The 144,179-nt window shown below is 41.4% G+C and overlaps 4 protein-coding genes across 11 annotated transcripts; all 4 read left to right on the plus strand.

Moving 5' to 3' along the window:
* The first annotated feature begins 1,836 nt into the window (after window positions 1–1,836).
* On the plus strand, window positions 1,837–14,036 carry LOC146648534 (transferrin receptor protein 1-like). The gene is made up of 18 exons (XM_085388470.1): window positions 1,837–1,953; window positions 5,967–6,016; window positions 6,522–6,759; window positions 7,074–7,260; window positions 7,351–7,576; window positions 7,656–7,778; window positions 8,414–8,509; window positions 8,837–8,976; window positions 9,075–9,226; window positions 9,315–9,434; window positions 9,576–9,661; window positions 10,001–10,064; window positions 10,528–10,595; window positions 10,697–10,761; window positions 10,875–10,968; window positions 11,082–11,303; window positions 11,562–11,720; window positions 12,002–14,036. Exons 2-18 carry the CDS (start codon window positions 5,984–5,986, stop codon window positions 12,242–12,244), a joined length of 2,316 nt encoding a protein of 771 aa, XP_085244596.1. The 5' UTR covers window positions 1,837–1,953; window positions 5,967–5,983; the 3' UTR covers window positions 12,245–14,036.
* A 4,528-nt stretch (window positions 14,037–18,564) lies between these two features.
* On the plus strand, window positions 18,565–23,638 carry LOC146648535 (transferrin receptor protein 1-like). Its single transcript, XM_085389756.1, has 15 exons — window positions 18,565–18,688; window positions 18,779–19,004; window positions 19,084–19,206; window positions 19,660–19,755; window positions 20,083–20,222; window positions 20,321–20,472; window positions 20,561–20,680; window positions 20,822–20,907; window positions 21,265–21,328; window positions 21,782–21,849; window positions 21,951–22,015; window positions 22,129–22,222; window positions 22,336–22,557; window positions 22,816–22,974; window positions 23,256–23,638. The coding sequence occupies exons 1-15, from the start codon at window positions 18,618–18,620 to the stop codon at window positions 23,496–23,498; spliced, it is 1,929 nt and encodes a 642-aa protein (XP_085245882.1). The 5' UTR covers window positions 18,565–18,617; the 3' UTR covers window positions 23,499–23,638.
* A 711-nt stretch (window positions 23,639–24,349) lies between these two features.
* Window positions 24,350–38,247, plus strand: LOC146648536 (transferrin receptor protein 1-like). The gene is made up of 18 exons (XM_085389279.1): window positions 24,350–24,698; window positions 26,350–26,399; window positions 27,060–27,297; window positions 27,658–27,829; window positions 27,956–28,181; window positions 28,261–28,383; window positions 28,968–29,063; window positions 29,413–29,552; window positions 29,651–29,802; window positions 29,891–30,010; window positions 31,743–31,828; window positions 32,129–32,192; window positions 32,326–32,393; window positions 32,495–32,559; window positions 32,673–32,766; window positions 32,871–33,092; window positions 35,428–35,586; window positions 36,022–38,247. The coding sequence occupies exons 2-18, from the start codon at window positions 26,367–26,369 to the stop codon at window positions 36,262–36,264; spliced, it is 2,301 nt and encodes a 766-aa protein (XP_085245405.1). The 5' UTR covers window positions 24,350–24,698; window positions 26,350–26,366; the 3' UTR covers window positions 36,265–38,247.
* Window positions 38,248–39,924: 1,677 nt separating this feature from the next.
* On the plus strand, window positions 39,925–101,916 carry tnk2b (tyrosine kinase, non-receptor, 2b). 8 transcript variants are annotated; one of them, XM_085388328.1, is made up of 19 exons: window positions 39,925–40,156; window positions 52,223–52,463; window positions 82,069–82,246; window positions 83,499–83,569; window positions 85,890–86,159; window positions 86,433–86,585; window positions 86,801–86,964; window positions 87,893–88,012; window positions 88,205–88,331; window positions 88,442–88,588; window positions 88,791–88,885; window positions 90,629–90,823; window positions 91,087–91,178; window positions 91,540–91,584; window positions 91,930–92,363; window positions 92,477–93,712; window positions 95,231–95,326; window positions 98,179–98,309; window positions 99,417–101,916. In XM_085388328.1, the coding sequence occupies exons 3-19, from the start codon at window positions 82,084–82,086 to the stop codon at window positions 99,421–99,423; spliced, it is 3,546 nt and encodes a 1,181-aa protein (XP_085244454.1). In that variant the 5' UTR covers window positions 39,925–40,156; window positions 52,223–52,463; window positions 82,069–82,083; the 3' UTR covers window positions 99,424–101,916. The 8 variants fall into 8 exon arrangements, with proteins under 8 accessions (XP_085244454.1, XP_085244455.1, XP_085244451.1 ...); XM_085388329.1 differs by lacking the exon at window positions 82,069–82,246; XM_085388325.1 differs by lacking the exons at window positions 39,925–40,156; window positions 52,223–52,463 and adding an exon at window positions 66,609–67,924 and having other exon boundaries at window positions 85,890–86,156.
* Window positions 101,917–144,179: the final 42,263 nt, after the last annotated feature.

The raw sequence follows: 144,179 nt of genomic DNA on the forward strand, positions 1-144,179 counted from the left end.
CTACTAAAGGCCAGACAGCATCAGTCTTTGCACTGAATTATTTACCAACTTTGGCTCCAGTGGAAATTTCCAGACTTTGCACTCCTAGGCTTAGTGGTAGAATACTGCTCTGTATTAATTCTGAATATAAAGCATTGTCTTTACTTCTGTGCTGTGTGGGAATGAAAAGCAGAAATGGGAAAACTTCAGACACTGACCACAGTCAATGGACCTTCACGTCTTGTCTTCTTCTAGACATTTTCACAGCTGCAGCACAAAGACAACACTGTTTTTGGACTGTGGGTGTATGACACCCCCCCCCCCCCCCCCCAAACACACACACACACAGATAAAAAAAAAACACAAAAAAAACAGTCCTGACCGCTATCATGTCTGCTGTTCCTCATTTCAAGGTTTCAGTTGATGGAAGAAAAGCCACGATTTATCTGGAAAGGTCATCCAAGGTAGACTGTGGTTTTAAACACAACCAAAATACTAAAAATACCAGAGGGAAAAAAGTACAGTTATAATATTTTATTAGGACATTTTAAAAGTATATTTACTTACATAGATATAAATGGTAATTTCTAATTTTCTGGTTATAATATTCATTCTAGACTTTATAAACTATAATTTTGAAGGGTAGATATGGTACAAGGCCACAGCGCAGCACACTATGATTCTTAAAAAAAAAAAAAGCTGAAGCTATTATAAAAAAAGCTTATCCAGCAGAATTCAGGATTGGATTTCAGTAAAAGTTTGCATCTTCCATAATTTGCACTTTAAACGTACAAGTAAAGATGGAGAAGCTTGGAAGAATATTATTAGTCTTCTTTGACAACTTTAATATTGTGAGTTATCAAACACACATACACACATACTTGGTTATGTTCATTAGCTTCTAGAAATATTTTATCAAATAAGTAGTCTCCATCACTGACAGAGGCCTTCTTCCATCTGTATGCATTTCTGTTTTGTGTGATTTGGAACATTTTAGTTTAAGTTAAAGATTGGTTGCTTTATTATACCACATAATCCCTCATCTACAATAGGTTATTCTTTGTTAGTGCCTCCTCATACTTATAAATATATAAACACAACTGCATGATGAATACCTTCAGAACCAGCTGGTATTTGCAGAAAGAATCTGGCATTATTCATGTGCCATGCAGTGCAAATCCTCCTCTCTTTCCTTTTACCTTTCTTTTAGGAAGAAACATGCTGTATATTCCATCCTCACATTTGTGGCATTTTTGACCTTAATAAAAACAATGAACACACATTGAAATTTTAGTTAAGCTGATCCATAGATTTTATCCAAATACTTTTTGTGTAAACAAAAGCAAATTGAAGCAGAACAGCAAATTTCATGTTCTGCGAATAATCTCCTTGTCCCTCTATTTTGGTCTTGTCATTTACATATTGTTGTTTTTCCCCTTCTTTTTTAATAGTTGATACTATTTTATGTCATTTTGTTGCTTTATAGTAAAAATGTTTAATTTGGCTGCATTGATTGTTGTGACAAAGACGCTTCCAAGTACCACATGCACAAATGTACATTTGTCAGAAAAAAACGTCTACTTTTTGTGAAAGAAATAGAGCAATACTTTACGATGAAGATTTCGTCACAAATTAAAGAAAAAGCGAGCTTATTGCCGTCCTGTCGTTCTTTATTGCCCCCTTTCCTTCTCTGTTTCACAACACCTACTGCCTCTTTGATGTCCATACCTTGCTTTATACTGGCTCATAGTTCGATTTGACGGTAATAAAGGCTGCAAAAAAGAAAAATGGGCGCTTTGACGTTTCCGCTGTGTTGACGTCACGCGTGCGTAGATCCTGCACGGCCAATAATAAGCGGGGTAGTTGGTGAGTGCAGCGTAATTCCTGGCTGGAGGGTGGAAGAGCGCCGACCGAAGAAGGAACCGCGTGTTACACAGCAGAAGGTCACTCAGGTTGGGTTGTGCTGGGGAGAAGGTGAGCTTTGAAAGAAAAGAAACGATAACAGTAAAAAAAAAAAAAAAAAAAATGAAGGCCTAGCTACACTATTTCAAGTCGAGCTGGGGAAGTGTTAAAGCTTATTGTAGTTAAAATAAATAAGACTCGATGCAGATGGCACATGGCCATCTTTCGCTTTCCTCAGAGTGCGATGTATTAAAATGTTTATATATCTCATATTCAGTTTACTGATGTGTCAAACTTTGAGCAAATTTGCTAGCTCCGTATCCGAGCACGTGCACGTAGGTAGCCGGTGTCTTCGCGAACGTCACCTGTCACTTTGTCTCGCGAGCTACACGCTGCAGCTTGCAGGGCGCCATAATGAAGCAGGCCGGTTGTCACGTTCAGCCAGCATTGCGGAGTATTGTTCCGGTGTAAGCTAACGCCAGGTCCTCGTAACGACCCGTTCCTGTAACGTGGAGGTAACCGGGCCAGTGTCGAGCCTTCTCATTGACCATGTCACACAAGCTACTGGCGGCTAAATATAGGATAATGAAGATGCACATGGTTGGGAGATTTTCAGGAACTTCTCAGATAATCTAACTCGCTGGTCTAAATAAAGGTGACAAATTGTCTCACATAAAACACGTGAAGCTGGCTCTCGCTGTGGATGAGTTCTCGGAGCAGCAGTGGGTGAACTTGACAGCCCTGTAAACTGCGAGCTGTCATTGTCTTAATGGGTGCAGTTTTAATATAATACTGCAGACAGTACTCTGTAGTACTGTTATATAGGTATAGAGGGCTAAATTGTGCCGAAGAGACACGCTGCGGTATTAGAGTAGAACCCACAATAGTGAAAGTGAACAGGAAACAAAACTCTCCTGAAATCTCTGTTTAGTAAATTCAAGGTCATCCAGTGTCGCTTCTGATGGTTTGAATTCAGAATTTCCTGCTGTTTAAAAATACTTCTTAAAAAAAGGATTTGCCTGCCCTGCTTTTCCCCCAGTGTGACTATCACATGATCTGCTACTCTACAATAACTCCTATACACCGCTTACCTCACATGTTGTTCTTTTCCTCTTAGGAAGCAACATTTAGCTATATTTCAATATATACAGTCTAAACTATAAAGTGCGTCATTTCCTGTACATTGGTGAATGGTCAGGTAAGTTTCTCACATGCTGGTTTTATTTCAGCTATGGTTAACTCTGTGCTTGGGTGAGGTTTCCACCTAATTGTGTGGTATTTGGATGTGTAATTAACATAGGGGGTGTAGTGCAAGTGCATTGTGGTAATTACATTATTTTATGAACTAATTGTGCTTTAAGTAATGATCCAGTACTAGATAACTATTGGGGGTTTTTTTCTTTTCTTTTGGAAGCTGAATACACATAAACAGACAAGTTGCATAAAGAGCCCTTGACACACAGGAGGGCTTTAATTCCCATAATGACTGTTGTTATGCTTATGTCAGATTTAAGGTGGCAGTGGCTAGTAATTTTAAAATGGTCGGTTAATCTGGTGAATGAGAGTGACTGGTTCAGTTATTGTGTAAAACATTGGTGTGTTCCAAGCTTTTTGTCCTTCTCAATCACCCTCATCTTTACAACAGCTCTGTTCTTGTTGCCAGATTGTGCCTCATGATGAAGCAACAGTTAGCCCTTTTTTTTTCTTTTTTTTTTCAGACAAAGGGTTTTGTTCAGTTCTGAACTCTGTACGAGGAAGTTGCATTTGTAGAGCCAGACTGTACTCCACCTCTCTGACCCTGACAGTGACATTTCAATTTTTTGCAGGACTGTGCAGTCCTTGAAGGTTGAACTTGAGGCATACTCGATAAGGAGCTGTGTCTGACAGCTTGAATGTTTTTTGGGAAGATAAACTTGTAAAAAGAGACAAAATGCTGTGTTGTATTTTGTGGAAAAACACAAAATAACTGGTGAGAGTGGCTCGCTGTTCCAGATCTTGTTTTAATAACCTTGATCATGGGCTCACAGGGGGCAAATATCTCCTGTTACAGCTTGGTGTGTGTGTGTGGGGGGGGGTGGAGGACCATGCCTGCCAGTATCCTTCTCAGAAGGGTGGGACACACACACACTATCTCTTGGGCACACACACATGTTCAAAAACCTCTTCAACGGTGATGCAGCTTGTGCCTTTTGGCTATAGTTATGGTTCAGCAACTGATGTACAGAAGTGGGCTTCTCCTGTGATGTGAAAACGCTTGTTTTTAGTAAAGTGCTGTTGAAATTGAACATGAATTCTTGATTTCTATTTAATATTAATATCCATATGTTTCCAAGCCTCAAAGAGTAGCTAATCTGATTAAAGGATCGGCTTAGCTCAGAACCGGTATGCTTGGTATGTACGGCTGTAGACACGGCTCTACCCACCTTAGAGATCAATTAGCTTTACACGGTGACTAATCCTTGCCTAGTTCTACTTTCTAAAGCTCACATCAGTCACACTTAAAGTTGTGAGCAAGAAAAATATAAGGCTGCTCATTTGTTGTCCTTTTTAGAGCTGATTTTACTGCTTTTCAGTGTGGTTCTGGTTTATTACCCTGAAGGTTGTCTAGGTAGTCCTGCCAAGCCATGCTCTAAAGTTACCTCATAGTGCTGAGAATAGACAAAAAAAGTGTTTCCTGAACAACTTGACCGAGGGCAGGTTCCAACTTGTCTGTGCTTTCATTTGCTTTGTGGAAATATTAAGCTTTTTATCTATTCTGTCTTGGAAGCTTGCCATCGAAGTCTATTAAGGTCGTGTTCTTCTGCTGCAAATTAGACCGAGCCTGCCCGCCCGCCTGTTTGTCCCCTTGGCATTTGCCCACACAGACCTTCCACACGCACTGTCCAGTTAGACATCTCGAGCTCCCATCTGTAGCTGCAAATCGGTCCTAAGGATAATTATAGGATTTCTCCTGATTTGTGTGAACAGCACACATTATATTATTAAACACTTCCATACCATTACAGAATGCATCAACCCGCGACTGCACAATTTATTTGTATGCCAACTCTCGGACCATGTGGATTTCAAGTCGGCGTCAACAAAACAATGTTTTCAGTGTTTTTAATCAGGCCAAAGTTCAGTGACCGTGATAGTGATTTAACCCTGTGATTCTAAACTTTTCACACAGTAAAATGATCCACTCTTGATGAGACAAGATTTGAGATGGCTTGGTCTTTTTGTTCTTGAGGGCACAGCTAATGGAAGAGACGTTGAGCCATCAATTTTTATTTATTTATTTATTTGTTTAAATATATTTTTTAAATAAGCAAATCCCACAAAGGCCTGTTCTGATACAGGAAAAAATGTTAATGTTAAGCAATCAAAATGTGTGTATTCAAAATGTTTCTGTAATGTGGCCATAGCTTATCAACAAATATCCTTTGTGTGCTGATGGTTGGGAAACTTCCCCTGAAATTGTGATTCCAGTATGACTGTTGCAGCATTGTTTCACATTGTCTGCATGTGGTTCCTATGAAGAGGAACTCCACTTCTTGGATTTTAAAGCTGTTCAGTTACATTTTGGTCAGTTTTTTTTTTACCTTGTAAAGCATAGCAAGACAAAAAGCTATGCTTTTAGGTCCTTCTTTATCATGCTGAGAATTCCAGTATTTAAGATTGTATGTAGAGAACTTGTATTTTGAACCTTGTTGGCTTTGTTAAATTGACACCTTGCTTTGTTTGGCATACGATTTTGTGGGAAATCAGTGGTCTTGCATTCAGTTGGAGTTTGCAGGGGTCTCAGATGGTGTTTTTTGACGGACACTGGCCTTTTGTGCCTGGAAACGGCACTGTTTTTCTAGTTAGTAAGATAGGAAGCCCTGTGGATGTTTAGACAAGAGGTGGGGATGTATTGTTTGGACATCACAAGTAAAACTGTAACACACTGCTCGCACTGTAAGGGAACTGAAATTGAAGCACAAAGAATTCAAGCCGCACACTACGTGAAGAAGAGGGTTGGTTCATTACCCTTTATAGATTCAGTTGTGGCTGCATTCACCAACTCTGCAATGTTTAACTTATTTTCTTCTTCCTTATCTTTTTAGAATTCTGAGAAGCAACAATGGACCAAGCAAGGTCAACAATATCCAAGATTGTAAGTATAAGTGTAAACCCAACAATAACAGGCTTTGCTTTAAGCTTTCATCCTAAACGGGACATCATCATTTCCACATCTGAAATGACTGTTATTGCAAAAATGAGAACTTGCATGACCAGAATTTAATTTTTATTCTATTTTGGGAACAAACACAGGAAGAACTTGATAAATGCAATTGTTTCATATTCAGAAATGCATTGAAATGTTAAACTGTTAAATTGCATAATTAAGTTTTGTTTTAATTAGTGAGTGGTTCCTCTTGTTTGGCTAGCCACACTGAAACTGGAAAGTCCACCAGTTAGCTGATCTTTGGGTTTGTAAAGCACTTATTATAAATTGAGATCTAGAACTATTCTTCAGTCAAATCTCTGTTCGGTCATAAAAAAGCAAAAACCTTTTACCTCTTGTAAGTCCAAGCAAAGATCCTGAAATCAAACCACTGCTGTTCTTTGGGAGTTACTGAAATAATTTAATCTGCTTACCCTTTTTCTATTTGTGATAGTTTAATGGGGAGCCCCACTCCTACACACGATTCAACTTGACCCAGAATATGGAGGGTGACAACAGTCAGGTGGAGATGAAGCTGTCATCTGAAATAGATGAGGAGACTGGGGGAAATGGCGTTGGCGGCCACCTGAATCACAACTCAAATCGCACACCCTATGTGGCTCAAAAGTTTGGACGTACACCCAAGAACCTCTGCTTTATGGCAGCTACAATCTTCCTCATCTTCATCATCGGTAAGAGAGGGAGGAAGGAAGAAACTCTCTTTAATTTAGTGCACAATAACTTGAGTGGTTCTTTGGGGATCTGTCCCGTTGGATTGTGTGTTACTTGTGAAAAAGTGGAAGTTCACTGTCCGACAGCTATTTTAACATAATTTTCCCGTGTGTGGGTGTGGTGAGGGGACTTACCATGTGTCATTTTATCTGGAAAAACATGGCTTAGCTTTGAGTTGTCATCTGAGTGAGACACTTCAGTCAGGGTTTGGCTTGCACCACTTAATTCAGTTGATCTGTTCCCATCCCTTATCTGGAATCACTGCCACTTTCAGGCTATTTGATTGGCTACCTGGTCCATCGGAATAAGGATTTGGCTCCCACCTGTGCAACCTCTGCTCTCCGCTATGAAGACGTTTCTGTCGCCCATGAGACCGGTGCTGCTCCCCTCATGGACTGGGATGATGTAAAAAAGCTTCTTGCTGAAAAACTGACTACATCCAGTATGGACGCTGTCCTTGGGTGAATAGAAGCTCCATGCACTGCACACATTTTGTTATGTGTGTTGTATTTTTAACAGTAAGTAACCAGTTTTTGTTTTCCCTGTCACAGTCAGCTGACCAGTAGCAACCACCGGGCTGGTTCTCCTGGTGATGAAGATCTGGGGAACAAGGTGATAACAAAGTTTAAGGAGTACGGCATGAAGACCTGGACTGATGAGCACTTTGTCAAGGTTCAGGACCCCCCAGCATCTGGATACAACAGAATAGTTTTCAAGAACGGATCAGAGGAACGTCCAACGGGTTTCCTGTCCTACAGCGCCAGTGGAACAGCAAGGGTAATCAGAAGGCTAAATTATGAGTAGGACAAATGTACAGTGACACTTGCAGTGACATTTCTGTTTCTGATGGCTCCAGGGTGCAGTGCTGTATGCCCATTATGGACAGGAAGATGACTTGAGGCAGTTAAAGGACATGAACATCGACATGAATAACAGGGTGATGCTGGTCAGAGCTGGAAAAATCAGCTTTGCTGAGAAGGTGGGTGGTTTCAAAATAAGATGGAACATCATTTGAACAGGACTTTATTCCCTGTGGTACTTGTCAATATTTGTAGATCCACTTAACGGCTACCCTGAGGTACCCCTGAGCAAGGTACCGTCCCTACACACTGCTCCCCGGGCGCCTGCTTAGTGGGCTGCCCACTGCTTCACTGAGTGAATGGGTCAAATGCAGAGAAAAACAAGTAATTTCCCCATGGGGATCAATAAAGTATCCATTATTATTATTATTATTATTATGTCCTCTGTTCTTAACCTTCAGTAGAATTCCATTAGAATTTTCGTGTGTGTGTTTCTGTACAGGCAAGACCTTCCGAACTATATGACCTTTTAAGATCTGCAGATTTATATTTTCATACTTTTCTCATAATCTTTCTCCTCCTTTCCTTCATCTGCCTCCTCCATCACTGCATTCTCCTTTGTCATCTCCATCTCATCCTCTTTCTCCCCAACTGAATCAGAATCATACTTTATTAATCGCAGAAGAAATTATGTAAACAAAGCCTCACGTTTCCCCTTTTTACCATGAAACTTCATTTTATATTATGTGATTCATTCGAATAATTTTACTGTTGGTGATCTTAGCTTCCCATTCCCTTGTTTCTCTGCTTATAGGTAGCCAATGCAGCCAAAGTGAACGCCTCTGCTGTGCTGATCTACCCAGACCCTGCTGATTACTCGATCGGCGAGAGCACTCCACTCTTTGGACATGTGAGTGAAGACAGTTTTTACTCCTCAGGTGTAAATCACCTGGGAAAATACTCAGATGAGTACACTGAAGGAAAGGTGAAGACTGTTGTTTAAATATGAAATGAGAGGACAGATGTTTGACATGTCGACAATACACATGTTGTGAAGTGCATTTAAACCTAGCACTGTTCATAAGAGGAAGTAGTTGCGCTTCCTCTACCAGTGCAATAATCTAAATGATAACCACAATAATAATGGGGTTCATGTGTTTAGTTTGATTAAAGCTACCTTTGAAAAGATGTCATGATCCACTCAAAGATCATCTTTTCATCTGTCTGATTCCCACAGGTCCACATGGGCTCTGGGGATCCCTACACCCCAGGCTTCCCCTCCTTCAACCACACCCAGTTTCCACCTGTGCAGTCTTCAGGCCTGCCAAATATTTTGGCTCAGACTATCACAACAGGCATGGGAATGAACATTCTGAGGTAAGACTCACAAACATCATACTGGTATCAGAAAGATGGTTGAAGCTTGTAATAAACAGGGCATCAATAAAGGGTTGATGTTTGTCTGCATCCAACAGGCAGCTCGGGGGTAGAACTCAGCCAAATGGTTGGGGGAGCATCAATAGACTCGGAGATGAGAGCGATGTTATTACTGTGGAAGTCAACAATGTCCTTACTGAGAAAAGGATAAATAATGTCTTTGGGGTCATCAAAGGCTTTGTGGATGCAGGTACAGCAAAGATGAGTAATGAGAGAGATCCTGTGATCAGGAAATATGGAAACGATGCGAGTGATGAATGTCCTGTGACCGTCTGCAGATCGATACGTGGTCATTGGGGCCCAGAGGGATGCGTGGGGCCCGGGCTTTGGAGCATCAACCGTGGGCACCAGCGTCCTCGTCGAGCTGGCGCGTTCCATCTCTGACATGGTGGAGAACGGTGAGCACCTGTCGGCAGCTGATGTTTGGTTTTTAATTTCCAAATAAAATGATCCTGGACGTACACTTCACGTCAGATACTGAGCAGCTAAAGAACATGCTGGCTTCATGAGTTTGATTAATTGTGTTTCCACTTTGATAGGTGGATTCAAACCGAGGAGGAGTATTGTGTTTGCGAGCTGGAGTGCGGGAGAGTATGGGAGTGTTGGCGCCACCGAGTGGTTGGAGGTAAGAAGTGCATGGCAAAGGTTTAGATTAGCTGCATTTTTCTTTTACTCAACAAAAATAAATCTTCTCATTGTACTTTTTTTGCGATTTCCTTCATCTTTGGTGCTAAAAGAGACCCCCCCCCCCCCAAAATGCATGAGATATCAATGGAAAGCCCAGGATGTTTTCTACTTCGTACATCAGGATTTCTTTTTAGGATAGCTCAAATAAGTCAAAAGATGTAGACCAAAAACAAATGCCCATTAAAGAAGACGTAAATGAATAGACTTATTCTGAGGAGGATAATTATTAGTGATTGTGCTCAGTCTCATTCATATATTGGATATTTCTTTGTTCCAGGGTTATCTGTCCTCTCTGAACATGAAAGCATTCACCTACATCAACCTGGACGGCATTGTGACAGGTATTTACTTCCATGGATGCAGACTTCTTGTACCCCTGGGGCGATTGTGGCTCAAGAGTTGGGAGTTCGCCTTGTAATTGGAAGGTTGCCGGTTTGAGCCCTGGCTTGGACAGTCTCGGTCGTTGTGTCCTTGGGCAAGACACTTCACCCGTTGCCTACTGGTGGTGGTCAGAGGGCCCGGTGGCGCCAGTGTCTGGCAGCCTCGCCTCTGTCAGTGCGCCCCAGGGTGGCTGTGGCTACAATGTAGCTTGCCATCACCAGTGTGTGAATGTGTGCGTGAATGGGTGGATGACTGGATATGTGAAGCGCTTTGGGGTCCTTGGGGACTAGTAAAGTGCTATACAAATACAGGCCATTTACCATTTACCCATGAAGCTGTTTAATGTCAAACTTTTACATACACATGCAAAAAGCATCACTTATGTTTGAGGATAACTAAATATTAGTGGTCTTGTTATTCTAGGTCAGAATGGGTTTAAAGTAGCAGCCAGCCCGTTGCTGCACAGCCTGGTCCAAAACGCTCTGAAAGAGGTAACTCCACAGCTGATCTCTTCTGCAGAAATAATTCTGTTGGTCAGTTTTATTTGTAAAATAAAACAAGAGTTTAATCAAAGTATTTGTTTTCTTCTTAGGTGAACTATGACAAGGACAAGTCTCTTCTTTCTCAGTTTGGAAAGAACAACTGGGAGTCTGCTATGTGAGTCCGTCTAATTAAAGATAACAAAGTATAGCCAGTGATGATTATCACAGCCTTCTTGTTTGAAAGTAGGCTGTCATTCTCACTCTTCTTTTTTGCGTTTGATTTTGAAGTCTGGAGCCTCTGAGGATGGACAGTGCTGCGTATCCTTTCCTCGCCTTCTCCGGCATTCCCTCAGTCGCTTTCAGATTCCACTCTGGAAGTTCAGTAAGTGAATTCTTCTGTACTACAAGTTCTTAAATAGTTTCTGAACTCTTTTAACTAATGCCAACTTTGTAGATCTGAGAGTAATTCTTAAAACATCCCGTGTGCCTCCTCAGGACTACCCGCACTTTGGCACAATCCTGGACACCCGAGAAAACCTGAACTCTGTCACAGCCAGCCAGGTTCCTCAGCTGGCTGTGAGAGCGGGCCAGTTTGCAGGTCACATAGCGCTGAGGCTGGTCCATGACCACCTGCTGCAGATGGACCTGAAGAAGTACAACCAGCTCATACGCAGCCACGTGGTTCAGATTAATGGGAAGGTCAAGGCTGTTCAGAGGGTGAGTGCTCACCAGTGTCCTTGTAAAAGAAGATAGTATTTACCTTGTTGAGAGCAGGGCTGCAGAAATCAGGAGCAACTTGACTGTTGTCGTGTTTTTCATCACTCAACTTAAAAATGATCAGTTTTGAATCAGTTTGTTTTGCCTGGTTACTCCTCTCATCATAGAAGACAAAGCTGTGGTCAGGTCTTGAATGTCCAGCTTACTAACTCGAGTTTGAGGGAGAAAAGTCATCCCTGCATGTTTGTGTGCTTGCAGATGCAGCCCCAGCTGTTGCCCAAAGCTCTGACAGTGCGGTGGTTGATCATGGCCTCTGGCTCCTACAGCCGTGCCTCTAGCGCGCTGGCAGCCGACATCCAGAACAGCGACCTGGAGGACATCGAGATGTGCCGCGTGATCAATGACCGCATCATGACGGTAAGGGGAAAAAACTCAGCCCATCAAGTTTAGTTGATTTCACAAGCTGCCACCTCTGCTTTTGATTAGCTGAAATTACAACTTTAGTGTTGGTTTAGCTACCTTTGGATCGTATATTAAATGGGATGCATCACATTTTAATCACAGTCAAGTGTAATAGTTGATGTAGGTAGTGTTCAGTGTCTGCTTTCTGCTTTTCAAAGGACGGGACTGTCCAATAAATTTGTTGATAACGTTGGTTTTTATCCAGCTCTTTCATGATGTCCGTCTTCTTGCTATAGGTGGAAAGGAACTTCCTGTCACCCTACGTTTCTCCCAGAGACAGCCCCTTCCGTCACATCCTGCTGGGCTCCGGTCCCCACACCCTCAAAGCTCTGACCAACCACCTCGACTCTTTGACGACTGCTGACCCCGACGCAGACGCCGAGCTGTTCCGCAACCAGTTTGCCCAGGCGACCTGGACCATTCAGACCTGTGCCAACTCCCTAGCAGGGGACATCTGGTCTCTGGATAATGAAATCTAGAAAAGTCCTTTTCCCTCCCTTGTTCATGGTTTGGCCCTCTTATTACAACAGGCAGTGCTGTTGTGATTAATCACCACGTTTTCAGCGGATATCTACTAAGTCATCATATTGTTTTCACAATGTTCATTTTCCTTTTATCTAAAATTCTCTTAAAGCCAAACATGTTGCAAAGTGGTTTTTAAGCCTTCTGCCTTAAAAGGACTTAACCCTCTAAGAATCTTGAATTTGAACATGTGGTATTTAGTTATCACAGTCTTAAATCACATGGTGCTAGTAATGTCAACAAATGTTATGTGGAAGTACTACTTTAAATTGGTGTTACCTCTGAATGAGTTGGATTTTTTTTCTTTAATTCCAGAACAGTATCAGGTCAGAATCACAGTAAAGACTGTGTTTGCCAGCTCAGATCTTTAGACCGCAGTATGATTACAATAAGCTAATGACTTTTTATTTGTTTACCACGAGGCAAACTGCTGGTATTTCTGCTACTGCTGCTGCGGCTTGGTGTTCAAGCCTGAGCTGGTTTCTATTGGTAGCTAAAATATCCCATACTGTGCTGATTCTGCTACACAACTCAAGTCAGAAAATAGATGCAGCTGCTGAAAGAAGTGCAGATTGATTTACAGCATGCAGCAGCAACAGTGCACACAGATTTGGAATAATCGTCTACTTTAAATGGGGGAAAAAAAGTCCTAATTATATGCAAGAATTGAATTAAAACAAAAAAAAAACAAAGTGATCTGAATCAAATACGAAACACATTTTTTGGCTTTGGAGCTAATTTGTGCAGACCTGTCAAAGCAGGGGAAAAGGTCCTCAACCATGTGGCACTGAAACGGAAACCGTATGTTTATTTATTGTGTTATTTATTTATCAGTGGCAGGGTTCACTATAAATAGTTTTTATTCACGTTTTATATAAAAAAAGTATAATTATCGGGGGCAGTGTCTTCCATAATTATGACAGTTATACTGTCGAAATGACAAAAGCAGCATCTGCTAAAAGAAGTGTACATGTGCACCGACAGCTGGTACACAACAGTTTTTCTTTCCCCTCTGTCAACTGACACTGAACTGGTCTCTGAGCAATGCCAGCTCACACATCACACCTGACAATATTTACCCGTACCTGTCCTTTGGTGCATGTACACTTCTCATCTTGATGGCATTATCGGGAGCAGTGATTTCCATAATGTGAAAAACTGAAGGTAGTTTTTGCCTACCAGTGTGTGCCGTATCGGAGGCAATGCCCTCCATATTTCACTGTAGGGGTGGATGTTTTTTATTATCGGGGACAGTGTTTCCCATAATGTGTATATACAGTACAAAGCTACACATCGCACACGTTTGCATCTTTGCAATCCCATCTGGCGTTCCATGCTAACTTCTTCAGCGTTTCTCTCTAGACAGGCAGGTTGGCACCCAGAGCACCTGATCAAAGATCTGTGTCTGTGTCATTAGTGAGGCCAAGCAGCTGATGTGCTTGTTTTTAGCGAGACGGTCTGTTTTGAAGCGAACGCTGGTCTGCTCTGGTCTTTTCTTTGCATATGGAAGGTGTCTTTGCTTTAAGGAAAGCACAAATGTGTAATGTGGTTACAACAGCGTGTCTCCATAATCAGCCCCCACTCTGTGTTATGGAGTTAGTCTAATGAATTAAAGTTCATTGTACCTTCTCTTTTGATGAATTCACTGAGATTTCCTTGTGCCTCTTCTTTTGTTTCTGAGCTGACGAATACTTGGATTGTTTCGTTTTCATGTATCAGGGTTCAGTTTATTTTTTTTTTTTTCCTGTTTCTCTAAGAATCAAACTGGTGTTAAAACAGAGTTGCTAGACAGAAAACAAATGGATGCGAGTCCATTTCAAATGACTGAAAGCAGGATTCTGTCCAAAACCCATCTGACTGATTGTAGTTCATCAAACTTGTTAACATGATGCATTAACCATTCGTCATTTGAGTGATTTTACCTTAATCCTGTTGGTTTATAATGAGGCAGGTTCTAGAAATTGCAACTCCATTTTCAGCACTGGCTTGTAAGAATTAGCAGATGAGTTTTGGATCAAAGGGGGAAAATGTAACCCTTGTTAAAGAATGTTTGAAAATGCTCGATTATTATTGTGCGTGGTTTTCTTTTCTTTGTTCTTTTTTCCTTTCTCTCAAACTGTGCGCACATTTGCTTTGCTTTATTTTAGTTGTTTTGTTTCATTGCAGCAATAAACAATCACAGCTATTGGAGTCTTAGTTTCATTATTCATTCTCAATAACATGGACACTTTGTCTTGTTTGTTAGGCTACTAATAAAATTTGGCACTGTATTGTACATTAGCTTATTGCTTTAGTTCTTAAAACAAAACTACCAGTGACCTTTTTCATTATTCGGTGCCTTGCTTAATGGTGCTGGTGATCATGGTTCTCGTGGTCATCTGGCATCCTCTTCAGTCTCTAATTCCCCCACTGAGGGTTTCTCTTGTCTTATCAGAGGTGGGTAGTAACCAATTACATTTACTTTTTTCCAAAAAGTAACTTTTTGAGTAGTTTTACTTGAGTAATATTATTATGAAGTATCACTACTCTTGAGAAATAATTCTGGCCATTCTACTCAGTGTGAATAACTTCAGTAAAGGAATAATAAACATGTTTTAACCAAAAATGCATGAGACACAGACACAAACCTACAGTTTATGTTGAAATGACACTTCTTGTTTGTACATAAGGTTTGTTGTTTTAATGTTATTCTATCTGCTGAGCCTGTTGTGCCATTTGGAGAGGCAAAGCAACACCATATATGTCAGGGTTTCTGGGTCTTTGACCCAGTATTCTTAGTTCATGTTCACTGTTTATATTCTGTCTGCTTCACCTCCTGTTTTATTGTGTTAGCCTTGGTCCATGTGCATTATGTTCCGTCCTCTTCCCGTTTATCATTAGGTCATTATGTTCAGCTGTGTACTCACCAGGTTCTAATCTCTCATCACTCAGCCTGTGTATTTATGTTCCTCAGTTCAACCAGTCCAATGTCGTGTCATTGATGTTATTGTGATGATGTTCTCGCCGCTGTTAGGTTGTCCTCTGTTCAGTTCCGTCAGGTCAGCTGGTCAGTTGTCAGTCAGTCTTTCATTCATCCATTCAGTCAGTCGTCCAGCCGGCCAGCCGTTTCCTACTTCTGTTCTGTTTGTTCACTCCGTTGACAATAAAACACCAATCTTCACCTACCTGTGAGTCCAGCGTTTGGGTCCTCCTTCTTTCGTCCACGACCTCATCCTGACAATATATTTATATTACCTTCTGTAAATATTCGTTTAATAATGATTTGGAAAAGTGTTTCTTCTTAGATTTATTGTTTTGTAATCATGTTATTTATATACATTTCTTTTTCTGTCTTTAGTGCAAATTTTGGTATTTTAAACGTTGTTCTTGTCTGATTATCTAATTTTTTTTTTTAATATTAAATCAGATGTTATGATCAGTTACTCAATATTCAAGTAGCCTTTTTTTAAATAAATACCGTTTTACTCTTACATGAGTAATTTCTTGGATGGCTGCTTTTTACTTTTACTTGAATAAAACTATGTTAAGGTAGTGCTACTTTTACTGGAGTACAATTTTTGGCTGCTCTACCCACCTCTGATTGTCAGCAGAGGCTCTACTTTTGGCTCTGTATGATGTCACTGAGAGCAGCAGCTTAGCTACACAGCAGCCCCACCACCTGCTGTTAAACCTTTTTGTCTGTAAGCAGCAGCCAATCAGTTGGAAAAAGCCTGCCTGTGCGTTGTGCTGACCCCAGGCCATGTGCGACACTTTGGTTGTTCCTTACCTTTTTATTAAAGAAGTGTACCAACTCACTGTTTGGTTTTTTTTGTAAAATTCTTTTTTTCCATTTTATTTTTGTTTATTTACTTTTTTAAGGGAAATTCCAGAAAAACTTTGTAGCTCTGTTTTTTAAGGCCACTGCTTTTGGTGATTGACCTACCTACTTGTGTGCCAGCCAATGCACAACTTGCATGAAAAACAACAGAGATGCAGAAAGCAGAGTTTGAACAAAAACCAGACTTTATGCATTAATTTACTCAAGTCTATGTCCCAGGATAGAGCTGGATAAAATGACCAAAAACTGCAGCCCATTCTCTGATTAGGAGATTATCAACGAGTGTTTGGTGGCCTCAAATGTCCTGAGAAAAAATAAGCATTTGAGAATGTACCCAGTACCATTGAAGACGGTTAGAGCTGAAGAAAACTTTGTTTTTTCTTTTCACTATTCTGAAAACAAAAAGTCAGAATTCTCACACTAATCTCACAATTCTGACATTTCTTGGCATTTCTGAGGTTTTTCAGAATTCACTAAGAAAAAAAGTGAGTGGCCCTAATCCTTGACCTTTCCAGGGTGTAACCTGCCTCTCACCCCATGACAGCGGCGATAGGCTCCAGCCCCCTGCGACCCTGAATTGGATAAGTAGAAGAAAATGGTCCGTCTTTTAAAATGCATGTACAGCCATTACAAGCATACAGACTAATTTCACTTTAGGTCAAGTTTACACCATTACAGTGTTACCCAGTCAGTATCACATCACTTTGTTGTTGAATTTCAAATTAAAAGTCTGCTGAAATGTCATAAGTGCAGTTTTTTCTTCACATTCAGAATGCCATTATAAGGAAACCTCGTGTTTCCACGGACTCATTTCACTTTAGATCAACAGCACACACTCTCACCGTCTTACTCATTCAATATTAGGTCAATCTGGTTTTTAATTTTACTTTAAGTGAAAAGTATACACCTTCACAGTGTTACTCAATTAATATCAAATTATTTCAAAAATAATAGCAGTTTGAAATCTGACCTTTTTTTTTTACCTGAAATTCTGAATGCCATTATATGGAAATTTAATCCCCCCACAGCAGTTATCTGATTTATAGTTCTTACTTTGTTACGCTCTCGCTAGATCCTTATTCTACATGGAAACGACACCAGCATTCTTCCCTCTATGGTTCACCTTTTGCAGTCATACCGCAAATCATTGTGAGCAGGGAGACAATGTCAGGGTTTCAGTTAAGTTCACTGAGACAAAGTCTACAAATGAACAAAAACACTTTACTGGTAGTTCTGTTGTTTGCTGGGTAATTTCCCCTGAATGTGTATTTTAGCCCGTCTTGTTTAGATTCCTGGCCAATTCTAGTTACACGCAGTGTCTGATAACTATTAATCTACAGTTAAACTTGACTAAGGAGATTAAAAACCTGAAAGACAAGTTTCATTTCGGTAAAAACTGAAATGGAGCTTTTTGCAATTCTGGAGAACAGAAAGAGTAAAAAGGTCCTTCCCTGTCCACCACCTCCTCTTTTAATATACAACAAAATCAGGAAGCAGATCCCCACTTTCGTTTTGCCACCAAAGACGGTGACCATCCACCTTTTTTAGGCTCTCGGGAATCTCAAATAGTAAGTTCAGTTTATTAACTCTTGAGGAGACTGTTTGACAAATTGTTGATATGATGCTGTTTTATATCAAATTGAATTGAATAATCTTTCTGCTTTATTTTCACTATTCAAGCAAATATTTTTTTGGATGGTTTTCTCATACATCATTATCTGTGATGTGTTTTGAGCACACAGGAAATATATGCAGGTTAAGAGACAAGTTACCTCAAGAAAAAGACTGGGAAGGTGAAAGTAGGGCTAGAAAGAGTAGATGATTGTGAAAGTGAAAGGAGACAGCTTTCCTGTGTTCATAGTTTTTGAGAGCCTGTCATCTGATTTTAACACAGCAAAAATGCATTTAAATGATGAGTTATTTGTTAGAGGCATGTTTATGAAGAAGGAAAATTACTTTTTTGACAGCGTGGGAAATCATAAGCTGGCCTTATGACTTATGATGTCGTTTGGAAAATACAGAAGTGATATATTCTGATTACCATGATTTTTTGTTTTTGTCAGTTTAACAGTAAACCACACTTCTACACATGATTCGACCTACCCAGAATATGGAAGATGACACCAGGCATGTGGAGATTATAGAGTCATCTGGCATAAATGAGCCGTTTGAGGTTGGAGATCACCTCAATCACAAGTCAAGCCGCAAACAATACGTCCCTCAAAAATGTAGATGTACACCCAAAGTCCTCTGCTTCATAGCAGCTGCTATCATCCTCGTCTTCATCTTCGGTAAGAAAGCAAGTTAAAAGAGGAAGCTGTGGTTTTGTAGTCAGTTGAGTCACTTAATTCAGTTGATCTGTTCCCATCCCTTATCTGGAATCACTGCCACTTTCAGGCTATTTGATTGGCTACCTGGTCCATCGGAATAAGGATTTGGCTCCCACCTGTGCAACCTCTGCTCTCCGTTATGAAGACGTTTCTGTCGCCCATGAGACCAGTGCTGCTCCCCTCATGGACTGGGATGATGTGAAAAAGCTTCTTGCTGAAAAACTGACTACATCCAGTATGGACGCTGTCCTTGGGTGAATAGAAGCTCCATGCACTGCACACATTTTGTTATGTGTGTTGTATTTTTAACAGTAAGTAACCAGTTTTTGTTTTCCCTGTCACAGTCAGCTGACCAGTAGCAACCACCGGGCTGGTTCTCCTGGTGATGAAGATCTGAGGAACAAGGTGATAACAAAGTTTAAGGAGTACGGCATGAAGACCTGGACTGATGAGCACTTTGTCAAGGTTCAGGACCCCCCAGCATCTGGATACAACAGAATAGTTTTCAAGAACGGATCAGAGGAACGTCCAACGGGTTTCCTGTCCTACAGCGCCAGTGGAACAGCAAGGGTAATCAGAAGGCTAAATTATGAATAGGAGAAATGTACAGTGACACTTGCAGTGACATTTCTGTTTCTGATGGCTCCAGGGTGCAGTGCTGTATGCCCATTATGGACAGGAAGATGACTTGAGGCAGTTAAAGGACATGAACATCGACATGAATAACAGGGTGATGCTGGTCAGAGCTGGAAGGATCAGCTTTGCTGAGAAGGTGGGTGGTTTCAAAATAAGGTGGAACATCATTTGAACAGGACTTTATTCCCTGTGGTACTTGTCAATATTTGTAGATGTCCTCTGTTCTTAACCTTCAGTAGAATTCCATTAGAATTTTCGTGTGTGTGTTTCTGTACAGGCGAGACCTTCCGAACTATATGACCTTTTAAGATCTGCAGATTTATATTTTCATACTTTTCTCATAATCTTTCTCCTCCTTTCCTTCATCTGCCTCCTCCATCACTGCATTCTCCTTTGTCATCTCCATCTCATCCTCTTTCTCCCCAACTGAATCAGAATCATACTTTATTAATCGCAGAAGAAATTATGTAAACAAAGCCTCGCGTTTCCCCTTTTTACCATGAAACTTCGTTTTATATTATGTGATTCATTCGAATAATTTTACTGTTGGTGATCTTAGCTTCCCACTGCCTTGTTTCTCTGCTTATAGGTAGCCAATGCAGCCAAAGTGAACGCCTCTGCTGTGCTGATCTACCCAGACCCTGCTGATTACTCGATCGGCGAGAGCACTCCACTCTTTGGACATGTGAGTGAAGACAATTTTTACTCCTCAGGTGTAAATCACCTGGGAAAATACTCAGATGAGTACACTGAAGGAAAGGTGAAGACTGTTGTTTAAATATGAAATGAGAGGACAGATGTTTGACATGTCGACAATACACATGTTGTGAAGTGCATTTAAACCTAGCACTGTTCATAAGAGGAAGTAGTTGCGCTTCCTCTACCAGTGCAATAATCTAAATGATAACCACAATAATAATGGGGTTCATGTGTTTAGTTTGATTAAAGCTACCTTTGAAAAGATGTCATGATCCACTCAAAGATCATCTTTTCATCTGTCTGATTCCCACAGGTCCACATGGGCTCTGGGGATCCCTACACCCCAGGCTTCCCCTCCTTCAACCACACCCAGTTTCCACCTGTGCAGTCTTCAGGCCTGCCAAATATTTTGGCTCAGACTATCACAACAGGCATGGGAATGAACATTCTGAGGTAAGACTCACAAACATCATACTGGTATCAGAAAGATGGTTGAAGCTTGTAATAAACAGGGCATCAATAAAGGGTTGATGTTTGTCTGCATCCCACAGGCAGCTCGGGGGTAGAACTCAGCCAAATGGTTGGGGGAGCATCAATAGACTCGGAGATGAGAGCGATGTTATTACTGTGGAAGTCAACAATGTCCTTACTGAGAAAAGGATAAATAATGTCTTTGGGGTCATCAAAGGCTTTGTGGATGCAGGTACAGCAAAGATGAGTAATGAGAGAGATCCTGTGATCAGGAAATATGGAAACGATGCGAGTGATGAATGTCCTGTGACCGTCTGCAGATCGATACGTGGTCATTGGGGCCCAGAGGGATGCGTGGGGCCCGGGCTTTGCAGCATCAAGCGTGGGCACCAGCGTCCTCGTCGAGCTGGCGCGTTCCATCTCTGACATGGTGGAGAACGGTGAGCACCTGTCGGCAGCTGATGTTTGGTTTTTAATTTCCAAATAAAATGATCCTGGACGTACACTTCACGTCAGATACTGAGCAGCTAAAGAACATGCTGGCTTCATGAGTTTGATTAATTGTGTTTCCACTTTGATAGATGGATTCAAACCGAGGAGGAGTATTGTGTTTGCAAGCTGGAGTGCGGGAGAGTATGGGAGTGTTGGCGCCACCGAGTGGTTGGAGGTAAGAAGTGCATGGCAAAGGTTCAGATTAGCTGCATTTTTCTTTTACTCAACAAAAATAAATCTTCTCATTGTACTTTTTTTGCGATTTCCTTCATCTTTGGTGCTAAAAGAGACACCCCCCCCCCCCCCCCCCCCCCCCCCCCCCAAATGCATGAGATATCAATGGAAAGCCCAGGATGTTTTCTACTTCGTACATCAGGATTTCTTTTTAGGATAGCTCAAATAAGTCAAAAGATGTAGACCAAAAACAAATGCCCATTAAAGAAGACGTAAATGAATAGACTTATTCTGAGGAGGATAATTATTAGTGATTGTGCTCAGTCTCATTCATATATTGGATATTTCTTTGTTCCAGGGTTATCTGTCCTCTCTGAGCATGAAAGCATTCACCTACATCAACCTGGACGGCATTGTGACAGGTATTGGTTGCCATGGATGCAGACTTCTTGTACTCATGAAGCTGGAATGTGCAGAAAATAGGTTTAAATATTAAAGAAATTTCTTCCAGTCAGAGAATGGTGCATATAATTAAATTTTTGCTTGATGCATAAAGTTAAAAGATTAAAACTAATAAAAACAAGTTTTAAAAGGAGACTTTTCCATTTGATTACATTTTGTATGATGAATTATGCAGAAAAAGTAGAATTGGGCTGAAAGATCTATTGCTTTATCACCTATTCAGGTTGTAAATCGTGTTTTTAAAAAGTAACTAAGTAATTAATTACTTTTGAAAATAAGTAATCAGTAAAGTAACGGGATTATTTTTTGGGGGAAGTAATCAGTAATTAGTTACTGATTACTTTTTTCAAGTAACTTGACCAACACTGCTTATGTTTGAGGATAACTAAATATTAGTGGTCTTGTTATTCTAGGGCAGAATGGGTTTAAAGTAGCAGCCAGCCCGTTGCTGCACAGCCTGGTCCAAAACGCTCTGAAAGAGGTAACTCCACAGCTGATCTCTTCTGCAGAAATAATTCTGTTGGTCAGTTTTATTTGTAAAATAAAACAAGAGTTTAATCAAAGTATTTGTTTTCTTCTTAGGTGAACTATGACAAGGACAAGTCTCTTCTTTCTCAGTTTGGAAAGAACAACTGGGAGTCTGCTATGTGAGTCCGTCTAATTAAAGATAACAAAGTATAGCCAGTGATGATTATCACAGCCTTCTTGTTTGAAAGTAGGCTGTCATTCTCACTCTTCTTTTTTGCGTTTGATTTTGAAGTCTGGAGCCTCTGAGGATGGACAGTGCTGCGTATCCTTTCCTCGCCTTCTCCGGCATTCCCTCAGTCGCTTTCAGATTCCACTCTGGAAGTTCAGTAAGTGAATTCTTCTGTACTACAAGTTCTTAAATAGTTTCTGAACTCTTTTAACTAATGCCAACTTTGTAGATCTGAGAGTAATTCTTAAAACATCCTGTGTGCCTCCTCAGGACTACCCGCACTTTAGCACAAACCTGGACACCCGAGAAAACCTGAACTCTGTCACAGCCAGCCAGGTTCCTCAGCTGGCTGTGAGAGCGGGCCAGTTTGCAGGTCACATAGCGCTGAGGCTGGTCCATGACCACCTTCTGCAGATGGACCTGAAGAAGTACAACCAGCTCATACGCAGCCACGTGGTTCAGATTAATGGGAAGGTCAAGGCTGTTCAGAGGGTGAGTGCTCACCAGTGTCCTTGTAAAAGAAGATAGTATTTACCTTGTTGAGAGCAGGGCTGCAGAAATCAGGAGCAACTTGACTGTTGTCGTGTTTTTCATCACTCAACTTAAAAATGATCAGTTTTGAATCAGTTTGTTTTGCCTGGTTACTCCTCTCATCATAGAAGACAAAGCTGTGGTCAGGTCTTGAATGTCCAGCTTACTAACTTGAGTTTGTGGGAGAAAAGTCATCCCTGCATGTTTGTGTGCTTGCAGATGCAGCCCCAGCTGTTGCCCAAAGCTCTGACAGTGCGGTGGTTGATCATGGCCTCTGGCTCCTACAGCCGTGCCTCTAGCGCGCTGGCAGCTGACATCCAGAACAGTGACCTGGAGGACATCGAGATGTGCCGCGTGATCAATGACCGCATCATGACGGTAAGGGGAAAAAACTCAGCCCATCAAGTTTAGTTGATTTCACAAGCTGCCACCTCTGCTTTTGATTAGCTGAAATTACAACTTTAGTGTTGGTTTAGCTACCTTTGGATCGTATATTAAATGGGATACATCACATTTTAATCACAGTCAAGTGTAATAGTTGATGTAGGTAGTGTTCAGTGTCTGCTTTCTGCTTTTCAAAGGACGGGACTGTCCAATAAATTTGTTGATAACGTTGGTTTTTATCCAGCTCTTTCATGATGTCCGTCTTCTTGCTATAGGTGGAAAGGAACTTCCTGTCACCCTACGTTTCTCCCAGAGACAGCCCCTTCCGTCACATCCTGCTGGGCTCCGGTCCCCACACCCTCAAAGCTCTGACCAACCACCTCGACTCTTTGACGACTGCCAACCCCGACGCAGACGCCGAGCTGTTCCGCAACCAGTTTGCCCAGGCGACCTGGACCATTCAGACCTGTGCCAACTCCCTAGCAGGGGACATCTGGTCTCTGGATAATGAAATCTAGAAAAGTCCTTTTCCCTCCCTTGTTCATGGTTTGGCCCTCTTATTACAACAGGCAGTGCTGTTGTGATTAATCACCACGTTTTCAGTGGATATCTACTAAGTCATCATATTGTTTTCACAATGTTCATTTGTTAAAAGCGCCGTATGATGACAATAAGTCAATGACTTTCTATAGTTTACCATGAGGAAAACTGTTTTTTTTTGTTCTACTATTGCTGCTGCGGTGTTCAAACCTGAGCTTTATTTTTTTTTATCACTAGCTAAAATATCTCATACTGTGATAGATACAGAAATTTCCGATTGATTTTTACAGAAGCACCAGTGTATAAAGATTTGGAATAATCAGCTGCATTAAAAATAAAAACAACAACAACAACAAAACAACGCAAAGCCCTGATTATATGCATGAATTTAATAAAGTGATCTGAATCAAATACGAAACACATTTCCTGGCATTGGAGCTAATCTGTGCAGACCTGTCAAAGCAGGGGAGAAGGTCCTCAACCATGTGGCACTGAAACAGAACCCACGTGTTTATTTATTGAGTTATTTATTTATCAGTGGCAGGGTTCACTATAAATAGTTTTTAATCACCTTTCATATAAAAGTATAATTATCAGGAGCAGTAATTTCCAAAATGTTAATAACAGTAGGTAGTTTTTTTAATATTATGGTGATACTGTTTCCCATAATGTGTACATTCAGTACAAAACTTTGTTTTCGCACACGCGCAATGCGCCTGTTCAACTGAAGAAATTATTTGATTGGTTGAGTAATGTCACGTGGGATGGCTTATAACGTACGCGTTTAACCCGTTTGCTTCCTGTGTACGTCGAGTACCGTAAACACAAAAGAAAAAGCTGCGCACATTAAAAATAACCTTACCGTAAGTTCGTGGAAAGCTGCGCAGAGTAAAATATAAACGATCTGGTTCCACACAGAACGTCATCTGGGTCCAGATCCGGACCGCGATCCGCCCATTGCCTACTCAAGGGTTAGAATAAACAATGTAAATGAAAATATTGTCGTTAGAAAAGATTAGAGGAAGTATGTTACCACTGAGCGGTGACTCCAAACTCGTGATCTCGCCCTTTCACGCCCATTTCTTTCCCAACTGCGCTAAAGATCTTCCTGCTCAGAGAACTGTGTCCCCCGATTTATGATGCTGACATCGGTCACAGAGAGGCAACAGTCTGACACAGTAAGTTCGCCATGTAACACATCAGAGAGAATTTAGATAAGGATAAGCGTAAAAGTGTTGTGCATTTGTTTCATTTGCTCATTAATTTGGGAAAACACACTCTGGTGTAGTGTAGTCTGTGCCGTGGAAAGAGCATTATGTGGCTGTTTGATCACGACTATGTACTAATCAGATTAGTTTTCAGATCTATATTTCTCACTGTGTAAGACACGGTCTGAGTGACTACAACGACTCTACGTGGAAACAACATCAACACCCGTCCGTGTGCTGCACAGTTTCTGCAGTCATAGCGCGAATTGTTTTGACCTGGGAGCCGAGGTCGAGGTTTCAACTACTGTTTGCTGAGCAGAAAAAGTTTTATTTATTATTATTTTTGTTGTTGTTGTGCAATTCCTTTCGTAATTTCCCCTTAAATGGCCCACATGTCACTGCAGTATGAATGTTGCAGGGTTTTTTTCAGCTTCCATCTGTATTTTAACGACAAGAGGTGCATTTTACGCCCTCCAGTTTAGACTCATTGTCCACTTTAGTCACATGCGTTGTCTGATAACTTTGAATCCACAGCAGAATTCTGCATGTGCGTCCTCTATGACAGTCCTCAGCCAGCAGTGGAAAGCCTCTAAGTGGCTCTGCAGTATCACATATGAGTTAATGAAAAACAATCCTGAGTGATCAGAAACTCTCTTCTGTAATCTTGTCGCGGGTGTAGTGTTTATGTGTTTGACATTATGTGCACGTTTAACAGAAATAATATTTCTTCTGATAATGCACGTACCTGTAGATATGATAAGAACTGTACAGGGAAGCATTACTACATAAGACCCCAGACCCATTTTTACTTTCAAGAAAACTATGGGAGAGTCAGTGTTAAAACTTTAACAGAAACTTTCCTCAACGTGTAAAGAGGTTTCTTATGGGCTAAAGAGATTCTTATGATTAGCTTGTATAGATTCTGTCCCATAGCTGAAGCTTCTTATACAACTTGCCTTTGACTTCTTAACAGTGGAGGAAATAATTATTTGATTTGTGATGAATCTGTAAGGTTACCCACTTCCAAAGAGAAGAACAGTCTGTACTTGTTATGGTATTTTCATTTTAATGAAAAGAGACACAACCACAAATCCACAAAAAAACACATTGCATAAAAGTTATAAATTTATTTGCATTTGTCATTGAGTGAAGGAAGTAGTTGATCCCCTACAAACATCCAGAATTCTGGCTCCCACAGATTTCAATCAAACAATCAATCAATTACAAGCACTCCTGATCGCAACTCTTTATGAGTATAAATCGACCCAGCCCACAGAAACAGTTTATCCATTCCTACCTCGCTACCACGATGGGCGAGACCAAAGAGTCGGTGGTGTCATTGTGTGTCGACCTGTGCAGGACACTGGCCTTTTGCTCCCCTGCCAGCTCTGCCTTTAGGATAAGAAGAATCGGACCAATGACAAGACATGGGATATATTCTTTGGATGTTCCTGCAAGTAAAAAGCAGCAACCCACTGCTCGCACTGTGAGGGATTTAAGTTGAATAAAAAGTTACATTCACGCACCACCTGACTTTAAGTCTCTTTGGAGGATAAAATGCCTGTCATTTAAAGACTTAAACTTGGCTGGAGTAGTCTAACTTTTTGGTTTATCTTCTCAGAATCCTCTGAAGCAGCCATGGACCAAGCAAGATCAGCGATATCCCAAATTGTAAGTATTCAGTGAGTGTTAACAAGCTTAGTATTAAGCTTGAATCCCCCCCTTTATTTATTTATTTTTCCATTTCCACCTCTTAACTGAAAGGTTACTTCAAATATACATTTCACTGTGCAGTATTTCCTTTGGCACAGGGACACTCTACCAAAATCCAATTCACAAACCAAGACACTTTTCTCTTGGGGGATAATACAAACTAAATCCAAATGGAAAATCTGAATCTAACTTACCACCTACCGCATGTAGCGAATCACTAGCCTGCTAGTGCGCTGCACTGAAACTGCTCTGGTGTAATGACTGACCTGCTTAGAGGAACTGTCGAGGCCGAACACAAGAACTTCGTTTTTCAGCACTGAGATGGAGGAAATTTGAAGACTTTCAATCAGTAATGACAGTGAAACATTCACTGAGGCAGGAGAGACAGTTGAGGCTTTTGGATTAACAGAAAAGTAAAACGGTGTATCGTCAGCATAGCAGTGGTATGAAATCCTTTGAAACTGTTTAATCGAAGACTCGTGGTAACATATATTAAGAAAACAGAACTGGATCAGTGGGCATGCTGTCTATGATTCCCACCCAGGTTCTATATTCTTTGGTAGTTACTGAAATAATATGTTTTGCTTACCCTGACCTTTTCTGTTTCTGTTTTGTTAGTTTAACAATGAACCACACTCCTACACACGATTCAACTTGCCTGATAATATGGAAGGTGACACCAGCCAGGTGGAGATGATACAGTCGTCTGACATGAATGAGGAGGTTGGAGAGAATGGCGACGAAGGCCACCTTAGTCACAAGTCAAACCGCCAACCACACGTGGCTCAAAACTTTGAATGTACAACCAAGAGCCTCTGCTTCATGGCAGCTACCATCGTCTTCACATTTGTCATTGGTAAGAGAGGGAGAAAGGCATAGTTGGCATATTTCTGTTTGTCTGAGGAGATGCATATGCCTAGAAAGTTACATTTTTTTTAAACATTTTCCATGTGTGTGTGAAAACTTACAAAGTATAATTTTATCATCTGAAAAACATAGCCCAGCTTTGACCTTGCATTCATCTGAGCAACAATTTGACAGTTTATAGCCATGAATTTAGTCTGGAGGTGTAAGCGCTGATAGTGTACAAACTTTAGGTCTCTTGGTCCCTCACTGGTATTTCAAAATGCTGACTCTGTGCTATGGTCTGGTCTTGGGTGTGTTCCCTTTCCTTATTAGTAATTGTTTCCTCATTTTAAATGACTACCACGTTCAGGCTATTTGACTGGCTACCTGGTTCATAAGAATAAGGATCTGAATTGCTCCTGTGCACCTTCTGAAGATGATATTACCCATAAGACTGGTGCTGTCCCTTTCATGGACTGGGATGATGTGAGAAAACTGCTTGGTGATAAACTAAATACATCCAACTTAGAGATTGCACTAAGGTGAATAGAAACCCCACACATTGCATGTACAGTGCTGTACAAATTTTATGTGCATTGCAGTTTTAAATGAGAATAACTGGGCCCTGTTTTCTTGCCTCCATTTGTTTTCCCTGTGTTCGTTCACAGTCAGCTGACCAGTAGCAACCACCGGGCTGGTTCTCCTGGTGATGAAGATCTGGGGAACAAGGTGATAAAAAAGTTTAAGGAGTACGGCATGAAGACCTGGACTGATGAGTACTTTGTCAAGGTTCAGGACCCCCCAGCATCTGGATACAACAGAATAGTTTTCAAGAACGGATCAGAGGAACATCCAACGGGTTTCCTGTCCTACAGCGCCAGTGGAACAGCAAGGGTAATCAGAAGGCTAAATTATGAGTAGGAAAAATGTACAGTGACACTTGCAGTGACATTTCAGTTTCTGATGGCTCCAGGGTGCAGTGCTGTATGCCCATTATGGACAGGAAGATGACTTCAAACAGCTGAAGAACATGAACATCAACATGAATAACAGGGTGATGCTGGTCAGAGCTGGAAGGATCAGCTTAGCTGAGAAGGTGGGATGCTTAAAAAGATGCAAAAGTTGTATTAGTAAACTATTCAAACAGGAATTATCTTTCCTGGGGTGACTTGGGTAATATCTGTGCGTGTTGTAATTCCTTGCAAATCTGTCATGTCCCTAAATTGCAATTTGAAAATGTCAAAATATCAAACAGAAGTTTTAGTCCAGTTTAAATCTGGTTTTGTTTTTGTTTTTTGTGTGTGTGTAAAAAGCTTTGACTTCTCTACACTTTTCTTCATCCTCTTTCCTGCATGAGGCTGTGATGAAATAAAGCTTGGAGAACATTTTGTGCATAAATTCAGGAGAGACTGTTTTGCTAAATGGCACAGATTCACACATAGAAGTGACATGTTTAAATCTATCAGATGAACAGGCTTAATATGTGGCAGCTGATGTGACAGGGTAGGCAATAGGGTACTTTGTAAATCTGAGGTCATACTAGTGATACCAGTTTAGTGATTGTGGGACTTAAGTTTACTTCTTTTTGCATGAAACACTGCAAAAAGATGGATGGATTCATGCAAAAATCTTTACTGTTGGTGAACTTAATTTTCCATTGCCTTGTTTCTCTGCTTATAGGTAGCCAATGCAGCCAAAGTGAACGCTTCTGCTGTGCTGATCTACCCAGACCCTGCTGATTACCCTATTGGAAATGATACTTCACTCTTTGGACATGTGAGTGAGGGCAGTTTTAAAATGTCTTGGAATAAAACCCACTGAAGTGCTCTACGTGCTTAGTTTGTTTGATGTTCTCAAGATTCAAAGAATTGGAATGCAGTGGGAGCTTTTCTGGAGTTTTGAGCAAGTGAGGGTGCTACCAAACAAATCATAACTCCCTGGCAATTGTTTAATTCCTGGTCATACAGTATTGCTGGTAGGTTCTGTAGAAGCATAGACAAAAAGACAGACAGGGAATATGAAGACTGATTTGACATGTATTACAAACTCTAAAGTCTGTAAACCTAATACTGTTGCTAAGAGGAAGCAATTGCACTGCATTGTGTTTTTCTTCTGATTCCCACAGGTCCACATGGGCTCTGGGGATCCCTACACCCCAGGCTTCCCCTCCTTCAACCACACCCAGTTTCCACCTGTGCAGTCTTCAGGCCTGCCACATATTTTGGCTCAGACTATCACAATGGGCATGGGAACCAAAATTCTGAGGTAAGACTCACAAACATCATACTGGTATCAGAAAGATTGTCGAAGCTTGTAATAAACAGGGCATCAATAAAGGGTTGATGTTTGTCTGCATCCCACAGGCAGCTCGGGGGTAGAACTCAGCCAAATGGTTGGGGGAGCATCAATAGACTCGGAGATGAGAGCGATGTTATTACTGTGGAAGTCAACAATGTCCTTACTGAGAAAAGGATAAATAATGTCTTTGGGGTCATCAAAGGCTTTGTGGATGCAGGTACAGCAAAGATGAATAATGAGAGAGATCCTGTGATCAGGAAATATGGAAACGATGCGAGTGATGAATGTCCTGTGACCGTCTGCAGATCGATACGTGGTCATTGGGGCCCAGAGGGATGCGTGGGGCCCGGGCTTTGCAGCATCAACCGTGGGCACCAGCGTCCTCGTCGAGCTGGCGCGTTCCATCTCTGACATGGTGGAGAACGGTGAGCACCTGTTGATACTTTATACATGCTTCTCTTAGGCACTATCATGGGAAAGCAGATCATTCATTTTCATTGCTATGCAAAGGATACCCAGCTTAATGTATCAGTGAAGCCAGATGGCACGCACCAATTAGTTGAACGACAGGAATGTCTTAAAGCCATAAAGACCTGGCTCTAACTTCCTGCTTCTAAATGAAAACCAAGGCTATCATACTTGGCCCTAACAATTGCATCGTCTTGGAATGAAATAAAACTTTTAGATATCTTGGGGTTGTTTTTGACCAGGGTGTGTCTTCAGTTGTTTCAAAGTGCTGGACTGAGAATACTGACAGGGACTAGAAAGAGAAAACATTTCTCCGATACTGGCTTTGCTTGACAGGCTTCATGTTAAATCCCGAATCTTATTCAAAAACCTTAACATTCTCAAAAAAGGTCTTGAATAATCAGGCCCCATCGTATCTTAAAGACCTCACAGTTTGTAATTACCCAGGCTGAGTACTTGACTCTCAGTCTGAAGGCCTACTTGTGGTTCTCACAATATTTAAAAGGAGAATGGGGGGGCAGAGCCTTTAGCTTTCAGGGCGCTCTTCTTTGGAACCAGCTCCCAGGTGGATTTGGGAGACTGACACCGTTTCTACTTTTAAGATTAGGCTTTAAACTTTCCTTTTTGCTACAGCTTATAGTTATGGCTGGATCAGGTGATCCTGAATCCTCCCTTAGTTATGGTGCTGTGGGCCTCCCATGATGCACTGAGTGCTTCTTTACCCACCTCTTTTTCTTCCTGATTGCTGCTCTTGCTGTTAAGAGGGAGTTTTTATTTTCCACTGTCACCAAGTGCTTCAAGTCTGATTGTTGGCGTGTTCTCTGTTTTACTGTAGGCTCTTTAGCTTGCAATTTGGCTGTATATAGATAAAACTGAATTGGACAAGGCAAGAGAAAATAACAACTCCTAGACATAGAATACAGAGTTCTTTCATTAGTGAATTCTGAGACAAACCACCTGGCCTTTAACAAGCTCTTTTTCTAAGAGATAAAGAAGGGAGGATGGGAATAAGGAGGTGGTCTCTGTGGTATGTTCAACCTTGAAGTACCAGCCTGTGATTCTTACACATTAATTTTTGGGTCACAGAGAAAGAAAAAGACAACTAGTAAATGGGCCTTCTATAATCTCAACATATCTTTGACAGGTCCATTAAACACTAGACAGTTAGAATCCTTTAGTGATATAAGTTTGCACATGGTAGAATACTACATGTAGTTATTTGCATTAGGAAATGTTTAACCATATATATCTAGAGGCACATAATCAATGGTGTGTGATCTTTAGCAGGCTTGCAAGCTTGAGGTGCACTGAGGAATGCACTGTCCCACTATACGATCAACGCAGCCATGCCTATTCCAGTTTAAGTGCCTTCTTTACATATAGATGAACTGTTGGATTTTCCAGGCCAGCAGGCCAAAGGAAGTGCCCGTGGAGTCACAAGAAGAGGAGATGAAGTTTTAAAACAAAGGGCATTGCATAAACAGGGTCCTTTGTATAATATCATCAAAAACAATATCCTGTAAATGCTAACCGTAGTGCTAAAATTCACAACAGGGGAAAAAACCAAATGAATAAGTAACAGTAATGAAATTGATGTAAACTTCACATCAGACGCTAAAGTTTGTCACTGATCAGCTAAAAAACGCGCCGGCTTCATTAGTTTTATTAAATGTGTTTCCACTTTGTCAGATGGATTCAAACCCAGGAGGAGCATTGTGTTTGCCAGTTGGAGTGCGGGAGAGTATGGGAGTGTTGGCGCCACCGAGTGGTTGGAGGTGAGAAATGCAAGGCAAAACTGCATTAATAATGAGTGTACTCTGTTCATGTAAATACACGCTATAATAGCTTAATTTTTCATGTCATATATTCAACAAAGTGGTGGAAAAATTTCTCAGAGATTTTGGTTCATATTGACACATTAGCATCAAGCATTTGCAGCACAATTGTTCAGTTTCATCTCACATCGGGTTCATGTTTACATGCATAAATTGGCTTATTAGAGAGCAAACATTTGAAAAGATGTACCTAACAAAGTGGCTGAGTATAAATTTATTTTGGATATTTCTTTGTTCCAGGGTTATCTTTCCTCTCTGAGCATGAAAGCAGTCGCCTACATCAACCTGGACGGCATTGTGACAGGTATTGGTATTGTGACATGGATGCAGACTTCTTGTACCCATGAAGCTGTTTAATGTCAAACTTTTACATACACATGCAAAAAGCGTCACTTATGTTTCAGGATAACTAAATATTAGTGGTCTTGTTATTCTAGGTCAGAATGGGTTTAAAGTAGCAGCCAGCCCGTTGCTGCACAGCCTGGTCCAAAACGCTCTGAAAGAGGTAACTCCACAGCTGATCTCTTCTGCAGAAATAATTCTGTTGGTCAGTTTTATTTGTAAAATAAAACAAGAGTTTAATCAAAGTATTTGTTTTCTTCTTAGGTGAACTATGACAAGGACAAGTCTCTTCTTTCTCAGTTTGGAAAGAACAACTGGGAGTCTGTTATGTGAGTCCGTCTAATTAAAGATAACAAAGTATAGCCAGTGATGATTATCACAGCCTTCTTGTTTGAAAGTAGGCTGTCATTCTCACTCTTCTTTTTTGTGTTTGATTTTGAAGTCTGGAGCCTCTGAGGATGGACAGTGCTGCGTATCCTTTCCTCGCCTTCTCCGGCATTCCCTCAGTCGCTTTCAGATTCCACTCTGGAAGTTCAGTAAGTGAATTCTTCTGTACTACAAGTTCTTAAATAGTTTCTGAACTAATGCCAACTTTGTAGATCTGAGAGTAATTCTTAAAACATCCTGTGTGCCTCCTCAGGACTACCCGCACTTTGGCACAAACCTGGACACCCGAGAAAACCTGAACTCTGTCACAGCCAGCCAGGTTCCTCAGCTGGCTGTGAGAGCGGGCCAGTTTGCAGGTCACATAGCGCTGAGGCTGGTCCATGACCACCTGCTGCAGATGGACCTGAAGAAGTACAACCAGCTCATACGCAGCCACGTGGTTCAGATTAATGGGAAGGTCAAGGCTGTTCAGAGGGTGAGTGCTCACCAGTGTCCTTGTAAAAGAAGATAGTATTTACCTTGTTGAGAGCAGGGCTGCAGAAATCAGGAGCAACTTGACCATTGCTGATATATCAGTATTGACATTGATACAATGATGCCAATACAAGTTTTTAACAAAGGAAACAGAGAAGAGAGAAACACACTTCGACCATGTTATGAGTGTTGATGTTACATAGTTTGTCCACCAGAGGGCATTCTGAGATTTCGCTGTTGACAACATGTAATTGGAATGCCAGAAACACAACAACTATCTGATTACAGGCCTGTACTTCAAAGCGGGAATTCTTCCTATCCAGGTAACTAAAAGGTTTCTGTATTACAAAGAAGTTTCACTTCTTCTTCATTTTTATTTATATGGGGTCAAATCACAACAGTCGCCTCAAGGCAATTTATATTGTAAGGTAAAGACCTTACAATAATGCAGAGAAAACCCCAACAGTTAGACGATCACCTATTAGATAGCACTTTGCGACAGTGGGAAGGAAGAACTCCCTTTTAACAATAGAAACCTCTTGCATAACCATGATCAGAAATATGCTTTCTCTTTCTAATCCCTGTCAGTACTCTGGCTGCAGCATTTTGGATCAACTGAAGGCTTAATTCCAGTAGTCCAACCTAGAAGTACTAAATGTATGAACTAGTATCAACATTACTTTGAGTACGATGTTTCTAATTTTAGAGATATTGCACAAATGCAAGAAAGCAGTCCTACATATTTGTTCAATATACACACTGCAGGACATTTGCTGGTCAAAAATGACTTCAAGATTCCTCACAGTGTTACTGGAGGACAAGTTAAGCCATCTATCCTAATGGCATATCCCAGCTACCATGGGGAAGTATACCTTGACCAGGTCAACAGTCTGTTGCAGGGCTTATGTAAGCATGTGTTATGTAAACAGAATTGGTTCTAACACAGAAACCTGTGGAACTCCATAGTTAACCTTGGTGTGTGAAATAAGACTTCCCATTTACATGAACAAATTGTATTGTATTAGATGGATATGATTCAAATCAATGCAGCACACTTACAGCATGCTCTAATGGCTGAAATAAAATATTATGGTCAGCAGTATTGAACGCTGCACTGAGGTCTAGCAGGACAAGCACAGAGGGCATAAGAAGATCATTCGTACCCTTCACTAAAGCTGTTTCTGTGCTGTGAATTCTGAAACCTGACTGAAACTCTTCAAATAAACAATTCCTCTGAGATGATCACTTAGCTGTTTTACTCTTTCAAGAACCTTTGAGATAAAGGAAGGTTGGATGATAGAGATGTGATAGTGAGTCTGAGAGGTTAAGAGTTGAGATATTAGGTCTAAGTCACACAGTTGGCATTTTGCCGGCATTTCTTTTCTGTCTTCAAATTGACTAAACTTTATTTATATTGTAGCTGTTTTCAGTCTTATAGTCTTCAGTCTTAGCCTGGATATGCTGAGTTTGCTTTGGGCTCTGAGCAGAATCGGGCAAAGCGTAAACCAGGGGTGCTCACACTTTTTCCGCATGTGAGCTACTTATAAAATGACCAAGTCAAAATGATCTACCCACTACAAAAATCCAAAACATATACTTATTTATAAATATATTGAGGATTCTTTATATCTACAATGTATTATACATGCATAACCGCAATATCCAATATTTCACAACACAATTAACTATGTAAATTTTTTGTCATTACCTGAGTTTACTCTGATGACTTGCACTGAATTGAATCAGCCAGGGATGCATAGTCCGGACAGTAGCTGCTGACGGCCAGGTTTAAGAGAAAAAACCGAGAGCTAAAAATTGGAGTTAACTCGCTGACTAGCTTGTCAGTTTTACTACACTTCGCGCCGCTGTTTGCGCATGCGCAGCGACCTAAGCGTCAGAAAAAATCTGATGTCATCTGACTGGCTTCCCTGTATCAATCAAGTGACGGGATGGATGATAGGCTGGCATCTATTTTTTTTAATGCCATGCGATCTACCAATACTACCTTTGCGATCGACTGGTCGATCGCGATCGACGTATTGAGCACCCCTGGCGTAAACGATTAATCCAAGACTTAATTAGAGTAAAAGAAGATTATTTTGAAACTACATTTTTATTTTATTAATTAAGGACTCATTAGCAGCTACATAAAAAAGAAATGTTATATTTAGTTAAATGAAATCTATTTATCTAGTTGAATGCAAGTTGAAGAGATGTAGAGTAACGTCACCTCTCTTACTCTTTTGCCCAGACACTGGTCAGATCTTGCACGTCCAGTTACCAAATTGAGTTTATTGTGAAAACTAAATCACTCCTGCATATTTGTCTGCTTCCAGTTGCAGCCCCAGCTGTTGCCCAAGACCCTGACTGGGCAGTGGTTGGTCATGGCCTCTGGCTCCTACAACCGTGTCTCTAACATATTGACAGCTGACATCCAAAACAGCGACCTGGAAAACGTGGAGATGTGCCGCATGATCAATGACCGCATCATGACGGTAAGGCTTCCAACACTCAGTAATTCTTCCTGAGAAATTCTGTGGAAAATATGGACATATCTTAGCAATTGTTGCTGTTATTGTAAATATTTCCTTCTTTTGAACTGATAATTATTAATTCAACTGGTGAATCAACACAGCTAATGGGCTTATAAAGTGGAGACAACAATAAAGCTAAAGCTAAGCTGCTATCTGAGCTTTTGGCCAAAGGATTTCATATATTTTAGTGTGGTTTAGCTACTTTTGTGTCATATTTAAAATGGAATACGTCATATTTTATTTTACTGCATTACTTTTTATCTACTGTAAAGTGCAATAGTATTCAAGGTAGTTTTCTTTTTAGCTGCTAATTGCCTCCTTTTATATGACAGAAAAGTCTGGTGACCCAGAACACTTTTAACAAACTCCTCCATGTTCCTCCTCCTGTTACTATAGGTGGAAAGGAACTTCCTGTCACCCTACGTTTCTCCGATAGACAGCCCCTTTCGCCACATCCTGCTGGGCTCCGGCCCCCACACCCTCAAAGCTCTGACCAACCATCTCGACGCTCTGAAGTCTGCCAGCCCAGAGGCCAACGCCGAGCTGTTCCGCAACAAGCTTGCCCAGGCGACCTGGACCATTCAGGCCTGTGCCAACTCCCTAGCAGGGGACATCTGGTCTCTGGATAATGAATTCTAGAAAAGTCCTTTGCCCTCCCTTGTTCATGGCTTGGCCCTCTTATTACAACTGGCGGTGTGACAGCCAGTATGATGGTGTGATTAACAGACAGTTTTTTAATGGATTTCCACAAAGTCATCACATCTGTTCCACAGTGTTCATTTTCCTTTTTCTAAAATTTTCCATAAAACCAATATATGATATGTCATGATAGAAAATATGTGAGCCTTCCGCTTAAAAATACTTGCACAAAGAAAAAAACAAATCTTGAATTTGAACCTGTGGTATTTTAAATATCACGATCTTCAATACTTTGGCCCTCATCATGTCACGCCAATATCATAGCTACAAGCCACTGAGCACAGATGGTTGGTGTGCCAGTGGTTGGAAAGCGGTCCTGCCATCTGAATCCAAAGACGCTTCTGAGGCACCGCGTGTTGAACGAGTTGAGTCGTCTCATTTAGGTGATCCAGGTTTCATGTCCATACAGTAAGGGGCTGTTGACACAGGGCTGCTACACTTTGATCTTTGTGTGGTCAGTCAGCACTTTATTTTTACACACCCTGCAGGACAAAAAGGCCACGATAGTGTTTACCTTCCTGAGTCATCAACTGAGTTCCATATTAAGTGAGAGGGTAGTGTTGATGGTAGAACCCAGGAAAGTTATTTTAACTGCACGGGTGCAGATATTCATAGTGATGGAGGGAGGGGTGAGGCCATCTTATGCACAGATGTTCATCTTTTTTCTGGCTGACAGTGAGCCCAAACTACTTACTCAAAGATTAGAGGATGCTCGTCAGTCTCTGGAGGATAGCCTCAGTGTGGGCCACGAGGGTAAAGAGCATCTCCCTGATTAAGTACTATCCTGACTTTGGTCTTCAAGCACAGAAAACAGCAAATGTGACTATGACTTTGACCTTTTTGGGTAAGGACTAATTAGGATCTCATTGTGTGCATATTTAGCTAAAAAAATGACAAATACTGTAGGAGGAGTAGCGATTATTGATTATGAAAGGATGGACGGACAATGTATACCTCTGGCTTAAGCTCATCCTTTGTCCTATACCATGGAGAACATCAGTCCTTTGGCTGGATGAAATAAAAATGAAAAATAACCATCACAGTATCACTTTAGCAAAAGCATCTCAGAGTACCTGATATTAAAATCAGAGGCCAGAGCTTTTTCATGTGATGGATCATCTAAAGAAGCACAGTTTCTGAACCATCGTTTCAGGTCATGATAATTCACTATCATTACCAGCTGTTGCTAATGTCTGGATTAGCTGGGATGTCTTCTTGTCCAATATTGTCTGGAAAACTTTAAGCTAACTGCAGTGGTTTCATCCTGATTTGTTTGAAAAAAAAATAAAGGTGGAACCTCACTCTTCTCTTTTTATTGCATTTGTTAAACCTGCTTCTGCTTGTTTCACCTTAAAGTATAGCAATTTTAGCTAAAATTGGAAGAGACCACTAGCCTCAACAGTGTAGGGGAGTAGGGCACGTGAAGTAATGGCTACTGTATTCTACCAAAGATACGATTTTACGACAAAAAATGCACTTATTTGGGTACATGGTTTCAAGGTGTAAGGTTTAAGAGCCCATTTCATCCGGCCCAGCTGATCTGTTCCATCTTCAAGGTCTACTATTGAAGGAATTTGGGCTTTAAAGAAAGGAGTGTTACAAACACTTACCATGGCCACAGCATTGTGGTCCAGTATTATTTCCATAACTAATCACCACTCTACACTGTGGATTTAGTTTGAATGAATAAAACTACATTTTACCTTTTGATGAATTTGTTGAGATTTCCTTTGTTCCTTTTTTTTCGTTTCATGTCTCCAATGGAGAGCCGAGCTTCTGTATGCTGAAAGAGGTTCAGATAATTTTCTTGATTTCTGTTAAGATCAAAAGTTGGTGAACTTGGAAAAAAAATGTAAAATTCCTTTGTGTTTGCAAATTGTTAAAATATTCAGCTAAAAAAACAAATAAACTGTGAACACATTTTCTTGGCCTTACAGTTTTCTTCTTCAATAAACACAACTATTTGAGTTTTGCTTAATTATTCACATTGAGGTGTAGTAGAGGTGAGTGGACTCATCCAAATATCACTAGTATCGATACCAACACTGTTATTGGTATTGGACTGATAGTAACACTAAGTATGTAGCCCACTGAAGTGTGTTAAATGATTTAAAATAAAAATTAACCTCAAATGTGCAATGTAAAAAATGCCTATTTTATTTATAGCCTATGGAATATTTAAATGACCGAAGTCGAAAAACAAAGTTTTAAAATAGAAAAATTATATATTTTAAACTGAAGCATGTAAAAGATCCTCGATGGCGTAGAAAGATAAAGTAAAGCTGGAAATTGGCTGAATATGTTCCATTTAAATGTAAATTTGCAAAGTCTGACTTTATGCAACTTAATAGTTAATAAGTATTCATGTCAATGATTAATTAGTTTTTCGTTTCTTTTTTGTCTGTATTAAAGCCCATTCATTTAGTGTCCTTTTTCAAAATGATCCCGTAAACACAAAAAGCTGCTGTGACACAATTTGACCGGAAGATGGACACAAAGTAAAGAAATCGTTAGTGCATCATTTGGCATTTGTGCTTTTTCCAGCGTGTTCAGGCAGGTGAATCTAATTCAAATCGGACCGTCAGCGGCTCGTAAACGTTTTATTCTCAATGACTTTCGGAATAACGTACGTCCGAAAAAGATTTTTTTGTTATAAATGAGCTGATTTGTCATAAAAACCTATCATCTATGTTAGTTCACAGAGTGCGTTCACCACCACCAAATCATAGCGCATTCTTCTAATGACTTGGGCAGCTTTTAATTGTATCAGGGTATAAAATCAAGGGGAACAGGAGCTAGAGGTCCTACCTCATTCCCTATCCCTGTTGTTCTCTTTAAATACACCCAGTTGTTCTTTGTAGGAATCTCTGTAAGTGAAATATCTGAACACGTCCACAGAGGCTTCATTTCAGTTTGCAGAGACAACTGTCAGCAAGGTGGTAGCATGAAAAATCTAAATGGGAGAATATTTCTTTAAGAGTGGGCTGACAAAGTGAATGCGCAACAGAGATATGAGAAAATAAAAGACGTCTCACTTCGCTACTTATTCCTGCGGTGAAACAAACCAACCTACAAAAATGAAACACTATGTAGTGCTTTAGTAAAAAAGGGAAATGACTGGCAGATCGCTTGAAACATAACTTGATAGATAGATAGATAGATAGATAGATAGATAGATAGATAGATAGATAGATAGATAGATAGATCAGGCACTCCTCACTGTGCCTTTAGTGGCTCTGCCATTTTTAATTGTATGTCATAATAATGTAAAGCATGACTGTGTTATGAAGCGATACTTATCAGCTAATTAATGAGTGAGCAAGCAAGGTGACTATTTCCTCAGTTCTATAATTAAAATATCATGAATGAGACAATCAGTTGACTAATTGGACCTTATTTATTTTTAATAAAGCCTTCCGTATTTTTGCATGTTTTTTTCATTTTAATATATATTTTAAATGCCTCCTTATGCAAATACAAATAAATTAAATAAATAAATACACATAAATTCAGATAAATGAAACAATGACTGTTCTTTAATGGAGTTATCCATCGGTAAACGTATAGAAGATCTTTGTGTTGTACAAGGACAGCGCAGAACCGACGCCAGCAGCCTCTGCATTCATACCCGGGCAGTATTTCGGATACTGCTGCTGTGTAAGCATTCAGCAAACTTTCATCAGCTTCATCCACTCCACAGGACAAGGAGCTCTCGGGGATGCCAGCACCTCTTCATTTGTAGAAAGTTTTTTGGAGGCCAAATCAATGAAATAATAGTAACATTAAAGAGAGGGCTACAGGAGCGTAAGGTGACAGGAACCGAGACTGACAGGTAGGTGCACTCATTAAACAGAAGTGACTAACAGAGTAGTAAACTTTACTTGCAGTCTTCATTTAGTTGTGGAAATGTTAGCGTCGCAGTTAAAGTTCAAGTACTTAGTTGTCAGACGGCCACTTGTCCAGGTCCTCAAATGCAACGCGAGCCGGTTAAATAGGCTTGGTGGCGGGAAGGAGGCAGCAGGTGAGAGCTGCTGTCACCGAGTCTCTGTTGTGAAAGCCCGGAGCACTTTAGTTGCAACAACGCAGGTCACAGAGGGGGCCAACCTGACCAGCTTGTACATGTACGTGAGTTTTATATGCGGATAGCTGTCTCAGGGTCCGGGCAGAGGCTCAGGCGAGGAGGGCACCCAGGTGTGCTTAGTTAGCCTAACAGGTCCTCTTTACTGAAGCAAGTCACATGGAAGTATGAAAAAGGCAAAAGGTGATGTCAAGTGTCTATAAAATGTCTATTTTTCTTAAAGGTAGTGTGTTTCTATACGCGCACTTGACCTGTTTCTGCCTCTTTAACTTGCTTACACAGCGATACAAACATTTCTGTTTAGGCTCTGACTTGGATAAATACAGCACACCTGACCAGTGAAGGAGTCACGCAACACATGATATCAAAGCCTACACTCACTGCAAATGTATAATTACACAGTCTAGAATGAGGAGTCTGTGTAGGGATTTCAGCCAATGCATTCAAATAGTTAAATAAGATCCGCAAACATCCTCCAGCCCTTTGCTTGTATATAAAACGCGCGGCAAATGAAAGGAAAAACCGTGATAAAGTGTCTTTAGTAAGTTGTTTCAGCTTTGATGCACATTGGCATTGATGCTCCTAAGAAGTGAAACACAATTCTTCCAAAAGATGTTCCATAATTTAGTGTTTTCATGACATCCATAGGTCCTTAAATCGTTTTACATTGATGGTCACATACAGCTCACTTTGATCTTAAGTGGGCCGAACCACTGATACACCCCTTTCAGTCAGTGTAAAGACCTTTGATTACACATTTAATCCCTGAGATATTTAAATATAAGACAAAGAAGTGCAATTTCAACAGCAGAGCATACATTTTTGACTTTTAACTGTATTTTCATCACTTTTCCTGCTGATAAATACATCTCTCATAGCCATTCTTACTAAAATAAAGTAATGAAGTAATAGGTATACAGAGCTGCCAGAACTTTTTCTTGAATTTTGCACATTTATTTCTTATGATTTAAGTGTGAGGAGCTGTGCTGACACATTTCCTTGATTTATTACAGCAGTACTTGTTTTCTACATGTTTAAACTCGGGGATTAAATGTGTAGAAAAAGTGAGATGCATGTTTGAACTTGTAATTCTTTTTCCTATATTAAGATATGAGGTAAAGGAGGCTTTCACTAGTCTGGCCCACTTAAGATCAAAGTGGGCTGTATGTGCCTTTGCTGGTACATAGTGAAAAAACAATAACACTTCTGTCATTATTTATCATTTATTTAATTACTTTGGTGTCATATGGACGTCACCGGGGATGTCTTTATCCTTATGTTTAGTAGGAAAAGCTGTAAAACCCATGAAAATACAGTTACAATTTTATGCCGAAAGCTATCCAGTGGGCCAGATTCGTGTCTTCTTTGTTGGGCCAATTCTGGCCTCCGGGCCTTAGGTTTGACACCCCTGCCTAAAATCATTCATTGCCACCTCATACCATACGGATGGTTGTCTTGTCATCCCATCAAGACAGAACAGTTTCATTATGGGATGTTGAAACGGCTTCTCTCGTCTCGTCAATCAAACCAACCCTTAAGAGTAAAAAAGAAAAAATGCATTGAACTTCACAGAGTGAAACTATGCAGCTCAGCCTCAGCTCTTGTTCCCACTTGCTGTACATTATCTTCCCGTCTTCCGCTTCTTTCTCTCACCCACATGCGTGCACACATGATGAACCCCGGTGTCGGATAGGAGGCCTGAGGGCAGCAGAACAAAGCTCGCTACCCTCTGCACTGTAAATCTAACCTCAGCTGACCTCTGCATACCACAAAACCATTATGTGTCCTTTCACTGCAGATGCACTCTGTAGGCTTCATGTCTGCACTGCTCTCACGCCTGTCACATCGCACACATTCTGCTGTAATAGCTGTTATTATCTTTGTAGCCTGTGAGGAGGGTTTATAGCTTTATGCTTAGCATTATGCAAGGCATTTGCACATAAGTGATTTTTTTTTTTTTTTTTTTTTTTAGTGGCCAATTGATTTTAATGGTTTGACAGTAAAATCAAAATGAGCCTCTGTCTGCTGACAAAGTCCAGGTCAGGTTTTGACATCTGTTATTGTTGTCATTGGATGTCACATCAATCATGAGTGTGAACTCTTATTTAATATACATCTGACTATAAAAATGCATTATCCTTTTTATGGTTTTTCTTATTTTCTCACAGGCGATATGTGAGTGATACATAAGACTGATAGCAATATCTGGGGATTTTTCTTTTTCTTTCAGACACATGAAACAGTTTTGCTAAAATTTGTTAGGGATTTAGTCCTTACTGAAATAATGTAACACAATTTAGGTTAAAAAATCAACTTGTCCTGTTGTCACGTATTACTTGTTTATGCACGGTTCAACTTCTTGTTCTAAACCTGCTGCCAACAGGGAAAAGTGCCCTCTGGTGGACAAACCACTAATAACATGGTTGAAGGGTGTTTCTTTTTTTGCTTTTAAAATTTTCATTCATTCGCTGGTAAATGAAAATTTACCAGGAAAAAAAACCATTAAAATGTTCAGTTTCCAGTGAGCCAAGAAGCTAGACTTCAGACTGGCCTGGATGCTTTGGCTGTGACTACATCCTGTTTGCGGCAGGCAGCCAGTCAGAATAAAGGTGACTCAAAAGGAGCGGCGATGGTGCGAAAACTGCTTCTTTTAGATCGTAGATGCATTTGTTCAACACGGAGAAGATTAGAGTCACCCTTGCAGTTTCAGTCAGACTTCCTGTGGTACAACTGTTGCTTGATCAGTATAACTGTGGCCTTCACACATTATTATTATTATTATACAACAAGCTGGGGCAGCACGGTGGCAGGGTGGTTAGCACTGTTGCCGCACAGCAAGAAGGTCCTGAGTTCAATTCTACCATCAGGCCGGGGTCTTTCTGTGTGGAGTTTGCATGTTCTCTCCGTATTTGCGTGGGTTCACTCCGGGTACTCCGGCTTCCTCCCACCGTCCAAAGACATGCAACTTGTGGGGACAGGTTAATTGGATAATCCAAATTGCCACTAGGTTGAATGTGAGTGCGAATGGTTGTCTGTCCCTGTGTGTTGGCCCTGCGACAGACTGGCGACCTGTCCGGGGTGTACCCCGCCTCTCGCCCTATGACAGCTGGGATAGGCTCCAGCGACCCTGAAAAGGATAAGCGGATGGATGGATGGAACAAGCTGGGGCTCTCTTTTTTACCGACCGCATATGTGTAGCTTTACAACACACTGAGTCTGTTACTGCACATAGCACCTGTTTGATTCGTGTTGATGTGAAAGTTGAGGTTTTTCTGAAGGAGATGCACAGCTGATTGGGTATAAAAATCCAACTCCAGCTAGTTCTGTAAAGCCTTTCCATTAATACACCATGACTGGTGTTAACAGTATGGCTTGCACATTTTCCATAGCACTGCTCAGTGGTTGCTATTTGCAATTATAAGTGCAGTTGATTACAGTACACGTACTATAACATATTCAGTTACATTTGCATGAAGCAAAACCACATTAACTCCAAAAACTAAGTTTAAAAAAACAGTTATGCTTTAACACTATAATTTGCGTAGAGAAGATTATGATTCCTCGTATCTCCTGCCTGCACCTTGACCTCCTCACTCCTCTGGCTTAAATTTGGCTACAGCTGCTTTCACTTTTAACATGCTCAAACTTGCAGGCAACTCTGTAGCATCACACACTGTTTGAAGAAGATATTATCAAACCCTGGCTCCCACTGAGTGTACCTTTTTACTCTATGGTGTCACATATGTACGTGCTGTCACGTAAGTTGATATTGTTTTATGCTCTGCTGATGAGAAAGTCCTTGTGCTTTGCAGATCCACATGCTCTCAGCAGCTGATAAACTTAAATACTTTTTCCCTTTTAGTTTGCTTTTGTATCGTGTTGTGTTGTTATTTGTTAAGTTTCTCATCTAATTACTTTGAGGATGTTCTGTTAGTTACTAAACTAGTAGGACGTGGATGGCAGTCATATGACATGAATACCTTTAACTGACACAAAATCAGTCATGCTCTTCTCCCTTGGGGCTGATCTAGTAACAGACAGGACACATTTGTACAGCTGCCTGGGCGTAGAAATTGAAAGAACTAAAATTAACGTGGCTGGTCTCTCAAATGTGAGGTTTTGATGCCATTTACCTTATTTGTTTAATCCGTTTTTTGTTGGTACTAACTGATTTTAAGGTATTCTGTATGTCAACTTGTTTTATGTTATTTTTATCGCATTTAATTCTCCTTACTCTAATTAGTGCACAGCATTTTGTGACCCCTTGTTTGTGAAAGGTGTTTTATAAATAAACAACACTTACTTATATTTGGTTATATATGGGCATTTGATGAGATGTTGTAAGTTACTATTTTTCAGGGTAGCTAATCAGAATATAGTTGCTTAACAGCAGAGGAGCCAAAACGGCTAGTTTCAGGCTTTGGAAGCGCTGACGAGCTGCATCTACATCAAGTATAAGAAAATGTATTGTGGTGGGAAACACTACACACCTCATTGTTCAATATTGTCACAATACGATATTATTGCAATTTGTGATATTTTATGATATGCTAAGTATAACATATATTGCAATTTATCGCCTCTTATCAACTGCAAATTATGTCCTCAAAGTTGAACTTTGTCAATATCGATTTTATCTAATAAAATAATGCTTTGTTGCAAAATGAGATCGTGAAACCTACCGACACTGTCGCTGAAACCTGCCATAAATGTTGCCATAAGACAAAGTCTGCTATAGGTCTGCGATCAGTCTTTGATTGAACTAAGTCAAGTTGGCAATTACATGCAATCTGTTTCTGATAATAAAGCAATTAAGTTTGATAATTGGCCGACAATCACGTTTGCTGGTGTCTACATAGACAGAAATTCACATTTCACAGTTACAATTACACTTAGCAACCTTCCTGTTCTATAGGAGTATAACTGGAATACAACCAGATGGCAACCAGTTGATCCGAGTCCCCTAAAGTTGTGCTTTAAGACTCATTCAGACTAATGCCAACATGTTGATGTTGGCATTAGTCTGCATTTATAAATTAGATGGCAATTATTTGCAAACCTTTGATAATCTCTCTGAGAGTCCAAGGGTTGCTGTCCTATTTTCACTTGTGTGACTGAGTCATTACCTTGCTCTGAATAAGGAGATCATTTTGTCACGCTAAGTGTGGCCAGTGTTGTTTGGCTAATGTTGTTTAAGGATCTGAGCATGTGGTGAGCCTTTGCGTTCATAGTATGCACAGAATAATTTATAAAAAAAAAATTGATATCAACATTTGGTGTCTCTGTAATGATACAATATCGCCACACAAAACACTATGCTGTATGGATATATGTATGTTTTTTTCCAACCCCTATGAATCATGCAAAGGTACTGTAATAGACCTCAAGACTAGAATTATGTGATTAAAAATAAGCATAATGGGTCCTGTTTAACTTTTAATTTGCCAGGTCAGAAGTAAGTGTTTATCTTAATTGCTAGTTCCAGGATGACATTCAAGTATAAAAAAATAATAAATTTAGTTTAATATTTAATTATGCAACGATTGTAGACGTAATTAAGCTGTAACTGATCTCGGCAGCATCCAGTCCCACGCTTTGTCACTGAACATCTGTGTGTATGTGTCAAAGAAACGCCTGCTTAATGACGTAACAAATTCACTGCTTGGACTGAAATCTCTACACGGGGTCTTGTCGACGTGTTTAAACTAATGATGTTTGCATTGAATCGGTCATCGCTGCTCAGAGACGGCATGGCTATGGAGGACTGGATGGGTAAAACAGATTAAGAGGAAGCTGTTGTCAGTACTGGCTCGATGCCGAGCGAGCAGTTAGTGCAGGAACGGTGCCAAATGTGTTCAGTGCCAGCTCCCTAACAGGATGTTGGAGTCTACATGGGTGTTGTGCCACCTTCCTGCATGAGGAATAAAAAATCTCAGTAAATACTTGATGACTCAGAGTAGCGCAAGGTGTAGTTTAGACTGCATGTCCGAGTCGGTAATTAAGAATGGCAGATGGGGATAAGATACTGAAGGCAGTGAGCAAACAGAAAAAGCAGAATTGGTGTGAAAGTATTTAGTAGCAAAAGTGCGTCACATCTTAGTCTAATATGCCAGAAATGAGGAACACATGAAAACTGAAATGCGTTTTTTTTTTCTTCAGTAATCATGGGGTATGCAGTTTGTTGTTAGTCTGGTTCTCATATACTGTCCTGGTGCTGTAACGTACTCCACTGTTACTAGATTAATGTTAGCATTAGACAGGGGTAGGTGTGAGGGATGTTGAAAGTGAGTTGAATTTGGGCTCTTTATTATGCTTGTTAGTAACAAAGTACTAATGCCAATGTACAAGATGTTAGTCAGCAAAGGTAGCAGTCACTGTGGTTGTCTAAGTTGGTAAGTGTCCTGCAAAAGTTTGGACAGTAGCACAAATTGTGTTTCACTTTCACTACACTTTGCTGCTTTAGCACTTGAAGTACATCAGCTTTTCCTTGTCCACTTTTTAAGGACTGACCATGCAGAAAACACCTTTGACGATCCAGGACCAGTATGGTGACAATCTGCACATTTTCCAACATGGTGGAGGGTAGGGCTGGGCGATATGACCCAGAATTCATATCTCGATATTTTTTAGCTGGATGGCGATATAAGATATATATCTCGATTTTTTTTTTTTAAAGCCATAAGTTAAGAACAAAAAGAGAGTTCTAGTCACACTGTGTCCCAGATGTGGGCGCTTTTATTTACATACAGCGTAGATGTACATGAAGAAATTATTCAAAAATAAATTATCAGCATTTATTAAATAATCATGGTCCATAAATAAAAGAAAACAATGTTTTTTTGTGCATAACAAAAAGCTCACAATTGTGCAGTCAAAATGTAAACTAATAGACGCTGAGCATAGTAACAAAGAGACAGATTTCACAGCTGCACCACGTCTCTGAACAGGTGCCGTTTGTGGTCCTTATACACACACAGTACGGTAATATTACGTTGAAGCACAGTACGTATCACTCCGCGAGGCTCCTCCCCGGTAGCCCTAATCCTCCAAGACAATCCATCAAGCGGTGCAGCTCCGTAGCTTAGCAAAGTCATATTAAAACATTTTTTGACAGATTGCTGAGCGCTGTGTACCACATAAAATCGGTTCGCGGTCAGTAAGCACAACCAGAATTCATACATAAGGCGCACTGTCGAGTTTTGAGAAAATGAAAGGATTTTAGGCCGTGCAGCCCCTCCTGGCTGCATGTCGTTAGCGCGGTTAGCTCGTTAGCGCGGTTAGCTCGCTAACACGTTGACGCCGTCCAGCCCCACGCACGGTAACTCGCTAACGGAGATTTTCCGCTTTCATCTTGTCATTGCCTGCAGGTGAAGCTATGGGGGAGGCGGAGTTGTGTTCAGTGAAGGAGAGGCGAGACCGAGTAACGTTGCGTAGAGACAAAAGTGGACGAAAGAGAGGCAAACCTGCGGCTCCACAACTATAATTATAACGTAACATAGACTATATCGATATAAACGATATTGTCACATCTTATATCTCGTATGAAAATATATCGATATTTTTAAAAAAACTCGATATATCGCCCAGCCCTAGTGGAGGGCTATGTCAAAAGACCCGGAATCTAATTAATGTTAATTGACATTTTTAGGTTCATGGCCAGGAAAGTCCTCAGATGTTAATCTGATTGAGAATCTGTGGTCAGTCCTTGAAAAGTCGATGGAGAACCAGAAGCCCACAATTTGTGATCAACTTGGAGCGCTGTAGGGAAATGATTGCTATCAATCAGGGTTTGGCCCAGAAGCTGATATTCAGCATGCCAGAGTTGCACAGGTTATGAAGAAGGGTCAACACTGTAAACACTGACTCTTTGGAAAAATTCCATTTATTTAAAAATTTTAAAAGTCTTTATAATCTAAAAGAAAATCCAAATCCAAATGACTGACTATTAATTCAGCCCATAAATAACAGAAATATTAAACATGAACATGCTTTAATCAGTTCTATTCATAGGGAGGAGACTGATTTACTATAGCATATGTTCCAAAACCCACTAAAGATATGTATGTGCGTGTGACAGCAATAGAGAGTATTGGGTTTCCTGTAGTGTCTCCTATAGCAAAGATAGAATGGTTTCAATACTCCAAACCCCTCATAGTGTTTCCTCTTCCTCACTGTCTGCCAGAGAAAGTGTTGCCCTCCCGTGTTGTATCACATGACCCCCAACTGCAGCTTAGCTCTGTCCAGAGGGGAGTATATATGTCCAAGTGTGTGAGCTTTCCTGAAGCTTAATGAAATGAATAGCTTAATTTCATTTAAATTAAATTACATTTTAATGTAGTTTACATGAAGCTTGTATCAGGAGTATAATTACATTTTTAGGTTGTGTGTATATAAAAACTAAAGGCTTCTATTGTCAGTGTGTCAGAGTCTGTATAAATGATGCAGCTCAAAACACTTGTTTGGTGAGTGGTGACATTTTGACTTCATCAGTCGGGGGAGTCTGCATGAAAGAAAGGCTTTACTGTTGACAGTATAAAGCATGAATCAGCACTGACTCTGCTTTAAAAGGACAGGAGAAGCAGCGTTTCTATTCAGCCTGTCGAATCCCAGTTAATTATGAGCTTATGTAAAAACACAGAGTTATTAAATGGGAAGATTTATGTACTAAAGTTAAGTGCTACGACAACATTTTAGCTCATTTTTTCTGCTTACTTTTACATTCTGCTATTTAGTGCTTAACTATAACTAAGCTCGTAGAACAATTGTTTGTGCCTAAATGGATCAAAAGATTTGTTTCAATGGAGTCAGAAGTATTAACTTGATATACAATTTCATCCACAATGCTAACTTCCATTACATAAAATAAAAAATAAACCTTTTTCAAAACACTACCCAAAAATGATAGCTGCCTTAACTTGTGGTCAATCACATGTTCAACTCACCAGTTAGTCACTATCTCAGAATGTTTGAGTGATCGTTCTCGGGTCATAAGTCAAATTTTTATAAATGATTAAGAGTATTTAGCCATTCTAGCATTTCTAAGAAGATTTTAATAGGGTTAGCAGTAGAGCTACTTTGAACCAGACGCTGTCATCACTGTGCTAATAAATCACTGTGGAAAATGTCCAGGCTAGCAGGAATGATTTTGTTGTGTAACGTCCTAGTTTTGTGTTGACATGCTAACATTTGCTAACAGCTAATTTGAGTGTGTTACTTTTTCATGTATTTGGTTACAATGTAAGTTAAAATATCTGACCTAGTGATTTTAAAAAGACAAATTTCTGTCAGCTGTAAAAGTTACAAGGGTTTCTGTTTCAGGCAGTCATTAATTTGGTAACTTGAAGGTACAGTGTGTAAAAAAAATCACAGTTCAGCTTCAGTTCTGTTTTCTTACTGCTCCTAATTAGAGTGTGTTGTCCTAGTTACGGTGGCCGCTGTAGGACAAAAAAATAGAAATGTGATTTTTAGGATACTTAAGCCTGATATTAGCTTAGCTGGTATAATGTTAGCTTATAACCAGTTGCTGCTGTTTTTAACTGGCTTGTTGTTAGCTCTTTATACGGCGTACTACGTATGTACCCAGTCTCTAGATACATAAATAAAACGCTATTGGTACAGCAGGGACCAGTGTATTCAAGATGGTGGTGCAACATGGCAGCTTCCACAAACCAGCGGCCGCTCCTATGCATTTTTAATGGATTAATTCCAAGTTCATAACAATGCATCAATTTGTTGAAAGATGTAATTACACACTAAACAAAGTATATTTATAGGTACAATATCCAGTTTTTCTTTCGAATAATCTCAAAAAATTCTAACTGTACCTTCAAATCAACTTAAATTGACTGTCATTAAGTAGTGAACAGAAAACCTCTTTTGTTTATACTAGAAGCTTCCGTAGTTGGTCCTCTCACCTCAGTTAGGCACAAGAACTGCTGCTCTTGTGCATTTGTGATGTTATAAGTGGCCTCTGTGCCCGGCTGTGTGTGCGCAGTTTATTTCTGGCCGTTCCCGCACCCTCTAGAGACTGGGTGGTGGTTGTGTGACTTTATATGCCAGGGTGAGGGCCACAGCCATAAACTAGCTTCTCCCTGTTGCGTAACAAAAATGTAAAGTCCCCTGGGGTGGTGCGATGTTGCCCTCTGGCACTTTACAATTTTTTTTTGTCAATAGAAAAATGAGTGGCTAACTGTTTCAAGCCCCTGACACCAAAGATAAATAATTGACCTTCCCGTGGCTATTTATCACTTAAAAGCTGCCAGACTGTTGAGTGTGCGTATTTGTTTACAATTCACGCCTATGAGCTTGTATGTGGTTAGTGTGTGTTACTTTTCTGTTGCAGTGTCCACAGTTACATACGGGGCCTGTTTTCTCAGAGACAAAGGAGTTGCTTGTCGGGCGCATGCAGGCAAAAAGAATAGCCTGGTGTTCCTCCTCTGACACTGTAGGCTCCAGTCAGCTACTTTACTAGGTGGTGGGTGGACTGTGTCCTCATGTGTCTGTGTGAATCGCATTTTATTCATTCATACTGCCTTCTCCTGCAGAGGGCCCCTCTGGCATTCCTACCCCAGCCCCCAGACCTGGTCTGGAAAAATGCCAAGTCATGTCCAACATTGGAAGTTGCTTCCGGTAGTAGACTGCTCTAGGTATTGATTCAGCGGGGAAGAAGCTCATGCTTCTGTTTTGGAGTTCCATTAAATCATTTCTGATAGATCCAGAATTGTGCTCATTAGTATTTTTGCAGAGTCATTAAAAAAAGATCTAATTCGTCTGACCGCGTGCGGTGTTTTGCAATCAGGGAATGTTAACTCAGTTCAGGTTGGTGCCAGCACTCTGTTTGGTCATGTATGTGTGTGGGTGGATTTGTTGGAAAGAGTTTGACTTCAGCTTCACCTTAGAAGATGTTTCATTTTCAGTGAAATAGGCTTTCATTTTCTTAAAGTTTGTGCTGAGTGGTAATAAATGTGTTTTAAATTTGCCATTACATAAATCAAGTCAACCACAAAGTTGTCATTAAGTATTATGTTTTCAAAATTAAAACATAATGCTCCTGGGAAGGAAAATTCCTAATGTAAAGGTTTATTATTACCCACAAATGTAAAGTCTTGGCCCACATATAATTCCTCGTCATAGCTATAGTGATGAATTACTGTGGAGAGAGAGAGAGAGAGAGTGAGCTAGAGAGAGAGCTAGGTTGATGCTGGTGTCAAGGTTTGGATCCTTGGAAGGTAGAAATGTGTGGAAAGATCAGAAGTGACCACGTCAAAGGGACGGCTTAGGTTGGAGACAAAGTTAAACAGTTAAGGCTGAGATGGTCTGGACATGTGCAGAGGAGGGACAGGGGATATTGGCCAAAGGATGTTAAATATGAAGCTGCCTGGAGAGTACTAGGAGTAGGGTGAGATGGAGCCAAATGATCCGCTGTGACGACCACTAAAGGGAGCAGCCAAAAGAAGAACTGTGGAACCAGCTCTAGAGTGGACACAGGGCAGCGTAATGATGCAAAAACGAACTCGTCCTGAAATAAATTATTTGTTAGTTATGAAAGAACCTTTGTTTCATACCGTATACCTAGAAAATTTTAAGTAAGTAATTAAGTAATTTCCTGAGTTTTCACAACTCGGCTAACAACTCTTTCTGGCATCGCTACATTAGGGAGCTCTGAGGGTACACAAACATCCACGGTGCTAGTGCTAGTAACATTTCATGCAAATACAGCACATCTGCATTTAAGCAACATTCAGACTCTTTGTAATGCTTAATGAAGTCAAAACTTGTTGAAGCATATCCCTTTTTTTGTTTGTTTATATATTTTTTTAGGCTACTTCAGCAAGGAAAAAACTCCAAGGTCTGGTTTCGTCAATGGATGGAGATGAAATCATGTAGGGACGCACTAACCCTGCAGTGCCACAGAGTTGTAGCTCAGCATAATCTCACCTCAATGGATTGGGGCCCTCGTCTGTATGCGTTTGACCTTCTTTCGTCAACTTGAGAGAAGGATCTACAACGACAGAGCCAACACTGGAAAGAAAACAGTGTTTCTGTGGGTCAAATAGTGCAGGTAAGAAACTTCAGTGCACGTATTTGCTCGTACCTCCAGTATCTTAGACTATAGCACTATTGCAGTGCCCATTGCATTTGGGTGTGACTGTTTTTATGCCTAGTTTTCATCATAGTGTACATTGCTTCAGGACTTCACATGTTTGTGTCTTTTTGACACGCTGTGTCTGTGTGTATGTGCTCACTATGCAAACATGAGGTCATGTCAAACATTGACTCTGCTTTGGTCACCAACTCATGGAGGTCTAAAATTGAACTATTCACCTTTTGAAAAGGATCAAATTCCTCAGATAATGTCATCAGTGGTCATAATGTTGATTTTAAGTGTGCGTGTGTGTTTTAGTTGAAGATAGATGTGGCTGACCATTTCCTGTTTCATAATGCTTTTGTTTGTGTAACCAAAAGGGATCGGTCACGTCCCAGCTTAGTTTGTTTTTCTGGTCGCAGCCACTGAATAAGAATTCTTAGCTGATGAGGTAGAGTTAGGAGGAAGTGAGAGTCACACTGGTGGCTTTAATAGAAACCCTTGTATTCCACTGCCACAAACACAGACCCATGCACAGGATGCCTGCCAGACACTCCCAAGCAGGTGTCTGCAGAACTCAGCAAAAAGAGAAATAATAATACTTCTTATGGTTGAGTTGTTCTTTGCTTTAATGAAAACAAGCCAAACAACTGGATGTTGCTGTCAGGTTTGGTGTTTCTTTATCAGAGGCAGACTATAAGCAATGCAGACTGTACGCACAATTAAGATGACACGTGTGCATTCACACTCTCTTGATTCGGGACTGGAGTGTTCTTGGCTCGTGCGTGTAGAACAGCACTGCACTGTTTTGAGTCCTGTTCATGGATAAGGAGAGAAGATGAATTCTGATTGTAAAACTGATTGAAAACATCACATTTCCTTGTCTGAAACTCCACTTGGTGCCTTATTTTGCGAGTCACTTGGGTTTTGCTGAGATTCGCGAGTTCATGTCATGAAAGAATCCGTCTGGCCAGGCCTACTGGTCAGTTTGGACCAGCCGGTGGCAGCTTAGGATGCGTTTTAGTGTGACAGTAAATAGATACCATCACCTACAAGGAAAAAAAGATTCCACAACGGATCTTTTTGTCGTGTTCCAGATGTTTCTGTGTAACAAACCATCACCTGCCTTAGGTTTCCTTTACATAGTAAAATGTCTAATGGAACAACAAAGAGGCCTGAAGTTAATGAGGTTTTTGATCCCATATCTGTTTAAAGAGAATGAGAGGTGGAGGAGAGATAGCTTGTGATGCTCTTAAGAAAGTATCCTATAGTTCCTGACAAAAAAGTGATTCTGTGGCCCTGATTTGATTAACAAACTCAACAGAAGGACAGAGGAGACGTGGACAGAGATGGAGTAAGCATGTGGACGTCTAGAAATGGATATTCTACTCTATTCTGGAGCAGAGAGGTAAAGCGGAAGCTCCCAGAATAGTAGCAGTGATCAGTGAGTGTGCTTTTTGTGGAGTGTCTCTGAATGCTTGAAGGGGCTTTTGGGGCCCAGACTGACAGAGAAGAACTTGGAGGAAAGGGAGCCTCTGGGAGTCAAAGTGTGTGCGCCTGTGGGTGTGAGACAGTGTTATTCTAACCATGAACTTACATCCGGCTGGCACTCCATACACTCCCACCCCCGCTCCACTTCTCAGTCCAATTACCTGCAGGCGAGTTGTCACATGACCCGCTGTTGGTTTCATTCCTCCTCTGGCTTTTCCTTTTCCTTTCACCATTCGCTCTTTTAATAATCCCTTCTCTTCTCCTGATCTACAAGTATTACATTACCAGACCCCCTGAGGACTGGCGTGCTGTCTGTGACTTCCTGGTGTATTGTATGTCCGGCCTGTTGTCAGTGCGTCGGGTTTCCTGACTAAGTGTCCCTGTAATAGATCACCTTGTGACACTGGTAACACAGTCGCACAGCTCTGGGGTAGAAGACTTGAGCCTCTTATAATCTGAAATCAGTCTCTAAAAGATAAACGTCAGGGTGCTGACCTTCATCTTCATTTGATTCGTCTTCTTCATACCTGTGACAGGATTAATCACTGAAGTTTCAGGGCATCCAGGAACCAAGAAGTCGACTTCTATAGGATAATAGCTTAGAAATGTTTATGGAGTGACTAACTGGTGGCTTGTTGCATATCATATAACCTTTCACATCCTGCCAATGGAAAGTAACAAGGAAGGAAAGTTTTAGCATTGCCAGTTTCTTTTGTTTGGTCCATTGATCAGGAGTTTATGCACTAGCATCAGTGCAAGGGTTGCCACGCTATCCACCAGCCCCTCTGTTCATCCACCGTCTGAGACAAGCCGTTTCTGCTCCCTTGAAGCCATCTTTCTGCTGATTGGTTGTCCTCAGTTAGTGGTTGGGGGATGCTATGCTCACAGCAGGAACTGTGGGCTTTCACATATGTTTATTTGAATCTGTGGTCATGTGTATTTTAGCATTTTAACAGTGTATGCACGACTGTGGAAAAACCTACAACCCCAATTCCGAAAATATTTGGATGATGTGTAAAATGTAAATAAAAGCAAATTGCAATCATTTGTAAATCTGAAGTCCAAATTTCACAATAGAACATAAAAAACAAAAAATGTACCTTTTTAAGAAGATTTTGAGTGTTTTTCATTTGATGGCAGCAACAGGTCTCCAAAAAGCTGGAAAAGGAATTGGTACTAAAAAGAAACAAAAGAACATTTTAGAACTAATTAGTTTATTTGTGAACAAAGCAGTAACATAATTGGGTATAAATAGCATGTTTGGAGTTTCTCTTATGTAAATATGAGCAAAGGAAAATCTGAAAAAACCCTCCAAAACGTGAAATTGTAGAACATTTTCACAATAAAGTTCCTCAACAAAAAATTATGAAGACTTTGAATATCTCATCATCTACAGTATATGATGTCACAAAGAAATTCAGAGAATCTGGAGATTTTTTATAAAACACTGCATTAAAAACGGGCACGATTTAGTTGTGGAAATCAGCGCAGGGACTCAGGATGACTTCCAGGAATCACCGTCTGTGGAACATGGATATGATGGTTTGGAGGTGAATCAGTGCCCATTGAACTGGCAGCTTGAAAATCTGGGAAGACACCATCAGTATTGAAAGCTATATACAGGTTTTAAAACAACAAAGCTCCCATCCAATCAATGTATTTTGCGAGGAAGGTCTCGCATGTTTCAGCAAGACAATCCCGACCCTCATATACTGCAGCTGGTAGAAGAGTCTGGGTGCCGAAGTGCAGCCAAGAGCTTTCACAAAATGGAAACATTTAAAAGAAAATCAAAAAAAGTATTATCATCTAAAATATGACAAAGAAGACACAGGACTGTTGAGCAGACAAGAATGGGAAACATTCGTCTCCCAAAAGTCCAGCAGATGGTCTCCTCGGTTTACAGACTCCTGGTAAAAGAAGACAGGATGCTACACAGGGGTAAACATGGCCCTGTCTCAAAAAAGTTGGAACGTGATGCTGCCATCAAATTCAAAGTGATAGTAAATTTTTTAAGCTTAAACATTTGACTTGTTCTGCGTGGAATAAAATATGAGTTTATGAGATTTGCAAGTTTTTATTTAGGTTTTATTTACATTTTACACAGGATCCAAACTTTTCTGTTACTGGGTTTGTATTAGTTTCAACTGAGGCATACATAGTTTAGTCTGCATGTGATAATACGAACTGAAGAATTCACATTGTCGTCACACACAGAAACGCACACATGGCTGCAGTGTATAGAGTGTGTTGTGTTCCTTATCTTTCACTCTCCTGATCAGAGGGACTGGAAGAGTAGCTTACATATTGACCATACACACCCACACTCATTGCACATGATGATGCAATTCTTCTGACAGGTCCTTGACAAAGCCTACATCTCACACTGCTTAAATATGTCTTGTTAAGTATTTTTACAGAGATGACAGTTTGAAACTTTTGATATTTTGTAAAAAATCTTTATATATTTATTTTAATGTTAGAGGTGTAATGTTGTGGTAATGTTGCAGTCCTTAGTGTGAGCTTGTTTGTGAGGCCTTGGTGAGTGTATCAGTTGAAATCATTAAGCTGGTATTTTACCTGTGATCTTTACCAACTTAAAGGATAAGCATGACATCCGTTCTAGGCTGGGTGGTTTTGTTTTTCTAAAAATAGAAGACATTGCATCCTTCACAGCTGCAGACAGACATTGCTAAGAATGATTAACATCTGAGTTTGAGCAATAATCTGTCATCTATTGTTGTTTCTACTGCTGTAGTTTAGTTATTATCTGTGCTGTCGTCAGAAATATCCCGAAAATCATCATCTCGATGAAAACTATATGTAATTTTTATTGTATGTGTTTCTGACACGCACACGTGAACACACTGTGTTAATGTTAGTGAGTTTTGTCTGTACTTAAGCAGCATTTGAAATATATGGATGGCTAAATATGAATTAAGTCATGTCAGTATTGTTTTTCTTCCTCACACTGTCTTTAAAAGAAGAACTTTCAGGTACAACAACTCAAAAACAAAACAAACAAAAATGCTTTGAGAGTGACTTCCGTCACTGTCTCACACTGCCCCCCTGTGGCCTGAGGAAGAAATGATAAGCAGACCGTATGGTTTCAGTTAACCGAATGGCTTCATCCAAGCACTTTGTTACACGTTAGAAGTAGAAAAGTGACGTCAGCGCCAGCATGTCGTGCTTAAAAAGAGGACATTTAGTTTGGATTAATGCATTTTTAAATGTTGTAGGACATTTATTAAAGAATTGATAGATGAATAGTCAGTGGATATGCAGCTAATTAAATGTTTTTCTTTTAAGATGACATTTGTTGACTTCAGGCTCTCATTAAGTGAGAATTTATTAATTCTTCTGAACTGCTGACCATAAAATGCATATTTTAAATACATTTAAAACCTTTGTTTATTGGAAACGATAACATTTTCATGAAAACAAAAACAAATGGATTAAGTAATAATAAATTGTCACTTAATTATTAGCCAAGGATAATTGTTACAGTGTGTCAAGTGCATTCAATGAAGCAGTAAATTTTGAAACTCTGTACTTTGTACTGTAGTTTCCGTAACAGAAAGATCGATTTAATCATCTTCCATGTTGTCTAACGTTACGGCTCAGCTTAAACTAAAACTTAGGATCTGCATTCTGTGAACGCCTTGTCTGGCATGTGAGCTGAGGCTGTGAATGAGCTGGTATGTTTGGTGTCATTTCAATGTCTCTCTCACACACACACACACACACACACACACACACACACACACACACACACACACAGTCAAAGCCCCTGGCATGATGTATGGCCAGGCATCCAGATGGCACTGAGCGCTTTAGCCTCTGGTGCTATGCATACTTCCTCACCTATGACCTTGGCACAAATGCGCACATGCAGATTAAGTGAGACCCGAGAACCTCGACCCATTCTCTGCTCCCTCTGATCCTGTCCTCCTTTTTATTTCCTTTTTATTTTTGTGTGTCCCAGTCACACCCATGAAGATTTACAGCTAAATCTCAGTCATCATGAATTTTTACTTACATTCACAAACCTGAATTCTGATCTTAAGTTGTGAATATGTTATAGACGTTTCCTTAAATGATTATTTGCAGCAGCGTTTTTATTTGATTAAAAATGCTGATTGTAATATTGGTAGTAACATTACTTTTGAAAAACAGCAGTGAAGAGGAAGAGGAAGCTCAGATTTACCCAATGTGAAACTAAGACATGCGACATGGAATTGGGGGGAAAAGAGGAAGGGGAAAAACTATTGAAGGAGGTTAAAGTTATGAGTTTCAGTACCATGTCAAATGTTCACAAGGCAAAATATAACATGTGTGTTTGTGGGAGTAAAAATTATCTTTGTTTTTTCAAAAGAATTGGAGGCTCTGTGAAAGCAATATGTATTTGCTTCATGTTAAATTCTATCACAACTTATTTATCGTCCTAACCTAGCATCCTTATCAGCTTGAGTTACTCTAAACATGTGTGTATGCCTGGTCAGAAGTATGCATGAAGTAGAGAACAGGATGCACATGGTTTATCTGGCCTTCAGTGTTGTTCTGCACGTTTTAAATGACCCTCTTAAATCCCAGCTGTTTGGGCTGATGGGACAGTGGAAAGCAAACACCACGCGCACTCGTGTGCCCCTTTAACACTTCCCAGAAAGACAACATGAGAGCTGAGGATTATAAAGCTTGGAGGTCTATCTGTCTCTTAGTCTCAGTCACACTCACACACACACGTTCAGTCTTTGTCTCCTCATCGCTCTCCCACATGCACACACCTCTGTCCGCAGTGGATTTACTGAGCATGCCTGCTCGCCCGTGATCCATGTGAAATGGAAATCTTTCTACGAAAGGGGTGATTAGAAAGGATTTGTTGAGGATAATATTTCTCATGACAGCTATGAAATATTGTGAGTGAATGGAAATCATTAAAGGGCTTGAATCAGTGCCCAGCTGCGATTGATCCTAACAGTGAGTTTGCTGTGTCAAGGCCATGGGACAGGCCATATTTCAAGAACACCATTTTCATTAAGTTTCCACTTTTAGACTTTTACTGCTCGAAACTCAAGTTAGCGGCCGGTGGTGACGGCTTACTGAGAGAGAAGAGATGCTTTTGTTCATAGATGGGAGAAAACAAGTGGGAATCACTAGACGCACCATAATATGATGTTATCACGACACTTCACTGACAATATGATATTGTTGCAGTTTTTAATATTTTGCAATATGCTGAGTATTGTGATAACATGTATTGCAATTTAGCAAATTATGCTTTCAAACTTCTTTTTTTTTCCACCCCTAATAACCAGGTGGATCTAAACCAGTGTTACAGGTAAAGATTGTACTATAAAACAATAAAAATGCTAACGGAGCCACTGTGCCACATATCCACTGTCGGCACCCCAGGCCATAGCTTCATCAGCTTCCTCTCTGGTCCTTGCTGAATCAACATTTTCCAAGCAGTAGTGAACTCAGCATTGCAGCAGCAGAGCCAGCAGTCAAAGTTCTTCTTTAGTATCGTGGAGTAGTGAATCATACCATAGGATTTACAGTGGTTTTCACAGTCAGTGAGCTGAAGTCATCTTTTAAGGGGAAAAGATTTGGTCTCTGATGAGAAGTTGTGGGTGGGTGGATGTCGCTGCCATTTACTGTAAGGACAAATGTCTTCTTACATGGGTGCTTCTTACTGCTGGGAACCCAAATTAGCTGTAAGCAGAATTTATCTGGGACCTTAAGAAGAAACAGGTCTGTAATACAATGTAACACTAACCCACGTTGCATGTCTAAAGAATTAACTTTGAAATGGTAATTCATTATTAGAATATTAGTATTCCTTCACAGGTAAAAGCCTTCTTTGTCAGGACTCAGTGTTTTATTGTGGAGAATAGAAATCACACTGACCATTTGACAGACAATAGGTCTGTTGGTGGAAAAATATACTGATATTAGGGAACTAAGCCAGCAAAGAAGATCTTGTTAGCCTGTGTTCTTTTAATTTTTTTAAATTAATTAATTAATTTTTGCTGCATGTGATCATTCATTTATTTGTCTTGCATTGATTGTTTTTAACCGGCAAGAACTGGCAGTTAATTAATCGTGAGGAATAGAAATAAGGGGTCATGTTTTGTCTGAGCTGTTTGCCGGTGATTCTGAAAAGACAAAAAGAGAGGTAATGTGAAGGCGCTGCACTGTCGTAGAAAAAGCAACTGTGTTATTGAAGGAGGAAGTCAAGAGTGGCAGAGAAAGTATATGAAACTGGTGCAGAACGTGTGAATAGCGAGACAGTGGTGAGGTGTGCAGTAGATGTGACGGATGAGTTGAAGGTGGGGGTGCGATTACATCAGGAATGAGCTCTGGGCACCTTCTTGTTTGCGATGGTGATGGGCTGAAGTAAAAGAGAGCCTGGAGAGGTGGAGTTATGCTATGGTGAGAAGAGGAATGAAAGTTAATAGAAGCAAGATAGAATACATGTGTGTGAATGAGAGTGAGGTGGATGGGAAGGTGAAGATGGAAGCAGCAGAGGTGGTGAAGGTAGGTCAGTTTAAATACCTGGGGTCATCCAAACCAAGATAGTGTGAACATTTAAATATGTTGAAGAATGAGCTGCCAGACAGAAGGGAAAGAGGAAGACCACAGAGAGAAGCTGTTGTTGTAGTGAAGGAGGACAAGCTGAGGAGGATGCTAGCAATAGGCTGAGACAGAGGTAGAAGTAGAGGTATCCCTTTCATTGAACCGCAGGTAGATACATTTCAGGTGAAGGCTGCCGGATAATTGAGAAATCTTAGTCTGACAGTAAAAGTGGTTTTATGAGTCACATGGACTTTTTTTAATGATAAGATGCAGACACACTGAAGCCATACATTTAGTTTTGATAGCTGATGACCTGTCGTTCTTTTTAGAATCTGTAACTAATTCAGAAACTATTCTGCAGATTAGCTTATCTATGACTTGGATAGGTACTATCACTTGGACATCTGTTCATGCAAATAATAAATATAATACAAATTCAAAAGAAATGTAATACTTTCCACTATATTACTCACACACTCATACAGTGCACCAGAGCTATACTGTCAGTTACTACCCTGATTATGTTTCCACCATACAAGCCCCACAATCAGGAGTAGACATTGGGGATTTCATCCAGCTCCTGTTGAAAAGCTTAGTGTTGCCCCCAGAGCCTGAAGCCTACCCACCAACAGTCATAAAGAGAGGAGGGACCCAGGATTTGCAGTCCTTTTAGTCTTTCAGGATGCTTAACAGTCTCTTAAAGGTAGGTTTAAACAGGCTGCGATGCCTGGGCTGGGAACATTTTATCATTACACCCACAGCTTGTCTGCTGTGCTCTCCATCACGGGGACAGAGAAGGCGTTTACATGTTTTAACAGGCTCAGCTCTGTCCCCCCTTGACACACACAGAGTTAAGCCCATTCAATAGTCATTCAACACCTCTCCCAATGCATGCTCCAAAATCCGTAAAATACACTCAAAAAGGAAGTCAGCCATCAACAAACAGAGAAAGAAAGGAAACTGAGCTTGGAGCCAGCTCCCTCTTAACTAAATCATTAACAGCCTATTGCTTATAAAAATCAAGTCACAAACTCAAGATCAAGGGGGCTAAAGCGGCAAACATACTGTAGCATAAGCTACTTATCAAAGGATAAAAACAATGAAAACAGTCATTTTCACTGCAATTTGATGTCACTGTGGTGTCAACAAACCACTTAGTCTTCAATTAAGTTAAGCTCAAAACAAAGAAAGTTGTTTTTGGCTGACTTGCTGTAGACTGCTCAGACATGAATGTGCCAAAAAAAACAAAAAACAAGAAGAGCAATACAAGAAATATATTATGCAAAACTGATGTCCAAACGTCCAAAAACCAGACGTGGCCCCGAAACGGTTTCACCGCAATTCCTCACAACACCGAGTCAGCCCATCAATCTTTAACGTAAAAACAAAAAACATCCATTTAACGTAACCAGAAACCTAAACCTAGATGGGCTTCTTCACAAGGCTATCGTCTCAAACTGATGCAAGTTCAATTCAAGACAGTAAACAGCTTTGCTGGAGAACAGCTACACCTGCTCAGAACTTTAAGGAAGTAAACTTGTAAACCAAGCTTAACAACACATGGAAAAGAGAAACATTCCTAATCCGCACATAAAGGCAGACAAAACTTTACGATGGGTGCTCTGGCTGAAGGGGTCACTCCACTGATCAGTATTTAGACTCGGCGAATGAGGAACTTCCTGTGCTGGCAAAGGCGAGGTTACGAGGTCCAGAGAACAGTGTCACAAAGGTCACTGCTTCCTTGCTCGCTGCCATTTAAACTTCCTGAGGGACTTGCTTAGAGGCCATTTCCTATTATTTAATGACTCTGGCCTTAGAAGCTCAAGATCACACACACACACACACACACACACACACACACACACACACACACACACACACACACACACTTCTAATGGTGGGCCATAAAATAAAGCCCGTATGTGACCAATCCCTAAATCTATCCCTAAATCTACTATGTCTTTTCAGAAATAGCTGTTCTGTATTTTACAGGAATTTTAGATGTGAGGTCTGACTGAGGTCAACTTATTGGGAGGGCTCAGTCCCCAATGGTTATGGCAGATGTTTGTATCCTGATACAGATTCATTCCTATAACCATAAAAATGGGTCAGCTGTCTTTTTGAAATCACAGGAGTCCTCTTATTTTGGTAAAAAAGTCCCACTGTCAGAACATTCTTTGAAGCTATCTTTGAAATCCTCCTGTTAGTTGAAAACAAGAAGTAAAACGGTACACTGGTAAGCCAGGAAACATTCTCGCGTGATCCGGTGACAGTAGTGCCTGTGGTTTTAGGATTAACTAGAGCTGCTGTCATTTGAATCCATCTCCATATTTTGCATTTTGCTACATCATGCCTGACTCTTATCCTGAGAAAGACGATCCAACGGCCCTTTTGGCTGGTCCACTACGGGTTAAGCTGTGCCAGTGGCAGACATGCTATTAAGAGTTTGACGCAAAAGTTTTCCCAAACAAGAAACAAATGATTTTTCATTTTCATTTAATCCTTTCATTTTTCCATGAAAACAAGCCCAACTCATCCTTTACAATCTTCCCCAGCAGCAGTCACCACTGAAGAAAGAATGCTATTTCTCTGGACGGTGCCAAAGACGCAAGTCAGCTTTCTCTTGGGCCTCATTTCATGGCAGTGTCATTTGAGGCATGAGGGGTCAAAATCAGGGAGATGAAGCGCTTCTACTTCTTGGCCCACTAGTAAACAAATTATTAACCCATTAAGGCATGTTGGGTTTGTTTTTTCCTGAGACACGTTCATAGAAATAAGCTTTGATACAATTAATTTAGGTGGCTAAGAAAGAGCTTTATACAGGGTGTATCAAAAAGAAACATCTGACTTTAAATCCGCAGCTGTTTACTGGTAACAGTCGAAACATGTACTGGTAGAAAGCGAGGATTTAAAAGATTCATGTGGTGGTTGGGACGAGTTATCGTATTGATGTGTGCCATGTATCTGGTTGGGGACACACTGAGCACGTGTAAACGATGCAAGTTTTGTATGTAAAACTTTACATGCAAGCGTCTATGCCCATTACTTTGAAACATATAGCCTTTTGAATTCTTTTTGATACACCATGAATCTTCACCAGCTGAGATCATCAAATTATACTTTCTCCAAACAAAACAGGGTCCTTCCTTTATTTAGTTTATGTAAAACGTCATCAGGAGCTTAACTTCTCCTAAAGTAGGAAGTAGAAAATGTACATTTTGAAGATGTGAGGTTAAACTTGAAAGAAATGCTGCATCCCAACTGTTAGAAATGACTTCCGTTAAGACTCTGAAGAATCCAACCAGGGCTAGAAATCCAGAACTAACTAGTGATCTATATACTTTCCTTCATTTCACCATATTTTAAAGAAGCATCATGAAATGCTGACAGATTAAGAAGCTAAGCCTGTTTGCACTAAACTTGTCCAAGCTTAGCGTTTACACACACACACACACACACACACACACAAGATGAGTGTATTCTGATGATGCTGGTGAATGAGCAATGCACTTTGTATTATCCACATGTCCAGAAAAAATGCAATCTTTTCCTGCAAAACAAAAGCTCTACTTTTAAGGTTGACGGGTGCTTATCATCGGCTACAAACCGATTTTTTAAAATTCAGGTTGGTGCGGAAAAATATTTTCACAGCGTCCTTCATCGTTGCCCTTCACTCTTATCAGTCTGTGGAGCAGCCTATAACTGAGTGTGTTAACTTCATCAGGGGGCAGCTGGTGGGCAGCAGTGACCCGGCGTAACACCGCAGCTCAGCACCGCTTCATTTATCATGGCCTCAATTCACCGCAGATCCCTTCTGTTTTCTCGTCTCTCCTGCGGCTCAACTTTTCTTTCACTGCCTCTTACTTTGGACAGTTTATGCAGTTAAACATTTCAGATAAACAGGAAAGGTATCTGCTGTTACTCAGCAGTGCTGTGTTGTTTATACTGCACTGTAGAGGTTTTTTCATTTCGTTCTGTATGCCTACACGTTTGACATGATTCAAGAAAGTTAGAAACTGAATGGACAAATGTATCATTAGACACTTTAAAGAGAGAAATACACTGATGGAGGGCTCGCTGTATGACCCCATTTCAAAATGTGCGCTTCAGCGCTCTGTGAAAGTCTGCATGGAAAAATTGTTTAGGAATTTTAGAAAAATGTGTATCAAAGTAAAACATGCTTAAAAAATCACATTCATAACTAAATGGTACCTGCAGTCTGAGTTTCTTGTGGAAAGTATGGATGCCTGCTTGTTATCAACCCACAGTTTGAAAATCCAATACCCAGAGTGGGTATTAATCAGTGGATACTGCGTTGCTTAGTTTAACTTCTATGAAAACACCATTGAAGCACAGTTTTAGAGAAGCCTGTGCTGTCATACATCTTTCTTTCAGGGCAGACTTTCCTTACTTTAGGAAAACAAACATACCCGCATGTATTGCAGGAGTTGGCATCTGGATGCTGAATTAACCTCCATCCATTCCAGACCAATTCCCAGGCTCTGAACTGCTAAGCAGTCAAAATCCTCACTTTCAAAACTACAGCAGCTGGTAACCTCAGTTCTCAAATACGTGCAGAATGTTGTTAAGATCATAGGTAATGCAACACTGTGAATCCCACCCGTCATGACTATTTTTAAGAAATGTTGTTGGCCATTAAGGTTGAAAGCTCTTGAGATTTTTTACTCCACTAAAAAAGTAAATTCATATAAAGAGGTTTCATTTAAGATTGAGCTGTAAGAGGGATGGAATAATAAAACACGAAACACGAATCCATAGCAGGGGTAAAAGAGGAGAGGTCAGCATGTACTGCTAGAGTATGAGTTGATATTACTGCCCTATAAATACACTAAAAACTTGGACACAGTAGGTGTCTGAGGACCTGATTTATAATAAATGCAGAATCGCTGACCTACAGTGTGTGTAACTGTGTATTATGTGTGCATCCAAATCGTATCACTTACATTTGCAGAAATAATTATGCGCAAACCATGTGTTTCTTTGGAGGCGTACGCATATCACGGCTGATAATTGATTTTATATTCAGTTCTACTCTTCCAGCAATAATGGAAATGACATAATCGAGATAAAAGGTTTATTCTGCAATTTTTTTTTTTCTAATGCAAGTAAGGTAAACCACGACATTTTGGATTTAGATTTTGAGCGAGAAACAAGAAAAGAAAAGAAAATTGACAAATTCTAACTTTAAAAAGTGGTGACGTCATGGTGACGTCAATATTGACCAAAATAATAATTTTTTAACTTCAATTACGCAGTCTTGCTGCTTTTGTTCCACTGCTGTGTTGTGTTGCGTGCCTCTCAAACAAGTCTGCTTCCGGAGGACCAGATCACAGAAAAGAGGAAGAGGTGGAGGAATGAGAGCAAAAAATGAATGTTGTGCAGTGGGCCGTAAATAACTGGCCTAAGGACATCAGCAGGACTGGAGTGGAGTCGGAGATGGAGAAGAGAGCGAGAGGAGGCAAAACAAAAGAGGGGCGAGTTTTAAGGATATGAAAGTGGAAGGAATAAAGAGTGACATGGACTGAGGGGAGGAGGAGATCATGCATGCGTAAACAAATACTCTGTGCTGTCCCAGAGTGCTTTAAAGATTTTTTTTTTCCTCAATGGCATCAGTTGGAGCGATGGGGAAGTGTCGTGTGTGCGTACGCAGATGCACATGCGTTGTTCTTTTATTCTATTTTCCTCTTCACCCAGATGTCCACACAGCAAGGTCCAGATGGCTTGGATGTCCTCTATACTGGAGAGCTTTACACACACAAACACAGACAAAGCAGCATGGCCATGTTTTTCTCCCTCTCAGAGGGAAGATTAACTCTCCTCATTAGGGCTCCCTCCGCCTCTCCACCTCTCGCCTGACACTCTCCTCCCCCTCCCTTTCCTGTTGGCTTGACTTATTCTCATTGGCTGCTTTTATCAGGACCACAGCTGAGTGGATCACCGTGGCTACAGAACACTGGAGCGGGGAGGAGGTGGGATGGGTTGATGTTGCCACGGTAATAGAAGAGGCGACCACTCGCCAAATCATCGAGTGGGGAAAAAAAAGTGGAAGCGTGTGGAAAGCGGGTTAGAGGGTTAGGGCTCGAAAGGAGAGGAGGGGGGGAAAAACAATAACAACAGGCGAGGGATTAGGCATCGACCGAGCAATCAGGAAGTCCATTTAGGACAAAGCAGAGTCCAAAATGCTCCCAGACTTCAGTCGGCATCGTTAGAGCCGAGCCGCTGGAATGAATAAAAAACCACACAAAGAAGGAAGGAGCTAATTCAGGTGAAATATGAAAGACGTCACCCGGACGACCGCTGCCACTGCTTGCTGTGATTTTTCACTGCCGATAAGTAAGAGGAGGTAAGCTGGTCATGGTAGTGCCTGGGGCATGGAAATGGAAACGGAGAGAGCCGTCGCTGGATATGAGGAGCATGCGTCAGCATTAAGGAAGGGTGAACAAGAGTCAGAGAGAGAGAGAGAGAGAGAGGCAGGCAGTGACAGCAGAGATGAGCACAACTGAGCACAAGAGAGAGATTGAGGTTAGAAGCTGATGTGAGGATACAAGCGGAGCCTGTTAGACTTTTCACCTTCTGTGCCACACCTTGGCTTCATCCTCCTAACACTCCCACCTCTTGACTGCAGCAACTCCAAGGACCCAGGCTGGAATTTCATTGTCTGAGGGACAATAATCCTTGCTGAATGACTTCTGAATGATCATTTTCACACCCCAGAAGCTTCTTAATGCTGCTGACATATGAAAAGGACAGACCGTTCAAGAGGATTGCATTCTGTATATCTTCTCAAAAGCGGAGCTACTCCTGCCTGCACGAACTGAATTGAGTTATTCATTCTGTATTAAGAAGTATTGTTTGCAGATTATCAGCACAATTACACTTCTGAAAACTGTTTCCATGAGGATCAGCAGCTTTGTTTTCAGAGACTAGTCAGTTCCTGTCACAAAGGTGTGAAAATGAAGAACTCATTGTCCAGCCATTTTAAACGAATGCTGACTCAACCTAAACGATGAAGACAATGAAGGTGGTATTACTGGATGCAGGAGTGACAGCAGAGTTAGCAGAGTAATAAGACGTATTGTGCCAGGCGTTGCGGAATAATGCAACGCCGCTCCGTGAACGACGCCCAGAATATCGCACTTGTCTTCCTGCATGGATGTCGACGCGAGCTGACTGACCGACTGAGTGTGTGGGTTGCTCACTGGGCTGGAGCAGCAGCTATTTGAGGACACGTAGCACCCGAACAGGTACCGGCTGGGTCTCAGAACTCCACCATGGGGGAGACGGCAGAATACCAGAGACTGCAGGAGACAACAGAGTCGGATTACCAAAGGCTGCCTAGCGATGATGAAGAGGTAGACCTGTGCAGTTCCCTTTATTTTACAGTAGTAGGTAATAGTAGGTAATGGACTAATTTCAGCCAGCAGTATGAACCTGTCAAAGGGAAATGAAATGATGATTTATGCTTTCGTAGGTGTCTCTGTATTTCAAATCATTGCCATTGTGAGCATTTATCTTGTCTTGTTCAGTGTCACACTGGCCGTGTCATGTCCAAAACACTTTGGTGAATGTACACAGCTGTTTTCCTGTGACATGGCTTTCATTCCTCAGTCAGTGTCGGGCCGGGTTTCCCGACATTTCAGCATCCTTTTTCCCTTCGTGTCAGTTTGCGTACTGATGGTTTAGCACCTAATCAGGTGATCAAGGTGGTCCATCATTTTTAGTGTTAAATAATGTGGAAAATTTATAAGCTTTTTTTTCCTTCCCCCAAACAGACTCTTTGACACGTCAGAGCATAAGGGGTAAACAAAGACAGGTGTAACTACTGGATGCCACTAAGTTTACTTTAGTTTCAGTGGCATTGCGTGTTCATTGTCACACTATCCCGGCTTGCTGAAACACAATATTACAACGGCCATTGTTCTTAGTAACACCTGTGGCAAGACATACGTCTGCTGAGGGGAAAAAAGTCTGGTTGGATTGTGCGAACATAACTCCACTTCATAGATCTCCCAAAGTGCTCATTCATCTGTCAGACAGTACTAGCTCTTTTACCCATGTATGTCAGTAGCGCCCTGCTCAGCCACCACGTACCCACGCACAACACACGGCGCTTCTCGCCCACACACGAGGCCGAGTTATTGCATGCAGAGCCATGAGGTCACTGATGAAGTGCTGCAGAATGAGGTTGGTGAGAGGCAAACTATGACATTTTATACCCTCCCACCTATTCTGCAAAGCCACACACAAACACACACACACACACACACACACACACTATTTCACAAATACTGTGAAGGCCCGACTCTTTTTTTTGTTTGTTTGGCTTTTAGGCTGGCCGTTTAATTTCCACATCAAACCATTGTGAAACATCTCTGTTGCCTTTTTTTAATGTTTTCAACATCAGAAGAAAATGTGTAGAATCACTGAACTCAGAGCTAGATAAATAAGTTCACCAGGTCGGTAATTCACCGTTTTACCCTTTTTTGTAGAGATGTTGTAAACTGAATAGTTTCAACAGTCTGCAAGGGCATTACATGTCAGGGGTGTGTGTTGCTGTCATGTTTAGGCTGGAATAGATTATTTAAAATTAGGAGTTGGCTTAAAGAAACAAGAAAAAACTGTCTGGTATACAGTGTTGATAGTTTGGTCTTTACTGTATTTTCAATGTGATTAAAATGTGGCTAAAGCAGTTATTACTGGTAACTAAAACTAATTTTGAAAGAACAGATGAAAGTACAATAAAGGTAAAAATTGGACTTGAAACGTATTGTGAATAATAATAAATAAACAAAAAAATACAGTTTTATTTATATAGCACATTTAAAAACCTGAAGGCACGCCAAAGTGCTTCACAGTAATACGGAGAAACAACATAAGTACAGATCAGGCACTAGCACAGACAGAATGGAGGCACTAATAGACCTTAAGAGTTAAGTAAAATGGGTATCAAACCTCAATACAGGAGGAAGGTCAGATCGTGAATACAAAAATATCTACTAAGAAGATAAAAACAGCAATAAAATTAATAATAAAATAATACATTAGATAAAAAGTTTAAAAAGGGTATTAACTGGTCAGGAAAGCTAGGTTAAATAAGTATGCTTTCAATCTTGATTTAAAGGATTGGACAGAGTCCGAGGCACGAATAGAAGCAGGGAGATTGGGTGCAGCTGAGGCAAAGGCACGATCGCCTCTGCTCTTCAGTCTAAACTTAGGTCTAAAACACACGGGAAATGTTAAGTCTTTGTTCATTTGGTCAAATATTTGAAATTGTGATATGTAAGCTGCCTGCACAATGTTTCTTTTTGTATTTCTTTTTATACAATTTTTACTGTAATGTGTATCCTAAACTTCTTAAAGTTATCCTGTAACAAAGTAAACAAAATAAATATCAAAAACGAATGAAAGCTTAACTGAAATGTGTAATTTCTACCATTAAATGTAAAAATGAAACAAGAAAATAAGAAATTAATTCAAAATTTAAAAACAAAAAATCTAAATTTAAACAAAAAACTAAACACAAACTGAAAATATGTAAAAAAAATAAAATAAAAATTGCCTGATTTCAGTATGGTGAGAATTACAATTTGAACTTTTTCAAAATGGATGTTATTATTTATTTATTTATTTTTTACTAATTTACTTATTATGTTTGTTTAAACATTTTATGGTGACTTGTGTTTAAATGGAATTGGGTTCAAATTTGACTCACTACCGCTGCTACTTCAAGCAATGCCCTGCGCTGGTCTTCCCTGACATGTACTGGGTTTCAGCCCTCCGGGACCTGCTGTTGATAAGCAAATATAGGGAGAAGATAAATGAATGTGTAGATGTGTGCGGCAGTTTAAATGTGATACTGTCCTGTGTGTGTTGAGGATCTGTGTGCTAGTTGAGCAGAGTTGAACCGATGGACGCTGCAGCTGTTGTGCTCTGTTTGGGGCTGAATCAGATCAGTCTCCTTCCACAGCTGCAGCTTTGTGCTGAGTACAGCGGTTTTTCTAGGGTTAGCTTTCAGCGCCACAGCCTGCAGCTGCCTCATCTTATTCTGAAACTGAGTGAAAAACACTTAAGGGTAGATGTACGGAAAATGTAGGTGTATGGAAAATACTTATTGTGTTATTAGAGTGACCATTTTATTCTCCACACAGATATCTTATGGATGTTTTTCCCCCTGTGGAGGATGAAGGGATTAGCGGGCAAGCCTTATCTGAAAATGATGAATTTGTGTCGGCCGTGAGTATGGCTGGGCATCCACTGTGTTTGGAATAATATGAATGTAATAAGTAATTTCTTTTGATTGAGCTACCTGCTGTGATAGATTTTGAGTTTCATTGTTTTGTGGGGGTTGTTTTTTACAGTCTGGCATTATGCATATTAGGTCAAGCTACCAAAACAACATTTGTTGACAAAACACAGCACATATGTTCCTGAAAACTGGAAGTGATGACCTGGAAGCAGGCCACTGGCATCCAGAGCTCTCATCTTTCTCATAATCGAATTTCCCAGAGGAACCCACCCGAGGGATTAATAAAGTTCTATCTTATCTTATCTTAATCTGTTCATGGGCACATTAACGCTCACAGCCTCACACCGCCTCTCCCCTCCTGGCTTTGTGAGTAATGAGTTCCTGTGGACGGTAAAGGGATTTAAGGAAAACGTAAAAGCCAGACCTTGGGAGATAGTTGCTATCTGTGACATTAGGAATGATGGATCTCTGTATGTCTGTGCATGCTGTCCTCTGTCAGAGGTTTTTGTGTGTTTGTGTAGATATTGTTCTAGCACAGTTTCTAAAGTGATTAATGTAGTTCTACTACTCCTTCTTCTTCACTCTGCATTTTTGGCACCCGGCACCCAAAACGCAGTTTGATGTTTTGTTACCAAAATGTTGGAACTTAGTTTAGAAATACACCGGTGCCCAGTAAGCTAACTTAATTCCCAACATAGTGCCTCAGGATGAATCTAGTCGGTGTGCATGCCTTTGCATGCCTTCCTGTATACAGTGAGCATCATATTACAGAATCTAGAAGTGTGTGTGTGTGTGTGTGTGTGTGTGTATACCTGTTTACACATCTGTGTGGGGACCAACAGCCACTAGTCAGCACTAAAGTGCCTGTCCTCACAAGTTTGATGGCATTTTTAAGACTCAAAATGTAGTTTTAGTGTCAGAGTTACAATTAGGTTATGGTTGGATGGAGGCTAGTGTTAGGCAAACATTTTTGATGGTTAGGGTAAGCAGCTGGAGAAACATTATGTCAACTAGATGTCCTCACTAAGATATCAACACAAGAATGTGTGTGTGCGTGTATGTGCATGTGTGTTTCAGTACTGTAACATAATAGAGCTCACAGCATGTTGTTCTTCATAATCTTATTAGCTAGAAAGGTCCTAATCTGATGTCTGGTCATGATAATGTAATCTTCACGGTCAAACATTTAACTTGGGCTTTATAGTATTAGTGTCCTTTTGTAAAGCCACTCGGTCAGACTACTTTGTGCATGCGTGCGAGGTCAGACAGCAGTCTTAATGTAAAGCTAGTTGCAGTAAATCTGTAAAAAAAAAATCCAAACAGTTTTATCTAATTGAATAAATTTCATTGATCTTGATAAACTGGTCACATTTAGCTTCCTCCAGGGTCGTCACCACAGGTGATCAGGTTATTGTGATGTGATATATGTAGAACTTGTGTGGAAAAAGACGGCATGTAAAAGTTTATTTAGCTTACTTTAGCTTTCTACTTTAGCTTTATTACCATGAACATTGCACAGAGGTGTATTTTGACCCAAACTAGGGCGTAAACCAAACCTCAGTCAAACCAAACAGACAGTGAAAACTGGAAAGAAAAAAAAAATCAAGAAAATCGACCAATTAGCAACTGAAATTAGGTGTTTACTAAACTATCAGCAACTGCTTTTATATCAACGGATGAATGAAAATTAAAAAAGATAAAGAAGAGATGGGAGAAAAACCATGTGTTGATGTTGCATAGCTTGTTCACCAGAGGGCACTATGCAACTTCGCTATGGCACCACGCATGTATGGACGCCCAACCAACCAGCTGATCTGAGTAGTGTAAATGAGTAAGCAACTACACAAAATAGGTGTTATGGAAATCTGTTTGATTTTATAAAGGAAAAAAATACTGGCCAATATATCAAAATATCACATGTTTAAGTCACTAAATATTGATATTGTTTGACACAAATGCCATCACTACAGTCATATTGTGACTTACTGTAACTACATGGTAATGCCAGATAGAGCCCTGGTTTTAAATGCTATCTGGTTCTGATTTAAAAAATGACCATAGTTTTCATCCAATTCATCCAAACTGAGATTTCAGTTTGTTAACTTTAAATTTCAAGATATTTACAATTTTGAATCAAAATTTTCTTCACTTTCAGCATTTGAATCCTAATTAACTCTTGAACTTATTAGGACGAGACTTTTCTCGTTATTTCGGCAAGCAATAAAAAAATTGATAATAATTTTTTGTCTTAATCACCAGCCACTAGTTGTCAAGACACCTCGGGGCTGTGGCCCCCCCACACCCTCTAGCAGATTATTACAAGAAGGAACCTTTTAAAAAACAAAAAACAAGCGCGTCCATGCTCACAGGTGTACACACGGGTGATCACACCCACAAACTGCACCCTTTTTGGCTCCTACCTCAGGGCACACTGTGTTCTGTTGGTCTTGTGTGCTGCACAGTGGTGTTTAGTGTTTGGTATTTGCTGTCGTATTCCCATGTATCATTGTGGTGTTGTTTGTTCTGTTGCTCTTGTTCTCTTCTGCTTGTTTTCTTTTTTCTTTCTCAGCAGGTGATCCAGGTGATTGATATATGCTTTTTTTTTCTCTGCCCGTTCTGTTGGTTTTTGTCTTTTGCCCTTCTCCCCCGTCCCTCTTCTCAGCTGTTTCTCTTTCCCTCTTTCTTTCTCCCCTTCTTTCCCCCAGTCAAGTCTGTCCCGTATTCAGTAAGTGAAAATAAAAGAAACAATAAAAGGTGAATCAAATGGACCATTACGGCAAGGCTGGGATGGTCAATTTGGTAAAGTAAATCCGTTGGGCATCTTTCTTTGCCTTTAGACAACAAATCTGATGGCAAAAGAGCCAAACGGGACAGGCAAAAAAAAAAAAGAAAAAAAAAGACACCTCGAGGCATGGTAAAATGGGCTGTTTTTCCTTAGTTGGATTTTGTTGCCACTGGTCATAAACTGGCCCCACATAACCAGAAAGGCAACTGATAAAAGTTTGAGTGACCTGTGTAATCCCAAAGTCTTTTTAGAGTGGAAAAACAAATGCTTGTCACACACAGAGCAATGAAAACCCCTCATATTAAGATTTGGTGCCCCCTAGTGTTCATATGGCAACAATACATATTGACTTATGTTAATCGTATTGCTCTAATCTCCTTAGTCAGGGGGCAGCTGATGGCTCTCTCACACATTCCTTCCACTGATTTCTAACAAAACATCAGATGAAATTGGATATTTGATGGTACTCTACACAAACGCTGCATTATCACACACACAGCTTCCCGTTTCACTAAACTGCCACACTGGTGTCGCCATATTTCCTCTTCTTTTTATCCCAGCCTATCTCTTTATTTGTTTTTTATTTCTTTAATTTAACAAAAGGTAATTAATAATGAGTTCTGTTTGAAGTGGTTTAAAGCTATTGCTTTTTTCACCTTCATTACTGTTGAATCATGTTGATTAATCAATCCAACTGACACTGACAACTGATAATTGTTCAGTGTTGTTTCTTTTGATGAATTAATGGACAACATTTTGTAAAAATCCAGTTATGTCTTCCCCCCCCTTCTCACCGTCTCTTCTCCCCTTTGGTTTTCTTTCTTTCTCTCCCCCTCTTTCTCTCATTCATTCCCCCTGTCCTATTTATTAAAAAAAAACAAACAAAAAAAAAAAAAAAAACAGAATATAAGATCATGTCTGTAACAGAGCAGGAAAAGTGAGCTTACAGTGCCACCATCTGGACAGACAGGCTCATTTCAGCTCTAACTGTAGCTGAGTGTTGATGTTCAAACTGCAGCATTTCTGTGAGATTCTTTGAATGTTACTTTGTACATTAGGTGAAGCTGTTGCTGCTGTGATGCTCCTCCTCTATAACACTCATAAATCAGCATATTACTGTGATATATACACTGTTTGTACCTGTTCTATTTATTTCCTGTATTTAACTTATTTAAATCTGTTCTGAGGTCAGATAACCGGTGGAAAACAGATGTGACGACAGAGCTCATATAAGATGCTAAAATACAACAGAAACATTCATGCCACTGTTTTACATCTCAGATGAGTAGACTAGGACATAGATGAGTCAGTAAAAATATAAAATACAAATAAAAGGTTCAGTTCTCTTACAAAGAAATGAACTGGAAGTGATTTTCAAAACTGATAAAGAAGTGCTGCCATGTTTCGCAACAATAACTAACGTTACCTGTCATAATGTTTTTAACCAGCTGTTGTTGTTGACTCAGCTGTCTGGAGACACCAGGGTCACATGTTTAATAAGATAAGATAAGATAACCTTTATTAGTCCCACACGTGGGAAATTTGTTTTGTCACAGCAGGAGTGGACAGTGCAAAAGTTATGAGGCAAAAATTAGGATACAATAAGAATAAATACAGTACACAACTGTACAGAATAGAATAAAATACTATATACAGTAGAATAAAATAAAATAAATATACAATAAGATAAAAATAGAATACAAATACAAATGCTATATACAACTGAGTAAAAATACAACGATGACAGAAAGGATTATTGCACTTAGTATTATTGCATATGTATGGATGTGTGTGTTTGATCAGTTAAAGTCTTTATTATGGAGTCTGACAGCAGTGGGGAGGAAAGACCTGCGAAATCTCTCCGTCCCACACTGTGGGTGCCGCAGTCTCCCACTGAAGGAGCTGCTCAGTGCTGTCACTGTGGTTATTGTGGCAATAATCTGCTTATTGCCACAATAAATAATTGTGATAATACTGAAACCTTTGTTAGAGAACTTACACTCACACATTTCTGATCATGAACAACTATCAGCAAATAAAGATGTCCAGTATTGGTGTTAAAAAAAAAAAAAAAAATCCAGTTATGTTAGTAATGTCCTTCTTTGTCCTGCTGCTGATTTTCAGGAATGTGGGCTATTTCATAGCATCTGTTTCACAGTCTTGTGAGTTACATAAGTGCTCCAAAGCAAACATTACTTCCTTATTTATCATATCACTGAAGCTAACTTTACTGTGACAAATTCTATATTGGCATCTATTAAAATACGGCTGATGCAAAAATCTGAATAGTCTAGGGAGGTAGTTATGATATTAATTGGTCTACGTGATCCTTATGATTCTGGATGCTTGACTCATATAGTAACTATAATATACTTTAATGCAATGCTGTCAAACAAAAGCAATAGAGACTCTGTAAACTAAGAAATCCAAACGGAAGGCATGGGGATTTTTAGGCTGTTCTACTTATATAAAAAGTTTGGTATCCTTAGTTGGCTTGTGTTAAGGTGATGACCATGAGCTGCGACTTTCCACCTGTGTGAGGGCCTTGTGGATTTATACAGTATGGATGTAGGATACAGTAGGCCATGTTCTCTTAAAGTTTTGGCTGATGTCATTCTGATCCCTCTCCATGTGGGCAAGGGGCACAGTAAAGAGACTCCAATGTGGATATCATCAGCTAGCACACTGTTCCCTGTGTTGATGACAGTATGGCCGCCTGCCTTTGCCTGGCTGACTTCGTTGAATCTATTATAACGTCACTCTAAAGTGAGACAATTTGTTCACTTACACATTACAGTTAAAAATAATAATTTTTATAAATCAAAACATTCAAATAAAGTCATTTAGACAGCTGATTAAAGTACACAAACTACACAAATAAATTGGTATGCAAACTCACGCTGCACAGCATCACCCGCCTCTGACAAAGGCCTGTTTTCCCGTCTCTGATTAAACTCCAATACTTCATGATCAAACACCATTTGTAGTTTTTATTTCCATCCCATAACACCTCTGCCTGCTCGCCTTCTGTCCACCCTTAGACTAGTAAACACAAAACTTCCTAATTCAAAGCAGAAGTGTGTGGAAGTAAATGGAAGAGAGAGTAAGACAGAGGGAGCGTTATAAAAAACTAAATCTAGTGAAAAGGGAACAGCTAAGTCAAAGTGTGGATTGATGGGCTAGACTTATGAAAAACAGCACAGCGAGCGAAAGAAGGGGGAGGAGGAGTGGTGAAATCAGAAAGGCAAAAGTTTAATAATATCTGCCCACGGAGGCAGACGTGGCTTATTGCCACCACTGGTCTGAAAAACAGCCGCTACGGGTTTGTTTATAGTCAGCGTAGTGGAAGAGAGATAACATTTTTAGAGGATTAGAGGCAGGAAATAAAAGGCAGCACCAAATAAAGAAGAAAATGCAAGAGTTTGGCCAGATCCTCAGGGATAAAGAGGAGGGACAGAAGGAGGCATGGGAGTGAAAGAGAAGGGATTAATGAAGGAGTGAAGAATAGGGAGGAGAAGGGAGATGGCAGGAGTTTTAGTCAGCGCAAAAAAGACGTCACAGTGACAGAAAAGGAGTGTGCGAGTTTACCGCGGTTAAGTGACCTGAGCAGGTCTTATGTAATCATAATTATATTCATGTGGGTTTTTTCTTCACTATTACTGTAAACTATTAGTCATCCACTAACAGATATCTGTAAATCTGTTTTGCACATCGTGTGGTTCATACCTCAGAAATTATTCATACACTATTTCATTGTCCGAATGATCCTGGTGGTTAATGATTGGTGCTTCGAGTATGCTTCTGGGTTTGTTAAGCAGATACTCTTACACAATGCGTTGGTTATAAGTGATTAAAGATCATAACAAATAGATTTAAAATGAAACTTGGAAAAAATATATAGTAGGAAAATCTACTCGTAAATCATAGAGATAATGATTGCCATTCAACAATACATTTCAGTTGAGAAAATATTACACTAAGCAGGTTGGGAAATTCTGCAAGGCAACAGAGGGAGAAGCTGGAAGAGCGCTTGGGGTGTGTGTGTGTGTGTGTGTGTGTGTGTGTGTGTGTGTGTCTTTGGGAGGTTGCATCACAGGAAACAAGCTCCCCCTCCTGCAGTTGAATGTGACCCTTTGGCCCTGGATCAAATGCTCCTCCGGGCTGAATACCATGAAGCCTCTGTCCTCTGCACCACGCTCTGCTCTGCACTGCACGGACGGCAGGAGGAGGGTGGGTGGGGGGTTCGGGGGTCAGGACAGATAGGGTGAGGAGTGGAGTTGCAGGAGGGGGCAGGATAAAGGGGTAGAGAAAATTTGGCTGATGCAGAAGTGAGAATTATAAGCAGTCAACATGAAGCTCAAGCACATATGCTACCTGTAAACAAATGCAGACTGGCCCCCCTCCCTCCCCCCGCTGGCAGACATGCATGTTTTTAAAGCCTAAAAAGTGGAGCCGGAGACGCCGACTCTGGCTCGTCTGTTTGTGCTGCCGAGGGGATTGAATCGGGCAGAAGACGCTCCTATTTTTAGTCCCATGCGCGATGGAGGGATCGAAAAGCAAACAGACAGTATATGCACAGGCAAAGCAGAGAGAGCGAGACGGAGAGGGAGAGAGAGGGAGAGAGAGACAGAGGCAGTGAAAGGAAGGGAGGAAGAAGGAGTGACTTATTTGTGAAGTTCTGCAAGTTTGGATGACTGGCTCATTGCTGTCTGAGGAGGGCACATGGCTGGACTTGGGCAGAGGGCAGAGCTGGGAGGCTTTCTCTGCTAGAAGCAGCAGCTTCCATTCGCTCTCCAGCCTTCTTTCCTAATATTACAAGCCAGTTTGAGTTCTCTTCTGCATTCTCAAGTGCTACATAAATGCCTCTTTGACTTCTTGTGGGGAGCTGAAGCAGTAGAAGGGGCTTAGAGGAGGATTGACCCCGCCATGGAATGCTGTAGATTTGCGTGCAGGGTTTCAGGAAGTTTTTCTTCCCCTTCTCGGGTTCATAGGTTTGGGTCCGGATCCAAAAACTGTGTGCGCTTCTTAGAATTCCCTCAGAGACTCAAACCAAGGGTGCTGTGGCTCTGGTAATGATTTAAAGGACAAGCAACAACCACGGGCCATTTAAACGTGTATGCACTTTATTTGCACCTACATTCATCCCAGACGAAGGAATTCAGGATGCGACGCTTTGACAAGCTGAAAAAGACATTCCCCTTCCTGGCACGCTTTCACGTATATCGAGTAAGTCTGCTCTGCTGGATTGTCTACTCTCCATATTCCATTGAGGGGATATCTTCTTTAGCATGACATGGATGCTTGTAACTATAGTCAGAGTCATGTGGTTTAATTAGTTGTTAGAATACATGAATCATGAATATGGTATGGTGGAGGTCAGTTGTCTCTAACTCTCTGTGTGTGTGTGTGTGTGTGTGTGTGTGTGTGTGTGTGTGTGTGTGTGTGTGTGTGTGTGTGTGTGTGTGTGTGTGTGTGTGTGTGTGTGTGTGTGTGTGTGTGTGTGTGTGTGTGTGTGGACTCTCCAGCTGGTCTGAGGCTCTCCCCAGGGATGGTTGTTATTGCAGCAGGATGTGAGAGCAGAACCGATTTAACACAGGACATGATTTTGGCCAGAAGGTGTAGGTTTGTGTGTGTGTGTCTGTGTACGTGTACATGCGCCTGTGTGAATATCAGCACCACCTTGAGGAATTCGTTCAGGCCAAAAGCATTTCTCAGCAATGACACCATGTTGTTTCTCTGCATCTAAATTCCTGCATCCCTCATTTATTTCTCTTTGTTTTCCTCCCTGTTTGGTCGTTTTCAATATTTTTTGAAGTAAACGCTAAGCTTGGACAAGTTTAGTGCAAACAGGCTTAGCTTCTTAATCTGTCAGCATTTCATGATGCTTCTTTAAAATATGGTGAAATGAAGGAAAGTATATAGATCACTAGTTAGTTCTGGATTTCTAGCCCTGGTTGGATTCTTCAGAGTCTTAACGGAAGTCATTTCTAACAGTTGGGATGCAGCATTTCTTTCAAGTTTAACCTCACATCTTCAAAATGTACATTTTCTACTTCCTACTTTAGGAGAAGTTAAGCTCCTGATGACGTTTTACATAAACTAAATAAAGGAAGGACCCTGTTTTGTTTGGAGAAAGTATAATTTGATGATCTCAGCTGGTGAAGATTCATGGTGTATCAAAAAGAATTCAAAAGGCTATATGTTTCAAAGTAATGGGCATAGACGCTTGCATGTAAAGTTTTACATACAAAACTTGCATCGTTTACACGTGCTCAGTGTGTCCCCAACCAGATACATGGCACACATCAATACGATAACTCGTCCCAACCACCACATGAATCTTTTAAATCCTCGCTTTCTACCAGTACATGTTTCGACTGTTACCAGTAAACAGCTGCGGATTTAAAGCACTTTAAAGTCAGATGTTTCTTTTTGATACACCCTGTATAAAGCTCTTTCTTAGCCACCTAAATTAATTGTATCAAAGCTTATTTCTATGAACGTGTCTCAGGAAAAAACAAACCCAACATGCCTTAATGGGTTAATAATTTGTTTGCTAGTGGGCCAAGAAGTAGAAGCGCTTCATCTCCCTGATTTTGACCCCTCATGCCTCAAATGACACTGCCATGAAATGAGGCCCAAGAGAAAGCTGACTTGCGTCTTTGGCACCGTCCAGAGAAATAGCATTCTTTCTTCAGTGGTGACTGCTGCTGGGGAAGATTGTAAAGGATGAGTTGGGCTTGTTTTCATGGAAAAATGAAAGGATTAAATGAAAATGAAAAATCATTTGTTTCTTGTTTGGGAAAACTTTTGCGTCAAACTCTTAATAGCATGTCTGCCACTGGCACAGCTTAACCCGTAGTGGACCAGCCAAAAGGGCCGTTGGATCGTCTTTCTCAGGATAAGAGTCAGGCATGATGTAGCAAAATGCAAAATATGGAGATGGATTCAAATGACAGCAGCTCTAGTTAATCCTAAAACCACAGGCACTACTGTCACCGGATCACGCGAGAATGTTTCCTGGCTTACCAGTGTACCGTTTTACTTCTTGTTTTCAACTAACAGGAGGATTTCAAAGATAGCTTCAAAGAATGTTCTGACAGTGGGACTTTTTTACCAAAATAAGAGGACTCCTGTGATTTCAAAAAGACAGCTGACCCATTTTTATGGTTATAGGAATGAATCTGTATCAGGATACAAACATCTGCCATAACCATTGGGGACTGAGCCCTCCCAATAAGTTGACCTCAGTCAGACCTCACATCTAAAATTCCTGTAAAATACAGAACAGCTATTTCTGAAAAGACATAGTAGATTTAGGGATAGATTTAGGGATTGGTCACATACGGGCTTTATTTTATGGCCCACCATTAGAAGTGTGTGTGTGTGTGTGTGTGTGTGTGTGTGTGTGTGTGTGTGTGTGTGTGTGTGTGTGTGTGTGTGTGTGTGTGTGTGTGTGATCTTGAGCTTCTAAGGCCAGAGTCATTAAATAATAGGAAATGGCCTCTAAGCAAGTCCCTCAGGAAGTTTAAATGGCAGCGAGCAAGGAAGCAGTGACCTTTGTGACACTGTTCTCTGGACCTCGTAACCTCGCCTTTGCCAGCACAGGAAGTTCCTCATTCGCCGAGTCTAAATACTGATCAGTGGAGTGACCCCTTCAGCCAGAGCACCCATCGTAAAGTTTTGTCTGCCTTTATGTGCGGATTAGGAATGTTTCTCTTTTCCATGTGTTGTTAAGCTTGGTTTACAAGTTTACTTCCTTAAAGTTCTGAGCAGGTGTAGCTGTTCTCCAGCAAAGCTGTTTACTGTCTTGAATTGAACTTGCATCAGTTTGAGACGATAGCCTTGTGAAGAAGCCCATCTAGGTTTAGGTTTCTGGTTACGTTAAATGGATGTTTTTTGTTTTTACGTTAAAGATTGATGGGCTGACTCGGTGTTGTGAGGAATTGCGGTGAAACCGTTTCGGGGCCACGTCTGGTTTTTGGACGTTTGGACATCAGTTTTGCATAATATATTTCTTGTATTGCTCTTCTTGTTTTTTGTTTTTTTTGGCACATTCATGTCTGAGCAGTCTACAGCAAGTCAGCCAAAAACAACTTTCTTTGTTTTGAGCTTAACTTAATTGAAGACTAAGTGGTTTGTTGACACCACAGTGACATCAAATTGCAGTGAAAATGACTGTTTTCATTGTTTTTATCCTTTGATAAGTAGCTTATGCTACAGTATGTTTGCCGCTTTAGCCCCCTTGATCTTGAGTTTGTGACTTGATTTTTATAAGCAATAGGCTGTTAATGATTTAGTTAAGAGGGAGCTGGCTCCAAGCTCAGTTTCCTTTCTTTCTCTGTTTGTTGATGGCTGACTTCCTTTTTGAGTGTATTTTACAGATTTTGGAGCATGTATTGGGAGAGGTGTTGAATGACTATTGAATGGGCTTAACTCTGTGTGTGTCTTTGTATTTTTATCAGAAACTGGGCAGCAGCATGCAATGTGAGGAAGGGACGGAATGGTTGCTGGAACTGCTGATGGAAGTGCAGCTGCAGCAGTACTTCTTACGGATCCGAGATGACCTTAACGTCACACGGCTGTCGCACTTTGACTACGTAAAGAATGAAGACCTGGAGAAAATCGGCATGGGTCGACCCGGTGAGACACAGTACCTGCGTGTATGTGTGTGTTTTTGTCAGTGAGTGAATGAGAGAACCGCAGTGTTGTTGTGCCAAAGAAGCTCATCCAGATGTTCATTTGGCATGTCTCTCTTGTGTTTAAATTTGTATTCCTGCTAGTGGCTTCCAGTGTTAGATACTTAGTATAAATGTTCCTTATTCAAAGGAAAAATCCTACGGTTTATCTCCTGTACTCTTTGTCCATAATTTGTGATCTAAAAATGAACTACATCCCCATCAGCTTCAGTTTGTCCTGTAGTTTTAGTGCTAATTAGCAAATGTTGTAACTCTTTCGTGCTAAATTCAGATGCTGAATATATTTAACATACATTATAAGTCTTAAAATATTGATGTTGGCACTGCCTTTGTTACCAGGCTGTAGACTGTAGAAGTAGATATTAGCTTTTAGCTCAGAGCGGTGGTTTAGTGTAGCTAGATATCTGAAAGCATGGCTGTTGTTTAGTGGCTTGTTTTTATCAACTCTTTCAAGACTGGAAATGAGCGCAAGACACAGAATTTCTGATTCCAAACTACAACTTCATAAAATCATCATTTACTGTCTTCTCTGCTCATGTGTTTTATTTCCTAATAAAGCAGTACTGGCCTTTCATAGCTTAATGAGCAATTTTTATATTTATGATTACTTTTGTTCTCTGTATGCATCTATACATAGCCTTAAGTATGACTCTTGTGTTCAGTAATGGCACTGTGTCATTTGGCTCATCCTTGATGTTGCTTGAACAAATCCTGCATCACTAATGCATTTAATGTCATTACAAAGTCACAATTTGTAATTAGGTACAGTGAGAGTGGATATTAAACTGTCAGATCTTTTGTCTGCGGTGTGTATAAAGTGGATCACAGCAGAATTGTTCTAAATCCAGTTACTGAAGCCCTCAGGGCCTGTGCTTCACAGCCGCTTAAGACTAATTACACCCACTTCGCATGCTCATATATTCCCTCACATGTCTCTCCACTGCACAGCTCACTGCTCTCTGGCGTTTTATTATCTTTTCTTCTTCCTCCTTCCCTTTGCTTTTTGCTCTTTGTCTCATTTCATATCAAAGCTGGGTGTTTGGTTTTCTTCCTGTTGTGGTAAATGTGTTGAAATTCATTATGGTATACCCTTCTTTCACTCAGATTCCTCCTGATGGATCCTTGAGCAGTTGCAGTCCTCATTTGAATGCCTTGCCACTGACCTATTGCCTCTTTTTGTTTCTTCTTGACCGCAGGGCAGAGAAGGCTGTGGGAGGCCGTGAAAAGGAGGAAAGCCATGTGCAAGCGCAAGTCCTGGATGAGCAAGGTGACAGACATAGACGAGCACAGCGCACATCAGAACTCAGTATGGTGCACGGTATATTTGGCAGGATGTCGCCACTGTGGAATCCGTCTGGGTGTAACAGTGTGGATACATGACCACAGTAACCTGCGCCCTCCGCGCAGATATGATCAGCACCCCCTGAATGAATTCTGGCATCAGTACGTTGTAATCTGAGGGAAAGATGTTAACATAGTCGTATGTGCTTAAAAGCAGCCTTTAACTTAATACTGGCTGTTAGTAGTGCAGAGGTTTTAAATCAACCACAAACATTCGTGATTGTGGTGAGGTGTCGCTAAGAGAAACTTTCCTTTCAATTAGCACATTTTTTTTAGACCTGTGATGATTATAGGAGAGTTTTGTATTTTTTATATAAAGAGTAATTTTTCTCCTGAGGACACACGAGGAGGGCCAGTGAGTCCATATTCAGATATAAACATACACACACTTACAAGGCTATTTTTGCTAGGACATTCATTGACATTGCATTCCCTAGTTCCTAATCCTAAACTGAACCATGCCATCTTAACTGCCTTAGCCTAACCTAATCCTAACTTAAGTGCTGGCCCATAAAAAGGGCCTTTTAAGCAAGGACCAAGCTAAAAAGACCTCATTTTCCAAAATGTCCTCAGTGTAAGGCTCCCAAACTCAAAGTAGTTCTCATAAAGATAGTTGGACACACACACACACACACACACACACACACACACACACACACACACACACACACACACACTGTCACAGCCAGCTGAGGAAGCAGATTACTCTATCTGAGGATAGTGCCAGAGGCGGAGGCAGACAGGTGTAATTTTAGATGGCAAACACCGTCCTGTGAGAACCACGGCTACACTCATCCAACACATGCGCACCCACACAACTCTGACGGCTTCTCCTCAGTATCCTTCTCGATGGTTAATTCCTTTGAGTATTTGCGTCAGCATGTGTATTACATACCTCGCAGTTTTTGTCTTTTAATTACCCTTTGAGTCTTTTATTAAAGGAAAGTGAAGAAGTAACTTAAAGCAAAAAAAGCTCTGTCTCTTTAAGGGGAATTTAATAAGACAGCATTTTGTGAATGCAGCTTGAGCCGCATCTGTGTGTCACCGACTCTTATGACTCCACTCGTGTGTGATTGTGTGTGTGTGTGTGTGTGTGTGTGTGTGTGTGTGTGTGTGTGTGTGTGTGTGTGTGTGTGTGTGTGTGTGTGTGTGTGTGTGTGTGTGTGTGTGTGTGTGTGTGCGCGCCATAGTCAGAATTATTTAAATATCCAGCCCTCTATTTGAAACGAACTAACCACACCGTGACCACACAGAGGTGGTGTCTTTCAAAAAAGGTCTGCAGCATTATGTCATGTCTGGTCCAGTGTGAATGTGAAACCACATACCGCTTGCTACTGTTTATATCCAGCCAGTCAAATATGTTTGGCACTAGATATTCATTGACACCTCTTTTTTACTGATGACATAATTTCTGAGTACTGACCTTATGTTCGTGAGCCAATAAGAGATGTTTTTAAGTGAATCCGACATCACTGATTTGATACGTAATGTAGTATTTGTGTTACCACCGTAGGAGAGGCTCTTCTAGTGTTTTATCTGACCTGTTATCGGCTTGATTTCATCCCTGCTAGCTAATATCACCACCAGTTTCTGTGAACTCCTATTTTGGTAAACAGTCTAATTCAAGTCCTCTAAACAAAGGCTTTCCTTGGTGGCGCCAAACGGCACACATATTTTTATGGGTTCGGATTTAGGAGACTGGCAATGAATCATTAACACACATGGACACACACACACAAATGCAGGCATACAAACATAAGCACACAGAGCCATTCAGGTCACTTAATCTAATAGGGCTTCTTAATGAGTACTTCCTAACAGCTAAGTTATTCCTGCTGTGTTGTTAGTACTTAAGCCAAGAGGCAGGAAATTTCTAAGTATTTTGTGTGTGTGCAAAAACATGTGTGCTCATGTTAGTACATGTGCATGGAATTTTATTTACTTTTTCCACAAACTTCATGATGTTTTCTTTATGTGTAAGCTTCATTTTAAAAATTTAAGCCATTAAAAGACCTCGCTGCACACACAAGAACTTGCAGTAATGGTTTTGAGACTGCTTGTCAGACTCTCACCATGGCACGAGTGTGCTTTTCAACCACCTGCTATTATACATAAATTGAAAAAGGGGGAACCAGGATGTAGAATGTTGCTGTTTATGCAAAATGTTAAATTATGCTCATATTTTTATGTTCTAGTGCCCCTCTCTCTGCTTTCACACGTCTTCATTTTTGTCTGTTTCTCTCCAGGTTTTTAGTGGTAAACGTCCAGATGGAGGAGACATACCCCAGCAGGGTCAACCGGCTTCCTCGTTTCGTAAGCTGTCTCCCACACCACCTCTGGGCGTCGGGGAGGGAGTCCTAGCCACGCAGCCCAGTGGTGGCACTCTCCTCGACGGGCAGCAGCAGGGTCTGACCTGCCTCATCCCAGAGAAGGACTTGACGCTGTTTGAGAAGCTGGGCGACGGCTCATTTGGCGTCGTGAAGAGGGGAGAGTGGTTGACACCTGCGGGGAAGGTGGTGAGGAGGCATATTGTTATACCATTTATCCACAATTTAAAAAACAAAACAAAAACATGTTGGAAATATGAAATAACTGGAGTGTGCTCACACAGTTCTTTTGCATGAAACATGTTGCTTGTTTGCATCTTGTCTAGGAACAGATAAAAGCAGGCGCATGAATGTTTGTTTTTTTTCTTTTGTTTTTTAATGGGATTTTCATGAGAACTTTTTAGACACTTTGAGTATGAGGAGAAGCAGAATCTGATGTTTGAACTCATCATTTTTTTTTAGCTGAACGTGGCTGTGAAGTGTCTGAAGACAGATGTGCTCAGTCAGCCCGACGCTCTGGAGGATTTCATCTGTGAGGTCAACGTCATGCACTCGCTGGACCATCAAAACCTGATCCGCCTCTACGGTGTGGTGCTCACACACCCAATGAAGATGGTAGTGGACACACAGAAATGCACACGCACAGGGAAAAATATACAGACAGATAAATGCGAGTGCACATAACCGTTTACAGTAGCTGCTTTAACTCGGGGCCGATATTCTCTGTGTATACTTGCCACATATGCAAATGCGAAAGGACAAAAGATGCTTTGAGTTTGTCCGTTCTTTTCACCCATGCTCTATTTCTCTTTTTCACCTGCATGCTGTAGGTGACTGAACTGGCACCTCTCGGTTCTCTGCTGGAGCGTTTGCGCTGCGTTCGTCCTCAAGGCCCAGTGTTGATCCACACTCTGTGTCAGTATGCTGTGCAGGTGGCTTGTGGCATGGCTTATCTGGAGCAGAGGAGGTTCATCCACAGGGACCTGGCAGCGAGGTAGGGTGCAGAGCTTTGGTAGAGGCAAAAAAAAGGTAAAAAACTACTGAAAAACATACATTGCTCACATTCAGGAATAATTTTTCTGCTGTGGTGAATTATTTATATTGCCTCTCCTATTCCTCCACCCAGAAATTTACAGGCCATTAACAGGAGACTTGGCCCATAAGCACAATGAGTCACTGGCTGGAAGCACTGGGTGGTCCAAGTTCTTGGTCTTGCCAAAATTAGACACTTTCACTTAAGTGCTGACACTATGTAGAGGTCTGGGGAAAAACCTTAATGGCCGGTACAAATGAGTCACTTTACCAGTTAAAGCTGTAATAAAAGGGTAATGACTACACACAGCTGCTGCGTTAAGGTTTGCTGAGCTCTCTGGGCACGCACTGTATCCTGTAGGCTGGAAGCGTTCTGAGATAAAGATCTGCTGACTTTCTAACACACCAAAAAGTTCATAACAGATAAATCTCTTTATCTGTTATGGCACACCATTTAAGCTGCTTTAGCATGTCCACAAGACCTAATCAGTGACTTGTCATATCTGTCACTAACGTCTTGCTGTTTCTCTTCCTGCCTCTGGCTTTCATGTCTGCACATGGAAAGACAGGGAACTGAACAGACCCAAACTACTAGAAATAATAGTTCTCTTTACATATTAGTAGATCGAACTAAAATATTTATTTACTTGTAAATGAGTTTAATCTTTTTAGTCATGCTCAGTTTCAATAGATCCTACATCTGCAGTCTTGTGCTTGGCCTATCAGTAAAATGCATACGGACCAAGTCTCCTCTACAGTTATTATTGAAATAGTTATTATTAAGAACATTAGTTCTACATGTAGAAGAGTTCGTTCATTTAATGTTTTCCAGCTTGAAGGTTCATTTTAGGATTTCCAGCTAATTGTTAACATCACCACCCTGTCTGCAGGAACATCCTGCTGGCCTCGGCTCTCAGAGTGAAGATTGGTGACTTTGGCCTGATGAGGGCGCTGCCTAACAACCACGAGCACTATGTCATGCAGGAGCATCGCAAGGTCCCCTTTGCGTGGTGGGTGGAATGAACTCATTTCATTGTTGCTTTGTTGTTAAAACTATCAGCCAAGGCAGAATTTAGAAATCGTTTTTTCAAAACAAATCCTTACACCAGGGAAACACCCCATTTAAATCCCTGCTCCACACTTATGCTCAGACTGTGCACAGCTGGTTTATAGACTGTAGTGTATTGTTTTTCATGTTACAGGTGTGCCCCAGAGAGTTTAAAGACCAGAACCTTCTCCCATGCAACAGACACTTGGATGTTTGGAGTCACCCTCTGGGAGATGTTCACACACGGTCAGGAGCCTTGGCTGGGTCTTAATGGTAGTCAGGTAAACGCACAAAAAGGATCAACAAAAACCAAACTTCTGAAGCCAAAATACATAAATTTGCTCATATAGACAGTGATTCATATACCGTAGCTGTACTCTTTTGTCTTTAGATTCTCCATAAAATTGATAAAGAGGGTGAGCGCCTCCCTAAGCCAGAGGATTGTCCACAGGATATCTATAACGTCATGCTGCAGTGCTGGGCTCAGAAACCTGATGACAGACCAACTTTTGTTGCTCTACACGAGTTCCTGCTCGAGGTGGCGTTAGCAGTCATTTAACCATCGCTCTAGGATTTAAACATGCATGTTTTCTACATTCATTTAACTTCTCTGTTGACATCATGTTGTTATTATATAAATTTACCATTAGCTCCACCTAGTGGTGCCATTTCAAAGAAAAAAGTGAACAGGCTGCTTATTAAATCTGTTATATTTTTTCTGTCTTTGTCTCTTTTTTCAGTCTATGCCTACAGACATGTGTGCTCTCCAGGACTTTGATGAGCCTGACAAACTCCAGATCCAGGTCGATGACATTATCACCATCATAGAGGGGAGGTGGGTGATAAAAGGTCTTAAAATAGTAATTAAACCGACACATCAGGGGCGATTCTAGGTTCAGACTTGTGGGGGGGCTCAGCTCCCAATCCTAATGGATTGCTTTGTAATTAATAATGACGCAATATGCTGTTTGCAAATTTAATCAACCCTTTTCGCATGTGCAGACCTTCAATTGGATAAACATTACAATGGGATCTTCAAAGGCAACCTAATTAGTTGGGGGACCTGTTGTTATGTGTGACGATAATTCAGTGTCAACAATCAGAGTTTTCAATCTTTTCCACACGTTTTAGGGTGGAGCCTTTAGTTATCAAACTCGATACAAAGGCTCAGTCGTTAAAGAACCATTTGTGGCAAAGCAGAAAAGATGAAAAACGTGCAAAAAAAAATTTCAGCCTCTTAACAACATAGAGGCAGTCCACCAGCTCATCAAGCACTCACTCAGTACAGACACTGGAAAATCACACTGCTAGTCCATAGACCTGCAAACGAAGCAAACTGCTAATAGCTATTTTATATTAATACAAACCCTCATTTATTAAGCAAACTCAGCATCATATATCAATATGCTCTCTTTAGAATGTCCACTGGCATTTTTTAAGATAGACTTTGTGAATAATGGCATTTGATATTGCTCCCTCATTCTTGCGGTTCTTCTACAAGCTCTGTCTTTTCTCTCTCCAGCCTCCTCACTCGACTAGAAACTAGAAAATAACAAAAATATAATCTTATAATAATAATTATTACATCAGGCACAGAAAACAGGAAAACACACTGCTTAGTTATGTGAACTCATCATTAATGAATGTGGGTAAAAGAGAAGCTACAGCGTTATCATTTCTGGTGAATTTGACTACATGTCCACTCTTACCTGTTTCTTTTTGCTCTCTTTGCTGTCTTCGTCTCTCCCTCTCTATCCTCTCTCAGTGTTTGTGCCGTCACCCAAAAGTTAAACGTTACTGTGAATAAAAGACAAACTGATCTACATGATCCATATCAGTTTATAGCAATATTCAAAGTGAATACAGGCTGCTGCTGGACATAGACAGGCATTCACCTTTTGACTTGCTGTCACCTGGATCTGATGCTGTACTGTAAACAAACACTGGAGCCCAATTTGACTAGAATAGGAAAATAAATATTTATCAAAGTCAAATAATAAAGTACAGCAGCCCCTTGGTTGGCAGCTCCTGATATACCAGCAGACTACTGTTTTTATTTTATCCTGTAGTGTTATAAATAGACAGATAGACATTTGAAGATATTTCCAGAAAACAATACTAAAATACCCTATTATTAGTACTATTAATATTTTTAGGGGTGCTCTGATTACATTCGGGTATGAGTGAGCACCCCCCAAATGGGTCTAAACTCTCCTCTGCAACATACCAACCCCACTACTGATAAATATTGTCTTGAATGCAAACACAGTGCAGTGCAGAGAAGTGTGCAAGGCTGCACTTCAGAGTCCTCCCACAGTCCAAAGATGTGTTTGTTTATCAGCAAGTCTACATTGCTCGCGGGTGTGAATGTGAGCGTGAATTCAAGGTTTTCCCCCATCTGCCACTCAGTGTCAGCTGGTACCAGCTGCAACCCCCACATTCACCTCCAACAGATGGGCCTGTAGCTAATGCAAGGATGGAGTATGGGCTGGAAAAAAACACATCCTTGACTCTCAATGTCAAAAAGTGGCAGTCTGCTTTCATACCCAATATAATTATCTGTCCTAATACGTTTCAGGGCAGAGAATTATTGGTGGCGAGGTCAAAATAAACGCACCCTTAAGGTCAGGCAGTTCCCCAGGAATGTGGTGACTTCTGTAGCAGGGTTGTCTGCACACGACATCAGTCGTCCACTCAAGAACAGCTTCATCCACACAGGACATGGAGACACCAATCCCCATCGCTGCTGGGGCTTCCCTGATAGGATCGATGAGTAAGAGACAGCTTTTGTTTATTAATTTTTCAAGCTGAGTTTGATTATTTAATGAACGTGAAATGGCATTCATATCATGCATCTAGAAATGTTTTAAATGGTCTTTCGGTTGGGCTGCAGTGATAGTAAGCACTCACCAATAGATGGCACTAGCGGGCTGCTTAAGCTGCTTTTGCAACGTGATTGTACAGCACCTGCTGTGGGTTAGTTATATGCAGTCCACTGATGTTTCCTGCATTAACATGTCTCATTCTTGCCGACAGTTTGTACCTCGGGAATCCCATGGATCCTCCTGACGTTCTGGGCTTGGACCTCAGTGCTGCACAGCCCACACAGCTAGCAGGACGAGCTAAAAGTGAGTGAAAGAGCTCTTTATAGAAATGTATACCTGTATGATGTATAACTGTTACCAAAAAGCTTGCCTCAATACCTCTTCAGTTCAGTGACAGACTGAGCAGATGATCATATTCCTAATTTTTAAAGAGTGCTTCTTTCTTCTTCTTATTTCCATTATGCATTGCTGGTTGAAATTTCAAGATCTGCTGCTGCTGTGCAAAAAGACACTGAAGAGCTCGCTTTGCTTTTATCCTAATAAAGCTTTCAGATGTAATGGCGCTTGCTGTTTTTATTCTTATCTTAATATCTTTTACTGCTGTCATTTCTTCCCCTCTTTGTTTCTCCTTTGCGCTGGTGGCATCTGTTATTATTTTCCCCAGAGGAGCCTCCTCCCCGCCCTCCTCAACCAGCAGTGTTAATCAAGAGTAAGTCTGGTTTCTCTCAGCAGCTCTTCACCCATTGCTCCTGCCCCCTCTGTTCCCTCCTAGTTCCACTCCTCAAAGGTACATCTCAGAGTTTTTCATCTTTTCTTTGCCTGTCTTTGCAGTGTACCCCCCCCCCCCCCCCCCCCCCCCCCCCGTTCTTTTCTACACCTTTGTCCCTCTAAAAGGTGTGCAGTGTCCTTGCTGTGCATTGTATTCTCCAGTCACACCTGGCGAGTTTTTTTGGAGCTGTGTGTCTTGCATTTAGTGGTATTAAGTGATCTTAAACAACCTTGGTGTCAATGATCTCTAAACTGCATCAAGAATATGTTGTGTTTTCATCTCCAGAACCTTCCTATGACCCAGTAAATGAGGAGGAGGATCTGACCTCTGCGGGACTAAAGAGATTATCACTTCGCAAAACGGGTTCTGTGAAAGGCCTCAAACTTAAACCGGCCGTGTGGGTCTCTGCTTCCAAACAGGGAGGTTGCAGGACTTTAGGCTCAGGCCAGAACACTAACAGTGAAGTGTCCCTCATTGACTTTGGGGAAGAGTACCCAATATCCACACCGTCCCCCTCTCCCGTGGTTGAAATTCCGATTCCTCTATTGGCCAAGTTGGCTTTGGAAGCAGAAAATCTCCTGGACAGGACTCCACCTCAAAGCCCATCCAAATCATTGCCCCGCCCCCTTCACCCTACGCCAGTAGTGGACTGGGATGCACGGCCATTACCCCCACCCCCAGCTTATGACGATGTAGCACAAGATGAGGATGATATGGAGGTAGGGCTACACAATACATTTAACACTGTGTCAAAATTTTATAAAAGTGGAATTATTTTGTCTTTGTGTTGCCTGAAGTAATATTACAGTGAGCTTGTTTCTTTCTCCGAAAGGTGAGCTCCATCAACAGCTCGGAGCAGCAGAATGAGGCAGAGCATAGTGATGGCCGCAATCCAGAAGAAACTCTGTCCTCTGGGCAGAAGGTCAATGATGAGGCTCTAGTCTCCAGAGGTTCAGACAGACAAGGTCTGGAAGACAACCTGTTTCTCCCCAGCAAGCACAGCCAGAGCCTGTCCACCTCTTTTTCACAGTCTGCAGAGATCTTTCAAGAACTTCAACAAGAGTGCATGAGGAGGCTCAATGTACCGGCAGCAAGTGCTCCTCGTTCGTGCTCGCCATTGCAGAGCTCAGTCTCGTGTCCCCAGACTCCTCAAAGTCTCCAAACCCATGAGGGACAACAGCAGAGTGTCCTTTCCTGTAACGAGGACCGACCCCAGATCCCCCCACGAGTTCCCATCCCCCCTCGCCCCATAAAGAAGGGTGACTACACCTCTGGCCGCTGGTCAAGGGACCTCTCCCTTTCTCCAGTGCCGACTGAAACCACGGAAAACGTTTCAGGTGCAGGACAGGAACGACCACCTCAAATCCCTCCCAGAGACCCTTTGTCTCAGCCTGGATCAAGAACTCCAAGCCCAATGGGTCTGGTAGTGGGTTCCCCCCAGCAGAGGCTTTACTCTGTCAGCCCCAACACAATGCAGGCTGCCATTACAACCTGCCCACCCACACACACCTACAGCTCCTACCTCTCTACCTCTCCGGGTAAACTCATGCCTACTACACACAGCTTTGCTTCGGACCCCAGATATGCTGCACCCAAAGTGATCCAGGCCCAGGTGCAGGGGAAGGACGCTGCTAGCAAGGGCCCCTGTATCCTGCCTATCGTCCGTGACGGGCGTAAAGTCAGTAACACCCACTATTACCTTCTGCCAGAGAGGCCACCGTATCTCGATCGATTCGATCGCTTCTTCAGGGAGGCTGAAAGCCTTCCTGCCAACGATGTGGAAGAAAAGCATGTACGGCAAGCCAACACAGCCACGGTCAGACCAATGGTGGTCAGCAGTCACACACTGCAGGGGCACACCCAGGTGCAGGGGCTGGTCCAGCCGGGTGGGGACCTGAAAGCCAATTTCTCCTCCAATAATAACAGCAATCTGGGTTGGCCACGGTCAGGGATGAAGAGTTCAGTTAGTCTTCCTCGCGTCTCTTCAGACGGGCTGACAGCACCAGCAGTCACTGCTTTCTGTACCAGGACAGACGGAGGAGGGAACTCAGCTGATGGGGTCAAGATGGTAAGGTCTAAGATGGATGAAGTGCCTCTAAGAAAATGTTATTTGAACTGCAAAGTACTTAAAACACTGAAAGTTATTAATGATTTACATCTGTATTGAAAGTGCAGAGGTTGGCCATGATGGATATGAAACCCCTGCAGGAAGATGTGCTGCTTGCTACATATACTTGTCCTTGTTCTTCTTAATGCTACTTTTTGTCATTTGGTAAGAAATATTAAGCAGATAGTCATCTGTTTGTAGTTCAGTATCACTGTTGTTAAGGCAATCCTTATCCTAAATCCCTTATCACACATCAAAGAACTAAAATATGAGCCCATTGTTCGGTGTAATTCATTAGCATCGGTCTAAGAAGCAGGCTTTAGTCTGCAGTGCATATTTCATGACTGGCTTGCTTGATTCCTCTCAGTTGTAATGCTGTTTTCTGGAGCTCCATATTCATTGTTTAAATGCTTTCTGTAAGGAAGAGCATGGTGGGTGTACGGCGGTGTGTTTCCTTTCCTGTTGCACTGACAGCAAGAGTGAGGAATTAAAGGTGATACAGCAGCTTTTAATGGCAGGATTCTGAAAAGATCAACTTTCTATTTCGCCTTCAAATCATCGTGACAACCAAATTAAGAAACGGTGTAATTTTACAACTGGAGGCAATCTTTATTAATGTGTTATGCATCAAATGTAACTAATTAAATTGGAAATTGAATGTTTTATATGCCTTTTAGTAGAAAAATTGTTAGCATACATGTTTAAGCTTTTTCTTTTGCATTCTCAAATATTTTCTCATAACTTGTTAAAAATACACTAGCATTCGTTATGAGACAAAGGCCATATAAATATTTGGTGAGAATCAGATTTCAAAGAAGAAACTTCAAAGTTTCATTTGTTTCTTTAGGTTGGTCAATTGATTCTCGTGCTGTTCGAGTTTGGCTGGAGTCAGAAGCGCTGTGAACTCTGAAGGCTTTCAGGCACTTGGCATTTTGTAGTTGATACAGCTGCAAAAAGTAGTGCAGCAAGAATGTGAGCTATCTCAGCTGCATTGCAGGGGAGTTCAGTGCAAGACAGAGTATTATAAGAATATAATGTATATAGCGCCTTATGAGTTTACTAGTAATATCTGCGTAAAACTGCAGTGATTGGTAACATGAAATTGTTAACATGGGTTTCAATCAAGTTCATGCGAAGAGAAGTACTGACAAAAAAAAACTGGTGATTATGCTGCCACAGTCTCGGTACACACAGGAACACTGTGTCAGACTTATCTTCTTGAAATTTGAGCAGGCTTAAGGTGGTTTTTGAAAAGAGATGTGAACGTTTAAAACTTGATCTGTGCAGCGATGCTTAAATCCAGCTGAGATTCTTATCATGTTTAGCAGTAAATCCACTGTTCACCTAAAGGATGTACATGGAGCTTTAATCTTAGATGATTTCTTCATCAGAAAAAGATACCAAAAGATTACTGAGACCCCAAAAAAACAAGAAGTGAGGAATCGGGGGTTTAAACTTCAGTGTTGTTGTGTGTCTCAGGTGCAGGAGGCGGTTCACGGTGTGACGATGGAGGAGTGCCAGGCCGCCCTCCAGAACCACAACTGGAATGTCCAGCAAGCTGTGCATTATCTAAAGGTTTGTGCATTTACTGAAAGCTAATGCATTTCCTGCCATAGTTGGCACACTATGACTGTTGAGTTGTTTCAGAAATTATATGTTACTGGTTAACTCATAGTAGTGTTGTATGGAGGCCTGAAAATGGTAAAAAGTGAGAAGGAAAAATGTTCCTTTAAGCTTCAGTCATTTTTTTAGTTTTTTGAGATACTTTTACTGACTTTTTATTAATTTTTGTTTATTCCCCTTTTCTAGTGTTGTTGCATATTGAAATGTTATTTTTGAAAGGCGTTATTTCCAATTTGCACATGACTATATGCATGTAAAGTGTAATAACTGCATATATGGATCATTAGTAATAAGTATGGCTACAAACCCTAAATGGAAAATTCTGTTCGGTGTTTATTTTTAATGGTGTTTATTTAAATCTTTACTTTGTCATAAGATGAAAAAAAGTCCGTGTAAAGTTTCAAACTAATTCATTTTAAATAACAAAAGTAAAAAAGCTCAATAGCAAAAGGGATGTAGTTTGTTTTTAAGGTCAGGTTCCATAGTCTTAAAGTACTGCATACACACAACTGGCAGAAACACCTTTATAAAATAAAACTGTACAAATACAGTGGGGCAAAAAAGTATTTAGTCAGCCACCGATTGTGCAAGTTCCCCCACCTAAAATGATGACAGAGGTCAGTAATTTGCACCAGAGGTACACTTCAACTGTGAGAGACAGAATGTGAAAAAAAATCCATGAATCCACATGGTAGGATTTGTAAAGAATTTATTTGTAAATCAGGGTGGAAAATAAGTATTTGGTCAATAACAAAAATACAACTCAATACTTTGTAACATCACCTTTGTTGGCAATAACAGAGGTCAAACATTTACTATAGGTCTTTACCAGGTTTGCACACACAGTAGCTGGTATTTTGGCCCATTCCTCCATGCAGATCTTCTCGAGAGCAGTGATGTTTTGGGGCTGTCGCCGAGCAACACGGACTTTCAACTCCCGCCACAGATTTTCTATGGGGTTGAGGTCTGGAGACTGGCTAGGCCACTCCAGGACTTTCAAATGCTTCTTACGGAGCCACTCCTTTGTTGCCCGGGCGGTGTGTTTTGGATCATTGTCATGTTGGAAGACCCAGCCTCGTTTCATCTTCAAAGTTCTCACTGATGGAAGGAGGTTTTGGCTCAAAATCTCACGATACATGGCCCCATTCATTCTGTCCTTAACACGGATCAGTCGTCCTGTCCCCTTGGCAGAAAAACAGCCCCATAGCATGATGTTTCCACCCCCATGCTTCACAGTAGGTATGGTGTTCTTGGGATGCAACTCAGTATTCTTCTTCCTCCAAACACGACGAGTTGAGTTTATACCAAAAAGTTCTACTTTGGTTTCATCTGACCACATGACATTCTCCCAATCCTCTGCTGTATCCTCCATGTGCTCTCTGGCAAACTTCAGACGGGCCTGGACATGCACTGGCTTCAGCAGCGGAACACGTCTGGCACTGCGGGATTTGATTCCCTGCCGTTGTAGTGTGTTACTGATGGTGACCTTTGTTACTTTGGTCCCAGCTCTCTGCAGGTCATTCACCAGGTCCCCCCGTGTGGTTCTGGGATCTTTGCTCACCGTTCTCATGATCATTTTGACCCCACGGGATGAGATCTTGCGTGGAGCCCCAGATCGAGGGAGATTATCAGTGGTCTTGTATGTCTTCCATTTTCTGATGATTGCTCCCACAGTTGATTTCTTCACACCAAGCTGCTTGCCTATTGTAGATTCACTCTTCCCAGTCTGGTGCAGGTCTACAATACTTTTCCTGGTGTCCTTCGAAAGCTCTTTGGTCTTGGCCATGGCGGAGTTTGGAGTCTGACTGTTTGAGGCTGTGGACAGGTGTCTTTTATACATTATCTAAAGATGATGAGTTCAAACAGGTGCCATTCATACAGGTAACGAGTGGGGCACAGAAAAGCTTCTTACAGAGGACGTTACAGGTCTGTGAGAGCCAGAGATTTTCCTTGTTTGAGGTGACCAAATACTTATTTTCCACCCTAATTTACGAATAAATTCTTTACAAATCCTACCATGTGAATTCATGGATTTTTTTTTCACATTCTGTCTCTCACAGTTGAAGTTTACCTCTGGTGCAAATTACTGACCTCTGTCATCATTTTAAGTGGGGGAACTTGCACAATCGGTGGCTGACTAAATACTTTTTTGCCCCACTGTAAAAGGAACAAAACATTTTATTGCTCAGGCCATCAAAACAAAGATTGCATGAAAATCCGTTACCTCAGCGGTAAACACTTCAGTGCTTACCAGATCGGGTTCATCAAGTCTCAGGTCAGTCGTTTGTGTAATAACAGGGTGTATCTGCAAATGGACACAGTCAGTTACACTTTTACCCTATAGGCTCATATCGAGATGTGATAAGAGAACTTTATTCATCCTTGAGGAAAAGTTGCAGTGAGCAGCTACAAATGAAAAAGCATGTAGACACTCTGATATGTTTAGGGTGGGTTTTAACACCGTTTTAACTGGCTGTGGTTTTGCCCAACGTGGCAGGATGGACAATTTGTTAGGACTTCAGTAGACACAAGGGAACACTTGAGTGTTCCTTGATGGTGGTGGAAACGTCTGTGAGACACAGAAAAAACTCATCCACGTGGTTCAGATTCTGCTAAGCTACAGGAATGTGTTTGAACAAGCTGAGCTTGTACAAAGACAGAAATAATTTTACACTCACTGGCACTCCATTCAGTAAAAAAGATGAAAGTTCTTCACCTTGAACTCTCTTTAACAGTCCCATCTTTTTCCCTCTTGATAACTCTTTGGTCACTTGAACAATGTCTTGTGACCTGCCTCTCTACAGGTAGAACAGTTGTTCTGTTTGGGCCTGAGGAGCAGATCAGAGTGTCTAAAGCTGCTGGAGATGTGTGACTGGAACCTGGAGGTGGCCAGCACTCACATGCTGGATAACTATGGATCTACAACAAGGCAAAGGTAGTGTTTCCTACGATTTTGCAATGATTGTGACTTCCCAGAATGCATATATTACTTTGAATGGACCGTACTCTTATATTACTGCCCAGCAATTACTATTCATCTTCCTTGACCCTATCTAGGAGCAAGAATCTACACTGGAGGGGGAAAAAAAGTTCCCTTCATTCAATTTGACATTGATGCTCATTTAATAGTTTCTAGAGATTGTTACTAGAATTTTAATAGGAACTTTATGCTGACATAATGCTATTTTTCGTATCTCTTTGTAAAACATATAATTAAAATCTGCTTCCTAGTGGAGCTGCTGAGATTGTTACTGCACATTTATTTAGTATATATATGGAAAATGTAAGCAGGCAGTATTGTGATGCAATGCTGATGTGCCGTTAATGAGATAGAGGCTCATATGTGGCTTCTAGATTTAGGAGGTGTTGGAAGGGGGGAGGGCGAGGGGGTGTAAGCCCTTAAAAAAAATAACGACGCACGAGTTGAGCTGCAATAACATGACTTCAAACAGCAGAGGGAGCTATTTTGTAGCAGTCCGTTCACCATTTGAATGTGATTTGATAAAGATAATTGTGGCGGACATTTGCACGTCCCGCAGGTTTATCAACATGTGTGCTCCGTTTCCCTCAGCGGGGAAGCATTTCATGCCTGATAAAGGAGCTGTGTGCAACAGGCACTGAAGTGCTTTTTGAGATCAATCAGACTGATATACTGATGCTCGCTGTTCAAACATTGATTTATAATTTTTTTTATGCTGATTTAAACACATCTAATAGATAGGACGAGACAAACTGAAATGGTTTGTTTACATGATTTCAAATGGTGCTCTATATTTGTCTACATTTGCTTCAAATATGTAGTATTTTGGGGGGGGGGGGGGGGGGGGGTTGTGAAAGAAGTGGGAGCCAACTGGCAATAGCTCTTTGTGTTGCATTATTTAGATGAATCTCCCGCCTGCTTGTAACTCTTCCTTAATGCCAGCACAGTGTTTATCTCACTTAAAAGCCCCAAAAAAGGTGAAGTCTTGTCCAAGACGATTAGCACTTAACATTTCATGATTCATCATTTTTCCCCACCTCTAAAGCTTCTTTCTGTTTGCAGACGGTGACAGAAATCTCAAGCTGCTGAGCTCTGATTGGAACTTCATCCGCAGTAAAACATCATCAGAGATGAATCATCTCCTGACCTTTTTTGTCTGTTGGTTCAGTCACACTTCCAATCAAGACTGTATTAGAGACTCAGAAATTAAGCACAAAATACCAAACTTCATTATGGCTGTGTTTGTACTTAACATGGATGTGTAGGGTCATACTTTTACTTTGGTGTGCCCACCCAAGGGCAAGAAATGACTGTACTTGTATTTTCAGGACCAGCGGGTTAGCCTGAAACGTCTCACAGATTCTGGGTGCTGCCACACTCAGACGTCGTCTTGTGAGCTACTTGCATAGAATAAGAAATGGTTTGAAAGGAAATGTAAAGAGGCCAAAATGAGATGGCTAGCGCAATATACATAGGAGCACTTTCAAAAACAAAAAAAGTCTTTGTGTTGTCTCAAAGCAATGCACAGTTTACTGGAGAGCTCACACGATGTACAATATCAGCACTGAACCTAAGAACTGTACCGTGTGCGTACAGTTCTTTAAAGCTAAACCTCCTGTATTAGCAGCTATTGCATCACTTGGAAAATAATTTGTGAAAGCTCGCACAGTACCTCTGAAACGTCCAAGCACAATAACATAAGCCACTTAATTGGCTGACAACTCTGTATTGTACAGGAGATTATTCTGCCCATAAAAGGAAAGTGAAAATATGGAGATAAGCATCGAATCAAGACAATTCATGGACGGCAGAAGAAGTTTGTACACTTGTACACCTACATTCGAGGGTATATACAATATGCTCTTTATGAGGAGGCATGCATGTGTGTATGATATTGTTCAATATATCTTGAACATAGTCCTCAGAGATGAGAGAAGACTGTTATTTCTATTACTTGTGACACCATCTTTTTAAAAATATTTCATTCTCTTCTGTCTCTATTGCCACATGTGGCTAAAAAAAACAAACCCATCCAGTGGAAACTTTCTTCACTGCAGGTTTAGTCTTTCCTCATTTCTTCCCTCTAAGCACTTTTCGGTTGATGCGCAGGATTCTGTGTAGGCAAAGTCCTGCCAGCGTGCGGTTTTCTCCGTGCACCCAGAATACACCGGCAGCTAATATCAGCGGTGTAGTGAAATTTACCCCAAGGCACAGATCCCATCCCATAATCATCACTTAAGACCACAACTGTGATATTTTGGTCAGCAGCTTTAGGGGTAATAATTTAATACTGAGAGGACGCGTCTGCTCTGGGTGAACTGACTGCTCGATGACATGGTACTCTCTTTTTTTTTCTTTTTTTTTTTTGGACTGTATTGTCACTGCAGCAGAGCCAGTTAACAGGGAACAGTTGGGCTCCTCCTGATATTTATTCTTAGTATGTGGGGATGACACCAGTGAAAGGAAGGAAAATCTACAGTAAGGTAGACTGAATACTTTTGTGTGGTTGGCCACATAAAAGTATTGGTTACAAAAGTAACCAATGCTGGAAAGCAGTGCTTTACATAGTTTTTAGTTAACTCCCGTGATCTCTGTGGTGCTCCTCTTTAAACTGTCTTTGCCAAAATATCTATTTTTCTTTCTGAATTACATTATATTACATATAAAACACATAATATGTGTGTTCATGTGTGAGACTGCACATATGCTCTGGCTTTGGTCCAAACCAGAGCTCAATATGTCTACAAATCTCCAAGGATGCGACTGAAAGAAAAAAAAAAGAATAAAAAAGCTTAACATAGAGTCATAACAACCTGAAAAATTAAGAGGCTTTGAAATAAGTTTTGAAATATATTTTTTAAAGGATGTACAGGACTGATTGTAGAAACTTCCAGTAAAAGTTTTCTCCCATGTGCAATAGAGCTGCTGTCAATCCTCTAACCTCCCAGCCTGTCCATCAGTACCATCCAGTAGCAAAAGCAGAGATTTTATCTGTTATAATCTATCCTGCTAATTGAATAAGAAAAATCAAAAGAAAAGCTGTTTTTTCAGTGTAAAATGTTTGTTGACTGTTTTTCTGACCCAAAGTGAGATAAAGTTGTCCTTAAGCACTGATTCGGGGCCAGTTTTGCCATTTTCCCTTTAAAGTCACGCGGTGAAGCTGACTGTGAAAGCAGTGCATAAGGACAGCTGCATGCGAGTGCTGCCTCCTTAGTCTGTCCACGTGTTGTTCGTCTTCATACCGAGCTGCTGTAGTTGTATTAGAAGGACTGAAGTTAACCTTGTGGTGTTTTGGTGAACCCAAAGCAAAGTTCTCCTGTTGGGGTGTTGAAACTCTGATGTTCTGTTTCTGTTAAACAGTCAGATCTGTTTTGGTTTTTTTCCTGAATCTGTGTTCATTTAAAAATCTTTATTTTTTATTGGTTTTGCTGTTTCTGCTTCAAATTGCCATATTTTTTCCTCATTTTGATGTATTTGCCTTCCCAGAATGTGTTTCATTGTAAATGCCTACTGTACAGTTGGTTGTTGTTGTCATGGATGGAAATGAAGATCATGCTGCGGAATTTATAAATGTATTTTTTACTAAAGAATTAACTATTTTTTAACTTGTTTTGTTCATTGTTTTTACTGAAATCCATATAGTGAGCTCACAATAGCTAAGGTGAGGTGAGCAGCAGCAAGATTCAATTCAGTTTAGCTTCATTTATATAGCGCCAAATCACAACAACGGCCACCTGAAGGCACATTGTAATGTACGGTAGAGACCCTACAATAATACAGAGAAAGCCCCAACAATCAGAGAACCCACAATGAGAAAACATTTGGTGACAGTGGGAAGGAAAAACGACTTTTTAACAAGATGAAACCTCCAGCAGAACCAGGGTCAGAGAGGGGACGGTCATCTGCTGTGACCGTCTGGGGGTGAGGAGAGGAAGATGGTACAAAAGGCATAATGTGAAATGCAGAGTGGTATATAAACAGAGAGAGTGACAAAAGGTGAATGAAAAAGACATGCTCAGTGCATTACGGGAAGCCCCCAGCATCCTTGGCCTATTGCAGGATTCAGGGTCACCTAATCTTGCCCAAACTATAAACTATGTGTTTACTAAAATCGTCACAATGATGAACTCACAGCTGTCACTTTAGTAATAGCTAAAGTGACAGCAAGCTTAAAGCATAGAACAACAGAAGGTACAACAGATGAACATAACTTATTTTATGGGTTCGGTATATTGATCAGAACAATTAGTCTGGTGAATTAGTCATTCACTCTTCACGGAAGATTATCCAGGATGTACTTGTTGACTAATGACTCATAAATCACAAGTTGGTAGCCAAAGAGCATGTGATATTGCATTTGGACCACCACTTCATCTAAACACCAGGGTGGCTCAAGACTTAATAATAAGAAGTCAGCAATGGATTTTTTGTGGTTACGCCCATATTTTATACTGTCTTTGAAGAGAACAGAGCAGGCATTCATGACAACAGATATGACATTAAGTCAGACACAGCTGTAAGGAAGAGCTGGATTGGAGAAAGGTTGCAGTGATGCTTCTGCTGTAGGTGGGATTTCTGTGGCTCTACCAAAAGATATTTACACATTTGATGTTACACCAGGAAAAACAATTTCCCATATGTGTTCCATTTGAGATCTGGAGACTGCAAAGCCATAATAAATTCTTTCATTTTATTTTCATCAAACCATTCAGTTACCTCTTGCACCCTGTTGGTATATATACACTGGCAATTTCATTGGGTGCATCTATTCATCTGCTTGTTAATCTAATTCAAGTGAATCCCACGGCACCTACTCAGTTCATTAAGAAAATCCATGCCAACATGGTCAAGGCGTCTATTGACTTGCAGTTCTGTAAGTGCAAATGCCTCGTTAATGTCAGAGGAGAATGGCCAAACTACTTTGAGCTGATAGGAACAGTAACTCCTATAACCAACAACTCATATGCCACCAAGGTATGCAGAAGAGCGTCTCTGAAGACACAACACATCAAGCCATGAAGCAGTAGCTCACCACGCTGGGTGCCACTCGTGTCAGCTTAGAACAGGAAGCTGAGACTACAATTCATATACTCATACCAAAAAAAAAAAAACTAAAATCAAACCGATTTGCTCAACGTGACGGTCAGTCCACTGTATTTAAATGGCATCTACCAAGTTGTCACCAATCCAATACAGCACCTCTGGGATGTGGTGGAACAGGAAATTCACATCACAGAGCTGAAGATAAGAAATCTGCAGCAACTGCATGATGCTGTCATTTCGATATGGACCAAAACCTCAGAGGAAAGCTTCCACCACCTTTTTGAATCTTTGCCACCAAGAAATTATGGCAGTTCTGAGGGCAAACCAGGGTTCAACCAAGTACTAGTACGGTATACATAATAAAATGTCATCCCCACCTAACATACACAGACATATAAAAACTGATTACATATTTCACAGACAAACTATGTTTATGTGAGAGACATTTCAGACGCTGCCTTTTTCTGAGGTTTTGAGTGTAAACAGTAGTTTGAAACCTGAGTTGTGTTTATTGTAAACAGCACGATTAAGGATAATCTTTTCCATGAGAGGTTGGACAAAGCCAGTGGAAATGGAAGAAATCACTACACTGAGCAGGCAAGGTGAAACCACATCCCAGCAAACACTTCAAGGGATGAGGGGAGTGTTTCAAATGAAGCACAACATCCGGTCTGATGGCAGTAGAGAAAGGTGTTAAATTGCTTAAAATTGCGCCCTTTGAGCAGGTAATGTCTATGAAGGAAACAGCTTTGTGTGTGTGTGTGTGTGTGTGTGTGCGTGTGTGTGTGTGTGTGTAGGAGACAGAGAGAGGGGATGAAAAAAACTTCACTAGGACAGTATGTAAGTCGAAAACCCAAAACTTATTTTACAACATTTCGTCGACCACCTTACTGTCTTACTTGTAAACCCAGTGCAAACAAAGAGCTTTTAATGTTGAAGAAGTGAAGCACGGTCAATTGGGTGAGTCAATCAGCTGATCCCAATGCATCGACTGCAGATCAGTGGCAGAGACGCCACGTCAAACAAGAGCCAAGGCTGTGTGAAGTGAACAGGAAAGCCTCACCAGGGAAAAGACACAAAGCCTCCGCTGATAACCGTGAGTCAAAGAACTCAGAGCGTCACAGACTGCAAAGCATTTTCCACAAGATGTCTTATGATGACTTTTTTTTGTACTGTATGCACTGTATCTAGTTACTTTGAATCATCAAATTTTAAAAGCTATATTTGGTTGTAAGCCCAATATTTTTTGGTATATTACTTAATAAGTGTTAAAAACCCTGAACCTAATTATTTCTTTTCTTTTTATTATTTCTAATTATGAAATTATTTCTATGAAGAAAACAAATGAGATCACCAAAGAAAAATCGGCCAATAGGTGCAGAGAAACTTTACACAAAAACATCAGCATGCTAAAAAGAAAAGGTCAGGGGTTATTGAGCCAATAGAGGTGTGATTGCAATGCCAAAGAGCTGGTTTGAGCCACTCTTCAGTCTTCACATTTCTGAACCACAGTTAAATAGTTGGTGGACACGAGCTGCCATTGTTGAATTGATCTCCAGGATTAGTAGTTATCAACGTTTTGGGGGCTAAAATAACTAAATATAGGTTCCAATCAATAAAGACAATGTAAATCTAAGTTAATCAGCTGTGCTGTGGATTAATATTCTCTTCCCTCAGCCTTGCGCTGTTACATGTGGCGGATCGATCTGAGTCAATGAGGCCATGTTGATGCCCGTGATTATAAATGTTCTGACAATGCAACGCAGGCGAGAAAAGAAATCCCAGGCGTTGGATGTGTTGACCGTATTGATCCATCACACAAACCTATCAATTCACCTTCATCTTGTATATTCGTGTCAGGAGCTGCAGCGCAGAGCAGTTAGTGACTGAGGGTTTACAATCTGTTTCCAGTGTGTTAGGGTTTAAAAGTGCATATAACTGGCTCGTTTGTTTATTGATGTTGTGGCTGTCTCATGGGCAATGAAACTGGACTACAGAATATAATGGAACAAAGCTGCCTATAGGATACACTGTCACAAATTTAAAAAAAAGCATATTTGATCTTTTTTCCTTCTACATCATTCACTGTCATGTTTAGACGCTCTGCTTTACTGCTGCACACAGAGAAGTCCCGCTTGCTAATGAGAGCTGGCCCTGTACGCCCTCTATTCATCTTGGCGGTGTGTGTGTTTGTGTGTGCGTGTACATTATTGTTTCTCAGTCTCTATGTCTGGTGTTCCAGTTGTGTTGGTCACAGTAGCAGAGGGTTCAGAGAGGAGTCCCCTGAGAAATTGTCTCAATTGAAGAGGGTAAATAAAGAGGGAAGAGAGACAAAGTAAACCCAGCTGGGAAGCCTCCAAAAGAGCAGATAAAGAATGTAACTTTTGCCAAAGGAAAAAACAATCCTCAGGAATGTGCATTTATATATGTGTCAGTGTGTGTTTGTGTACCGTTTGCTTTAGAGAATATGATTCCGGTATCTGCCTTTGCTTTCTTCCCCCCCTTTTTCTTTTTTCTTTCTTAAGAAAAGGTATATTTTTCTCCTTGAAACCTGTCGTTTTCTCTCCTCGCCATCTCCTTTGTAGTTCGGAGTTGAAACTTTAGCTCGGAGCTGAGCACACACACTGTAACACAGGAACAAACCTTGAGTGCACGATGGATCGGCTGGCTGTGGAGCAGCGAGAGACAGAGTAGTGACAGGATGACAGGGTAAAGAGAGATGCACAGGAGAGATGCTCGAGAAGCTGGAGCAGGGAAGAAAAACATCACAAAAGATGGAGGGACTGGAGACTGGACTGAGGGAGAAATGGAGGTGCACTACCTACATGGATCCCTCTATTTCTTTTCTTTCCTTCCTATTTGTGTCTCTGACACACAAACACACATTTGCTTCTGCTTCTTTAAGTAAAGCTCTTCACTTCAATATATATTATGTATAAATAATTTCTCCATGTATGTAACTGTTGTTGGACTGAGCTACAGACTTGTCATTTGCTTACTGATACCTAGTTTTGCTATCACGAGGATACTAAGAAAAACTAATGGGTCCTGACTGGAGACAAATTCTACAAATGATACTGACGACACTTACTGAATTACTTTGATGGTGAGGATGTCTTTAAAAACCTCACGTTTCTCAGCCACATTATGAAGAGTTCTTGCCTCTTTATTCCTCTCCCCATGTAGTACGTTATATCTTAATGATGAGGTCATTTTCCTATAATTACGACATGTGAGTGCTGTCTTTTTTAAACTCTTATTGGAAGATAGAGAAACTCATGGTGACAATAATAAGTTGTCACTTCTGCAGTTTGTAAATTGACTCCTGGCTTGCTCTAGACCAAGAAGTGTGAAACAGCAATGGACAAATGCAAACTGGTTTGTAATTAACACTTCAGTTGTGAATATTTTTAGGTCTTCTTCTGCAGTTAAAAAAAGTTGCCCATTTAGCTCACTGGAAATTGTACTTCTCAAAAAAATTAAAGAACACTTTGCAAAAACACATCAGGCATCACTGAGCTCCTGGATAGTCTGAGGTGCAACCTAGTGGTGTAACATAAGGTCCCAGAGGTGTTCTGCTGGATGAAGGTCAGGTGAGCGTGGATGCGGTCAATAGTATCAATTCATTAGGAACTGCCTACATACTCCCACCACACACCTGCTCTCGTCTGTGAAAAGCACAGGGTGCCAGTGGTGGACCATCCAATTCTGGTATTCTATGACAAATACCAGTCAGTCTTCTTGGACCCGAGCAGTGAGCACAGGCCCCACCAGAGGACATTGGACCCTGAAACCACCCCCATGAAGTCTGTTTCTGTTGGTTTGGTCAGACACATTAACAGCACTGTCCTGCTGGAGATCATTTTGTGGTTCTGGCAGTGCTGTTCCTGTTCCTCCCCGCACAAAGAAGCAGTTACTAATCCTGCTGATGGGTTAAGGACCTTCTACGGCCCTGTTCAGCTCTCCTAGAGTAACTGCCTGTCTCCTGGAGTCTCCTCAATGTTCTTGAGGCTGTGAAGGGAGACACAGCAAACCTTCTGGCAATGGTATGTATTAATGTGACATCTTGGAGGCACACGTTGAACAACTGGTGCAAGCTCTTTAGGGTCCAGGTAACGCCTCAAACTACCAGCAGTGACACTGACTCTAGTCAAATGCAAAACTATTGAAAAACACCCAGAAAAGATGAGGAGGGAAAATGTCTCCACCTTTAAAACCATTTCTGTTTGAGGAGTTGTCTCATTGTTGCCCCACTGGAGCACCGGTTATTAATTTCATTAACACCAAAGCAGCTGAAACTGTTTAACAACAGCCTCAAATGACCAGATCAATATCCCAGAAGTTTAACTGACTTGATGCTATACTTTGATTTTTTTAGGCACTCTATAAAATACAAAAACAGTAAGGTCAAACAAATAACAGCATGAATACAGGCAAATCAGCACAAAAAGTTGGACTGAAAGAGGCTAAAATGCCAAATAGCAATGAGGAGCAGTGCAGAACTAGATTTAGAGTTTTGGTAATATAAAAATTTGGATTCACTTGAAGACAGTGTTTAAAGAAAAACAGATTTATTTTCTGGAATTTTCAGTAACAGTACAGTAAACTGTGTCCTGTCCTTAGATGGACCGATCAGTAAAGCTTAGGGAGAGTATATGAAACTGACTCCCAAGTCTACTTGGGTGGCTGAGTTTTGCCATTGAGAGTGTGGACACAATAATGAACCTCGACGCCCACAAGAGCAATTAATCATGGCCATAGGTAGCCTTGTGTTCAACGTCTCTGTGACCTTGTAGGTCATTATATGATTATCTAACCTTTTACAACTAATGAACTTTTAGCTTAGTTGAATATGTGCTGTTTAAAGCTTCACCTTTTAAATCATAATATTGACTCACACTGAAATTAATCCCAATAGTGCTTTGAACATCACATGATGTTCATTATGTCGAGCGGTATGTCCTGTCATTTGGCATAATGAGACATAAACATGGGAACATCAGCTGTGAAATTTTCAGGGACCCGTTATGGGGCGCATGAATGACTAACATTTGTACGTTACGTGCACGCTCCCACTGCCGACCTCCAGTCATGGATGTAATTGGATTTCTGTAGGCATATTGTATGGAGCAGGTGCTCGTGTGAAATGTGCAGGAGCGGTGGCTTCAAGGAAGGAAGACGAAGGGGTGTGATGTTATTACAGTCACACAGCTGCAGGTTAAAAAGACCACACTGTCTAAGTTTTTTTTTTTTTGTGCCGCAGCGACTGCTGTCTGTTCATGTAAATTAAACAGGGCGGCTCCATGTTCTTCAAAAGCAATTGTGCCATAATATAAGAAGGCAGTGACATTCATGCGTATCCTGTCTTCCTGCATAGTTGCTTTAATGACATTCCTGTGCCAAAAAAACCTCTCACAAAGCTCCTTTATATGTCATTACACTTTCTGTCAGCCAAGCATTTTGACAGCAATTTCTACATACTAATTTACAAAATGGAGAAAAATGAATTCCTTAATGACAAATTCTTGACTGTAATTAGTTAAGACGTGTATTAATAGTGGAGAAAAAGAGAAAACTTTATCAAATGCACTGCAGTTTTTGTCAAGGCATGGGGGAAAAGCCTTACAGAAGATCACATGGTAAAGAAAAAGAAATGACAGGAGAGGAGATGGAGGAGGAGTGAGCGTGATGAGGGAGGATATACTGTTTGCAGGAGAAGGTGGTGAAGGGTAAGAGGAAGAAATGGGAGCTTTTTTTCCTTTAAAAACTGGAGAAATGAGGAGGAGCAGCTGATTGGGGAGATGTGAGGACTCGGATGGTGGGGAGAGAAATGGGAAAATGCTTCAGTAAAAGAGGGAAACGGATCCCTCGAGGCCACTGGTTTAGAAACTGACCCTTCAGTGATTTAGAAATGTGGTCCAAACCAAGCTACAGTACATTAGCACAGAAAAGCCTTTCAAAAATTAGCCATTATAGACCGCTGGTGCAGGAAGTAACAAGTGCAGAGGAGAAAATGACATTTTATTAAGAGAGAGAGTTTTGCTGCTTTCAGAAATGAAGAGTCTTAAAACATTTTTTGATGGAAAAGAGTCGATAGCTTGTTCACCTTGTAGAGGGCTACAAAAACTCAAATTTGATTTGAGATTTCTCCCTCACAGGTGCAGTGGGGGAGAGGACAGAAATATTACATTTGATGTGTGTTTAAAAGAAAAATCATTTCTAAGGTGACATTACTTTGAAAAGATTCTCACCCATGATTTTTGTCAGATACGCCAATAAGAAAAAGACATAGAAGAAGTCTCATTCTACTGTTACTGAGCGAGAGGCAGTGTGCATCCTAGCAAGGTGGCTGAGATCTTACTGCTTTTCTTTTCTTTCTGCCAGACCGTAAGTATAACTGAAGCAACTGTGATTTCCATTCATCCATGCAAGATTAAGCTAGTTTTATAAGTAAATCATAGTATGACGCGTACTTTTAGTCTTGTCTTGTCAGAGAAACTTTATTAGTCCTAAAGAGAAATTGAGTTGTCATAGCAGCAGAGATACCACAGACAACAAAGCAAGAAGTGTAGAAATAGAGATATAAATGTAAATGGACACTAGTATTAAGACTAATGCTTCTGAGACATTAACAGGTAAAAGATGCTGGTAGGTATGCAAATACACACCGTGGCGTGACGGAGAACAGTGAGCTGTGTATCGTCTGGTTCAAACCGAAGTAGATGAGTTCAAGAGTTTGATAACGGCAGGAAGTAATAACCTCCTGTATTGTTTCTTCAGACAAAGCTGAAGTTGTAAAAGCTAGTATAAGGACTGTAAAGCTAATATATGGAAAATAAACATAACGTTGATAAAAAGTTAATTTTTTATTTTAACTTCTTTTGGGGAAGAATTAATCTGCTCCTATGAGTTTATAAGAAAAAAGCAATCCAAACTATTAAAATGGACACCAAACAAAGATGTTAAACATTTAAAAGATTAAGGGAAATTTTGAAATACTATATATAGGTGTTGGGACCTAAAGTGAATCACGACATTGACACAAACACAAAAATAACTTTCAGGTTTGAGGAAGACTGAGAAGAAAAACCCAATGCTTCTTGTGTGTGAGCTTCTCCAGAGGAAGGGGATGCGTCTCTCATCTCTCCCTCTGGCTAGAAATCTCTCTGTGTGAAGCTTCTACTCCCTCCACCGTCTTTTTTCCCAGTGTGAGATGATCCAGGTACATCATCATGGGACAAGCCTGTGGTCCACAGAGCTAATCAGCAGCTAAATGTGACGTTTAACCCCAGTTAAAGAAAACATTTAAGTAGAAAACTTACATAACTTTCTTTTTTTTTTAAATAAAAAAAGATTATTTGAACGCAAAAAGAAGATTGCTATTGTTTATTTCCGGAAAATATATACTGCTTTACTGTTTATTAAAGCTTTCTACTGTTAGCAACTTGCTAAGCCAGTCTTAATTTAACCACCACCGCAACAGCTATGGTTCAATTAATTAAGACTAAGCAACGCTTTTTTGAATCTGGCGACAAGGCAGGGAAACTTCTGGCTTATCAAGCCCGTGCCGAAGCAACCTCTAAGCTAATCCCAAAGGTCAAGTCTGCTGCTGGTGACATAATATCGGACCCAGAGGGAATTAATGAAGTATTTGTAAGTTTCTATTCCAATCTGTACACTTCAAGTTCTCCCCCTCTATCAGAAGAAACTCTCCAAAATATACATTTTCCAAGAATAGATAGAGATCTGACGAAAGGATTAGGGGGACCTATCACTGTAGTAGAGGTACAAGAAGCCATTAAATTCTTAAACACAGGTAAATCGCCGGGCCCTGACGGTTACTCTGCAGAATACTATAAAGTCAATTCTGATCTTATGGCACCGTTGTTGAAAGATATGTATAATGAAGCCTTTTCAAAATGTCAATTACCCAAGACTTTGTCCGAAGCTACTATTTGTTTAATCTTGAAAAAGGATAAGGATCCCTTGTTGTGCAGTAGTTACAGACCAATTTCTCTTTTAAATATTGATTTTAAAATACTATCTAAAATCCTCGCACTTAGGCTACAACGTGTTCTGTCACAAATTATCGCCTTTGACCAGACGGGGTTTATGGCCGGCAGGCACTCATATGACAATTCAAGACGCCTCTTGAATATTATCCATACATCGTGCAACTCAATTCCAGAGGTTGTGGTATCTCTTGACGCGGAGAAAGCTTTCGACCGCGTCGAGTGGAGCTTCCTCTATGAGGTGATGGATAGGTTTGGCTTGGGGGCTGACTTTATTCTCTGGGTTAAGCTACTATATTCCTCGCCATCCACCTGTATTCGTACTAACAACAACTTGTCTTTGCCTTTTCCACTTGAGAGGGGCACTAGGCAAGGGTGCCCTCTCTCACCCCTCCTATTCGCCATTGCTATCGAGCCTCTTGCAATATGGCTGCGTTCAGAGGATAGATTTAAAGGCATTACAAGGTTCGGTGTGACTCACAAACTCTCCCTTTATGCAGATGACTTGCTCCTGTACATTTCTGACCCTCTAAACTCATTCCCGGTGCTTTTTGACATACTGGACCAATATGGTACACTGTCAGGATATAAGGTCAATTATCAAAAAAGTGAGTTGCAACCCCTTAATTCCCTGGCCAGAGCTCTTCCCCACTCAATAGTGCCTTTTAAGTGGACAGAAACCGGATTTAGATATTTGGGGGTTTTTATTTCCTCTTCTATACATAAAATGATGAGGGAGAATTTTCTATCCCTACTAGAAAATGTTGGGAAAGATTGTGACCGTTGGACTTCTCTACCATTGTCAGTGGCAGGGAGAGTTAACCTGATAAAGATGAGTGTCCTCCCAAAATTCTTGTATCTTTTTCAACATGTCCCGATTTTTCTTACCAAGGCATTTTTTGACAAGTTAGAAAAGATTCTGTTACATTTCATATGGGGAGGGAAACAAGCTAGAATTTGCAAGTCTATTCTTCAGTCCTCTAAAAGTGATGGTGGTCTTGGTTTGCCCAATTTTAGACACTACTATTGGGCAGCTAACATACAAAAACTTTTACAATGGGTTCATAACGACCCCCCTGTAACAGCCTGGGTACAAATGGAAACTGCATCTAGCTGTTACTCATTATCATCAATACTCAGCTCATCACTCCCTTTTTCTCCAACCCTTGTTGGGGATAATCTAATAGCTAAGGAAACAGTAACTATTTGGCGACAGTTCAGAAAATACTTCGGGCTACTTGGACCGTCTTTGCTAACACCTTTATCAAAAAATTTTAATTTTGCACCTTCAAACACTGATGCGGCCTTTAGTAGTTGGAAAGATAACGGACTTAGGACTGTTAAGGACTTGTATAGTCAGGACACCTTTCTATCTTTTGCTGACCTATCGTCCAAATACGACCTGCCTAACTCCAACTTTTTTCGCTATCTTCAGGCTAGAAATTTTGTAAAAACGCAGTTCCCTCACTTTCCCAATCGGCCTCCAGAAACAAATCTGGATATCATCCTGCAGACGAACCCTCATCAAAACAGACTGATATCAGCCTTGTATAAAATACTAGATGTTTTGGTCCCCAAATCCATTTCTCATATTAAGTTGAGATGGGAGGAAGAGCTTCAGACAACCCTGCCAGAACAGCAGTGGGATCGTGCTTTGAAATTGATTCACTCGTCTTCAATTTGTGCTCGTCATGCTTTGATTCAGTGTAAGGTGGTCTATAAAGTACACTATACAAACGCAAAATTATCTAAAATCTATCCAACCATCAGTGATGCCTGTAGCAGATGTGGACTATCGCCTGCCAACCATGTCCACATGTTTTGGTCATGTTCGAAACTGAGTGCATTTTGGAGGAATATATTCGACACACTTAGCCAAGCATATGGCCAGACTGTCCTTCCTAACCCACTCTCTGCAATTTTTGGCATTCCTCCTGACTTGAACTTATCTGGTCCCCTCAAACAGGCCCTAGCCTTTACCACTTTACTGGCCCGGAGGCTTATTCTGTTGAAGTGGAAGCTTCCCCACCCCCCAACTCATGACCATTGGGTGAGAGATGTACTCCTTAACTTAAAGCTGGAAAAACTTAGATTCTCTCTAAAAGGTTCTATTAGGGAATTTAATAAAATCTGGAAATCATTTCTCTTGCTGGTCGACACTATTACTTTACTTCCTGAGTCTGCAGTGAACTGAGCGAAGCTACATTATAATGTTTTTTTTGTTTGTTTTTTTAATCTTATTTATACCTTATCTATTTGTTTTTCCTTTTGTTTTGCTTGGTCCTTTCTCTGTTATTTGTTTTCTCTGTTTTTGTTTTGTTTGTTTTTGTTTGTCTGTTTGGTTACGGGGCGGGGGGAGGGGGGGGGGAGTTGTGGTTGTTGTTGTTTTTTGGGGGTTATGCTTGTTATGTGTATGGGTCCTGAGGTGTTGGTTTTTTTTTTTGGTTTTTTTTTTTTGGGGGGGGGGGGGGGTTTGTGTGTGTGTGTGTGTGTGTGTGTGTGTGTGTGTGTGTGTGTGGGCAGAAACTGGTTTTCTGCAGTGCTTTGTCTATTGTAGACCTGGTAGGGGGAGAATTTGGGTTGGGGGGTTGGAGGGTATAATGGACATACCACTGTTCTGAAATCAAGATGGACTTAGCTGTTGCTAACTTTGTATGTCATTGTTGAAATTAATAAAACAAAGTTGAAACTTGCTAAGCTAAGTAGCTAGCAAGTGTTAGCTGATAATCCCCGGGTCTGATCATGAGGCTGGGCGTTTTCTTCTAATGTAGTATGTGAAGTTCTCGGTAGTGATCGTGTTTATGATTATCACGATCAAACCAACAATAATTACTCAGCTCTAATGAAAGCTGACAGTGACAAACTTTTTAATATAAATCCCCTGCAAACAGGTTCTTTAAATATTTGTCGTTCTTGACTAAAGGACCAATCAAACTGCAACGTTTTCTCTTTTATAATGACCCATCTGCTCATGTATCGTGTATGTTTTTGTAGAACTTTGACGCCACCGTGCGCCTGCCACTTTATTAATGAGCTCAAGCCTAAAAGCAAAAGAATAATGTTCAGACACCTGTGCCATCGATTAAGCCGAATCACTGACAGCGTTTAAGCATTATTTGTATTCCAGTGTTTGCTGGCTGCAGTCAGTTTTCCCATTTTACACACATACACATGCAAACAATCCATCTTCATGATCATTATATGATCAGTTTGTCTGCCTCACTCCCCACAGTGGTTGTATTAGACTGTCATAAACACAGTTTAATATTTATGCAGTAACACACAGTGTCAGTACACTGTGGAAAGGTTGTTGGAAATGTGTTTAGAAGCGTTATTTGTACTAGTCTCATGAACCTACAGCCAGTGGTTGGTTCACAGTAATGTAGAAACAGAAATCATCATCATCTCGTTCCTGCTTTCAAAGTATGGATGTGCAATTAATTTTCCCAAAGGGGCCACAATTAGGGCCTAATTATAACATCTTCTCTTACTGGTAGTGGTTTACTAAGAGATTAAATCAATGTTGAACAGAATGTGTTCAGCTTATTGCTGAGGCCCTCCACAACAGTCCCAGTTTCTCACAAGGCCCTGTGGGGGAATAAATTAGCCACCCCTGGTCTAAAGGCTGTCAGACTGAGCAGCAGCACCTCCAAAGCTCACTAATCATTATCTTTAATCGTCAATCCATTATGAGACGATGGGCCCTTAAAGGGAGAGACTTATGAAAGCCTCAAATCTCTTATACATCTTTGCAGTATTTACAACTTTGTAATTTGTATTCATTTTATTGTTAATTTAGCCCATTCGTGATCTTTTTAAGGGCTGTTTTGTGTCTGTTTGTGTTTTTCTTGAGTGTGTTTGCGATTGATTTTCAGTTACTTCCTGTTAATTTTGTTTCTCTGACTGTTCTCAGCGTGTTTGTGGCCGTTTGACTGACAGACACTTTAAACAGAGTCCAGGGTCGCTGGGACCTTTAACTCCTTAAGCCGTCAGTCCTGTGTCTAGGTTGTTTTATGCTGTCTCTTCTCTGTGACTCACCAGAGTAAGGCTTGCTGAGTTTTCCTCCAATCATTATGCTGAGCTGCATTCTGGCTATAGCTTCATACTATGTCTGAGAGAATTAGCAATCTTATCTAGCTCTAGGCAATAAAGTATGTCCTAAAATGTCAAACCATTGCTGATTGAAGCTCATATTATTTTCTTACCTGTCAGTCAGACATCTTTGGGCTTAAGAGTTTTATAGTAGATTCTTTTAAGTTTGGTAATTAAAATGAATCCTCAACAAAATAATTTTGGTAGTTCTAAAAATCACTGAACAGGTTTAAATAGTTTTACGTTTCCTGCTTTTCTGGTTTAGTCAGTGTGTTTGTTGTGAGCCTCAAATTGATGCTGACTTATGATTCCCCCCCCCCGACTACTTGTCATTAATCCTGGGAACCGGTCTCCTCTGTCAGACAATTTCACTTCTTAATTTCAGCTGGCATCTACATCTCACCCACAGGCAAGAAATGATGAAATGGGATGCTTATCAGAGGAACACATTGCACAACTGGACTCCAGACATCCCAAGTCTGCAATCTCCATTCTCGCTGATTTGAGCTGGAACTGGTTACCTTTCCAACCCGTAAGGACAAAATATTAACTTTTTTCAGTATTTTCCTATATTAAGGGTACATCTTGCCTGAAGCACTTCTGACCAGGCAGTTATTCAGATTGTACCATCAGAATTTCAATCACACCAAACTACTGTGGACCCCAGAGCAAACTGAAGAGCTCATAGACTGCAAAGTAGTTCACACTCCTGCACAGACACTCTCTAGGTAAAACTCTTCTTAATGTGCACCGAGCACCTTACGCAATAGTTTTCCATTGGCAGTTGTCATCTTTTCATTCTTATTATCACTGGGAAAAAGAAACAATACACAAACTCTGTCAGCAGCTCAATGTCATGGCTCCTGAAAGCCCCTAACATAACAAGAGTCAGGATCTCTGCACCTCGTCCACAAACTTTTGCTTAGTTTAACCTAAGTGGACCAAACGTTGAGCTGAATTCAGTTAAAAGTCAGTTAAAATAAAGTCCTTGTAAGTTCTCCTTTCTGAAAGCTGACACACAGTTCTAGTTTTTGCCTGAGCTGCAAAAATCACAGTAAATAAAGCTGTCAGAAGAGACATCACACTGTCCTGGAGTACCAAGACATTCCTTCTTCCTCTTGTGGGTCTGCATTGTCCTTGTAGACTAGACTGGTGACACCACCATAATCTGCCAGCAGAAAAAATGCTGTTCTTGAATGGAAAGGAGGCAGTAGGACCTCCATATACTGTATAACACCCACATACTGGCATCTTCAACAAATGATTGTCCTTAGTCTGTTGTTGACTTCATGTCAGGAGTACTGCAACTTTTTTGATGGTGGTTTTCTCGAGTGGTAAAGCGTAAACAGAGGTGATACAAGATATGCTCCTTAATGGTCAGACTCTTAGACTCGCCTGCACTGTCTACAACATACATCAAAGACACATACAGGAGAGGTCTGTTGCACAAGGACACACATTGGGTTAACCATCAAATGTATCTCGTGACTTGGGTGAGCACAGTGGCCAGGATGCAGTCTCAAGAGCTTTAAAAAAGGCAATTGACCGGACTTCTTTGAGTTCGTGAAGATGTTTCAGCTCTCGCCCAGAGGATTCTTGCCTCGCTCCATCAGTAGGGGTCCCCTGAGGAAAGGTGTGAGTGGGGTTGAAGCATATGGGAAGGGATCTCAAGACTGGATTGTAGGTGGTTGATAGCTGGTGTCATAAGCCACCACTATATAGATCAGGGGTGGGCAACTCCAGGCCTTGAGTGCTGGTGTCCTGCAGGTTTTAAATCTCACCCTGGGTCAACACACCTGAATTAAATGATTAGTTCGTTACCAGGCCTCTGGAGAACTTGAAGACATGTTGAAGAGGTAACGTAGCAATTTGAATCAGCTCTGTTGGTTCAAGGACACATCTACAACCTGAGGATGCCGGCCCTTGAGGCCTGGAGTTGCCTACCCTTGATACAGATGTAGTAGGGATGTGGCCAAATATGTGGACTGTGATTGTTTCAGTCAACACCTGGGCCTTAAAGGTAAAGCTGACTGTTTAGAAAGGTGGGCGTCATCTCTGACTGAATAATTAATCTGAGCATCCAAAGACACCAGGTCGGGCATTACCATTACTCAGAGTACTCACAGTGTTATATGTTCTAGAACATTTAATTTTGCATTGCATTTTTGAACCTCTACCTCTCTTTACTTCCGAGAAACTCTGCGTAAGATGTGCATTTTATACCCGGTCATGTTACTGATCTGTTGCCAATTATTCTAATTAGTTGCAAAATGTTCCTCCAGCTGTTTCTTTTTTAGAACCACTGTAATGTTTGACCCGTTGTACATACACTGGACACGAGTGTGATGACAGCAATACTTTTATTTATTTATGTAAAGAGTCACAATCACATTCAGATCCCAGTACACCTGTTCACCCCGCCCCTGCGCCACCCCGGGAGCTCACTGCGTCACCCCTCCTCTGCAGCCGGCCAGAGACCACACCCACGCCACAACCACTTACTTTTCCAGCCTTTGCTTGCCCCTGTTCCAACTTATTTGAGCCATGTTGCTGGCATTAAATTCAAAATGAGTTTTTTTTTTTCATGAAATAGTAAAATGTCTCAGTTTAAATATTTGTTATGTTTCGTATGTTTTGTAGTGAATAAAATATGGCCATGTGTGGTTTGCAAATCATTGATGCTGTTATCTGAAGGTAAGGCTGAACTGCTTAAATGTAAAATAAGTTTCAGATGCAAAAGAAGTTTGTCATTTTTTATTAAGCAAAAAGAATCCTTATTACAAATGTGGAGAAAAAAGTGTTTTAATGATTTTAGCATGGCTTGAATATTTTTCGAATATAGCAAGTCAAACCGAAAGCCTTTTTAGAAGACACACTCCCCTCTCACACAGTGTCAGTTAGCATAATTGCAATTTAACAGTGTCATTTTTGGATAAATATTATATAGATGACTCATTTGTTCTGCATCTGACCTTAACTGTTGAATTTTTAGACCTAATATGCTTTATTAATGTGATATGTAAATTCTTCATAACACAAAATGAGGCTTTTCTATCAGGGAATAAACCCCATCAAAAAGAACAAAGCTAATAAAACATCTAGCCTCACCACTGTGGCCTGCTTCTTCTCTGCCATCTGTCCATTTATATCTGTCTTGAACAGAGGAGTACAGAACAAAGCAGAGCAGAGCAGCCAGACCCAGGCTGACCTGGGCCTAGTTTCTGATGTACAAGCACTAAGATCCTCAATGTTTCTCCAGAGGTATCAGACAAAGCAGTTTTTAGCTCTCACAGCAGGAAAGGAAGACAAAAGATTGGGAAGTTGTCTGCACAGGTGGGAGACAGTCTGTAAATACATAAGTGAAAAAGAAAACATTTGTGTCTGGGTACCTGAACTTATCAGGGTTAGTGTGAATGTAAACAGAATGATAAATTGATTCAGCAAACAAATGAACTGTTTATCAGGGCAACTTTAAAACTACTTATACACTCTTCCTGTAAATGTCTTAAAAATATTACTTTAACATTACTGGTCACAAGTAATTCATCCTACATGCACTGGTGTGCTTATAGAGCATATGCATCAGTTACACATTAGAGAGGCTGGATTAACTTCTGGATTAACATGCAAAAAAGCCCAGATTTAATCTTAATTTATCCATAATTCTCTCCTCATTTTTAATTTAAATTGTATCTCTTCTTTGAAGTATTGTGGTTTAACAATGATGCAAATGAACAAACACTCACTTGCAGTCTGTTCATATATGATTAAACTTCTGTTAGAAATGCCATTAAGTTTACAAGAAACTGCCCACAGATCAATATCTATAAAGCGTTTTCACCATGAGGTCTTTAAGGACAAAGACAAAATTCAACTTTTAGTTTAGTCTTGAAAGTGGTTCTTACTTAACAACCCTGGACTTACCTACGCTGGGTTTACCTTGTGTTCATGATGGACATGTGATTATGTCCGTTTCCTAGCAACATATGCTGTATTGCCTGCATATGTTGCCTTTGCTGATTTGTCGTAATAGCTTTGAATTACGAGATTCAAAGCTATTATGATAGTATCCAGTTTCACTGTTCATTGTAAAGAAGTATTTCATGTAAATGTGCATTTAAGCTGGTCTGCCCCTGTGACCCATGACAAAAACAAAAGAAAAAGCAATTTTATTGACTCTCTACTGGGAATAAGTACATCAATAGGGCAGCATAGCCAGCAAACAAGTACACTGACTGTGAAGTGGACTAACATGATTACAAACCAAAAGAAGAAGCTGTAGACAAGGAAGCAAATAACTGTTTTTATTAAGCTGGTCTCTTCCCAGAAAGTGACAGAAGGAAACAAAGATTAACTCAGCATGTGAAGACATTTTATTTTTTCAAAGATTGTTGTCACCTGAAGCTGAAAGAGTGGCTCAGTGGAGAAAGAGGATTTAATTTTTTTTTTTGTAAAGAGGAAATTTATCAATTTAAATCATCTGTGTTGGATCAAGGACACATCTAAAATCTGCAGGACACCGGCCCTTAAGGCCTGGAGTTGGACACCCCTGTTGGACACCCAGTTATTTATATTTAGCCAGACAAGTTGAATGAGATTCAATCAGTTTTTAAAACTTCGATAATCTTTTTAATATGGGATATAAATTATTGACATTCACGCATCAGATTCTATTCAATCTTTTAAATCATGTCTAAAAAAGTACTTATTTAACCTGGCTTTTAAGGCTAATTACTGTGTTTTTTATCTGGCTCTGCATTTATATTATGTAATTGTTTTATATTTTATATTGTGATTTTATCTGTATCATGGTTCTACTGGAAAGCACTGTGGTGTACCTTGGTCTTTAAATGTGCTATACAAATAAATTTGATATGATATAATATAAAGAAAAATTACATGGTCAGGTGTTATTATCATATTTAAGGTGTGTTGACTGCTTTACAGCATCAACTAATGTGCCCCATAACATGAAAGAGCACAATAAAACAGTAACACTTTATAATATGATCCTGGAATAAGGCGCAAATACCCTGTAATCATGTGCAATTTTGCAGGTAACAAGTCAGGTTTTTGCAGGAAACAATGAAACAATTACGCTGTAAGTACCCTGTACTTTTCAGGGCACAGGCTGTGTAAAGGAGCGACTAAGGTGCTAGGACCCTGTAACGGGCAATGCACTATGCTGTACCATCACAAAGTAGTCCCAGTTCACAACTGCTTACTAGGTTCATATTATGCGCTGCACTAAAACTAGCCTTTTCGATCAAGATATTGGCAATCTACAGAACCATTGTAGATGGACAAAATGATTATTTACGTTCAGTATATTCAGCATCAAATTTGTGCTCAAATAAACAAAATGAGTAAATAGGCTGAATCTTTCTTTCTTTTAGTTTCTTCTTTTAGTGGCTATCCCTGTGGTCCATGTGGTCCACAGGTACAAGCTAGAAAGCCCTGAGTCTGCTGCAGAGACACCCAATTATGATAGTGTGAACAAGACAACCCTGTCACAGACAACTGTTTAGCTATAGTATGTGCAAAGTTATGGTACTATCTTGCTGTGTTGTAAAATATTATGCAAACATTGACATGTCTACACTTTTTCGTTTTTAATGGGGACAAAGTAAACGCAGATGATTAAAGCTATGGCATTAAGGAAACAAAGCAATACAAGGCTGACAGTGTTATATTTAGGTCTGGTGTTTTACATTAATTTTGTAATACAGCTTCTAAAATTGCTGCACATTTGCCCCTTGTTAGAAAAGTAATTGAATTGACTCTGCTCATTGCATGGTTGCTCTGAAATACTGGAGTTTTGAAATCACAACCACCTCTAAGGTTTACAGAGAATGGTCCAAAAAAAGAGAAGCTATCCAGTGAGCATAATTTCTCTGTGTCAAAATACCTTGTTGGTGTGGATGTTTCTAGCAGGAGCAGGCCTTGCCAAATCTAAAATCTTAAATAATCTCAAACCGGTTCTTTGAACATGACAGTCAGTTCACTGTACTTAAATGACACCCATCAAGTCTTGATCCAATACGGCATCTTTTTGATGCAGTGAAATATGATATTTGCATCATGGATGTGGATGTCATGTCAATATGGTGGAGAAAACTCAGAAGAATGTTTCCTTGTTGAATCTGTACTACAAATAAGTAAGGCAGTTCTAAAGGAAAAAGGGGTCCAGCCAGTTACTTGCATGACGAACCTAATGAAGTGGCCAGTACGTGTAGTAGTAATGGTTTGGTTGTAAAAAATGCCAAAAATACAATACATGATTTCAACATTGTACATTGTACTTCTTGGGTCTCCAAATGATAATGAAAAACATTCATTTTGCATTTATAACTGCTTGTCCAATTCATGGTTGTGGGAGAGTGGATCTTATGCCAACTGTCATATGACAAATAATTTATTTTGATTTTAATGCTAAAGTGGAAAAATGTATTAAAGAGTGCTGACAGGTACACACAGGTACTGTGCTGCAGTGGTTTGTATCATATCTATCTAATAGACTCCAATTTGTACATGTAAATGGAGAGTCCTCTTCACACACTGAGGTTAATTATGGAGTTCCACAGGGTTCAGTGCTAGGACCAATTCTGTTTACATTATACATACTTCCCTTAGGCAGCATCATTAGAAGACATAGCATAAATTTTCACTGCTATGCAGATGACACCCAGCTCTATCTATGAAGCCAGATAACAAACACCAATTAGTTAAACTGCAGGAATGTCTTAAAGACATAAAGACCTGGATGGCCGCTAACTTTCTGCTTCTTAATTCAGATAAAACTGAGGTTATTGTACCATCTCATCTCTAAAGTTAGAAATATCTTGTCTCAGAGTGACGCTGAAAAACTAGTTCATGCATTTATTACTTCCAGGCTGGACGACTGTAATTCATTATTATCAGGATGTCCTAAAAACTCGCTGAAAAGCCTTCAGCTAATCCAAAATGCTGCAGCAAGAGTCCTGACAGGGACTAGAAAGAGAGAGCATATTTCTCCTGTTTTGGCTTCCCTTCATTGGCTTCCTGTTAAATCCAGAATTGAATTCAAAATCCTGCTCCTCACATACAAGGTGTTAAATAATCAGGCCCCATCTTATCTTAACCCTTTAAGACCTACCATAGAACCAAGTCCGCCAGAGCTTATATTATATTTTTACATGCTGTGTAGCCATTTTTGGGAGCATTTCAAGTTGCTATACATCAATACAACCATTATAGCCCAAACTTTAATAATATGTCTGCATTAGGTGCATAGTAATTACATAAATTGCAAAAAAGTGCAATAAACTACAAAAAAATTGAAAATCGTTTTTGTTTTTTTAACATATATTTCTAGTTAGAGAAATTTAAGAGGCTCATCCCTCAAAACTGTAAATACAAAAAAGTTGCACAAACTAGTTTCCCACCACAGGAAATTTATTTTGAGTGTCTTCATAGTTTTATTTTTGAAATACACCAATTTTTATATACTGCAGGAAAAACGAAAATAAATATTAGAGTGCAAATTTGCAAAATAACAGCATATGCATCAAAATAAACTATTTCCAGCAGTGCAATATGAGTCCTAAGCATCCCAGAAACGACACAGAAAGTCATAAACTCAAACATAACTTTTTAAAACACAAGTATAGGCTCATAAGGCCCCGATCGTAAAAAAAACTACATTTCCGCAAAATGACGTCACTTCCGGTTTCGGGCAGGTCATGCGGTCATGTGATAGTTCGCGCTGATGGACGTAGGAAGTGTTACAAACAGCTGATCGGATCGGCGAAGCGTGTTTCTGGAATATCATTGTCGTGTCCAAATTCATGGGCTGCATCCTCCTGAGGCCGCATTTGTAGACCGATTACGTCACAGCGACGCGCCGAAGGCTGTCCAAATTCGTAGACTCCTCCGAATGCAGCCGACAAATGCGTCCTCCTTTTCCCCGAATTTGAAGGATGGGTCGGGTGTGTCCTTCGTGGCCTACCATATCCCAGAATTCATAGCGCGGCCCAGCCAAACTCCAGTTTCCAACAATGGCGGCCGCTACTAAGTTTTAAAATTACTCATACTAATCTTTCTGGGTCACAAAATAAACTTTTAACATATTTTCAGGCGATAAAGTAGTTATGTAAACATCAAATATCTGCTCAGTTTATCAAGATATCGCATATTTGCAAAAGTGCTTCGACGTTTTCGGAGGCGTCTGCTACCCACCAGCTCGATAGCTAGCTGGGAGCTCGAGGGTTACTGATGCGGCCGAGAACGGCACAACTCCCGGCACATCATTTTCAGATCACCGTGGACTTTCGCTGATCGGGTTAAACGTAATATATAAGTCACTTAGACAACCTAAAAATGTTATCGTTGGGCTTTTTTCAGTGTTTTGTTTGTTCGTGAGTAAATCGGTTTGGCTGAGATTAAAGTTAGTAGATTAGATTAGATAAAATAAAACTTTATTAATCCCCCGGGTGGGTTCCTCCTTGGTTTTTACACAGCTGACTAAACGTCAAACAGAAAACTGATTAAACAGAAGTATGAGACAGTCGAGAATTTACGCCAGTGTCCCGTTATATTTTAGATAGCAAGGAGCAGACGGCTGAGTTTATTAAACTCCACCGAGACAGCGGTGACGCTAATCAGAAGGCTAGACCGTCCAATTTCACGGCCGTTTACTTCCGGCCTACCCGACCTTCTGAGGACCCGGCCCACGTAGACCGCGAAGGCCGGGTCCTGAGGAGGATGCAGCCCATGAATTTGGACACGACCCATGTTTTTGTTGCTGCAAGTGATTTTTATGCAGTTTTTGCAAAACTATATGTGGAAGGAAACTGTGACCTAGGACAAGCTGATGGCATAAGATGTAAGTACAACTCCTCCGGTTTCATATGCAAAAAAAAATTATTGCGCTAGCTTACGTGGTTGCAGTGCTACCGGGATTTAAAAATAGTTACGCAAAATGGAGCGTGCCCGCTCCGATCGGCTGTAAAGGGTTAATGACCTTGTAGTACCATATCACCCTATTATCACCTCTGGACCCAGTGGAGGTGGTGAGTAACAGGAGAACGGCGACAGGAGAACGGCGGCTAAGCTGTCATCCCTGTTGGACAACATCTCCCACCCCATGCAGCAGACTGTGACAGCACTGAGCAGCTCCTTCAGTGGGAGACTGCGGCACCCACGGTGTGGGACGGAGAGATTTCGCAGGTCTTTCCTCCCCACTGCTGTCAGACTCCATAATAAAGACTTTAACTGATCAAGCACACACATCCATACATATGCAATAATACTAAGTGCAATAATCCTTTCTGTCATCGTTGTATTTTTACTCAGTTGTATTTGTATTTGTATTCTATTTTTATCTTATTGTATATTTATTTTATTCTACTGTATATAGTATTTTATTCTATTCTGTACAGTTGTGTACTGTATTTATTCTTATTGTATTCTAATTTTTGCCTCATAACTTTTGCACTGTCCACTTCCTGCTGTGACAAAACAAATTTCCCACGTGTGGGACTAATAAAGGTTATCTTATCTTATCTTATCTTAGAGCACTTTGCTCTCACACTGCAGCCCTACTTGTTGTTCCCAGAGTATTTCAAAGTAGAATGGGAGGCAGAGCCTTCAGTTTTCAGGCCCCTCTTCTGTGGAACCAGCTTCCAGTTTGGATTCGGGAGACAGACACTATCTCTACTTTTAAGATTAGGCTTAAAACTTTCCTTTTTGCTAAAGCATATAGTTAGGGCTGGACCAGGTGACCCTGAATCCTCCCTTAGTTATGCTGCAATAGACGTAGGCTGCCGGGGATTCCCATGATACATTGAGTTTTTCCTTTCCAGTCACCTTTCTCACTCACTATGTGTTAATAGACCTCTCTGCATTGACTCACCTCTCACCCCAACCAATCACACCAGATGGCCCCGCCCCTCCCTGAGCCTGGTTCTGCCGGAGGTTTCTTCCTGTTAAAAGGGAGTTTTTTTTCTTCCCACTGTCGCCAAAGTGCTTGCTCATAGGGGGTCATATGATTGTTGGGTTTTTCCTCTGTATCTATGAAGCGCCTTGAGGCGACTTTTGTTGTGATTTGGCGCTATATAAATAAAATGAAATTGAATTGAATTGAATTGAAAACCTCAATTTTTGTCTATACAGGTAGGCATCACTGGAGAAGGAGAAAGCCTTGGTGTGCTATTCTACTAGTTGGGATGACTTTTAAAGTTTAATGGAAATGACTCACCTTGTCTCCAATACAGGCTCAGATGAGTGTATGCTTGGACAAAGTACTTATCACTGTATCATTTTGTTATTTAATATATTAAGATAATTGAATAGTAAAACATCCATTATGCACAAAATTGCTTAACCAGCACTTATTTAGTAATTACTTATGCTGTACTTAAAATGAATAATTCAATACTTAAAATTACTTACAGTACAATTTTTGTCTCCTTCCCTGTAAAAGTACCTGTAAGTCACAGTCGAGATTAAGTTATAATAACCCCAGAGAGTACTTAATTGTGTCATTATTTCCTGCAAAAAGCTGACTTGCTACCTGCAAATTGTACATAAATACATGGTACTTGCACCTTATTTGTGGTATACAGACTGAACATTTCCTGTTTGCATTTCATATTAAAGGTTCTTCATTTCTTAAATAGATTTTGGCAAATTACATCAAGCATTGTCACGGTCGCAGTGGCAGACCGTGTGGAGAGTGTGTTGAGGACCCAGGTGCGAACACAAGTGAGGATACAGGGGTGCACTTAAACAAAAGCGAGCCGTTTATTGTGGCTAGTGATCAGGAAAGAAACAAACAAGAATGAGGGCAGCACAAGAGCAGTAACTAAACAAACCTAAACTGGGAACAAACTATGCTATGGCTGGTGATACAAAAGACTGGGCATGGAAACACGGAGGGTGGGAACACAGACGACGCGACACAGACTACATGAAACACAGAGACTAAATACACAAGAGGGATGATCAGGGGAAGTGGCCACACATGGGAGCACAGCTGACACAGATAAACATAACAAGACATGGCAGGAGTAAACAACACTGACGGGAGACTGTCAAAGTAAAACAGGAAGTACACAGAGGTGCAGACAGGAAGAGAGAGAGAGCACGGGCATAGTGGGCTGGGGAAACATGGAATGAAACACAAGGAGGGGAGACGAGGGCTCACAGATACATAGAGGGGCACACAGGGGATAAAAGTCACAAGGGGAAATCAAATAAGGAACAATACACAAAAAGACATGAATACTAAGACTGGCGGGCCAACATGGCCCAGGATCATGACAAGCATTGCATAAAACATTAAGCACATTATAATTTCTCCCCCAATGTAAATTAGTTAGAATTTACACTATTCTACCACCAATCCAGAATCATTTTGTGTTTCTGAGAGAAAGAACGAGAGAATAACCATTCAGTGGTGAAAAATGATTGAGACTTGCGTCTGACACTGACTGTTAGAGATGTAGAGATGAAGCTGAGGCTGAGAGAAGGAGCCAGTGTGGTAAAATTTGTCTTAAATATAATTTCGTGCTCAGTCATAAATGACTAATGTACATAAACCTGCCACGTTGTATGTCCTTCCACTGTTGCCACAGCTCCACCAAGCATGTGCATGTGTAGGTGCAAGTTATTTTGAGCTCCAGTATTTTATAGCACCACACCTCAGCTCAGGAGGTCACAAAATAATCCCAAATAGCTGAAGCAAATTGTGGCATCATCTCCAAACAACCGTGTTGTCACCTCCAAATGCTTTGACAGGTTGTGGCATCCAAAGGTCCCACAAGGGGTGCCACGCTGCTAAGCGTTATTAGAAAAGCTTATGCATGACCACTGCAAAGGACTCCTTGACCAACTACTGACCTTAAAGGCTTAGGAGGAGCAGCATCATTAAAGGTAGCTTGGGGGGACTCTGAGACTTAACTCATCCACTCTACATATGCTTTGTGGACTTGGACAAGCCCTGGGCTATGTTGTGGAAGATAATGCTGGACGATAGGGCAGGTAACACTTGTCCTTCTATGAACTGCTCTGAATAAATATTGAATAAATATTTGTGGCAGGAAGTTAAGAACTTTTTTTGTCGCCATATGGCACAAGCCAGATTGTGCCTTGAGACGTATTCACCTTGTAACTTTTTAAAAATGAATATTAACATACAGCCACTGTGTGACGACTCTCGTGATCTGACTCTAAGTGTGGGGTGATGGTGTTCAGTAGAAAATTGTGGATTCAGTTTTAAATCATGTCAGTGATGATCACAACCTGATTCCTATAGGTCCAATGCAGAGGATAGGAGAGAGACTCGAGAAAGGGAATTACATATCCCGCCTGGCCTGTGAATCTCTCAATATCATCAGGAAAGAGTTATCAGGTGATGTGGATGTGAGGCTAGTTTGCCTAAAGTTCTGCTAAGTGGGCCTCATGAAGTTGGTAACAACCCAGTGTGAAGCTGACCTGCCCTCTTCAGCACTGGCTCACATGCTCTGGCTTGCTGTGGTGATCCCGATGTTGGTGCTCTATGAATATTCCAGTTAAATTCTTTACCTGTCTCTTATCTGGACAGGGAAAGGCATTCTTGTTCAATGATAACACAGCCTTGGCACTTTGATGACAGTGAAATACAACAACTCCAATTCCAAGCAACAAAAATTCCAATACCTGGCTGAAACCAGCTTCAGGCAGGATTTGTTTGGTAAAACTTATCATGTGAAATCTGGTGTTTGTTAAGTTGAACATATTTTCTTCTGAATATTGGAGAGTCTACAAAGTAAGGCAGATGGTGGTGGTTAAGAACACTGCTTTGTCAGATACTGCAGATTGCACACTAGATTTTTAGTAACAACAAATGAAATCCCATGCACCAATTCACCAACTCCCTATCCAACCCAGTTAAACAAAGCAGAACAGATACAACGTGACTCACTGCAAGGCCCATATCTGCACTTTCTCATCTTCATTTAACCTGCTCAAACAATTACACTTTGGGAAACTTCTACAGCGGTTTAGAGTGTAGAAAGCACCTCAGGGACTGATGTGGCAGTGTTACTTTTGTTTATGTACGGCACAATTTATCACAGTTTACATCACATTGTTGCATCGGTATTTCACTTTTGGTTGCCTGCAGCGTACATACAGCCGGCTACAAATATTGAGTGGCTGCAGCAATGTCACCACTTTTAATTTGATATCGCCGTTTTACTACACATGGGTGGAATCCAAGTTTGATTCTTTTCTGTATTTATGGCTTTTTATATTGTTCACTTTCTATAACTACCCGCGGGTGCTGTATAGCATGCACGGAGTATGGATCAGTGTCACAGGCAGATTTTTTCAGTCGTACACACTAGGAGAGAAAACTCCATTACAATGCTACAATGAGTTACTGTTTGAATTCACTGCTGATGGGCTGGTCTGAATGGCTGGGTCAAGTATAGTATTACCTGCTGTATGACCAGCGTGCTGCTTTGCCCATGGGGCCTCTTTCTCTTCCTCTACATGTGCCTCTCTCTCTCAGTGCCCCATTAGTGCTGTGAACAGCTGCCAGGGACGCCCAGGGCTCTTGGGTAAAACAGTGAGCAGCGCTGACAGGAGATAGTGAGGAGAGGGCAAGAAAAAAAATGTAGTAGAGTGAGGAGAGCATAGAGAAGAGAGAAAATCATGATGGAAGCCCATGCTTGCCATGAGGACATTGGTAGAGAAACACATCAGGATGAACACGAGGAGAGTTTAGAGACTCTCCAAGATTACATCAATCAGTGCTTTCAGGATCTCGTGATGAAGAAGACCCCGTGTGCAGCTTCCCCGGCCAAAGCTGAGACGCCGTCGTCGAAAAGACAACGCCCGGCAGATTCCCCCGGCTCAACATCGCCAGCCGGCAAAGATATTGCCGACATATTGGAGTCAATCGACAAGCGATTGTCCAGTTTCGACGCAAGGCTGTCCTTGGTGGAGATTCTTCACCGAGAATTTAAATGCTTGCGAGAATCCCTGGAGTACAGCCAGCAGCAGGTGGAAACGCTTGCTGCTGAAAATGCCACGCTAAGGGAGTCGGTGAAATGTCTCACAGATAATGTTACCCAGCTCAATAGAGAAAATAAAAAAATAAAAGAAACAGTTATCGATCTACAAGCTCGTAGCATGCGTGATAATCTGGTATTTTCTGGTATTCCAGAAGCCGCTGGAGAGGACGCGGAGACCACGGTAAAAAGCTTCATCAAAACCCACCTGAAGCTGCCGGAGGACACTGTGAAGAACATCGTCTTCGATCGGGTACATCGCCTCGGCCCCATTCGGGCTACGGCCGGGAGACCACGTCCTATCGTGGCCAAATTCGGCCACTTCAAACAAAAGCAACATGTGAAAAGCCGCGGCAGGGAATTAAAAGGAACGGACTTCAGCGTGAACGACCAGTTCCCCAAAGAGATCTTGGAACGACGCAGGGTCCTCTTCCCAATCCGACGCGGCTTCATCCAGAAGGGCTCCCGCGCTGTCATCGCTGTGGACCGGCTGTACGTGGACGGACAGCTCCACCGCGACCCCAACATCACTCCGTGGCTGTATTAACCTCACACCAGATAAGAATCAGCTACACCATTTCCCTATCCACTCACACTAACTTGCACTAACATCTGTTTAACTTACCAGTATCAAATCGCATCTTAAAGTGTGATTTCATAGCAGAATTAACACCGTCACTCTCCGTCAGTGATTTAATTGGAATGTTTACGTTTTGTTTCTGCTTTTTTTTTCTTCTCGTTTTTTTTTTTTTTTTTTTTCCTCCTCTCTTTTCCCCCTCTTGGTTTTATGCTGCTCACCCCTGTCCTTGGTTTCTTTCTTTATTCCTTTCACTGCCTCGATCACCTGCTTCGACACTCATCCACAAACATCCTTTATTTCGACACATACGCACCATGCGCTCAACGGCAGCACATTTACATCAGTCAGACAGCGCACACAGTCATATAAGATACACACACACTTAAGCCAAGCCTACTCATATTAGTAACTATGCATACACAAAGTCAGACTCAGGGAGCATCTCGCCACACATTTTTTCTCTCTCTCCTTCTCTTTATTTATGAACAAGTGACGTATTCTCTCCACCTGTCTAAGCGACGCACACAGCATACATCCCTAGTTATACACAAACATCTATGGGTACACTGAGGTTCATTACATGGAATATAAATGGAGCTGGCTCCAGAGAAAAGAGGTTAAAAATATTTAACCAACTCAAAAAACTACAGGCAGATGTTGTCCTATTACAAGAGACCCACAGACCTCTTAGAGGTTCGAATGAACTTAAAACACCTGAGTTTCCTAATGTGTTCTCAGCTTGTTATAATTCTAGACAAAGGGGAGCAGCAATTTTAATACATAAAAATATTAATTTCACAGTACTCGATACAGTTATAGATCCAGAGGGCAGATTCTTAATCATTAAACTATCTATACGTGATAAAAAGCTATGTATTGCAAGTGTATATGGTCCAAATGTTGATGATCCCTCATTCTTTCACGGTTTTTTCAGTGCACTCTCTGAACACTTAGATGGCACACTTGTTCTTGGAGGTGACCTCAACCTTGGACTAAATGAAGACATGGATAGGCTCAATACAGCGGGAACTCAGCGTAATTGGCAGTCCACAAATATAATCAAACAATATATGAGCGACTTTGGTCTTTGCGATGCATGGCGCTCCCTTCACCCCACCAGTAAGGAATATACTTTTTTCTCACATGTCCATCACTCCTACTCTCGTCTGGATTATTTTTTGGTCAGCAGCTCACTGCTGAACGACATTTCAGACACTGAGATTCACCCTATAGCTGTCAGCGATCATGGTCCTGTATCTTTAACACTAATGCACAAGAATAATACTACGCCAAGAAAAAACTGGAGATTTAATATATCACTACTTAAAGATGAAGACTTTATTAAATATTTTAAAAAAGAGTGGACTTCATATTTGAACTATAATGACACTCCCGAAACATCAGCTTCTGTTCTATGGGAAGCAGGGAAAGCTGTGATGAGAGGTAAAATAATTTCTTTCTCATCACATAAAAAGAAAAAAGAAAACAAAAATATTCAGGAATTAGAAAAAAACATCAAATCACTAGAAGAAGCCTACGCGTCCCACCAAGATCAGGAAACATTGAACAAAATACGCAAAACAAAACTAGAATTAAATGAGATAATTGATAAAAAAACAAAATTCTTAGTACAAAGACTACGCCTACAAAATTATGAACATGGTAATAAATCCGGTCAATTTCTAGCAAACCAGCTAAAAATAAATAAAGAAAAAACAACTATATGTGCTGTTCAAGATTCATCTGGGAACACATTATATGAACTGATACAAATAAACAACATTTTCAGGGATTTCTATAAAACGTTGTATTCACCACAAATAAACCCATCTAAAAAAGAAATTGATCAGTTTTTGGACAACATAACTCTTCCAAAATTATTGGACACTCAAGCAATGGCACTGGATTCACCACTGACACCAGGTGAACTCCAGGAAGCCCTGATAAGTATGCACAATAATAAGGCTCCAGGTCCAGATGGCTTTCCTGCAGAATTCTACAAAGAATTCTGGTCGATTCTAGCACCAGTTTTCTACAGAACGTTGTTGGAAATTAAAGAAAAGGGCAGACTTCCATCAAATATGAATTCTGCAAACATTAATCTCCTGCTAAAACCAGGCAAAGACCCTGTATATCCCTCAAGCTATCGTCCAATATCCCTTATAAATGTAGACCTTAAAATAATCTGCAAAGCTCTCTCAAAGAGACTGGAGAAAATAACCCCCCTCTTAATTCATCCTGACCAAACTGGTTTCATAAAAGGTAGGCACTCATCAACAAATACACGTAGATTACTTAATTTGATAGACTACTCATACAGTAAAAACCTAGAAACTACAATATTCTCTTTAGACGCAGAAAAAGCATTTGACAGAGTTAACTGGAAATTTCTATTTGCAACTTTACACAAATTTGGTTTTGGATCCTCTTTCATAAACTGGTTAAAAATATTATATAATTCCCCAACAGCTTGTGTCAGAACAAATGACCAAACATCCTCCAGCTTCTGTCTCTTGAGGGGCACCAGGCAGGGATGCCCACTCTCCCCTTCACTATTTGCAATTTTTATTGAACCACTAGCAGCAGCAATTAGACAGAATTCAGTAATTAAGGGCATAAAATGCAAGAACGTGGAACATAAAATCAGCCTTTATGCGGATGATGTGTTACTCTTTCTCCAAAATTCACAAACCAATATCTCTGGGGTGATTGAATTGATAAACTCTTTTGCAAGAATATCAGATTACTCAATTAACTGGTCAAAATCTACAGTCCTACCGATTAATTGCTCCTTCCATAATTCCTCTTCTACACCACTGCAATCGGGAAATATAAAATATTTAGGTATTAATGTTTCTCCCAAGCTTGCAGATCTAACTAAATTAAACCATATCCCACTTTTAAAGAAGGTAGAAGATGATCTGGCTAGATGGAAATGTCTACCCATATCACTCATGGGAAGGGTTGCCGCTATAAAAATGATGGTCTTACCAAAAATAAATTATTTATTCTCAATGATCCCAACTAAACCGCCACAAGATTGGTTCAGATCTCTAGATTCATGTATGTCCAAATTCCTTTGGAAAAATAAACCCCCACGTATAAGCTTAAAAACACTACAAAAGACCAAGGATAAAGGAGGACTAGAACTGCCTAACTTTCAGCACTACTTCTTAGCCAACAGGCTTCAGTTTATCTCAGGATGGCTAAAACACACCCTCTTAGATGAACCTTGGCTAGATGTAGAACAAGCACTCTGCAATAATCTAGAGATCTCAGACCTACCATTTATCAGCTCAAACATCCAACGACATGAATGCTTTAAAAGCATCAACATCAGCTCTTCTCTGACAGCATGGTGGGAGTTTCTAAAATTGACGGCGTCTTCATTAATCCCATGCAAACGTACACCTATCTGGAACAACCCTGACATATTACAAAACAATAATATGATAAACTTTTCAGATTGGAGTGATAAAGGAATCAAATATTTAGAACATATATTAGAAGGAACAGAATTTATTTCATTTGACGGACTAGTTACACAATATGGGATCAACAAGAAAAGATTTTTAGAATATCAACAAATTAAATCCATAGTAAAAAAGAAATTTAAACCGGGTCAAGTTGAACTACAAACACCACCAAGTGTGGTTCAATTTCTTACTCTTAAACCCCCCAAATTACTATCCAAAATATACAGAATGCTTTCTAAAACAGATGAATCAATATCACTTCCTATTGCAAAATGGGAAGCAGATTTATCAGTTAACTTAGACCTAAACTTCTGGTCTCAGATTTGCTTAAAAACCTTTCATCTAATTAGAAATCCCAGTCTTCAATCAATTCAATACAAAATACTACATAGAGTACACTATACAGGTCATCGGATGTTCAAGATGGGCTTTACGTCTACCAACAACTGCTCACACTGCCAAACCAATTCACCGGACAATTATATCCACGCTCTTTGGTTCTGTCCACCAGTTCAGAAGTTTTGGTGCGAGATATGTGAAGACTTATCGAAGTGTCTGAAATGTAACATTCCAACTTCCCCCTTAGTGTGTTTGTTGGGCAGCTTAGATAATGTCACTTCAGAAAAGAATATCGCCCATATGGTTTTCACTGCCCTATGCATAGCCAAGAAAACAGTCCTCATGAACTGGAAAAATAAAAATAATCTTAATTCTAACCAATATAGAAATTATCTATTAGATTACATTAGTCTTGATACAGCCTCTGCCACCACATCAGATCAATTGCTCTGGGCTCCTTTGATCAGCTCCATCACCTAGTGGGGGTGGGGGGTCATAGTTTGGTCCCGCCTTCACTGTTGTGATTGGTGTGGGGGTAGGGACAGGCTTAGGGCGTCGGGGGGTTCCCCGGAGGCATCTTCCTTGGGGGGCTCAACCCGGGGTAGCGGTCATGTCCGGTTAGGGGCTCTGTTGGCTCTCCGGTGACTGTTTCCTCGCGGCTGCGTGCAGCGGGGCTAGGGGAGGGTCTGTGCTGACGGACGTGGGTTACTGACCTGGCTGGCCCTGGGTGGGTCCGGGATGGGCATGAGGTTCTGGGGGCGCTCCGTCTCTGGGCTGGGACCCGGACTGGGCCTCGGGGGCTTGGGTCCTGGTTGGTGTGTTGCCGGGGTTGTGGGCGGGTGGGTGCATGGGGGCCCAGCCCTGGAGCAGGGTGCCGCCGGTGCGTCGAGCCACCTGGGGGGCTCTTCAACTGGTGGGGGAGATTGTCACATCTTGCAGGAGCTTTCCTCTCCTCAGGAGCTCCCTCTGCAGGAGGGGGAGATACAGGAGAGGTGGAGGAAGATCTCAGCCTGGGTGTTTATTGTCTTATGTAGTCTGGAAGATGAGTGGATGGTGGGGTGGGTGCAGTTTTCTCTGTGGTGGGGTTGGGTGGACTGTCCTGGGCTCTGTGGGGCCGGGCGGCGCTGCTGCACTGGGCCCGGTCTGGATGGGCCTGGGCCCCCTTTCCCTGGCGGGTCGCGGAGTATGGGGGTGCCTACTGGGGTCAGCGGGGGAGCTGGCCCCAGGGAGGGGTCACTTGCCCCTCCCTTCCTTCCCTCCCCATCTCCAGCTGCCTCCCTCTTCCCGCTCCACCACAACCACCCACACATGCAGGGCCTTGGAGTAGGGGTATGTCACCAGGGTGCAGAGGAGGCTACCCCCCCTCTGTCCCCTTCTGGCTGCCTCTGCCTCAATTTTATCCCACAACTTAGACATTCACATTACTCACACTCTCATTACACATACATATAGGATCTTGGGGGTGGGCACGATACACGGAGTCCAAAGTACCATCAGGGTGTACACCCCACCCCTGGCATCGTTGCCCACCTCTCAATTTTAAATACACGTAGACATTGAGGGCTAGCAGGAGGGACCATGCGCTTACCTGCTGCTCTCTGGCAGGTAGCTCCATGCCCTCCTGGGTTTTAAATGCACCTTAGAACACACATGCATCAACATTACAATGAGCGGGTGGAGGGAGGTTTGGAGTCTTCTCTCACCCCCGTTCTCTGCGACCTGCTGGAGCAGGGGGGCTAGGAGGAGGAGTTGGCCGTCCGACTGCGGTCTGGAGTGTGGAGCCTTCCTGCTGCTGCGGAGTCGGGGCGGTCTGCCTCCCCCCACCGCAGGGAAAAGGGAAACACCACCTGGGTCTGGGTGCAGTTCCCCCCTCCAGGGGCGAGGGCACCTAGACCCGGTTTGTAGAGTACGCTTGGGGAGTGTGATCGTGTGTACAACGTCTCTTTATGTCTGTCTCCACGTTGGTTGAGTGTGGAGTAAGTGCATATGAGAGCATGAGGGTGGGAATGGATGTTTGTATCTGTGTGTGCCTGTATGTCTGTGTCTATATGTCAGGTTGGGTGTCAGGCGCCACCTCTCTGGGGACATCTCAGGCCCTCCAAGGTTTGGAGGCCTATCTCCCCCTACCACCACTTCCCCTGCCAGTGGCGGACCCCCTCAGACATCGGTGCGTTGGTGGTTCTTTGTGTCCGGGGATGGGCGTCCAGGTACACACCGGCTCACTCCTTGGCGGCCGCTTATCGGGGCCTGGAGCCTGGGGCTCGCTCGGGCCACTTCGGAGGTGGGGTGCCCCCGGCCTCTCGGCCTGGGGCTCGGTCACTCAGGCGCAGCTGGCTGCCGGCGGAGCTCACGGGCGCGTCACTGCAACTCTCCCTGGCTTCTGCTCCGCGGCTGCTGAGTGAGCCCTCATCTGGGACTCTCCTCAGCTCTTTCCGGGACAGTGGCGCAGCTGCCCCTCTGTTGGTCTTCCTTGGTCTCTTGTGTTCTGGGGGCCTCTGGATGTCTGGAGTTTTGATCTCCTCCACACCTGCTTCACGCCCTGGAGGACGGGGCTGTGGCCCCCCCACACCCTCTAGCAGATTATTACATGAAGGAACCTTTTAAAAAAACAAAAAACAAGCGCGTCCATGCTCACAGGTGTACACACGGGTGATCACACCCACAAACTACACCCTTTTTGGCTCCTACCTCAAAGCACACTGTGTTCTGTTGATCTTATGTGCTGCACAATAATGTTTAACATTTAGTATTTACTGTCATATTCCCATATATCATTGTGATGTTGTTTATTCTATTACTCTTGTTCTCTTCTGCTTGCTTTCTTTTTTCTTTCTCAGCAGGTGATCCAGGTGATTGATATATGCATTTTTTTTCTCTGCCCGTTCTGTTGGTTTTTGTCTTTTGCCCTTCTCCCCCGTCCCTCTTCTCAGCTGTTTCTCTTTCCCTCTTTCTTTCTCCCCTTCTTTCCCCCAGTCAAGTCTGTCCCGTATTCAGTAAGTGAAAATAAAATAAACAATAAAAGGTGAATCAAATGGACCATTACGGCAAGGCTGGGATGGTCAGTTTGGTAAAGTAAATCCGTTGGGCATCTTTCTTTGCCTTTAGACAACAATTCTGATGGCAAAAGAGCCAAACGGGACAGGCCAAAAAAAAAAAAAAAAAAAAAAAGGATGAACACGCGGTACAGTATGTACTGAATCTATAGGTGGAGATAAGAAGTTGGAGTTCTTTGGGAAATGTTGGGGGTCTGTATGTACTTTCTCTGCAGCTTTTTCACCCTAGACCTCTTTATTTTTTCTTCTTTCTTATATCTTACACAACTGTCTTTGGCACCTTTGAATTTATATTGGGAATTAGATCAGAGTCAGAGAATTTTGTCAGTGTGTGTTTGACTTTTTCTTTATCCTTATTCTGCTTCTTTATCTCTTTTCGCTCACTCCATCTGAAACGCTATTTGTGCTTTCGTCTAAAAACCAGTATTGTTTCTGACATCTTCTCCCTTCACATCATCATAACTACTAAAAAAAGGAACTCTGCAGCCCATTTCTCCTAAAGTATAATGCAGCAGGAGTGTGGTATAAGCAACTCAAAGCACTCAAAAACATTAAATGACTCAAAACATTAACCTTAAGTGTTACAGTAGCTGTGCAAAGATACTACAGAGTCTCAAGTAACTTAATATCAGGCTGAAAATCACAGTTTTACAACCTTTCCTTTTTAAGTTTTAAAAACATAACACAGACGTTTTTAAATGGTAAATGGCCTGCATTTGTATAGCGCTTTTCTAGTCCATAGGACCCCAAAGCGCTTTACACTACATTCAGTCATTCACACACACATTCACACACTGGCGATGGCAAGCTACATTGTAGCCACAGCTGCCCTGGGGCGCACTGACAGAGGCGAGGCTGCCGGACACAGGCGCCACCGGGCCCTCTGACCACCACCAGTAGGCAAACACGGGGTTAGTATCTTGCCCAAGGATATTTGGCATGCAGCCAGGATGCAGCCTGGGATCGAACCACCAACCTTCTGATTAGTGGCTGACCTGCTCTGCCACCTGAGCTACAGCCACCCCTTTTTTAAGGCAAAAACAAGACGCATCAAGAAATAACCTTTTGGTTTTTTGATCGTTATAATGTAAGGCAACATATTTATAGCATTTGGCACCGATATGTATTTTAAATGACGTCTTTAATACAAATGAGACAGAAAACATTGATCTGAAACGGCAAGAAGTGCCACCAGTATGGTTATGTTTTTGTCTCTACAGTGTTGAATGAATTGATTAAAAAAGTGGTAGGGGATTAGACTGGAGTCATGCTAATAATCTATTAAAATCCAGTTTACATGCACCAAGGACTTCAAGGTCAGCTTAATGATTTAAATGCCGAAAACTGACAAAAAACTTGAACGGCTAAATTTTTAAAATTTGGACACATCTGTAACACGCTTCTCTTCCCTTTGCAAACCAGTAAGTCAACTTTACAACTTACAAACTTCTTCAGAACTTCCTTGTTTCAAGTAAAACAAGATAACTGCAATGACCAGTGTTGGGAAGGTTACTTTTAAAATGTATTCCATTACAGAATACAGATTACATGCCCTAAAATGTATTCTGTAACGTATTCCGTTACGTTACTCAATGAGAGTAACGTATTCTGAATACTTTGGATTACTTAACATATTATCATGCATTTTACAACTACATGAATGTACTATTGCTGTGTGATTTATTACTATTACTGAAGCTCTGCGGCTCCGAACCGTAGTAAAGGGACCTCTGACTAATACGGTTCCGTGTCGGGCTCGTAGCCGAAAAATAGCTTTACTTTGTTGTCTGGGTCAACTCTGCTTGCGAGAGACAGAGAGAGGTGTTGAAAGACTGCTCCAACAGAACTTATTGTGTCGGAGGAAAACACGAACAAAGCGTACAGTCGAGTCTTAATAGCTTACTTACAACTGGGCTCGTCAGGCACTCTTCTTGGCTGCAGTGGTTATTATTATATTTACATGCTTCCAGCTCCCGTTTTTGCTCAATGACAACTCGTACTTTTCGACTCTCCTTTTTCTCCCACCTCGCGCTCACAGGCACATAACGAGTATGGCAGTCCATTCTCCCTCCAGGACGGACTACACTGCCCATGATGCTACATTCTGCATTCTGCCTATTAGCTTAGCACAACAACAACAACAAAAAGGCCTCTCTCACCCAGGAAACACGCAGAGCGAGAGCATCACCCTGTAACCATGGCAACCGCAACGCTGCCGCCTGGAACTACAGAACGTAGCTGTCTAACAAAACCGAAACAGTCCTGACCCGCCACAATATAAAACAGGAAAGTACTGCCGTGTAATCCATTTATTTCAACAAAGTAACTGTATTCTAAATACCACCTTTTTAAATGGTACCTGTAACGGAATATAGTTACTCATATTTTGTATTTTAAATACGTAACGTACATGACACATACAGCATGTTAATTGTTTCTCTAATAGTCAGATGACAGCTGCAGCTCCACAGTGCTGTGCAGGGAGACAGTTATCCTTTTACTCCTTTGATAGAAGTTTGAAGCATACAACTAAAGGACGTTTAATATTCCTCCACTGCATTTTGTATTCAATACACGAAGACTCCTTTACCCTCGGCTTTACTTCTTCATGCAGGCCGACCTTGTTATCAATTGTTATTATTATTTTTTAACTTAATGTAATGTAATGTAACTAGTGGTCCAAAACATGCCCAGCATGTCATAAAGCTTCACATAGTTCCTTGTGCCACTGAATGTGTCCTCATATCTAGGGCTGGGTTTTAATAATCGATTCATCGATTAAAATCTGGCTTGGATAACGTGATATCGATTCATTAAAATCCTGAATCGATTTTTTTATATAAATGTATTTTGCCCAAAATTACAGAATCACAGGTGAAACGTCACAAAGTTTTGACAACCACCAAACATTTAAAACAGTAAATGAGAGCAGGTACACGGCTTCTGCACAAAGACGTAAACACAAAGCGCGGACCCCCGGATCAGAATCAGTGAGATGTCGCCTTTCTCACCGGACGGCACGGACACGGTCGGGGCTGAAAGCCGACAGCTCGCTGACTCTGATGTTTCGGCGGGTCAGCGCTTTGTGTTTACGCCAGGGGCTATTTTAGCCCATTTTTGGGGGTGCTTCTCTACCCTTCAGCACCCCCAAAAATGAATCAAAGCACCCCCAAAGATTTCTTACTTTTTTGACAATTTTTGCTGTTTTTGTGACACACTACTAAAAATATAAAAAGCATACAGTACTTGGTTGAGACGTAACATTTTAACAACAAAAGTATAGATACCCCCCCCCCCCTAAAATGGTTTGTTCCAGCTCGCTTCTCCCCTTCTGTGAGACGCAGCAGAGCGGAGGTATAAGTGCCTGGCTGAAAACAGGACGTTAGCTGCATTTAACCTGCAGTTACTCTTTATATTGTTAGGTAGGAGTCAGACCATGTTTCTTTTTAGCCGAAAAACATTACACCCAAGTAACCTGCAGTGTTGAAAACTTGTTTTCCAACGATGTTTGCTACTCTACAATCCATCCTGCTCTGTAGTAAAATCAGCGACATTTGACCGTCCTGTTGCTCCCTTTGAAATGTATACAGCCTATCTAAAATCTAAAACTTAAAGGAGTCCGCAGTCTGTTGTTGTTACCACTGTCCTGTTTGAAATGGATACTAACTAGCTAACTGAATGCTGACTGAATGCCCATTAACCTTATAACTCCTGTTGTGTGTGTGTGTGTGTTTGTGTACAGAGAGACAGCCAGGTTCATAATGGATATAAGGAAGTTTTTTTTTTTCAAAAAAAGGAGCCACATTCAGGTAAAAGTGTAAGATCAAACGATCCCTCAATAAAGGATAATGTCGGATCAGTGTTTCAATATTTATATTGTAACGATGGTTAAGTGTTATTGTACAGTGACATGTTGGTGATCTCTGCACACTGTTGTTGTTCCTTTAAGATTCATGTTTGGTTGTGGTACAGGAAGGGGAGGGGGGACCTGGTTGTTTTGGGTGTGTGTGTGCCAGGCTGGAGAGAAGAGTTGTATGAGGGCGCTCTCCCCGGAGTTAGAAACCCGCTTGCTTATGTGCCGAATAAACGGACAAACTGAGACCCAACCGTCTGGTTCTTGTGAATGTTACATTGGTGTCAGAAGTGAAGAAAGAAAAAAGAACCCCAGAACGCCCGACACCCTGTTGCTGGCGACGCTTGCCGTTACGAGACGAGGATGTTGCCGGGCAAGATTAAGAAGGAGACGGAGGAGAGGGACGTTCGTCCGCGCTCGCCCGCCCATGGAGTGAGGGAAACGGCGCTGCGGCTGTCTGCCGAGGCTGGATTTTCTCCAGGTTTGACTAGGCTCGGGAACTGTTCGCACAGCGGCCGCGATTCCGGCGGGAAGGAGTCGACCTCGCTTGGCGCGCCGTCACGTGATGTAAACAAACATGGCGGCGCCCAACAAGTTGCAGCGAATATAAAAACGCCTAAGTTCAGCGGCAAGACGCCATGGGAAGTGTTTATCGCACAGTTCGAGCTGTTAGCTGTTGCAGCTGGCTGGTCTGAGGAACATAAAGCTCTCCAATTGGCTTTGTGCCTGTGTGAGGATGCAGCTGCATGCCTGCTGCTGCTGACCGAGGAGCAGAGGGGAGATTATAATGCTCTGGTCGGAGCACTTCAGAGGCGCTTCGGGCAGTATAACCAACCAGTGCTGCTGAGGTCGGAGTTCCACAACAGACGCAGATTGCCAGGCGAGCCCCTCCGCATTTTGGCCCATGAAATCGAGTGCCTTTGCCAGAGAGCGTATGACAGCATGCCACCATCAGTGCAAGCGGAGTTAGCTCGGGACCAGTTCCTGCAGGCCCTGAGCCCTAAAGAGCTCCGTATGCAAACTCAACTTGCTCGGCCGGCCACACTCAGTGCAGCCCTGGAGCTAGCGTTGGAGAGGGAGATGCTTGCAGGATCCTCTGGGGGCGCTGATGACGCACACGTGGTGAGGGCTGTGTCAGCACCTGTGGAACAGATGGAGACGCCAGCGGGCTTGTGCAGCTTGGTGCAGGCGGCTTCGCTGCAGTCGCCTTCCCCTCGGGCTGGCCCACACCGCCGACCACAGAGCTGCTGGGGATGTGGACAACCCGGACACCTCATCAGGCAGTGCCCCAAGCTTGCAGCGGTTCAGGGAAACGCCCACGGGCCCGTGTAGGCGGGAGTACACGGGCCTGGAAGAACGACATCCCCATGCCACCACCACCTCCACCTGGTGCGGCCATCGCTGTGGGATGGACCCAGGTTGGCGGCTTTTGCCATGTTCCAGTGACGATCGCGGGGGTGTCCTGTACGGCCCTGCTGGACACGGGGTCCAATGCAACGCTGGTCCGACCCGATATTGTCCCAACCGGAGCTGCTGTGCAACCGACTAATGTGCAACTTAAGACTGTGACCGGTGATCTGGCCCCAATGAGAGGGAGGGGAGTGTTCCAGTTCAAGGTGGGGGACCTCGGTGTGTCTTATGCTGCCTGGGTGGCTGACGTGCAGGACGCCTGCATCCTTGGGCTGGATTTTTTACGAGCCATTGGCGGTGTACTGGACTTAGGCAAAGGCTTCCTCGTAATCCCTGATGGGAAGAAGGTGCCGCTTATTCCTCCCCCGGTCTGCACAGCATCTGCCGCGGCGTCCACCTCCACCGCAGAGACCCCTGCAGACCCGCCAGCAGAACAGCAAGCGGAGGAGGAGGAGAGGCTCTTAGCAGTGAGGAGTATCTGGTCAAAGAACTGTGAGGGGCTGAATCCACAGCAGCAAGAGAGTCTATGGCAGGTACTAAAAGAGTTTAGTGACATTTTTGCCCTGAAAGAAAGTGATGTTGGCTTGACACACTTGGTAGAGCACGTCATTGAGACCGGGGATGCCCAGCCTATTAAAGTGCGCCCACGCCGCCTGCCCCTGGCTCATCAGGAGGCTGCGGACAGAGAGTTGTGTGAAATGATGAAGGCGGGCATCATAGAGCCATCTGATAGCCCGTGGGCCTCCGCGGTGGTGATGGTGCCTAAGAAAAAAAGTCCTAGGATGCGTTTCTGTGTGGACTACAGACACTTTAAGTACTACCTGTGCGGCACAGCATTTGTTATCAGAACTGATCATGCTGCCCTTCAGTGGCTGATGTCTTTCAGGGAGCCAGAGGGACAGGTGGCTCGCTGGCTGGAGGAGCTCCAAGCCTTCAATTTCACTGTGGAGCACAGAGCAGGGACGCACCATTCTAACGCAGACGCCCTCTCTCGCCGCCCATGTGCTGCAGCTGGCTGCCGTTACTGTGAGAAGCGAGAGGAAATAGAGCGGGAACTCACGACAATAGACGGAGCAGCACAGCTCGCCTGCAGGGCTCTTCTGGTGGTGGATGCAGCGGAGTGGAGGGCACGGCAGGAACAAGACACGGACCTGCTGCCGGTCCTGCAGTGGCTGGAGAAGGGGGAGCAACCCCTTTGGGATGAGGTCACTGGGTTTTCCATCTGTACCAGGGGGCTATGGGCCAAGTTTGCAGCTCTCAGGCTGAAGGAGGGGGTGTTGGAGCGTGCCTGGAAGGATCCTGCCACGGGGGAGGAGAGGTGGCAGGTTGTGGTGCCAAGGTCGCTGAGGTCAGCTGTGCTGGAAGCCTGCCATGCTCCGGCCACTTTGGGGTCTCCAAGACTCTCCGCCGCCTCCGCCAGAGACTGGGGTCAACAGCGGAGGGACGTGGAGGACTTTTGCCACAGCTGTGATGCATGTTCCTCACACAAAGGGCCACAGGACCAGTCCCGGGCTCAGCTTCAACAGCAACCAGCAGGAGCCCCAATGGAGCGAGTAGCTGTGGACGTCATGGGCCCATTTCCTCGCACAGACAGAGGAAACCGCTATGTTCTTGTGGCAATGGACTATTTTACCAAGTGGCCGGAAGCATACGCCATCCCAGATCAGGAGGCTGAGACTGTCGCTGATGTATTAGTGGAGGGGATGTTCAGCCGCTTTGGAACAGCAGAGACCCTCCACAGTGACCAGGGGCGTAACTTTGAGTCCAAGGTATTTGCTGCCATGTGTGGACGCCTTGGGATTAAGAAGACCCGCACCACCCCACTTCACCCCCAAAGCGATGGGCTGGTGGAAAGGTTTAACAGGACGCTGGCCCAGCAGCTAGCCATCCTTACCTCAGAACACCAACGGGACTGGGATTACCATCTTCCC

The sequence above is a fragment of the Rhamphochromis longiceps genome, linkage group LG18, assembly GCF_057381845.1.
Source record: "Rhamphochromis longiceps isolate RC_006_pf linkage group LG18, R_longiceps_female_GT1.1, whole genome shotgun sequence".
Classification (NCBI taxonomy): domain Eukaryota; kingdom Metazoa; phylum Chordata; class Actinopteri; order Cichliformes; family Cichlidae; genus Rhamphochromis; species Rhamphochromis longiceps.

Coding starts and splice junctions, on each gene's coding strand:
- LOC146648535 (XM_085389756.1), top strand. CDS start 18,618: ATGGACTGGGATGATGTGAAAAAGCTTCTTGCTGAAAAACTGACTACA. Junction 20,908..21,264: donor GCGCCACCGAGTGGTTGGAG/GTAAGAAGTGCA, acceptor TCTTTGTTCCAG/GGTTATCTGTCCTCTCTGAG. Junction 22,016..22,128: donor AACAACTGGGAGTCTGCTAT/GTGAGTCCGTCT, acceptor TTGATTTTGAAG/TCTGGAGCCTCTGAGGATGG.
- LOC146648536 (XM_085389279.1), top strand. CDS start 26,367: ATGGACCAAGCAAGATCAGCGATATCCCAAATT. Junction 28,182..28,260: donor GCGCCAGTGGAACAGCAAGG/GTAATCAGAAGG, acceptor TGATGGCTCCAG/GGTGCAGTGCTGTATGCCCA. Junction 32,560..32,672: donor AACAACTGGGAGTCTGTTAT/GTGAGTCCGTCT, acceptor TTGATTTTGAAG/TCTGGAGCCTCTGAGGATGG.
- LOC146648534 (XM_085388470.1), top strand. CDS start 5,984: ATGGACCAAGCAAGGTCAACAATATCCAAGATT. Junction 8,977..9,074: donor ATGGGAATGAACATTCTGAG/GTAAGACTCACA, acceptor TGCATCCAACAG/GCAGCTCGGGGGTAGAACTC. Junction 10,969..11,081: donor GATTCCACTCTGGAAGTTCA/GTAAGTGAATTC, acceptor GTGCCTCCTCAG/GACTACCCGCACTTTGGCAC.
- tnk2b (XM_085388323.1), top strand. CDS start 67,844: ATGGGGGAGACGGCAGAATACCAGAGACTGCAGGAGACAACAGAGTCG. Junction 67,925..82,068: donor TGCCTAGCGATGATGAAGAG/GTAGACCTGTGC, acceptor TATTTTTATCAG/AAACTGGGCAGCAGCATGCA. Junction 91,585..91,929: donor ACCAGCAGTGTTAATCAAGA/GTAAGTCTGGTT, acceptor TTTCATCTCCAG/AACCTTCCTATGACCCAGTA.